Here is a 144,179-nt window from a genome sequence, read left to right on the forward strand (position 1 = left end):
AGAGGAAGAGGAAAAAAGGAAGGAAGGAAGGAAGGAAGGAAGGAAGGAAGGAAGGAAGGAAGGAAGGAAGGAAGGAAGGAAGGAAGGAAGGAAGGAATGACTAAGGGCAGAAGGCCTTTTTTTTCCTCTCAATTTGTTTTATATCTTTCTTGTTGGTTTTATTTATTTATTTATTCCCCCTGCTTCTGTGTATTGGTATAAACGAAGCTGGCAAGCCCCAATGAGAAGGTAGTAAAATCCATTTCCTGTTGCAGTCAAGTAGGTTGCCATGTCTAGACAGTGCATACAATGGTTGGCAAAAGGCCAGAAGCAGAGTTAATGGATTTACAAAATAGCAGCATTTCTCTGTATTGATTTTTCTCAGGGTATTTCCAGAACCTGTGAAACAGTAGGTAGTTATATTTCACAGTCTTTTCTGCTAATAAAAGGCCTCATAGAGTGGTACTGAACAAAGGCGCTTCTGATCTGGGGAACGTAGTCTGAAATTCTCTGTCCAGAGGGGGAAAGGCAAAAGCCAACAGGAATTACATTAGCCATAAATATTACTGGCTATTTAGAGGTTCAAGCGGCAATGTTTATTGTGCTTGAGTCTGATCCTGTTTTTTGTTTTTTTTTTAAATAAAAAGATAACATTGTTCATATCCCAGTGTTGAAACAATGAGCCTGAGTGAGTGAATTCAGCAATGAGATCAGTAGCCTGATACCAGGTAAATTCCCTTTCCCCAAGTGTGATTGACTCAGGCTATGGTTTTCAAAATATGTGTGTTTAGTGAAATGTGCCTGAACCTCTTCTAGAAGACAAACAAGAGCTTAACTTCAGTGTTCTGGTTTTGCAGGTGGATTGATACCGTTAGGTCATGGCCTGAATTACTGATTGAGCACCTGGCAAAAGGGTTGTCAGTTTTGTGTAGTTTTAAGCAAATTAAAGCCCATATACAAATAATAAAAAAGGAATGCTGAAATTTATTTTCTTTTTTCTGCTTTAAAATAAATAAATAAATAAATAAATAGGACTTGCTTGTCAAGAAACCTCTTCCATATGTTGCAGCTCTCACCATCAGCACCTTGTGACCTACCTGAAGCCAAATACCGGTGATTATAGGATGGCACAGTGTGTGTATGAAAGAGAATTATTTGGACCATAGTGGTATACTGACAACTTAAGTTATGTATATTGTTCTGTAATATGATGGTTAGAATACCAGGATCTAAAACCAGTAGTCTGTTTGGAAAAAGATGAAATTGAAGAGATAGATTGAAGAGTTGATGCAGAAGTAAACAGATGGTGGCTTGGTAAAAAAATAGTTTAGGTAATTTTTTTTTTTTTTTTTGTCTTTGTTTTGATCTTGACAGTTGTCTTCTGACCAGTGAAGAAGCTGTAATAATATTTTTCCACCTTGCAGCCATTTCAGTAGAGCATATAGTTTGAAGAGTACAAGAAATTTAAATACAAGGCAAGTGAGGGAATATTATCAAACACAAACTTATCTGATTTTTTTAAAAACACAGGTGTAAAAAGTGGTCTTTCTGGCTTTCATTGTGGAAAGATTATTAAAAGCAAGATGGTGAAATAGTTGAACATAGTCTGAAGGAATGACAGAACAAAGGGCAATGGTGAGAAGTCTTACACAGAGAGGATAAAGATAGGTAAAGTCCCAAAAAACAGAAACAGTAAGGATCCTCAAACATGAGTGTTGCAGTTAAAGGTGAAAATCTGTAAGAAGCAAAATCATAGGAGAAGAGAAAGAAACTGAGTTTGGAAAGAGAGATGTGGACAAGACAAGGATGAGTTATATAATTCTCTAGACATCTCTTGATCTCCACACTTGCCAAGAAAGCTAGGGAAAAGAAAGTTAGAATTATTTTTCCTCTTAATTACTGCAGTCTCCTGTTCTTGTGGCTGCTGCAGGGATTTTTTTTTAATTTTTTATTTTGCACTTATTATACCAATTTTACATTTTACATGGTAGTTCACTCAGTAAAAAGAAAAACAGATACCACATACAAAAACACTTTTATTATTGTTATAATTTGCTGTTTAATGCAGTGCTTTAACTAGGGATACAGCTTGGCAGAAGTACATACACATATATTGCATGTAATTTACTTGTGTAATTTAAACCCACATCGCCTCATTCCTTCATGAGTTGTTTTGGTTGAAGCACCTTCTTCCTTTATTCTGCATAACATGTTTGAATGTTGCTGAATAAGACAGGTGTTCTTTCTCCAAATGGAGCATAACATTACATCAAAATTCCCAGTTAATATGACTTTATCAAACTTTACTTTCACTGTATGAATATTGTGTATAATATGTGTATACCTATACAGAATATATAAATATATATCTATAATTTACATATAATCAAATGGGTCAGCTTTACAATGCTAACCATAAACTTGTGCTTATCTTCTTTATGAGATCAAATATACAGCATCAAGAATTTGACCAGTCCCCAACTTCTCAGTCCTACAATAGGATTTTTGATATCATATTCATGTAATGCATTCCTTCTTTTTTTCAATATTTACTTTGAAGAAAGAAATGCAATTTTTTTTTCGTATATATATATATAAATGGATAACAGATTTTCCATACCATTAAGCTAGAAAAAGTCTCAAGAAGAGATGAGGTTCTTCCTTGTACATAGAACTTGAAGATAATTGGACATTCATTGTAGATATATTTACATTATAACTTAATTTGAATAGCACTACACATACCATGTTATTTCTGTACATAGACAAGATATGCTGCTGGTAATGTTAAAACACACTATCTAAAGGTATTTACAAACTGCTACTCTCTAATTTACCACCTCTAAAAAGTGGCACCAGTATTAAGGGAAAATTATTCAAAGGTCCATTTATTGGCAACCATGGTACTCTTCCCCTTATCATTTTTATTAATAATACTGTTACAACCGCTTTGTACTTCAAAGAATGTCTATCTTTGGAGTAAAAGTGCAGGGACATAACTGATGGGGAAAGAAATTCTTCCCCTATTCCAGCAGCCTACACAAGCCAGAAGAGGAGAAAAAAGACAATTGAACATCGACCTGTCCTTACCTTTTCAAAGTTAGGGCATGCTAAGCCTGTGCCCCTGTGCTTTCTTCAGAGCTGCCAGATGAACCAAACCAAAGGTTAAATACTCAAGGAAGTCATTCATTTCAAAGACTATGATAATAAACACCTTAGACGCACTGCCTCACACACTATCCATAGCTGGTTTTCCCAGAAAGTCAGAGCACTTTGGGGCACCTATAAGTGTTTCTATGTGCTTCTTTGCAAGTACTCTGGAACACACAAAAGAAAAAAAACAAAAAACAAAAACTAAAACTAAAACAACAAAAAAAACAAGCAAAAACAACAACCCTAATATATAAGAACTCATTATAGAAAGATGGGAAAAAAAGGAGCAACCCAATGGACTTTTTCACGTTATGCAAAACCTTGGGAGGGGAAATAGCACGTGCTTTCCCCACCTCCGCTATTCCATTATTGATGTAATGAAATACCTCTAACAAATCTACCCAGTATACTAAAGGCCTGGGAGAACTAATATGCTCATGTAATCCACTAGTTCCATAATGCAGAAAAAGAGGCCATAGCAAATGAAGGAACAAAAAAAAAAAAAAAAAAAAAAAAAAAATTGCATTGGTTTTGGTGAATGAGTGATGTCCATCTCGACTCTGTTATGATTGATTTCTTAATCATGGATTTTCAATGAATACTCTGCTAGTAAGACTGGGAATAAAAGGGCAACCAAGGGAAGGGAAGACTGCCTTACCAATGCCCAGGGCATAAAGTAAATGTTGCTGCTTGATAGTACCCTGTAAGAACATCACTCTTTACCATCATCCTCTGTTGTTTCCCATATGGACATAATAAAACTGGGGAGGAAGAGAACTGATTTCATTTCATGTGAGGAATTTTCTTTGTTCCAAACTAAAACCACTAAAGAAAGGATTTATGAAATTTCTTACTCTGCATTATTTTGGACTTCAGCAGAGGTGAGAAGGCAATATAATATTTTTTGTGGACTTAAGGATTTTGCATACCAACATTCACAGTGCCTGAAAAGCAAGAGAAACTTTGTACCTGTAGCTAAAACACAAGTTACAGATACTTCTTAAAGTGAAGGAGGAAAAATGGTTTTTGTCAAGCCTGTGACAAAAGAGGAAAGGCAGGCAGAGAAACAAGAAAAGACGTCACAGCAAATTAAGGACCATCTATCAGCTTCCTTCAGGGAAAGATTTTCTATAAATTAAAAATGAAAGATTTCTTAGAAGTGTGGAGCTGTTCATGATTTTACAGGAAAAATAAATGGGATATTGTCTCCAGTGAGTGTCTCTAGATAAGTTTTATAAAGTATCTGTAGACCCAGGGGGAAAAAAGGCCTAACTCTTTTTAGCTGCTCAATTTTTATCATTTGCCTTGCTGGCATCTTTGAATACAGAGCCAACCAAGAATAGGGCTTTAAAAATATTGAAGGCTCCTGTATTCTGATCCCACTTCCTGTCAGTAAGCACCTGAACCCCAAGGCCCAGAGCTTGCTTTCCCGTTCTTGTTTTCTTTCTTAAGTTTAACTTCACACAGGAAGCTCCCTGTATTATGTATTGTATAAATGTATTTAGAAATTTTTGTAAGGGGAAGGAAGAAAAACAAATCTTAGCAACATGTTTCCTGCCTTCCACCAACTGCATCATGCTATCCTTGGAGCATAACGTGGCTGTAAGGATGCTTTAGCAGCTTGGTCTCGCAGAGCCAGTAGCAGCAGTTGTTTTGGGCAACAGAAGTGGCAAGGCAAGCCTCTGACAACTGAGGTGAAGAATTTTAATTGTACCACCTTAGCAACACCGGAGAAATCAGGTGCTCTGTCAGCAGGAATGAAGAGCAAGGAGAAAATTAATAAATTCTAGGGAAGGAACTAGTAGTTTACTAGCAAGCCCCACTGAAGAGCAGACAAAGAAAACATTCAAATCCATGAGGAGATGAAATGTACAAACGAAAAATAGGGTGCATCTCCTTCTGTCTCTGTTACAGCTGGGATGTCTGGGATGTCTGGAATGTCTGGGAACAATTGGTACACTCTGAGATCTTAAAAATGAGTGGACAGCCATAAAACAGAGGGCTGATGGATTAGATGTTCCTTTTGACTCCTTCACATTTTGTGGATGACACACAACTGATCCCTGGAGTCTGTTTGAACGCTCTCATACCCATGAACATTTGTGAGGTTGAAGAAAGGAAAGAAAGAAATAGGGAAAGAAGGAGTTAAAGAAAGAAAGAAAAGGGAGAAGGAAGGAAGGAAGGAAGGAAGGAAGGAAGGAAGGAAGGAAGGAAGGAAGGAAGGAAGGAAGCAAGGAAGGAAGGAAGGAAGGAAGGAATTTGACTCACGTATTTGTGTTGGTTGATTTCAGACTATTTTTCACCAGGCAGTGTTCAAACACTCCTGTCTCCAAATGAACTCTCATGATTTCTGATATATCAAATGAAAATTTCAAACATAAGACTGACAAGTTTTCCTCCAATTTTGTACTAACTGGAAAACAGACTTCTGAATATTGCTTCAGTTTCTTTCTTTCTCAAATTTAAAAAAAAAATAATTTATATATATTTAACCACAGATATCTTTAATATTCAGGAATGTACCAGTCAGACTGATATATCACTAAGCTGTTGTCCTCTCCTTGAAGAGTGAAGGTAGCGTGGCCTGTGAGAGAATGATTCACCCACCACGGGCTGCTAATGGGACAGTCCTGCTGCAGCAGGGCTACTTTAAATGACTGAGCCTTTTTGGTTTTAGCTACTTCTGGAAATGATTAAGAGGAAGAAGATGAGAAGATGAGAAGTGCTCTCTGCAGTATTTGTTGTTGTCTGTTGTTGTTGTTTTTGGTGTTCTTTTCATGATTCACCCACAGAGTTTTCTCAACTTTTGTGTGAAATCAAAGTGGCCAGTGCAGCACACTGTATGGAATAGTTGCTGAGATCCTCTGGCCAAACCTGGTGTGAAGACATGGCAGCACTGGCAGCAGGGCCATCAGGGGCCATAGGATGGATGGGATGCAGGAAAGCCAGAAGAGGTATCCATGGAGAGTTGCTTTTCGAGATCAACACCTGCATCTTGCAGAACTATCTTTCAGAAGGAGAGTGAAACCTGGTAAATGTGATTTGGAACACAAAGCAAAGAAATGAGAGCTTGAGAGATGTTCAGAAGAGCAAATTATTATGTGGCTCTGAAAGATTATACTGTGTTTTGTCTTACGGCCCCAGAAACCTGAGTTGTTCCCAGGGTCTCAGGAACAGGCTCTGCTATCCTCTCTACTTCCAGGCCAGGATAGACAGTGTCATCAGTAAAGACTGTCTCTGGAACTCCCACCAGCTGCCAGCAAGCACAACATAGACACAATCCCATACAACATCTTGAATGTTAGATGATTATTTTCCATGTATATAAGCCATACTGGTGTGTGTCTTTGTGTTCTTATGTGTACGTACATAGGTGTGTTTTTTCACCCATTTTAACAGCTGTGAACATAAATATATATGAAACAAGATGGAAACACACAGGATTATGTTTCTTGCAAGCCCATTAAATATGCAACAGTACACCAAAAATAATTTTCTTTTAGGATCAAAAGTGGAGATGACTTAAAGGAAAGGTTCTAGAAAACTTTAAACATGGCTGCCTTTTTTTTTTTTTTTTTTTTTTTTTTTTTGGTAGTTGTTTCATGAATACTGGCCCCAAAATAAATTATTTCCCCAAGGTACGTTGAGCATTATGAAATCAGAGGATGAAAAGTATAATTGTAATCAACAGCTTACACTTCTTAATCTATAGGAATATCCTCAGCTATTGGAGGAACTCATAATTTATGAACAAGTGACAGCTTCAAAGAACAGAATAAAGCATGAGTGCCCAACCTTTTGTCTTTCCTGACTGAATAAAGAGGAATTATCTTGGGCTGCATACAAAATATGTAATATAGTTAATGTAAGTAGGTAACAAAAATTAGTTGTGTTTTTTTTTTTTTTTGTAGTATATATTTTCTTTTTTACTGAAACAAAAAAAGAGAGAAACAAAGCATAAAACTAGTGAGATACTTGACCTTGTTTTGTGAAACTGATGCATCAGTGTCTGGTTTGATAGAAGTGTTTGCGATTCTTACTGAGTTTTGAAGGTGCTCAACAGTTATTTTTTGATGAAATGTTGCTCCTCCTCCACTTCATCCTTGAGAATAGTTACAAATGTATATACTGCCAAAAAATGGTGATATATATAAGGTGTGACTGTGGAGTGAGGGATAGTTTTCTCCGATAAGATAGGTCTTACAAAAGTCTAGTGAAAAGACATGATCAAATTTTTGAGTTGGCTATCTGATGGCAACTCTATACTCATTTATATATATATATATATATAACTCATTTATAGATTATGTATTTGTCAACTGAAAATGGAGTTGCAAATATACACAAAAATTGATTATATTCTCTTCAGTCTTGAAACCTGTTCTCAAATTCCTTTATCAAGACAGAAATCAAGGCTGCCTATTTTTTGTTGTTCAAAAGACTGTGTTCAGCCAAAGCTGTATAAAATTTTATACAAAGATGTATAAAATTATTTGCCATATCTTGAGTTAGCACTGTACTGTACCTTCCACTTGTCCTGGCTTCAGCTGAGACAGCATTAATAGCACACTGATATTTGGTTGTTGCTAATTGATGGATGTGTGCCTGGGTCTTAGCTGGACTGCTCAGAAGGGAAGAGCCACCACCATGATAGTGTGGGGCAGGGGGCAGGCTGCAGTATGAGCTCTCCTGGGGCTTATGTGGCCAGTGGGTTAGACATGCCTGGAATAAAGCATTCACATACTTGCTGGAAAATTGAAGCTAAAAGATGAAATAATCGTAGAATCATTAAGGTTGGAAGAGAGCTACAAAATCATCTAGTCCAACTATCAACCCATCCACCTCCCTGGGCAGTCTGTTCCAGTGCATCACCACACTTCTGGAGAAGAAATCACTCCTAATGTTCTCCTGGCACAACTTAAGGCTATTACCTTTCATCCTATCACTGTTACCCAGGAGAAGAGGTTGATCCCCATCTCGCTACAACCCATTTTCAGGTCACTGCAGAGAGTTATAAAGTCTCCCTGGATCCTCCTCTTCTCCAGACTAAACAATGTCAGTTCTCTCAGCCACTTTTCTTAAGACTTGTGTTCCAGACCCTTCAAGAGCTTTGTTGCCAGCTTTCAACTTCTCTGGACATGGTCCAGGGCCTTGATGTCTTTCTTGTAGTCAGAGGCCCAAAACTAAACATAGTACTTGAGGTGTAGCCTCACCAGTGCCAAGTACAGGGGGATGATCACCACATTAGTATACTATTTCTCGTATAAGCCAGGATACCATTGGACTTCTTGGCCACCTGGGCAAACGACTCGTTCATGTTCAGCTGGCTGTTGACTAATATCTCTGTATCTTTTTTTGTCTGTGCAGCTTGCCAACCAATAGCCTGTAGCACTGCATGGTACTGTTGTGATTAAAGTGAAGAACCTGGCACCTGGTCTTGTTGAAGCTCATCCTGTTGGTCTCAGCTCAGAGATCCAGCCTCTTGATCCTGTAGGAGCTTCCTATCCTTAGGCAGATCAAAACTTCCTCCCAGCATGGTGTTATCTGAAAACTCACTGAGGATATACTCAATTCCTTCATCTAAATCACCAGTAAAGTCACTAAACAGAACAGGCCCAACACTGACTCCTGAAGAATACCACTAGTGACTGGTTGCCAAATGGATTTAATTCCATTCACTACTACTCTGATCCAGGCTATCTGGATAGTTTTTTACCCAGTGAAGATTACAGCTATCCATGCCATGGTCTGCCAGCTACTGCAGGACAATACTGCAGAAATAGAGTCAAAGGATTTGCTGAAGTCTAGGCAGACTTCTTCCACAGCCTTTCCTTAATCCACCAGATGGATTAACTGGTCATAGATAGAGATGAGGTTGATCAAGCAGGACTTGCCTTTCATGAACCCATGATGACTAGGTCTGATCCCGTGGTTGTTCTACATATCACATGATTGCATTGACTCAAGATCAAGATCATCATTGACTCAAGATGATCAGCATGACCTCCCATAACACTGAGGTCAGGTTGACAGGCCTCTAGTTCCCCAGTCCCTCCTTCTGGCCCTTCTTGTAGTCAAGCATCACAATAGCAAGACACCAATCAGCTGGTATACATTCTTTACCATTTGATACGGTACTGTACTATTGTACTATTGATACTAAAATACATGCTGAAAGAAAGGAACAGGTGTGTTTCTTTTATCCATCTTTTCTAAAGAAGTAAGATTTAGAAAAAACATATTTTATTTTCTTTTTTTTTTTTTACCTGCATTTATTTTTAGCACTCTAGGAGAATGAGTTATATAGAAATGATCATGTAACTCTCAGTCCTGATCTGTCAAGATAAGACTAGTGGATATAGCTTTGAAAGACTCAGTTTTGCAAGACTTAGTAGTGAGTAATTGTTTCTTATCAGCAGGAAGATGAAACCTGTGGTAGTAAATATGATTCTACGCGAGTGGGGTTTGCCAAATTAGTTTCTTGACTACATGGAGACACTTAGATGTATCAGGATGAAATCACTAGAGCTGTAAAATCAGTGAATGCACAGTAAGACGTACTCATCCTAAATTTAATGTGGCCTTAATTTACTGCAGTTTAATCCTCCTCATTTTCCCTTTCTACTTGAAACTTGTACCTTGAAACGTGAAAATTATCATATTGCTAAAGTGCTTTGACACTCTTCTTCAATAAGCTTGTCAAATGTAAAGCTTAAGTCTGCAGGTTTAATTTTCCCACTTTCTTGAAGGCTTTTATTTCAAAGTGCATTTTGGAAGACTCTAATGCGGTAACCATGAAATAATAGAATGGTTTAGTGCCCATTTGGTAGGTGGTTTTCACTCCAGAAAACAGTCTCTCGAGAGACTAAGCAGCAAACTGCTTTTTGGTAATAAAATGCGTAGGTTTACCTCCTGTTATAGTTATGGAGAAGGAGATAACTGTAACATGCAAAATTCACAGACAATTTCATTTTTGAGTAATTTAATACTCTTTGTTCTATCCACACAGTGTTCAGTTGTGCTACAATAAATATGAAATACTGAGATAGTAAATTCTTTGCCAGGAAGAAATAATATGGGTTTGAGCTGGTGCAGAGAAGCAGATAATAACTCAACCTTGAGCCTTGCCAGCCTCCAGTCTAGACTATTTTGGTATCTGGTTTTGAGTAATCGCTGTTTTCATCTCAGCCTTTTTATTAGTATTATCTCTTGGCATGCAATGAAAATATTGCTCCTATCTAGCACAAAATGAAAGTAGTGAAAATCTTTTCCAGAATGTAAAGATCTTGTCAAAGATGCATCTAGGTAGGACCCTTGTTTCACACTAAGGGCTTAGACAGAGCATGATCTGTGTGGGAACATCGGTTTCTTCCATTCTTTTCCTCAATTAATAAATTGAGAATTTTGTCTGATTAAGAGCACTGTCATTTAATATTAATTATTTCTTCTGTGATGGCTCAGCATATTTCTTCATCTGTATATCTAACTTTAAAAGGACATAACCTCTATTTTCCTACTAATGAGCTCATTCCTAGTTTTCAGCTGAGGCTCTTCATTTGGCCACCATGGTGGCTGATTTGATGAGACCTTTGAATTTACAACTTCTTTTGATATTCAGTCCTTGTGCCTTAGAAAGCTAAGGTACAAAAGGAAAGAAAAGCTGAATGGAAGTAAAAAAAAAAATTAATGGGTGGATTTTATATGACGAAGTGCACAAAATTGTCTCAAAAGCTTTTGCTTGCATGAATGCTGAAACAAATCTGGGATGTAGCAAGCTGGAAAGGCTATCTTTTTTTCACTTTTATTTTGACTTAGTGGGGAGGGTAATGGGACAAAAGCCCCTAGAAAGGGGTAAGTGGCAAACTTAGACTGATACATGTTAGGCAATGGTTACATGTCGAGCAAAAATACACTTTCATAAATGATGCAGTTTTGGAAATGAGAGTGTTATAAAAGACATAAAATAAGTTTCATCATGTTGTACATAACATTACGTTTCTCACATGACACAAACAAAAAGCTTTAGACAACCTTGAGCTTTGGAAACCTGCTATGATTTGGATTATGTAAAGTTCTTTCAAGCCCCTATGTCTCTTCACATCATTATTTTTAGCGTTCCCTTATTTTTTTTTCCCTAGATGAAGACATTTCAAACAAACAGAGAAAAAAAATAGATATAGTGACAAAAAAAAAAAAACCACAACAAAGATTCTAAAGCCCTTCTTCAGAGTACTCTCAGAAATAAGGAACTGTGCCTCCAGTCCAAATACTTGAATAACTCCTCAGAACTTACTCATGTCCTCAAGATTTGTTGTCAGTGATTTAAAAAAAAAAAAAAAAAGATCTTTAGTGTAGTTCTCAGGGGTGGAGTTGATGCTCCATCTCAGTATTTTCCCTAATGTCTTTGATTGCACATTCCACAATAGAGCATAAAGTGCTATGGCATTGTTGTTTGTCTATTTGTTTTATAATTTATTTTGGAACTTCTTCATGTTTTCCATTATTTTGTTATTATAATAATTTATTTATTTATTTACCTTGTTGCTCCTATATTCTTGTAATGGCACATAAGAAGGTGCTTAAAGGTCTTCTTGAATGTGGCATTGCAGAGCGCATAACAAGCAGGGTTGATGGTGCTGTTGATGTAACAGAGCCAATAACCTATGGTCCATACAGTACCAGGGATGCAGGATGCACAGAAGCTGTTGATGAGCACCATAACATTGTATGGGGTCCAGGTGATGATGAAAGCTAGGAGGATGGCTAAAATGGTCCTTGTCACTTTTTTCTCTCTAGAAGGTGGTGGTTTCTTTTTGGCTGGCTGCTTTGTCATCTTGACTATTTTCCGGGCTACACTATTCTGCTTCTCATCTCCATTGGTGCCTACAATCTCCACAGTAGTATTGGTGGGAGCACAGCAGTCACCCTTTTGGGACTTGGTTACTATCCTGATGCACGTCAGCTTGGAGTTCTCCACTTTGAGATGGTCTTGGGAGGCAGAAGTCTGGCTGGCATCTTTGGCAGCTTGATCCTCTTTTATATTGGAAGGGACCACACTCACTGAGGTGGAGTCATTGGAGCTGTCCTTCTCCTCCCCTTGAACACAGTTTTCCATTACACTCTCTCCAGTGGTTTTTCCATTCTGAATTTTGTTATGTTCCAACTCATCTGAACTAGTTGGGATGTTGTTATTGTTTGGTTTTACTATTTTACCTTGGACAAGGCTGGGGGAAACTGGATCCTGGTTTTGGGCAGCTTCCTTTTTCCCTTTCTTTATCCGACTCTTGCTGGCTCGAGAGATTTGCCAGTAAAGAACAGTCATGATTATAACAGGTAAATAGAATGCTGCAATGGCAGTGCCAAAAGTGACAGCAGGATTAGAAAAAAACTGGATGTAGCAATCCTTGTCGGGAACAGTCCTTCCCCCTACAATGAACTGCCAGAAGAGAATTGCAGGGGCCCACAGGATGAAGGAGAGAACCCATGCAGCTGCAATCATTATGCCTGCCATCTTAGTCGTCCGTTTTACAGGGTATGTCAGAGGCTTGGTGACACAAAAGTATCTGTCAAAGCTGATGATAAGGAGATTCATCACAGAGGCGTTGCTGACCACATAATCAAGAGCCAGCCAGAGGTCACATACCACGGGCCCTAAGGGCCAGTAGCCTATCACAGTGTAGAGGGTATATAGGTTCATGGAAAAGATACCTATGATCAAGTCAGCGCAGGCCAAGCTGAACAGGAAATAGTTGTTGACAGTCTGCAGGTGCCTGTTGACTTTGATTGACACCATGACCAGGATGTTCCCAATTATGGTAACTAAGCTGAGAGACCCTGCCACCAAGACGATGAAGACCACTTCGATAGTTTTATAGGGGCTCTCCAGAGCTATTACATTTTCCGAGGAAGAGTTTATGTACGTTGAGTTATTCATTTCTGTGCTGCTAACAAGATACTCAATTATCACTTAAGCCTGCAGAGGAAAGAAAAAACATATACCATTATGAAATTAGTCCATTTGCTTTTAGGAAATGGAAAACTACCTGGAAAGAATTTAAAGGTAGAAGATTGAGTTCAGAAGAATCATTCAATTCATGCTAATGTAAACCCCCTTAAAATGTGCAATATCCCCTTAGGAGTAACATAGCAATAAGATTCTCTTAAATATATTATAAAGGTACTATATTTTAATGCAAATTTAGATTTTTTTTATCTTCTCTAATTCATTTCTGCCTTTGTCCAGCAACTGTATGTTGATTCCTTTCCTTCTAACACTTTCCAATAAACCAATCAGTTCCTGGGAATATGTCATTCTTATAACCCAAGGTGAGGAAGTTAATTACCATGAGCTGGATCATGACAAAGTGACTTATGTCTCCTTCTTCTCTTCATGTTCCTGATGGGTATGCTCTGTGAAGTTTATGGAACAAGTTTGTGTCATCTTTCCCCCTACTTTTCTTATACTGATGCGTCTTTTTCTTCTTTTTTTTTTTTTTTTTTTTGTGTGTGTGTGTGTGTGTGTGCATGTGAGAGAGAGAGAGAGAGCATTTGCAAAGATTTTGCCCTTAAGGCAGTAGAATTGGTAGACTCACCTCAGTTCTGTCTCTAGCTTTCTCATTAGATGTATATAAATTCATCTTTTTTTTTTTCATTTCAGTGAAATCAAAACAATTTTATACATTCATTTGACTATTTGTGCCTGGAAAATGTTGGGTTTGTTTGTTTGATTGTGTGTATGTGTTTTCTTTAAACATGGTGTGCTCTCTTGATGCTTGCTTGCTTTTACTTCCCTCAATATAATTTTTTTCAATTCACATTATTTTTAATCTATATTGCATAGAACTATGACATAAGGTATGAAATGGGTAGGAGAGAAACTATAAAATAATAAACAGATGAAAATCACTTCTGTTCAAATACAGCAACTCTTTTTTGCTATGTATACCTATCAGCAGTACTCAATAAACATTAATTAAAATACTAGCAATATATATTTGCTAGAAGACCAACAAACAGCACATGATTTTGCCTTAAGGATATGTACTATCCTTTTGTGCATCCCCTGGAAATCAATAGAATGTGCTGGAATTGTACAGACAGTCTCTGAACTCTCATTATTTATGAACTGTGCTCAAGGGATTATTGAGGCATGAAGGCCAGATGTGACAGAGAAGTTAGATTGTTTCTAATTGGAATATTTTCTTTTCTTTTCTTTTTTTCCCCTCCCATCCAAAAGGCACCACTTCTTCAAGACAGATCTTCTAGAATTGGAGATTCAGGCAAAAGAAGGTAGAAAAAATCAGTTATGTTTGAACCTTTCGTACTTCAAGGGTAACGAATCCTTCTGTGCTTCCTATAACAAAGCTGTTGATGCACAGAAATATATAACCCGTGTCACTTAAACAGAGCAATGCATTTTCATTGTCGTTTTAGCAGCATTTTCTTTCAGATACATAAGGAAGAAGGTGATGTCAAATGTCAACGCAACAGAAAAAGCCCTTCTAACCTCCCTGAAAAATAAGCAAGTTTGTCTCTGTGGAAAAGTCTAGTTGCTAAACCAAGGTGAAAGTCTCTGTCTGAGATGACTTTGTAATCTGGTAATTTATACTTAAAGAAATACATCTGGCAGAAGATGAAGCTCATCTTTTAAAAGATTTGTTTGCCATTTCAGTGGTAAGGTGCACACATGGATAAACAGAGGATTGTAAGGCTAGACAGATATTTTTTCTTACTAGCTGTTCACAGGTATATTCCTAAAATCCTTGGGATGAGTTTCAAGAAAACAAAGCTGTGAGGAGAAATGCTTTAATTAAATATGTGTTTTGTATGGTAAGAATAGGCCAAAGGGAATATAATAGGCTTTATATTCTGTATATAGGGGATTAACCCAGAAATCTTTAGCCTACTGGACTGGCATTTCAGTAGGGACCCCAGCTATGCAGCTGACTGTCCAACTAGGTATGCAAGATATCACATTTTTGGGACTTCTCCCAAGTAGAGTTATGAACATTCCTGACAGAATGAATTTCTTATGAAAAGATGAACTAACTCGCGAAGATGTATTGATTTCAAAAAAAATTCATGTGAATAGCATTTGTGATCCAGGGCTCTGCAGCTACCTCTGGTGACAAAGAGGGAGAGAGGGAGCAAAAGAGATTGGGAAAAGAAAGGAAAAGGGTGAGAGAGAATCTGAGAGGAAAATGTTATGCTTTATAATGAGAAAACAGATGTTTCTGTACAATTATACTGTGACAAAATGTTCAGACTTTTGTTTTTATTCCACTGAAGAACTAAAATTCATCTTAAAACCTTGAAACTTGTGAAACTGAATTATTGCCTCCCAGCTAACTTTATTCCTAAGTATTTTCTGATGTCTTTTTTCCATTTACAGTGGAAATACTGGGCATTCCCCTGATTTTATTATCTGAGTTGCTGGGAGCTGAATGAAACAAAAAAGATAGTTTTACCTGATAGGAATAGGATTTCACTGTTCTTTTGAATGGAAGCAAAGCAGAAGAGTCCCTTTCCCACTAATTTCCCTTTGCATGAAGCTCTCCTGCTGTGAGAAAGCTGATAATTCTGCATTGCAAATTATGTTAACTACCATGGCTTTCCCAGGTATAGAAAAACATGCGGGAGAATTCTGCTGTCACATATCCGAGCAAAATCTTTTCTTTTATCAATATGATTGCAACCTGAACCACGTTTTCCTGTGTGTGTTGATGAGAAGGTACAGAAATGCAGAAAAGTTTGACTGAAATTGATATATCTCAACACTGCAGATGGAACTACTATTTTGTACATATGAGCAGAAATAGGGGTATTTCTGCTTTGTAATCTGAAGATTCTGAACTTGCTGTACTGTCTTTTGCTGACCCCAGTAGGGTTTGAATCATGCCCATTGCGAGATCTCTCATCCTTACTGAGACCACTTACTACATTAGAAAAGGATTGCCCGTGAACTACTTTTATTTTTGTCAAGCCACAGAACCCATCTCTCTTGCTGGAGAGGCAGTTGTTATGGGAACAGATGTTACTCATCAGACAGATCTATGGACAGAGGTATTCTAAGGTAATATGAACTCCCATTATGAGAAGTACCAGATCTTGTTCTTGAGCAAACAGAGATCTCTTCTGCAAGCCCACGGGTATTTGTGTGAGCTGCACAATATGGCACTGACTCCCACGGGCTACCATAATTTATCCTTGTATATGAAGAGCATTCTTGCTGAACAGAGAATAGCCAGAAAAGGTAAGAAATTTCTCCTGCAACCTGAAAAGCACCCGAGTTCATTTTCTGAAATATATTTTAAAATATATGACTTTGTGAAATGTAAACAGTATAATCACTGTGTGGATAATGTGCAAGTCTGAGAAATATTATTATAATATAAACATAATATAAAAAAATTGTTTGATCTTTGGTAAATGGTTGAGAAACATTTTCAGTGCAGTAGTTTTTCCTCTCTTAAGAGTTTCTTCGCAGTGCTGAAAATCATTCTTTAACTTTCTGTTGACTATGGGTGTTGGGGGTAGAAGGGGGAGATTAGTTGGGTTTCATAGTATGTGAACTTTTGGCATGGTTTGATGCCAGGTCTTTTTGCAGTGGGTGGTAGCCAAGTCAGGCAGCAGCAGGGTGGGTTGACCTGAGCCACTATCACCACTCACAAGGAGAAACTCAACAAAGGCTGGAGTGAATTTTCACAGAGCATGCTGGCGGCCGTGATCTGCCTCTCAATATTTCATGTATCTTTCTAGAAGTTATTTGGAATAGAAAAAAAAAGGTCTGGTCTCTAAGTTTGTTCCTGCAAACGGTTTGATCAGAAAGTGGAACTATTTTAAGGGTAAGAAAATGAAATTACCTAATTGAGGGTATTCATCTCAGAAATAGGAGGGCAAAGGAAAGGGGTAAGGAGTGGATATCAACCTTAGGCTCACAATCTTCCAACAGAAGTTATTTATCATTTACATTCTGCTGAGTCTGTTTTCCATTTGCCCTGACGGGATCCAATCCCTTCAGAAATCCCTACAATTTTTGCAGTGAGAACAAATCATCAACATCTGTCACAAAACAGCCTGTAGAAATATTTACAATGAAAAAAAAAGAAAAAAGACTGATATGCCATGCCTGTCAAATTTTGTTAAACAAATCCTTCCTTTGTACTGTATATATTGCCAAGTTAAATTTTGTAAGGATTTAATGGTTTCTTTTAATTCTCTGAAACTGTAAAAAGGTCAAGAGATGAAAGAGGAAGCAAACAATCTACACCTGAAATCCATATCGGTGATTTAAATAGGAATATCCAGCAATCTATGTGCATAGCTACTCTGAGTCCTTTTCAGATTTCAGTGCTCAAAACTTTTCTAACTTTTATTTGTCTTTGATCCAGTTCCTCTCTCCAGTACAAACCTACACAAAATGGATTTCATTTTTGCTGTAGCAAGAATAAAATTATATTTCTTCCTAAATTGAATTTGATCCTGTATAGCACTGGTTTTGATTATGAATTCATTTCTGGCACCATTTAATACCATACTGTGAAAAAAGAGGAAAACAAAAACCCCAAGCCTCTGACAAATACACTATGCACATTGTCAGATTTTATTATAGACTTTAAGAGAGATGATAGAACTTCTCTGGGCTTTTGATAAAACAAACAAAAAATAAAAGAGAAAATATCTCGAATATGAGAAGTCTAAAATCTTCGCTGTATCTGTTATCTTCTGCCACCCATCTAAGACTAAAACCTTCTCTGCAAAATGCTACTGCTTCTACGTGGTCCATTCTTATTTTTACACACGTTTGTTTTTCTTAATCAACACGTCCTACAAAAAATGACACTCTTCAGGACTGCGTAGATCTACTTTTCTCCATCTTATCAATAAGAGTGTCTGAAGGCAAAATAAACAGTTCATGCACAAATCTTGAAACAGTGCTATAGAGCATTAACGAAAGCAAACTAGTACTGTGCCACTAACAAGTGAAATAAAGCAATAATAATAATAATAATAAAAGCAGCAGGGAATTGTATATGAGAAGATGACAGTCCTGGCATTACTGCCTCAGTGCTATTCCTAGGACCTGAGGATTTGTACTGTTTTTAAACACATCTTGCTCACTACTTTTCCCTTAGTCTAAAACTGGTGAATATACTATGAGCCCAACAAGCCTGTATTCAAAATTTCACAATGAAAAATACAGGCAGTATATACAAAAATCCAATCTGTCTTGTTTCAGATAACAAAAAGAAGAAGTTTTTCCTCAATGTTTTGGATAATTATGTATTTCTACTAAATTGGTACTGTTTTTACTATAGTGCCGGTAGACTTTACTACTACAATTACTCTTATTTTTCTGCATAGCTTTGACTGTAGACATGCCTTTGTTTTTCAGGACCTGGCTCATCAAGAGAGAATTTGTATTCTATCTTTGGGCAGCTGACATCACTCCAATTTAAACTCTACTTCTGTATACGCTGTGCAAACTTGAAAAATATACTTAATGGGCATAGTATTATCTAAATGACTTTGATGGGGGAAAAAAAAAAGTATTTTTGCTTTCTGAACTAGAAGAGGAGACGCCTACGCTCATGTGTCTCCTTATTCTTGCTAGGATTTTATATAAATAATCCTTGGTCACAAAGAAAGCAAGTAACCAAGACTTGTGGTAAAGATATGGCAAGGCTGTCATCTGTGCAGTGGTGGAACCATAACAAAGTACACACATATGATACAGTCATCCATATAGTAAGAGGAATGGAATACGATAGTAATTCCTTCTCAATCAAAACTACAATACTCTTCAGCTCAGCGTGGAAGAATATGTAGACACTAGAGGTAATATCCATAATGACAATTGAAAAAGACAGAGTCTTTGCCCTCTGCGTTTCAGAGACAGTAAATAGTTCAAGCCCTTTTAGCTTTGGCAAACTAAAAAGGGTAGAATAGCCTTTTGTTTTCTTCTGCAAGTAAGCTGCACAGTTGGGACTGGAAATGTAGATGTTACAATCAATATACTTTTATAACCCAGAAATGAGAAAATGAAATCATTGCGTATGAAATGTAAAAGGAGGTGGTTATTAAGGGGAAAGGAAGAAGCTACTGCTGTTATCCTCAAGTACTCAACATTGACTGGTTTCTGTGGCATTTCACCTGACATTTACACCAGCTGAAAGTACCGGATCCTGGAAAATGAGGCTCATACCTCAGTGCATCCAAATGGATGTCAGCTCTTCTCCTGTGTGCACGTCCAAGGTGGAGTAAGGAATGAAAATATAAACAAAGAGAAAGAATAGGAAAACTTATTGGGAATATTATTAATATTAGTTATCAAACTCCTTTAGAGGGTTAGATAGAGAAGCAGAAGCCCCTGGAGATCTACCAAATGTCGTATCAACAGAATGGTACAGACATTAAAGGAATCTCACAATAAGTAATGCTGGTCTGAGGAAAAATACAAGACATTGTTGTGTCACAATGATCAATTCCTAAAAGTTATTTTTAATCCCTCTCTGTACTGTATCCATGTATAGCTTAATCTACATCCCCAGTGCACACTGCCAATTAACTACAGTACTTAGGTTCCCAAGTTAAAGACAGTGTTCAGAGTGTTTCTGCAGCTGCAGACAGCAAGAGTTCTTTAATAGAAATTTTAAATATAAGGAGTACAGAGCTGAAACTGAATATTCTGCAGAGACTTAGATATGCAATTCCAATTATAATAAAAGGGGAAATAGACAACAGCAATGCAAGTTAGGAGATCTTAGAGATTTTAGGAGATTTTAGACATCTTAATTTATCAGATGGAATAATGTATAAATTTGAGAATATGTTACCCAACTTTTGAGATGGAATATATTTTATGATAGGCATGGCTCCTTCATACCCCATTTAGAAACATTTAACAAGACTACACCCTGCAGTGTCCTTGTAATAAGATGTCACCATTCTTCTCTTTAATCACTGACCAAGAAAGGAAAAAAAATCAAAGCATAACAAAAAAGCCTAAATTTAAGAAATATGCCAATGTACCATATGTCATATTAGCCAACCCTAACGGTGGAAATTGTTCTGCCGGTAAGTGGGATCTCCTCTGTGGTTCTCCTAGGTTCTGGGTTCTACAGAAGTTGCAGGGCTCAGCTTGAAATATGAATAAAATAGAGTAGAATATGTGCTACACACAGACATGGAAAGAAATCTCTGACATGGATGGTCTGTGCAACAAATATTAAATATCAATAAGCATCTGCAAATATTAGAAAAAAAGTTACATTTTTAATGCAACTCATCTGTTTTCCTCATGTTATTTGTAAATTAAGTTTTTTTTAAGCTAGTGCCTTAATATTCTATCTAGCGAATGAAAAGAATCATGCATCTTCTGAAGCTTCCTACTGTTCTCTGTGGAAGGCTGAACTAAATGGATAGGGTCTCCACCTAGAGGCATACAATGGCAGTTACCACTCAAAACAGACGTTCCCAGCAGTAGGATGGCCTCAAAAATGTGCTGGAGATTTGCTTGCAACTGAAGTGTCTCACGTGGAGGAACTCCACATCTTATTATAATTTACATTTTATTAAAATTTAAGTGTTATTATAATTAAGGAGCATAACTATAGCTTGATTAAATTGGGAAATCATTAGATTTTGATTTATTAGTAATAAACAGGCTGACTAGACTAGGTTATTAAACTATGATATTCACTGCATGAGTCTGAGCAAGCAGTTTTATTTAGTCATGTCTTTGGTTATGTTTCAGCACAAATTGTTGCAGAGTAAGTTGTAAAAGGGTCAGAAGAGTGACTGGTGCCATCAAAAGGCGACAAAACTAGGACATTGCTCACACCTCACACACATTTCATCAGTGGACCAATGCTTGTTTCCACTTGCAGTGGCTTGCTGGAAAAAGGAGATCAAAACAACAGACTTGAGCAAGTTGTTTCCTTTCCCTACCCTTAATGTGCTACCGTAGTTGGAAGCTGACTGAAGTTCGTCACACAAGTCTACCTGAACAAGATAAGTTTTATCTGACTCCAACTATTTTCTTCAAGCACTTTGTTAAAATATCCATCCCAGAACTCAGTCTAATATTATATATATCTGCTGCCCTGATAAATGTTCCCTCAGCAGAAGAGTTATTTAAGCTTCTGTTAAGATTGAATTGAAGATCATTAGATTCCAGGATATTTTATCTGAAAGAACAGAGCTGTGATAGGTAAGTACTCCTTCTGCAGCCCAGTTTGAATCAGAGGCATGGCACTTCATTATCCTCATATCAGCCATCATGCCTGTGCTATTAAATAGAAAAACCTTTTGAGAGCTACTCATAGTCTCCAGGTGACAGGTGATAAAGCTGGGGGAAAGAGGAGGGTGTTCAGAAGACTGAGTGAAACCAGCTCATAATTTGTTCCAAATACCTGGAGTTAGTGCATCTCTTATTTAAAATACATACTTGTAGACTTAAAATGTAAAAAAAGAAAACTTATACACTATTTATGTTTTTCCTAGTTTAAATTCTATTTTTCTGCCCAAAAAGTGTGAGAATATTGTCGATGAAATAATAGTAAAGAGCTATAAGACAGCACAGGGGATCTCACAAAGATCTACTGATTAAATCCCTCATCCTCCAGTGAGTCCAGTAAAGACACTGTGATATTTCAGAGAATCTCTGCAAATCTCTTCCAGTTGTGGATGTCCTTGCAGAACCCTGAATAAGTCCATGGAGACCCTCATTGTTCCTCAGAAGTTTTGTAATATGCAGCAGTGTTGCTGACAGAAATATTAACAAACTCTAGGCCCAAAAAGACTCTTCTTGTAGTTAAAAACAAAAGTCTCTTGCTTTGACTGGAATAGGTGCTAGCCCACTGCTTTTTATCAAATATTTCCTTATTGATTTGCTAATGATCTAGCACACTCAAATTGGAAGGTATTTTTACTCAGCAAGTACTTTTCAGACATCTTATCAGCCCATTGTTGCCACTCTTGCATGAAGTCCTCTAGAGCTTTAAAATTGAATCCCTTCCATTTCTGTCCACTAGTCTGGGGCAATTTTTACACACCTTCCATTTTACATAATCACTTGCCTAAGACAATGATTAGAAGCATGGAGAAGAAAACTGAGTCAGATATAAAAGGATTTGGCCCAAATTCTTTGCAAGAATTTAAGCATATATTATACCCAAGTTCACACTTGTTTCTAAGAGGGCAACAAAATCTTTATTTACGTCTGTATTCCTGCAGACCAATTTAAGGTAACTGTAGAGAAATAGTGGAAGAACTTAGTTCTTTAGCTTATCAGAAAAGAGTGGTACCTAAATTTCCAGAACAGAATCTACATTTCCAAGACCATTTTGCAGTCTGAAAGACTTTTTTCTTTCTTCAGAAGATAGATGTAAGATCCAAAACACAGACAAGTTTGTGTTCCCTGTTTTTCTGGAAAGATGTTAACAGTACTTACTTACACTTTTAAGATATTTTAAAATCTCAGAAAAAGTGCTTTCTATAGCTAATTATAAACATAAATAATAATTATAAACACATCCAGGCTGGATGTGGCTCTGGGCAGCGTGGTCTAGTGGTTGGCGGCCCTGGACATAGCACAGGGGTTGAAACTAGATTATCACTGTGGTCCTTTTCAACCCAGGCCATTCTATGATTCTATGATAATTAATTACAGTTATGTATGTTTATGGTGAGTACATGATCATCTTCCCTTTCATGGACAGAGAATCTTGAAGATTATATATTCCTTGACAAGGCAGGTAGTATTTAGAGATAGATATTATTTCTGTGCCATTTATGTACAGCTAATACATTATTATAGGCTCTCTAAATCTGACTGTGTCACAATCCACTAAATGTCTGCTACCTACTTTAATTGCACAAGCTGTAGTTGCAAACTAATAAAATTTTTATTCCACTGCAGGTTTAAGAAATCCATGTCTAATTCTGTCTCTGATGCATAGCTCCAGATACTGGTCTCAACACACTGCAGTTACACTTAACAAGGTAAAATATCTTAGCTTCTCCTATGAATAATTCATCATTGCATTAAGAGAAACCCCTATCCTATGTTAAACAATAATGTAACATTTAATAAGGTTAACTTAATAGCAGGAAACTGGGGGACTCGTCTCTGACCATGTACCTTCTGTTAGAATTATATTTAACATCACTAGGCCAGGAAGACTGTAATGCATAAGCAAATAGTTTCAAGTTCTCTACTTATTTTGATTTTTAGAAAGATGTTGCAGAGCTTGAACACTTCCTACTCTGACCTCTCTTGCATGTTTGTAAAAGCTAAAAAAGAAGAAAAAAAAAAGGGAATGTTTGAAATGCAAGCTTTTAAACATGCTAAATGGGATTATTTGAAATCAAAACTGTTAAAGGCCTGAGGAATAATGCTGAAACAGTATAGAAAAAAAGACAGCAATTATTTTGTAAATAGATTTGTACTGTAAGGCATGAAAAGGCTACAGAGGAAAATGTTCCTAGGTGTCTTGGTTTTGGGTGATCCTCTCTGTCATAGGAAGCAGTAATCAATGATTGCTAAGCATAACTTATACCCCAACCCCTTGTCACAGGAACTGTTTGAAAACACGTATGTAGAAAAAAATGCTGTTTTCCACGTAGGAAATTGCAGATTGCTCTTATCACTTCTACAAGGAGGACTAGGAGATACAAAGTTGCTAAAGAGACATGGTGATAAATACGTTATGTCCCTTTAAAATCTCATTCTGATTCCCAAATGAGTTAAAAAATTAAAAAAATAAAAATAAAAATCCACCAACAACAAATTCACACACAAAGACTTCAGACTCAAGTAATTTGATTTAGAGATTCAAACACTGTGTTTTTCTATTTTACTGCATATTTTACTTTCATGACAGAACCACTGTATCAACTTCACCAAGACTGTTGCCAGCACGACATGACTTGTACAAAGTCAGCTTTTATCTCATTTCTGATACTGTTTTTATTAATTTCCTGAAATTTCATAATTGTGCTATAGATTATTTGCTCCCTTCATTTGGCAAGCTTATCTGTTGGGTTGTTTTGCATGCGTGTGATCTCTGCTTCCTCACCTTAGACCACATCAAACACATCTGTGGAAGAAGACTACTAAAAACTTTTATTTTCTGAGCCTTTAGTTTACTCTCATCTTCTACAGTGTCACTTCATGTCTCAGTTCTCTCAACCTAGTTCCTTCTTTACCAAAAAACCCTTTAAATTGATATTTGATTGGAATGCAAGCTGATGGAAGGTGAAATACTATCTAGACAGAAGTGTCATCTAGTAAAGTACTTTGGGAACAATCTCCTTCATCAAACTGCAGAGTCCCTTGGTTGTCTTGCCCGAGATTAAATCCCTCCCACTGTGCTGTGCCACAGCAGAATCTCTTAGTAGCAACTGCTGCATTGCAACGTGCCTCCCTGTAGCACAAACCTATCTGATGGGCACCAGAGCATGCTTAAAGAAAAGCCTATCAGGAGTTGTCGGGAGAGAGAAAAGAGAAAATAAATGAGTTGAAAGCAAGAAGAAGCAAATTATAGACGGGGAAAAAAAAAAAAGAGCTAAGATGTGAATGAAGAAAGAAGGAACTAAATGAGGAGAAGCAAGGAAGAGTGACTGCAAGAGAAATGTAGGGTTGTGCAAGAGCATTCACCTAAGCACTTTGCAAATATACAAATGTGTTTCAACAACCTGATTTAAATGAGAATTTATGTTTTTCAGTTCTCGGGACATTTCCTATTTTTCAGTGAAGCAATTTTCATCTGTTCTGTTAGAAGTGAGTTTTTAACAATGAGGTGAATATTTCTAAAGATGTCTTTGAACACCGGTATCCATTCTAACAAATAAACATAGGATCGAAACCTCCTAAACAAAATTGCTTCAATTTTGTCTATTAAATTAGATCAATTTACAATTTATTTTGAAACAGTGGAACATTTCAGAAAAATAGCAAAAATGCATCCAAAAATTGTTTTGTAGATTAAAAAAAAGGTTTTCTTTACTTCCTGTGTCTTATCCTCTGTTTTCATAAGAAATCCCTTACTGAGTCTATTTTCAGTGCCTATGTTATTCCATGACAGCCCATGGAGACACTGGCTAGCAGTCCCTTATGTTTCTTGCATACTGAATAAAGTCTCAAAGCACTGAGTGAATTGCAGATTCAAAATCTCATCTCCAAGTGTCATTCAAACATTTAATTTCTTAAATCCTGTTGTGATTTACTGAGATATGGCCTCCACAACCTCACTGGCGAAGGAAGTTGAAATGATTTTTAAGAGTTACCATTCATTCCAGTGTATTCAGTTTTTCTATAGTGATGAATTTCTCCTCTGCAAATTTATGTTGCTGCTTCCTTTGCTGTTATTTATGGTGTGGATATGAACATATTTCCCTCTTGCCCTGTCATTTTTTTCTTGCTCAGTTCATCAGCAAAGTCATGACCAAGGATTTGGGACTCTTGGCAATCAATTCTTTGATATGCCTGCCTCTAGAAGGTATGAGATTCAGATAATCAAGAGGGATTCAGATAGCCTGTTTCATAGGAGCTGAAGCCATCACAAATTGCATTTCTCTTAGGATTTCTGTATCTTCGCCTGTGATCCCTGGTAAATTGTACAAAAATACAATGGAAAGAAGTAAACAGTGAAAGGGACGTGCATCCGAACTCCTGGGACCCCTGGAGCCTGAAGTCCAGAACACCATGTCCCTGCTGTATCAGATGAGTTGGCAGAGGCACAGTTCAACACCATGGAACAGCTGCAGCTCTCTGTGGAGTCACGTCCTAGGGATTTCAATTGTCACTGTATCTTCCCCAGCACACTTCCCTCCTTGTTGTACTACTAACTACTGCCACTGCATCTCCTCTCCTTAACAACACCCTTTCCTCAGATCTGAACTGTGGCTTATGGACTGAGATTGATGCACATCACTCTCCTCTTGCTGGCTTCCCTTTTCTTTTTTCTTTCTTCCTAGTGAAGGATCTTTAACCTCTCTTGCCTTTCTCATCTTATTCTACAGTCTCTTGCTGCTCAGATCAGACTGATTGTTGTCATGTTTTCTTAGGTTAGAGTGTGTTTTCCTCATTTTCTCATGTTTCTCTGTTTTCTTCCCATTCAGCTCCCATTTCTACGAACGCTTTCAAATTCAGAAAAGTGAAATCATTCATGTATTCTATAGTAACCTCCTAGAAGGGTCTAGAAGGAAGGGATCCTGAGATTGAACACTATGGTGCTGCCCTCTCACTCAAGATGACCACGAAGATCATCTAGTCCAACCTTCTGCCTACCACCAATATTGCTCACTAAGCCATGTCCCTCACTGCCACATCCACAAGTTTCTTGAACACCTCCAGGGATGTTGATTCCACAATCTCCTTGGTAGCCTGTTGCAGTACATCATCACTCTTTCTGAGCAGAAACGTTTCCTAATATCTACCCTGAACCTCCCATGGCACAACTGGAGGCCATTCCCTCTCATCCTATTGCTGTTACCTGGGAGGAGAAGTCATCAACCACCTCACCACAACCTCCTTTCAGGTTGTCATAGAGAGCAAAAAACTGCCAGGATGAGAAATGCCGATCTGTGAGTAGCCTGACATAGCCAGTCAGGACTGAGATTTTCAGCCAATCCATGTGTTTAACTATAAGTTGAATCAAATCCATCTGAGCAGAAATAACTTTTAGTAAGTACAAAGAATAGCATATTCTGAGGGTAGATTAAAGGGACAATAAAATAGCAGAGAAGTGACAATATCCAGTACTAGTAGTGATTGGGCTGAAAGGAACATAAGCTGGTAACCTCACCTCATTTATGTATATATAATAAGTAATTATTTTATATATGTCGAATGTGTGTGCATGTTCAACAGTTTCCTCAAAAGCAAATTATACCAACACAATTGCTGTGCTCATTAGCAGTGAAACTCCCAGATGGGAAGGCACGATCAGAATAGGAAGAATGAGAGGAACGTCTCTATCTAATTTTTCCTTGAGGAAGTTTTTGGTTCTCTGCTGCTCTCAGAGTCTGAGGCTGAACAAAGCCTCAGTAATGCCATGCTGATTTGCAGATGTCATGTACCACAGTCATATATGCCTTGTGATAATCTTTGAGAAGTCTGTGGCTCAAAGGCACATTTCACAGCTTCTTGCTCTCAGTCACTCACACTATAAGCCTGTGACTTCAAAGGGACATCTGAAAGGAAATGTTTGGAGAAAAAAGAGAAAGGTTTTCTGCTTGTATCTTCCCTCCCCTTCTTTTTTTCCTTTTTTTTCCTTTTTTTTTTTTTTTTTTTTCCTCTGCCACATAATATAACAGTTTTAGGATACTTTTGTAAAACTGTTTTTCAGGTTTTTTTTTTTTTAAACTTCTTACTTTACAAATAACACAGAAAAAAATTGACGGGAAGAAAAGAGCTGCATGATCCCACCCACAAGCTGACACTGGACTTCTCAAAGAACAGGTAGGTAAGTATCTAAGTACCTACTTCTAAGAGGTCTTTTTTGGTCAAGCTGGGATGACGTTGAAATAGTGACTCCAAGGCTTTTTCACATCAGGACTTTCAATAATGGTATATAAAAAAGTATGTCCTGCTCCCTGCTGCATATCCAATCATAAAATAATTGAGAAAAGTCTGTGATGGTAAGTCAGCCTATAGGTGGCATCACTAATATGGGTACAAATGAGGTTCAGTCCTAAATTCAGCAAATTTCAAGTTTCTAAAGGTGTTATCTGTTATACTCATGATCTCCATGTAGAGGTCCCAATGAGAGACTTTCATGAAGTGTCTGAAGTGTATCACTTGGAGTGGAGGCATTACATTATACATACAGTAGGATTAGATTTTCTAACGTTTTTAATCAAGTTTTGAGATTGTTTTTGTTCTAGTCTGTGATACGCAATACAATGACATCAAATGGTTGTTGCACAGAATGACACTGAATGGTTAAAACACATACGCTCTTGTTTGTAGGGAGACATAATGGAAAGGTTTACAGTCAGGTTAATGTTTAACCTCTTAGTCTTTCTGATGCTGCAGTTGGAAAATGTCCTTTAAACTTAATTATCTGCTTCTTTACATTTACTGTTTCACAAATGAGCATTTAAAAATGTCAGTCATCTTTCTTCACAGACATCTATAATAATTTTGTACCACTCATAATGGTGCTAGTCATTTTAAGTAAATGCCACTCAGCCCACCGTGCCACTGAGAGAATCATTTATTCCCTTATTTGTTTGAGGTTTGTGTATCTCAGACCATGTAGTCCAAGGGATAATGTATTTTTTCCTTTACTCCTCCATATGTTAGAAAACAGAAATTATTTAAATCTTAACATATTATGATTTGTCATCTATATGATGAGTTTTTTAGTAAAACAAGTCGTACAAATTCCAGTAGCTATTTAAGAACGTGCTACATTGTCCTGTGGAATTAATTATTCCAAAAAAAAAGGTCTAAGATTAAAGATTGTATCATATACTAATTAATGGTTTGACAAATACAAATCTAAGAAAGTAACTTAATGTGGATTCTACATAAGGTACAAAATATCTTATCTTAAGGCACCTGTTGCCATCCCATTTTCTATATTGTCATATCATTTTCTCAAATGTTTGGTAGAGTAGGCTTAAAATTTTTGACTTGTTTGTGGGGGATATTGTGAGAGAATGCTGTTTTTATAAACAGTTGAAAAAGAAACATGAAAACAATACTGGTTTAACTACATGATAAGGATAGACCCTGTAGGAATAGATGGCAAGAAAACATTTATCAATGTAGTATCTAACTCCCTGCCTCAGGTTTCCAGCTTACTATCCAGGCTGACTGAATAGTAAGTCATCATCAGCAGAGAATGGCAGAATAACTAGGTAAAAAAAAGAAAAGAAAAACAGATAACTTAATTATTCCCATATTCTTTCTTACAGAAATGAAATATTCCTTTGCACAGGAATGAAATGCCTCTTGGGGGCCTGAGGCAGAAAGGACCTCTTGGGGCCCTGTTGTAACGGAAAGAAAGGTGAGTATTGATATCATTGCTTTTTTTTTAATTTGAATCAGGGCTGGAAACAGACAGAAGACAAATAATGTTAGGGATGTGGAAAAAACAGCACAATTCCTTACTTAAATGTTACACAGAGTGCATTAATTCTTTCTTTAATTATGTTCGAGGCAGGTATTACAAATAAGTAGACAAAAGATATAATATTTTTATTGCATAACCTAGTTAGATAAGGTCAAACATCCAAAAAGTGTCTCTCCAAATAACATTATTATTCCTACTAATAAGATATATGTATTTTCTAGCTACTCATCCTGGGTCTTGTCATTTACTATGTTTGTAGCCTAGGCTTTTTCTACTTCTGCACAATCTGAAACCAAACATAGTAACACAGATCATGATTATTTTCAGCTACCTATTTGGCAAAGACATGAGTAGAATTAACTCTTACACTATTCCTGGGGGAATCTGTCCTCATTTCCTCGTTGTCTTCACAGGTGAAGGAGGTTTGACGCTTTGCATCAATGCACTGGCTCGATTCTCAGGATACTGAGAAACTGATGCAATCTAGCCTGAACTAAGTAGAGCCAATATTCTTTAAACTCCCGTGTAAATACACAGGGACTTCAAACACAAACAGAAAGTTGAGTTTTGAACATTCTATTGAATTTGTCATAGTCATGTTGCCCATAACTTGCAATACATTCTGTTCATTCAACATTGGAAAACAGGGTGATTTTGGAGACCAAGTAAATAGTGATCCAGTGTATTCTGATGAAAAGAGTGTACTGGTATTTGGCTAAGATTAGACAACATAATAGAAAGAGGAAAAACTCATGCTTTCCATAGTTGATCTTTTGCAGACTTCTGTGGTTAGAAAGTGGTCCAATCTACCTGCATTTGTTATAAAAGTCAAGCTCACACTGTGAACGTGGATGGGTGAGGCAGAAGTTTTTGTTTTACAGAGATGATTACAGGAATTGGCAAGAGGTACTGGAGATTTCACTCTTTCTGAAAATGAAAGTCACAAACATTTTTGAGACTTACAAACTGACAAAGGTATTAGTATTAATCATGGTGAATACCAAAATTTTAGTGCTTCATTTTTGATGAACAGTTCATAGTTACGATGCTCACGTATAACTGTCTTCAGTCTATGCATTCAAGACCTCTCATAGGAATGTGGCATTTCTTGCTTGTGGACAACCAAAGCACACTCTTTAGGGCTTCTCCTGCTTCATCCCCTTGTAGCCCAAGAAAGAACAGTGGAAAGTGCTCTGGGAGAAAAGCTAGATGAAAGATTTATTTCATCTAGAACATCAAAGAACAATTTGAATTATAGCTTGTCATGAATAACGTATGTTTGTCTCCCCCTGTCCAGGCAAGTTAAAATGAAGATTGAAGTTTAAGAAATGTTTTGAATTTTTGGAAGATTTTTTATAAATTCTTTTTTTTTTTTTTTTTTTTTTTTTTTTTTTTGCTATGAAATAATTAGCCTGCATGATTTTGCCTCACTATTCTGAGTGGTTAAGTATGTTCTTACTCTGATAGGACTATTTCCTACAGCCTGAGACACTGGTGATACAAGGCAAGTGCTTGCTGCTGACATTTTCCTGATTTGTAGAAGACCTTTCTGTTTGCCACACCAGGGCTAACAAAAGTACTAAAAAAGTCTGTTCCTGGCAGGCACCCTGAAGGGACCTCTGTACACCTGAAACCCTCTCAGTTTCTGTGAAAATCATGCTGAAGTGATCATCAGTCTACACTCATCTACAGTCCAGATACAGACTCCCCTCACCAGCTCAGCTCTTGAGGCTACACATAGGGAAGTGCTTGAGATCATAGATTGTCTTCCTGGGTACTCTGCAAAGGGAGAATTGAGGAAGGCCACATTAACCAAACCTGTTCTCCATCTACTGAACTTTAAAGGTTTTGTTTCATCCGTCTAGCATTAACATGGTTTATCACTAACTTTGGAGCTAGTAGGAATCTTCTGGACTGTGGCATCCTTTAGCACTTGCTAGCTCTTAACATGAATCAAGCATGTGTGAGTTTCAATTCATGAGTGAGTTTCAGCTGGGATCCTTCCCTCCATTTCTTTCCCTTCTCTCCCTCCCTCCTTTCTTTCCTTTTTAAAACTTGTAATGTTTTCCTATTTTGTCTTATCTTTATATTTTTATTCAAGGAGCTTTTATAACACCAGTGCTGACAATTGCTACCCCAGAATATACAAAAGGCAGTTAGAGCTAATTGCTATTCAAACAATTATTTTTTCCTGCTTCCTTATGAAAACCTAATCTGCTACAGATTGAAAATCAGAAACCCATGATGCTAGCAAAATATGATCTATCAGTGCATGTGTGGAATGCATATTTTTGTTGCAGTATTTTCTATCTTTTTTGTCCTTTACTGGATACATTTCTTTATATAGTTTATTTGTAATGCATTATATTAGTGTTTATCTGTCTTCTTGTCATTTTGTATACGAGAAGTTTTGGACAGAATGGTGAATATTTGACAAACAACAGTAAATCCAATATAATCCAAATTATACAGGCTAATTAACAATAACCAGTTTTTCCATTAGAAAATGTGCACCTGTTGAGTATGTAGCATCTTCAATGTCTGTTTCTCTGTGTTGTTTGTTTTCCAGATTCACAGAATTAATCTGAGCTTTGTCTGTACCTAGCAGACAAAAATGAACAGATACTATTTGCTTGTGTTAGATTCATTTAATCCAACCTGCAAACATGCTACTTTGCAGGTTTATGTTCTTAAGAATAAATTAAATATGAGAGTATTCATGAAACCAGCAGTCGCCAGGAGAATGTTACTTAATTTTCATGAAGTGACTTGTGAATTTCCATGCATCTGCATAGGCAGTGAAGCTTGTCTCAGAGAGCGCTGAGAGCAGGGGTCTATAGTATAGGCTACATTAGTCATCTGAACTCCAATTTCAGAGTCTAAAGTCCTGTGGTAAATTGCTCTGAAAAAAATCAATAGGTCAAAAGCCCTGTGCATACCAATGACAAAACTTCTGTTGCTCTTGGTAGGTTCAGAACTTTACGAAGAGAAAAGAGAAGAGAAGAGAAGAGAAGAGAAGAGAAGAAAGAGAAGAGAAGAGAAGAGAAGAGAAGAGAAGAGAAGGAAGGGAAGGGAAGGGAAGGGAAGGGAAGGGAAGGGAAGGGAAGGGAAGGGAAGGGAAGGGAAGGGAAGGGAAGGAAGGGAAGGGAAGGGAAGGGAAGGGAAGGGAAGGGAAGGGAAGGGAAGGGAAGGGAAGGGAAGGGAAGGGAAGGGAAGGGAAGGGAAGGGAAGGGAAGGGAAGGGAAGGGAAGGGAAGGGAAGGGAAGGGAAGGGAAGGGAAGGGAAGGGAAGGGAAGGGAAGGGAAGGGAAGGGAAGGGAAGGGAAGGGAAGGGAAGGGAAGGGAAGGGAGTACTGACATCTGGGACAAGTCCCCGTTTGTTGTTTTATTGGATACATAATTATATTCCTGTGTTCCCTGCTGTAAAATGTCCCAGGATTGTGTTTGCTATTCATCACTCCGGAGGAAAGTCTTTCTCCAGTAGCCCTTTTGTAACATTCATTGTGTCCAATCAAGCGTTTCCTTCTTCCAAAAGACTGCATTCCTTTTTCTCTCCTTTGCATAAGGTCATGCAAACCTACGTAGGGCTATGACCATTGGCAAGCAGCTGTCACATACAACTTTATGCAAAACAAATCTGCAAAGTAGAATACTGAGATTAGATTTGGGTTCTAATGTGCTCCTGTGTAACTCAAATCTGTAGATGCAGTCTGCTTTGTAGGCTTTTTCTCAATACTTCCCTGCTTTTGAGCACCTGCTGCAGATCACTCAGCAAGCAACTGCATTTTGTTCATAGTCAAATGGATCTCTGTATAATAGTCAGCTTAAGTCATAAAGTGGGATCTTCAGCTGCTAAAAGCACTTTGTGAATGACAGAGAATAGCAAAAACATCATAACAAAGGACATAGTAGAAAGATCATGAACATGCACGATAAGCAGCAGAACAACTAAGGAATAAAATATCATCTTTATCATTCATCTTTTCTATGGAGAAGATAGAGATAATAGACATTCCTTTATAAACTGGAAATTAAATCTGAGGAAATAGCTGCAAGAAGCAGAGCTATTAGGATGAAATGGAGGAGGTCTTGCTGAGACAGGGTCATCATACTGCACACAGAAGGAGAGGAAATAAATAATATGACTACTATGGGTGTTTTTCTGAAATAAAATAAAATAATAAAAAATTTAAATCTTCATCATCATCATCATCCCTATTCATCTCTGATGATACTGAGTGAATTGGACAAAGTAATAAATACAGAAAAATGCACTGAGCTGCCACACACCCTCTTTCAGGCCCCCTGATCTCTTTCCCCCCGCCTCCCTTCCCTCCTCCTCCAAAATAAAATAAATAAATATTCTCTGTAATGTGCAGGTTGCTCCAAAAGTAATGCCTTCTATTTATTTGCATGGAAACTACAATAGATGCAAAGAGTGCAATAAAACTATTTGATAGAGAAAATTCGTAGCCATAAAACACTATTTTTTGACATAGTCACCTCCATTAGCTGTGCATTTTTTGACAGTAGTGAACAAGAGCCTTCATGCTGCGCTTGTAAAAATCTGCACCAGCAGAGGTGATCCACTGTCATTGTCACCACTACTGAACTGCACCACTCATAAGAGATGTTTATGGTCTACATAATAGTTCTGCAAGTATCAATGAATGTCAGTGGGTTAAATTTCTTCCCTCTGGAGGAATTCAGTTCCTCATCTTTGCTTCATCATCTCTTCAACATCTTTATCAGTGATATAGATAGTGGGATTGAGTTTACTCTGAACAAGCTTGCAGATGGCACAAAGATGAGTGGTGCAGTTGACACTGTAGAAGGGAGGGATGCTATCCAAAGGGACCTGAAAAGGCTCAAAAAGTATGTACATGAGAAACTAATGAGGTTTAATAATGCCAAGTGCAAGGTGTTGCACTTGGGTCAGTGCAATCCCAGATATGAGTACAGACTGTGCGAAGAACTCATTGAGGGCATTCCTTTTGAGAAGCACTTGGAGATTCTGTTGGATGAAAAGCTTGACATGAGCCAGCAATGGGCATGTGCAGCCCAGAACACCAACAGTATCCTGGGCTGCCTCTAAAGAGTAGCATTCTACAGGGTGAGGGAGGTGATTGTCCCCTTCTATTCTACCCTTGTGAGGCCCTATCTGGAGTATTGCATCCAGGCCTGGGGCCTGCAGCACAAGACAAATATGAAGTGGTTGGAGTGGATCTAGAGGAGGTCCACAAATGTGATCAAAGGGCTGGAGCACCTCTCATGAAGAAAGGTTAAAGGAGCTGGACTTGTTTAGCATGGAGGAAGCTCTGGTGAAAGTCTCATTGCAGACTCCCAGCACTTGAAGTTTACAAGTGGGGACAATCAACTTTTTACATGGTCTGATAGTGACAGAACAAGGGAAAATGACTTCATACTAAAAGAGGGTAGATACAGATTGCCTAGAGATGCTGTAGATGCTCCATCCCTGGATGCATTCAAGGTCAAATTGGATGGAACCCTGGGTAGCCTGATCTAGTGTTTGGTAACCCTGCCCATGGCAAGAGAGTTGGAACAAAATGATGTTTAAAGTCCCCTCCAATCTAAGCCATTCTATGATTCATATTCACTTTCGCAACAGGAACCATTTGTCAGACTGCCCCTCTGCTGCCATCTATCACAAGGCAACAAAATGTAACAATATTTTCGGGAAGGTTCAACATCTACTGCCATACCAACATCTTCTGATGTCATAGCCCAACATAATAAAATAGAAGGCATTACTTTTGAAGCAGCCCTTGCAGAAACATTAGTACAAGATTCTGAATTTCCTTTAGCTGCTTTTTGACACTTCTGTAGAGAAAGGTAATAGAAAAGCTGCCAGGAAACTAAATATCCTCTCCCTGCTGAAAAATCTCTGGGTGGCTTAGACTCAACATTTAAAAACACTTAAAAATGTGATTAACTTCAAGTTCCACAGGTGGCCACTTGTAATAGTTTAACACAAAGGGCACTAATTGAAGTCCTCTCTGTGTAAAAGGGAAAGCAAAAGGGAGTTCTGTGTTTCACTCTCTCTCAAAAAAAAAATCAATGAAAACTACAGGAAATTTCTAAGACACCTGATGGATTGGAGATTGGTTCCTACAGTTCAGTCACTGAACACACACAGAGTGGAAGATATAATGCAATATTCTCAATGGCAACAGCGCTCTGTCCTGAAAGATGCAGAGGGAAAGAATCATTGCTGAGGGAAATGTGTGTAAATTCCTTCAACTCACATTGTTCTGTGCAACTTTTGGGGATTTACCACTGTAATGTTGGGGGCTGCGATTAGACACCTGTCCAATAGACAGTCACTTTCAATACCTCTTCATTTCCCATCAGCTATGACTCAGAAGGTAAGTCCATGGAGTGCTATATTCAGCAAACCAGAAATATCTGAAATCTAGAAGAGATTTCCCATCCGAAAATGCTTTTGTCTAGAGAGAGATGCAACTTGGAAAGCAACCTGAGAGCAAGTCATGTGTCCATTTGATATCCTCAAGTATACTACTTGTGAGGGGAGATTAAGGGTAATGGGTTTGATTGGTCTGGAGGAGAGATGGCTAATGGTGACCTGACAGCAGCCTGCCCTCCTTTAGGGAAGTTATGGAGAAGATGGAGCCAGACTTCTAATAGTGGCATATGGTGGAGCGTTGAAAGAAAACAGGGTATGGTTTTGATGAGATTTAAAGAGAAATTATTTCAACATTTGGAAAGGAAAGCTGTGTATCAGGTTGTCCAGAGGTGTTTTATAGCCTCCATCCTTGGAGTTTTTCAAGCTAAAATGAGCATAAATCTTAAGCAATCTGGTCTGAGCTTGACACTGAATTTCTTTGTGCAGGAAGTTGGAACAGAGACCTTTGGAGACTCCTTCTGTTTGAACAGTTTGGAGCTCCTGCAGTTATGTGATGCTAGTATATGCCTTGAAATTCACTGTTAAAAGGGTCAGGGAAGCAGGATCACATTTGCTCTTATTTAATAAGAAGTCAGATAATATGAACAAAACCTATACGATTGCGCATAAAGTAATTTGAGAATCTGGTGAAAGGATGCTAGTGAGAAAATTATCAGCATAATGCAGATCCTTGGCTTCTTACTCATGATGAATCTATAGAACTTAAGGCTCCCATAGTATTTGGGCTATGTGAACAAACTGCCATCAGATTTGCTCAGGGGGACTCACTGGCCTGTAGCCTCCATTACAGAATGTATGCTAGTTCCTAGGGGCTGGAACTAAGAGATTGTCCCCATAGGATCAGAAAGAATGCCCATGTGTCCTGATTTCCTTAGCTCTGATCTGCTCTTGATCACTAATCACCTATTGCCACCAGTCTGAAAGAGCGGAACCCCAAGGATAGATGGAAAGGCCCATGGAGTGTGTTTTTAAGGAGCACTCATCAGATTCACGAATCTGTCCCACTTCCAATTTTCCTGATGCAAAGCCTAATATGAGGAGGTTATCTGTGAGGGGAATGAAGCTGTGTGCAGCTGATAATCAACCATAAATGTGTCTCCCCAGGTACAACCCTCAGATCATATTAGAGTAAAAGGTCTTTAAACAGATTAATCTGGCCCCAGGTTTGCCCTTAGCCCTTTCTTCTTTCTTTGACCTACCACAGATTAACATAACTACTGTAATAAAGCAAGTGAAAAGATCCCAAACTCTAGTTAATCTTCCAAACAAACACTAGCTAACATATAAGCTAGAGAAATTGGTATTTTAGCAGTCCTAGCTGACACATAGAATACTAGTTAATGGCATCATAGGGAGGCAAACCTCTCCATCTGTACTATATGATGTGCATTTTTTCCCTTCCCTCCTATTTGCTTTTACCAGTAGCAATAACAGCTGCCTATCTCTGATCCCAATCATACAGGCCTTGAAGTATCAGCTTTTACCTCTCTAAGTATAATGGCATTTATGTGAACGTAGTCTACAGTAGTCGTTATGCTTAGTTCTATTTTCCAGTATAAAAACTCAATACAGAAAATAGACAGGCTTGTTGTACTATCACATGAGCTGTTAACATAGTGCTCCCAATTTTCATTTATAATTGAATTGTGTGATGGAATAACAATTCACTCAATATGTAGTCCAAAAAATTATATTGATATCCAGCAAATAGTTACCTCCAGAATTGATCCTATTCTGGTTACACCAAGGGTAGATCAGTATTCTCTTTTTTTTTTTTTTTAGCTATCAAAATAGTATTAAAAGTATAACTTGCAAAACACTTGCATATGAAAGAACTTGCAGGATGCATCAGGGCAGAACCACTATACCAGAAGGGATGATGTCATTACAGACAGTGACACAAAATTTTGAAGGAAAAAGAGTTTTACGGTAAAAAGCAAAGGCAGATTGAACTTGTCTGGAATCAGTTTCTGACTCTGAAAAATGTGGTGCAACACATCACACCTGACAACAAAGGCACACGTGTCACCCAAATACTAATGATTATGGCAATCTGTTTTTCTATTACATTCTTCTGTTTTTACATTTTATCTGTTTCTCCTGCTCCGAGTTTCTCTTGCAACAAGGCATGAGGGTTATCTCACTCAAAGTTGCACAAAGCCAGGTAGAATAGACACTATAGCCAAAACTACACTGCATGCAGTTTTGCATTCTGGTTTGTTTTCAGACAGAACATCCAGTGAAATGTTCATAGGCTGGTTTTATCTCTAGGTCTATGGTACACAGAGCCCAGAGCTGAGATCTGGTGAGATTTGTGAGCATGTCACTGATGGCAAATATTTCTGTGTACATAGACATTAAGGGAGGGCAAGAACAATGTTCAAAAATAAAGGAAAAAGCAGGACTTGAAAAGGCAGTAAGAGAAGATCAGAAGATTCACTGAATGCAATGGAGTTGAGATAAAACCTGGATGAAAGTCTTGAAATGATACCATGAAGTTAATGTGAGCCTGGCAGAACTGGCTCAAATAAGGCTGAAATAATAAATGCTTCTTGCATATCATTTCCACTCTCCTTCATCTTTATGAATTGAATGTAAGTTAACCCTTATTCCATATTGCTGTGTTCAGTGAAACAGTGAAGAAGGAAGCGTTGAGCTCCAGCTGTACTGACAAGAATTGGCAAGGCCCTGATAGGCTTGCAGTGTTTTTCCAAAAAAAAAAAAGCAACAAAGTCCAAGAAGACTCCAGCAGCCACCACCTTCCTCTCTTCAGTTTATATATTATTGCCTCATCTGCCATGACATTGGAGCCATTGGTACTTTGATAAATGGACTAAAAAGACACTGAAGTTCACTGTAGCCTCATTAAGTACCATTGCATCCTCAGCCAATATACAGCTTTGTATATTTCTGAAGAAATTTAATTCCCAATGTATCACAACAAAGGGAACTTAGCCTCCTGCAGGGTTGTCTCTTTCCTCTCTTGTGAGGGCAAAACTAGGCCAGTGACACGAGTGATTAATTCACTGGAATATGGAATCTCATCAAGTTCTGCTTTTAAAGATGAACGTCTGTCCCAGAGCCAGTTTCTAGTATCTCTTGGCTTTTCTATGATGCCTATCCTGCTTAGTATTTTTGCAAGCACCATAAAAAGACAACATATACCTTTAGACATACAAGTATTTTTTAATTTAATAATATCTGATCCTAAGCCTGAGAGCAAACACAGCGCTATCAACAGGACTGCTTACGAGCAGAGCCTCATCCCAGATGGTCCCTCAGGACTTGTCTAAGCTAGTATCTACAAAAGTGTAAACTGGAGGTTTTCTGGAACAGTATCTTCCATTCAATAAGTACTGGGAAATATCACAAGGAGGATGCTATGGATAAAAAACAGACTGGGAAATTATCCTCCTTTTTCTGTTCAGGTTCTAACTGAATGCTTGTACACATAACTGCATATTGTTGGTTTAATTCTCTTTTTTAGTATTTTAATTCATCTTTAAACTGTGGTCAGGCAAAAAATATTAGCATTCAACTTCTGAATGCTGAGAAAAGATTACTTCTGAGCATTTGCAGAATTAGGCTACTTAATTATTAAGTTTTCATTATGAGGAGCAGTTGGAATATTATTGTACTAACAGATACTCACAAACCCAGAGAAGATTCTGTTCACTGATGACAGCACATCTCAGACTGTTTTAAGAGGTCAGCTTCTGATTTATCCAAAGTCCTCATTACTTATGCCTTTCTGATACTATTTGCATGAGTGCTCTAAGAAGTAGTATTGATGAAAACAAGGATTTAAATAATTTTTAATTGCATATTCACCAGTAATTCTGTGTGATGTACAGGTGCTTTAAAATGCAGTTTCTTCTTAAAGTCTTTTCATTTCACTTCCAGTCCTTGTCAAAATTGCTAATATGTTTCTAGCTAAATCTCATATTTCACTAAAGAGTTTTGAAATTGCATGAGATATTCATATGAAGAAAAAAGAAAAAGAGAAAAGCATCAAGGCAGTTGATGGATATTTATACCAAGGGCATGCAGTCTTTTCAGAAAATGCCAGCATCTGGCATTTTTCACTGAAGAACTGTACAAGTGTTGCCAGTTTGAATGTTTCAGTTAAGAGAATCTAACGTTTCACTATTGCAGTCCTGAAGAAAGGTCATTGCTTCCATAAGAGCTGCATTCTTTCTAAGGTAGACAGCAACATATAAAGGTGGTTTCCATCATCAGCCTTGGTATGAGTGGATCATGCCATACACTCCCACACACCACAGGAGGCTTACAGACTTTGCACTTCAAAAAATCAATCTTGCCGTTTGCTACACTCTCTTAAATTTACCAGATCTCATTTATTTTGAGAAGGTAGTTTGTGCAGGACAGCTTCTGTGGAAAAAAAGTGTCTTTCTATAAGCTTAAATATTACCTACAACCACGGCTTGTACTGGTGATTTGCTTTCCTACAACATCTCGTGCACAGTTTACCTGTCTTGCTGCTGTATTTTTTGTCACTGAATTGTTTGTTCATAAATCATATTTGGTGGGAGTGGTCTAGTGTATACCGGAATCTATTTCTTACTCATGTGTGTTCTTTCACTGTCTTCCTGACAAAATTAAGTCTTTAGACACTATGCGTAGTGTATGTGTCAAGCAGTCATTGCTGATCAAAGACTTGCATAAAAGATGGAGGTAGAAACCTGCTGGAAGGAATGTGAAGAATGATTATGCCTCCAAGGTGCAGAGGGAGGTTTTGTATGATTGCCAGATCTGCACCTAAGAGTCTGAACTTTCTGGATGAAGGGAGCACAGATATTGTAAAGAGGAAAAGCACAATTGTCTTTGGACAAAAAGATGAAAGAAATGGTAAGGATAATGCTGGAGAACAAAACTGAAGTAGGGATATAGAAGAAGACAAAGAAATGAAAGAAGGGGAAAAAAAATGGAAGGAAAAGCACAGTAAATTAGAGCAGAAAAATAGAGGAGGACTTTGTGATACACAGAAGAGAGGAAATAGGTAGGGAAGAGGATACAGAGTGATACAAGGCTGTGACCTAGATTTTTAAACTGTTAGTTCTTCATGGCCAGTTTGTACAGCAAGAAGGATATGCTGCTGTTTCTGATTATAGAAAGGGTAGTAGATGTAGTTGGACAGATGAACAAATGTTTAATTACCTCCCTTCAAAAAAAATTTTTTTTTTAATTTAATCCCAAACTGTTAAATTGTGTTATGATTATCAAGATTGCAATGTTAATTAAGTAAGTCAAGAATTTCTGCAATCAAATCTACCTGCATACCCTGAAATCAGACTTTACCTAGACAGTGATACTGTTTTATGTAGAGTTCCAATATGGTCACACTGAAGAACAGAGTAACCTCAAGAGAACAAAATGTAAGTGTGAAGGAATTGGTACTAAGAGAATATCTGGTCTTCATGCAGCAAAGTTCCAAAACTACATCAAGTATGATGCTTGTAGTGAAGAGAGAACCAAGAACTACGTTTTCATAATTATTTATTCACAACATTTGCTTTATAAATGTCCTTTATAAAAGATACTGAAAAGCATGAAGTACCACGTAGAAAGAGAACAAAAAAATATATCAAAGAATTTTTACTCTTGATCAATTGTAATATGTTTTGACAGCAATTGTTTAGTACTTTTTAGCATGAATACCAGTTAGACTGTCATCATAAACACCTCTCTTTTGCTTTATGAAATCCTGCAAGAAATCATGTTACAGAAAAGCTCACATGAATCTCTATACTTTCTAACCCATTGATTCCTCCATTTTCACAACTGATCCTCTGATGCCATTAGAAAGAAAACTGCTGAAAATATTCCAAAAGCATTTGCTTCTCTACAGATTGTTTTATACATATGACAGTGTTTTACGTCCTTTGTATCCACCAAGCTGTGCACCGTCTCTCACTGTTCTATCATTTGCCATCCTCCTTGGATATCTCATTTAGGGTTTGAAAACTCCACAGGGCTGCTTTCAAACTAATATTCTATTTTTTTTTTTCATGGACACTTCTCTACTTATAAGAAAAATCTTTCTGGAGCAAGCTTCTAAAGCACTGTTCTGCCTGATATTTGCTTTTTCTCTGAATGTCTACTTCCAATTTCTTAGATATTTAGGAAATGAAAAGGACACTTGAGACCTGAATAACTGCACTGCTTGAAAGATGTTTAAGAATTGTCTTGTCAAATGGCTTGTGTTCTCTGGTTTCAGAGCTTATGTCATCATGCCAGTCCTATTCAAACACTCTCCACCTTTTACTGAAATAAGTAAACTGAGCACCAGATATCTGAGGAGATCAAATACTTTTAATTCTAAATCATCTGTGAGCACATAGTAGCAGCACTCAGCGGTAAAAATATTGTTCTCTGATCACTGTCCCACTCCCTTAAATCTTTGCCACACACTTTGCCAAACCACAGGGTTTCCTCTTTCCTCCTCTGTCGGCTTTTTAGGTATTGTATAAGCAGGGCTTTTACCAGCTCTTGCTCTTCTGGTATTTATTACTCACCAGTCTGCTAGACTGTGCTGGAAGTCTATTAGATGAAAGTCCTCAATAAATTCACTGTTTATCTTTTGCTTTTTTTACTAGTTGGTAAGTGAGAAGGATTTGAATCAGGTTGCCTCATCATCATGATCTTTACCTTGAACAGCCTATGGTCCCATTCATACTAAACTTATTCACAGATTTGATATATTTTTAGGGTTTCAAGATTTGCCCCAGACAAGCATCATTTTACATTATGTATTCTAAAAATATTTGACTGCTGTCAGAAAAAAAAAAAATTGTTATATTCTCTCTCTAAAACCTTCTTTTTGGTATTTGGATTATTTCATTTCTAATCAAATTCATAAATACTTGAAATACCACTTTAAAGTATCTCTTCAATTGAAAAGGTGACAACTTTAAGGAAGTTACCTACATCTAAGTACTTCTTTAGCATCCTCACATGACTACATAGAATCATAGAATCATAGAACCATAGAATCAACAAGGTTGGAAAACACCCACAGGATCACTCAGTCCAACCATCCACTGTTCACCAATAGTTCTCACAGAACCATGTCCCTCATTACAACATTCCTGGAACACCTCCAAGGTCGGTGACTCCATCACCTCCCTGGGAGGTGGTCTGTTACATGACAGAGATTGCTCTGTTTTGATTATTGGGACCCAGTATATCAGCAACTTTAGAATGAACAGAAATTGTATCAGAAAGTAAAGAAAAAGAAAAGAATGGAATCTAGATCATCAGTCACCACAGTTTCTGATCCCATGACAATACTTATGACAATCCACTATGCACAAGAATGATCAGGGTAAATTCTTTTAGCACAGTTCCGTGGGAAATATCAGAGATTTTCAGTCATTCCAGTCTAATATTTTTTTTTTCTAGTAAGATAGACTTTGATATCAACAGAAAAGAGCCCATTCTGGATTGTCCCAGAAAAACAGTGATGTACTGTGCTCATCATATGCCTTCTAGTATGATTCATATTTTTCAGCATTATGGTAATACCTATCTTCAGGAAAATCCAAGCATAATTATCTAGTGAATCTGTGTTCACAGAAAAGTGTAGTTCCCTTTTGTGATGTTTCATAAACCCACTCAGGATTCCACAATCTGGAATAATAGAATTAAGTGGTAGGAAGTAAAAAAAATAGTCAGAAGATATGGAAGTCAAAGAGAGGACAAATCAGGAAGAAGTCCTTGCTCATGGATTGCTATAGAAGCTGTGTGTGTGGAACAGTATGATAACATGGGAACACAAGCTCTAATATGCCAGCATGCTGTTAAATATTGTCTGCCAGCAATAGTTACCATTTAGTTACTGCAGAACAAAATAAAAGTGGAATAGAGAGATTTCATACTAAAACTGGCTGATGTTAAATTATGTTTACCTTAGTTAGCAACCTTATCTTCAGCTTTATAATGAATGAAGATAGAGAGGTCCTTTCACAGTGATTTGTCTCTTCAGAGTAGTCAGCCCCTAAAGCCTATATCTCCTCTGTCTTAAGTTCCTAACCCGAGGATCTCAGCTGGCTGTCTCTGGATCAAAAGTGTGAATCTCCACTGTGACAAAAAAAAATGTGTTGTCTAGTCTCTGCTATCCAGTTTAATTCTAGAGAGTACTTCAATCTCTCATCTTTGTCTTATCTCTACTTCACAACTTAATGTGCAACCTCATGTAGAGAAAATTGACAGTCAATCAGGTATGTCATAAATATTTTGGAACGAGCGAGGTAAACCACATGACAATGAACCTGGCCAGCAAGCCTCCCTTTCAAAATGCTTTTTATTACGTTCAGTTGCAAGTATCATTTCCCTAATGCAGCCCATTTTTCTTGTGCTGGGTTACAAATCAAATCCGCATACACCCATGCTCCCTTGGAACTTAAGAGGACTAGCAATGAACAACTCATGGCAAATGCACTGTTATAAAACCACAATGTGTTCTCTGCAACTTATTCTTCCAATTTTTGATTTTGTTGCTACAGAAGAGATAACAACAACTGATGTTCTACAGACACATTGCCTTGGCTTGTCAGGCAGATGTTTCAGATGCTGGAACAGTAGCAGGGGGACTTGGTGAAACATAAAAACTGTGGTAAGATCTAAACATTGTGCAGTGGTTACATAGTTGAGAATAGATAAAGGAAAATGGATTATTGCTAAAGGAAGCAGAGTACATTTGCTGGTACTTCAGTAGCATGATAACTTTCACCTGGGAGGGAGAAACGTATGTTTGTGTACTTTGTGAGGAGTGGAGGAACAAAGAAATGAGAAAAGAGCAACACTATAGAGGATAATAATGGAAGTTTCTAAGCAAGTAGTTGCTCAAATTCTCATCTGGAGTCAAATTGAGGTAAGAAGACAGTGATGGCTGCCATGATACAAGTTCAGTATCTATTTGCATCAGTAGCAAAGTGAATTTGCCCTCTACCATCTTCTGACATGAAGAAAAAAACTCTGCCTTTCAGCACTTACTAAAACTAAACCATGACAACTTCTACTAAGGTTAATATACTGTTCTTGTTAATGTATCCCAGAAACCCAAATCAAATCATCTGCCTAATCTCAAATTCTAAAGCACATATTTTTGAAATGTCAAGATATTTACATTTTCTAATCCTGTCACAATAGCAGGCAGAAAGTTCTTTCTCTTTACTACAGAATAAGCTTTTCTGCTTCTTGTTTGTCCATTGAATCATGAAAGATTCAAGTGCAGCTTACATTTCAAAACTCTTTTGAATTATGGTTTTCACTACCTCAAAATTTAGTGATTAAATAAAGAAATAACTTATTTCACTAGAAGGAAAAAAGCTTCATCAAAATATTTACCATTAAATAATCTAAGCAATTGTTTAAAAGCTACATATTGGCCATACTGAGTTAATATTTTTCCCTCTAAACATTTTGTATTGAAATTGCTTTCACCTCTTCTACATCTACAATTTTTTTTTGTTTGTTTGTTTGTTTGACCTAGTGAGGGATCAGAGACCAACACTTATTAATTTGAAGAAAAAAATGGAATGGATGTAGTGATCAAAGGAAAGACACTCACTGTTAGAGGTTAAACTGGACTCTTACACTTTACCATCTTTACAAACAGGGGGACTTAAGAGAAATTTGAAACTGCACAGAAATGAATGAGATATGAACAGAAAGATGTTCATGTACTACACACATAGCTGCAGAACTCACTGACACATGAATAGATAGGGATTAAGGGTTTAGAAGTATTTTTTAAAAAAAGAACATATATACTCATGACAGGTATACCTAAAATGTTCACCTATACATATAAAATGTATAAGAGAGCATGCTGGCCTTCTAGTTCACCTGTGTGTAGATTTCAGGTTTTAGAATCATAGAATCATAAAATCACCAAGACTGGAAAAGATCTCCAAGATCATCCAGTCCAGTTGTCCACCTATCACCAGTATTTCCCACTAAACCATGTCCCTTAGGATAATTTCTAAACAATCTGACTTATAAACATTTGTTTATTTTTTTCATTTATTTATTCATTCTGACTTGTAAACATTTATTTATTTATTCATTCAGTCAGTCAGTCATTTATTTTGACTATTTATTTATTTATTTATTTATTTATTTAAATGTAGTGACGACTAGTCACCCTGGCATTTATTTAGAAGTATCTGATTTCTCCACCAAGATTCTCTGAAATACTGTTAGGCAGGACTGAACTGATATTACAAACTCTTTGAGAAAATCCAATGTTCTCACAGGTCATCACTGTTTGACAAGCGCAAGTTGTACTGGAGTCACCCTTGAGTATGCATATTTTTTAGCCTTTGTCACACCATTAGATCTCTCAAAGATTTCATTCTCTTGAAAAAAATGTACTTCCTCTCAGAAACCTTTGGTGTTCTGTGGACCTTAACCGTGGTCTTGCTTTGTGTATGAGGTAAGAAGGCTTGGGGGAGATAATGCTCTGGCTTTTGTTGCTAGGCGTACTTACACTAACATAACTGCAATTACCCAGAGTGCTAAAAGGACTTACCCAATATATAGTTTGAGTCAATGTTTTGCAATTTCAGTAATATGAATCATGAATCATTCATTAACTGAATAATATTTTTGATCAGTTAACATTAAGGTGTCCTCTGTTATTTTATTGAGGTCACTGATATTGTTTTATGTGCGTTATAATTATATTGAGTTTTATATGGTATTCTCACTAAAACAAAACACATTATTTGCTTCAGTTCAAACTGTTTTTTACTTAGGAAAGAGAATATGGAAATGGAGAAGAGTCTTAAATGTGCAGCCTATGATATCTCCCCAGTTTTGTATGAAGTACCATTCCTTTGCTCACAGGTCTAAGAGAGAGAATGCTGAGATATCAAAGGATGAAAAGGAAGTTAGTGATGTATTTGCTTGCTTGATGTTTCATATCCTCTTTTGCTGTAAATTGGCATGCTACTTTAAAGCTAGTAGAGTTTTGGTTACCAGAAGAAAAAAGCTAACAACTTGGATTTGAGCAGGGCTCCATTCCCCAGACAGTACACTTCCAGGCTGCCTATCACTCAGTCAGACACTACAAAATTCAATTTAATTGCAGTGTTTGGTTACTCCATAAAGGTTCCAAAGATGATGTAGCCCCAGGATACATTCCCATCATTCAGTGTCAGCAGAGAATAAAAGGGTGCAGGCAAAGGGACCTAACTTTTCAGAGATCTGAGTAGGCCATTTTTTTTCTATGCTGACTTAGTTTTTATTTTTCTTCCAATGTATCCAAACAAAGAGTTGAGAAAATTCTCTCTCAATTTTGCACAGGCTCATGGCTTATATTTTCTGGATATAGTCATCCCCATGCTCTGTTAACAAAGGAATGAAGGCAAAACTTCAGCTTCCTGAGAGAGCACTACGGCACCTTTAACTGGATAATAATTGATGCTTTTATGGAGTCCCAGATCATTTATTTATATTGAACACTTCAATGGCTTAATCACTCCTCAAACAAGATGGAGAGAAATAATAGCTTGATAGACTTCACCATTCATGAAATGCAGAGCAAGCAAGCCATCATGAAGATATTTTGATTATATTTTGTCAGAAGGATATTGGAGTACAAAGAAACAGTCTTCCTTCACTACTTTCAGTTAGGGAATTTATACAAATCTAAATTTGTTTATTATTGAAAATTGCACTTGGGTCCAAAGATTAGACATCCAGAAGCTAAGAAAGGGAAGAATGATAGGGAAATATGTAAGAATGAAGACTAGCAGAACACCATGGACACTAAGGAGAGAGATTCATTACTTGTGATGAGGCTTGGAAAAGAAAAACCACTTAGAAAATGTAAGAGAAGAATGGGAGAGGAAAAAAGATTCTTGTGTTTCATTAACTCTTTGCTTTGTTCAAATTTAATGTGGCAAGATTTTGTGCAGTACCAATGGACACATATCAGAGCAGTTAACTTTCCATTGATAGATGTTCTCCAGACATACTTTCTCTAAATATTCCTCCCTATCTTCTACAAATGCATTTCTAAAGGAGAAGCATAAAGACTCAAATAAATGGCACATGGTATGGATTACGAATGCAGAAACATGGCTTTTGATGAAATTAAAATGTTTTGTCATAAATTAACTTTATTTGAGTTGAATTCAAGCTCTCTAAACTCAGATGCTTTCTCATGATTCTATGATTCTACAATCATTTTTGTTATGTGGTATGAAATAGCACATGCAGAGGGTTGTAAGTGTCACTGTATCTCCACTGCAAACAAAGTTGTGTTATTACATATGAATGCAAATGTGTTACTTTTTATCTCCTAACAGTATATCATAGTATGTCCTGTTACAATCCCTGGTAGCAAATTGATGTATGCAATTTGAACAATATTTTATTTTATTTTATTTTATTTTATTTTATTTTATTTTATTTTATTTTATTTGCAATTTATGTTGTAGACTGCAGAATTCTGATGCTGCTAAGGTGAATTCTATTGAAGGAATAAAGATAAGAAGCATTTAACTGGCCTTTGGTGCATGCTGGAAAAGGTCAATAGCTTGTTTGCCACCTTGGTTGGCATTGAATATCTCAGAATGGGAATTAAATAAGATACTTCCAAAAAGTACTTTGAACTTGATTTATTCTGTTGCCATTTAAAGTCTATTAAAAATACTCTTGGCATTTATTGTAATGCAGTCATGGTGGGACAGCAGCATGAAAATCTTGCCATCCTAAAAGCTCTCCACACACTTTGCTGACAATAGGATCATGCCCCAGGTTTCCACCTAGGTACCTTTTTCAGTAATAATATATTTTCTGCAATCAGTCAGTTTCCAAAGTAGGAATGGACACTGCATGCAATTTATACAAATAGAATCCTTTTTTAAATCTTGTCAAGCTTTTAGAATCATTAAAACTCCCTGCAGTGAGAAGCTTCAATTTAATTAAATGTTGCATAAAATTATATTTTTTTTCCCTACTGTACATTTGCTGCCTATTAATGCATCCTGTATTATTGAACTCAAGGTAAACAGACATCTCTCTCTGCTGTTCTCCAGGCAATTCATTTGTTTTTATAATACTGTCAATGACTGATTCAACTCTTTCCTTTTAGACTCATCTCTCCCAGCCTCTTCCCTTCCTTCTTATACTCATATTTTCCCACTTGACCTTAGACACTAGATAGTAATGGCTTCCATTTCTATATCTTCTTCCCTAAGAAAATTGAAAGCAGAAAAGCAAAAATGGGAGGGCTGAAACTGCTGTTGTTGAAACACTTCACAATACAATTTATTTATTTCCTCCTTCTTCCTAGTTTTGCCCCCTACTAGATAAACTAGAGATCCTTAATTGCCTTTTTTTCTTTTCTTCACACCCCTCCCCACCCCCCATAAAGATTACCCTGATTTCCAAATCTGTCAGTGTACACGTATAGTCTCAGGTGGGTCTATATTTACCATCCTGGAATATAATACAATTCATCTGGAGTACCTTTTAGTCCTACATATACCGTCTTAGGTAATCTAATCATTGTCATTTGATAATTTTGCCAACTCAACATTTCTGTTTAGCCTATTGATTTTTCAGTTGCTAATAATTGCAACTAAGAGCAACTGATCCAGGTGGCAGTCCACTTACGAGTCGAACCTTATGTATAGTTTTGACATTATGTCATTTCTGTTGGCTTCTGTCTCTTTGAGCCATATTTTCCACACTGCAGAAATAAGCTCTGATGAGACCGAAGGATGGATATTAAAAGTCCTTTGTTTATCCGGGACATATAAAAATCAAGTCTTAATATGATGCGTGGATATTTTTGTACTTCAGAGCCTGAATGCTGTAAAACCACACAGTAGTCTGAATAACTTCTCAGACAGAGAAATAAGGAAAATTAAATTGCCTTCCTGTGGGGAATATTTATAACTTGTTTTCAACCCACATTGATGAAATTTTGACATCTTAACTATTTTCACATAAAAGAAAGTGGAAAACAATCTCAATTTATAAATATTGCACTGCAAAATGCTTAGTCTTTTGATCAAAGAGAAGAATATTAATCTCAAAAGCCTGATATGTTTGATATTTGATATTTGAAAATACCTACAACATTTCTGACAAATGGAAGTACCAGTGCTTTTTTTTTTTTTTAAGTTGTAAAGAAGTCTAATTTGAAATGTTCTGAAAAAGTCCTATAATTTTTGTTATATAAATATATATATATTTTTTTTGCTTTTTCTTTGATATTCCAATATTTTGAAGGGAAAAATTTCCTTCACACACCCCCCACCCTCCCTCTATTTTTTTTTCTTCCAGAAATAAAGAGAAAGAAACCTTTTAGAGAGGACTCTCACTTGGTTTCCTGCTGGTATATAATACATTCATGCAAACTATGTTCTCCCAGTGTGCCAGGGAAGGGGTATTACGAAGAGATGTCCATTACAGAAAAGCACAATGTCTTTCTACATTAACTCATAAATTCCCTTAATTTCACTTAGTTATACATCTTAGACTAGGGATTATTGATGACAGTTTTCCTTAATTGTGCCTAGATTTCATTTTCATTAAAATATTTCAGATAAATTATGATGGTGCTGTCTTTATTTGTTGTTTTTGTTGTTAATTTAATGTTGGGGGATTAACTGAGAAGAAAATTGTGTTTAGATGTGGAAATGGAGCCTATTATCCTGGTAATTGAAACTAAATTTTGGTTTTGAGTTCAGGTAAATATCTGTAATATTTATTAAAGAAACAAACAAGCAAAGTACTAAGAAGCAATCAAACAAACAAAAAAAGGTGATGGGATTAAATTAAATGTTCTGATTACATTGGTTTACCTGAGTGGGAGAGTTCTGTGGCAAAATATATGCCACAGTCAAAATTTCAAGAGGGTTTCCTCTCATCTTGGCCACTGCAGGCATGTAGCTCATCATCCACTTACACTTCAGTTCAGACCTGGAGGCACGTAGCAAAGGCAAACTGAATCAGCTAACAGTGTATATTAATGGGCATTAAAATCATGCAAGCATTCTCTTTCAAGAGTCAAGATTCTCTATGTCATTGCAGTTTAATGTTTCTCTGAGGAGAGCTTCTCCTCATTGAAGTGTTAGCATAAGGCATAACTCCAGCATTGTTACTAGCTGAACTCCTGCACACACACAGCAGTCCCTTGCTTGAATTAAGCAGTGATTAAAATTTCTTTATTGTGTTTTGCATCTGTGCCAGAATATCAAATGTAGTGTCTGGTGTCTTGCATATCTGGATGTAGAGGCTTGCTACTTACTGACTTGTAGTCTGCTGTACTGCATCAGAGTTGAATTAGCTGGTTTATTGTGGGCCTAGACAAAAAGCTGAGCAATGCTTATTTTCGGAGAACCAAGGGGAAATCCAACCTCTTGCTGTTAATCCCTGCACAGAGGTTGTCACTAGCCAATCTCTCCCTACAGCTTCAGTGTTTGCAATGTGACCATATTTGCCCAAAGGAGGTTGGCTTCAAAGGAATCAAGCTTCCTGTAAGGGTATGGACGCATGACTGGAGTCAATTGAGTTACTGAGACTTAACAAGTAGCCTCCAATCAGTTGATGAACTATAACTCAATAAGACACAGAGATTTTATTGCTTTTAATTGCATATTTCCATCTTTGGTAACCTGAATTAACCCTGCACTAGCAATGTTCTTCCCAGAGAAAATATGATGGTATATGAGCAGAAAGACATAAAAGGGGAAGAGGGAGATTCATTGGTTCAGATTTGTGACATATGATTTATCTGGCTCACTGCTGCAGTATTCTTTAGAGATAGGGAAAGGGAAGCTTGTGGGAGGTGGCTTTGAGCATATAAATTAGGCACGCTTACTTTGAGTCTTTGATCACAAGCCATTAGGAGGAACAGCCAGCCAAATCAACCACAAATGCTTTCTTTGGACATTGTGCTCACACAAAACAGAAAGTAGGGTTTTGGAAGACATGTCATGTGTCTTCTTGAACAACAAATGATAGATTTTTCCCCATGATTTGATGTTTGATGCCAGCAGGCGGTACAAATATTCACATATTCTGGTTTAATTTTACTAACCATATGCATATAACAAAAATTAACACTTTAATTAAAAATTTTACCTCCTTGAATTTTTTTTTCCCTTCTAAATATGCTCCGTAAAAGTCTCTGAGAAGTTTCTTGCTGGCAGGCAATTTCTCACTTTGAAGCAGTAGTTTTATCCTGATACATAATATGGTAATTAAAAGCATCAGGTGATGCAAGAGGATTTCTCCACACTATTGAATCAATGGAGCCTTCTGACATAATGAAAATATATTATTTTTCAGTTTGTTGTGAAGAAATACAAAAATGTCAGATTAGGGAAAAATGATCAGATGTAACTGAAGAATTTGGCGAGCTTCCTTGCCTTGCCTTGCCTTGCCTTGCCTTGCCTTGCCTTCCCTTCCTCTCTTCCTCTCTTTCTTTTTCTCTTTCTCTCTCTTTCTCTCTCTTTCTTTCTTTCTCTCTTTCTTTCTCTCTCTCACTCTTCCTTCCTTCCTTCCTTCCTTCCTTCCCTCCTTCCTTCCTTCCTTCCTTCCTTCCCTCCTTCCCTCCTTCCCACCTTCCCTCCTTCCTTCCTTCCTTCCTTCCTTCCTTCCTTCCTTCCTTCCTTCCTTCCTTCCTTCCTTCCTTCCTTCCTTCCTTCCTTCTCCTTCCCTCCTTCCCTCCTTCCCACCTTCCTCCCTCCTTCCTTCCTTCCTTCCTTCCTTCCTTCCTTCCTTCCTTCCTTCCTTCCTTCCTTCCTTCCTTCCTTCCTTCCTTCCTTCCTTCCTTCCTTCCTTCCTTCCTTCCTTCCTTCCCTCCTTCCCTCCTTCCCTCCTTCCTTCCCTCCCTCCTTCCTTCCTTCCTTCCTTCCTTCCTTCCTTCCTTCCTTCCTTCCTTCCTTCCTTCCTTCCTTCCTTCCTTCCTTCCTTCCTTCCTTCCTTCCTTCCTTCCTTCCTTCCTTCCTTCCTTCCTTCCCTCCTTCCCTCCTTCCCTCCTTCCTTCCTTCCTTCCTTCCTTCCTTCCTTCCTTCCTTCCTTCCTTCCTTCCTTCCTTCCTTCCTTCCTTCCTTCCTTCCTTCCTTCCTTCCTCCTTCCTCTCCTTCCCTCCTTCCCTTCCTTCCTTCCTTCCTTCCTTCCTTCCTTCCTTCCTTCCTTCCTTCCTTCCTTCCTTCCTTCCTTCCTTCCTTCCTTCCTTCCTTCCCTTCCTTCCTTCCTTCCTTCCTTCCTTCCTTCCTTCCTTCCTTTCCATAACCCTTCATTGTTTTTGTAATTGGAGAGAATAAGTACAATGGTACTTTCACGGTTTGGTTTTTATTGCTCTTTCAGCTGACTAGGTAGAATATTGCTGTATATTACGGTTTAGAAAATCAATTGTATACACAGGCCTTTCACAAATATCAGTTCTAAAAGTACTTCTGTACTTGTGTGGGACAGATTTGTTTAAAATTACACATTCTGCAGCCAAGTTAAGTGTGTTGGTGAAAATTATGGCAGCCCAGGATGGGTTAGAATAATTTTTGCAGTAGCAGTGCAAGCATTTATCTGCAAACTCTACTCACACAACATACCTCTGGCTTCAAGTTTCATAGGATATTGGAAGATGGTTTACTACTCATTATGTCCCATCTTCCTTTTTGGCAAATATGGAACCTGTTTCAAACAACATATGCTTTCCAGTGAAAACAGATATTCTGGAATATTTAACTTTAACTTTCAAAACTCAGATTAAATGCAAATTGACAAGTTTACCATGGATTACCAGTAAAAAATTCAACAACTCTCAAATCCCAAGTCCCAAATCCTTTTTATTTGCTACTCCTTTGTGATGAATAACCATATCTCTGAGAGCTTTGTCACCTGAGAATTTTCAACTTTAGCAGCACAGATAAAAGCTCTGGATACAAAAGAAACCAGTAATGTACTCTACCTCTCTCAGAAATCAGAAATGCATTCATGCTTTTTTATTATGATTAAAACTCATGCTAAATTTTCCTTTATGGGAATTTGCTAGAAGAAAAACATTGCAAGTTGACCATCTGTTGGACTGTACAACTATATAATTCCCAAGCCTCTGCCTCTCCCATTTTCTGCTGTCTTACTTTCCCAGAGTTCCACATAGTGCACTACAAAGGCTAAGAAAGTTCTGAGACAACTTATACACAGAAATTCAACAGTATGCCCTGAGGGGGGCAGTTTAATTGGAGGCAGACCCTCCAGTTGTACCTCCAATGCATGCTTGTTTTTCTTCTCTTTTTCTGTACTAGGAGTAGATGCTGATTTTCATCATTTCTCTCCACATGTTATACTTGCTCCACTTTTTAAACCTCAAGTGCTCTTCAGCAGATGTGAGAGCCTCAGGCTCACTTGGCCTCTGAGCCATAGAGAAATTCTTATTATACAAAATCAGATGTTAAGAAACAACAACAGGCATTGGAGGATGGAGGTGTATTTCTAACAACAAGTGCTAAACTTGTAATGATGTCTAATTGAATTGCTAAAATCCCACAAAGGAGGGCTGGTGCAATATAGTTCCCTCCAAATATGTCTTTCTGCTCCTAGTGTTGCTCTTTTTAAAACCCATTCACATTTTCCTGGCAGCAGTTCTATCCTCTAACTCTATTACTGCAGTTTCTCTTCAGCAGTTACTCAGATTAAGTGGTTTGATTAAAATTCTTTGCTAAGCTCTTGAGTTTTCAGCCATGTAAATGGAAAGGTTATTGAGAGAATGAGAAAGTACTGCAGCCTCCAATGAAGTGTCTTGTGTCTCATCTTGATTAAGAAGTGAGCAATGCAGATTCCTTATTCTAAATAATGCGCTTCAATACCTGAACTGTCTTTAGTCAAGGGCCATACTGAAAACGAATGTAAGCTGCTCCCATTGTCTACAGACTATGCTTACAGTATCGCAGCATTAGCTACAGTGATTCCTGCCTCCTAGTACTGACCAATGCTCTGATATGTGTTATGGAGATCTGTTGGTTCCATGAGTGTCCCCATCATGCCAAATTCCTAACAAAAGCCTGAGATTGATATAAAGATATTGAGACTCCAGAAGAGAACTCTTCTACTGCTGTAGTCTGTCTTTGTTTCTGCGGCATATAACATATACACATTATCTATACTAACCTGCTTTTACAGTGATACGTCTACATGAAAATAGATTGTATTTCAGCAGCATAACACTGTAACAAAGCACTGGTGAGCCAGACTTCATACTTCTTAACTCAACTCAGTCATATCTGCCCTTCAGGTACGTTAGTGTGTGAATACATACACGTATCTTTATGTATTTGTCTTTGATTTTATGCATAAATATATGTTTTTTGAGTTAGAATACTTTATGCTGAAAAAAAATATGCTGAAGTTAAACCTGGCACAATCCCATTATAAAATATATGTAATTGTTATTACCCTGTTTCATCCATTTGTTTGAGATGAGACTGTAATCTTTTTCCCCTATATTTCTCTTTTCCTCTGTTTTAGGATGAGTGTAATTATTTTCATATTTGGCATATGTATTACAGAAAAGGTGCCAGATAAGTGGATCAAAAGTTCTTTAATTTTTGATGCTCACATCTGAACAAAAAAGATAAAATACAGTTCCTAGGTTTTTTTTATTGTTGCTTTTTTCTTTCTTTTTCTTTTTCTTTTTCTTTTTCTTTTTCTTTTTCTTTTTCTTTTTCTTTTTCTTTTTCTTTTTCTTTTTCTTTTTCTTTTTCTTTTTCTTTTTTTTTTTTCTTTTTCTTTTTTTTCTTTTTCTTTTTCTTTTTTTTTTAAGACTGTTGTGTGCTTGGGATACTCCTCATTTTAAAAAACATAATCACAGAATCACAGAATGTTAGAGGTTGGGAGGGACTTTGGGAGGTCATCTGGTCCACACACCCTGTTCAAGTAAGGTCATATAGAGCAGGTGACCCATTTGAATATTTAAATGACTTTTTTGACAGAGAGTTTTGGGTTGAATTTGCAGGTTACCCTCAGAGTGCTTAACTAAATTTAAATAAGCATCCAAGAGTTCAGAATTATTCCCGAATAGAAATTAAACTATTTGAACACTGGAAAACAAACCCTCCAGAAAATCTCATGGAAATTGCTTTTATTATTACAGTAAACCAAATTGATTTACTGAGTAGCTTTTCCTTTTGTTTAACACAATTTGAAATGGTACTGGCTTTATCCCTTAAAAATTTAACTACTTCGCATTTCTAAGACTTGTTTAAAATAACTTCTGGAAAGAATAGTCATTATTTTGCTCTGTGAATGTTTTTATGTATGGGTACTTACCCAAAGGACAAATGTACACACAAACCAATTTTTTTCATAATTGAAAATGGATTTAGTTTGAGCTTCAGGTTAATATTAAGGTCATTTCTCATTTTAGTTAAACAGCTTATTTTCACTAATCAAACACCCATCTTTGCCTGAGCCAAAGCCTAATCTGAATATGAGCTTTTTCCTCAGTAAGAGTAACTTCCCAGAGAGTCTTTCTTTTCTGCAATTATTTGTTATGGCTTGAGAAGGAATTGCAGGTCATTAGCATTCTCCTGCATTCATGATCACAACTTTATACAAATCTCAATTAGTTACAGGCAATACAGTTTAAAGCTAACCAATTGTTATAGTGAAAGTTTAAACTAAACCTTCAATGTATATAGACAGTACTCTTGTTTCAAAACTGAAAAAATGTAGGGGAAAAGCACAGGAACTGACGTGTCTAGAAACTTCATCATTGTACTGGAAGTGTTATTATCTTTTCAGAATCTGATGGAAAGCAACAAGATGAGGAAGTGTAGAGTAATTGCAGAATATTATATTAAACACATCAAGAACCAGGGGAGCGCAGTTTTCAACATATTGCTTGTCTGAGGTGATGGTGGTACTTCTAAAATCAGTTTCAGGGCAGGTTTCTCTTCTTCTCTTTGGGATAAGAGATCCAGAAGGAAAAGGATGTCTAAAGGAACAAAATAGCCAACCTTTAAGATCTGCAAGACAAAATCATCAGCTAGTATAAAGCAGCATCGTTTCTTTCTGGCTTTAATCCCATTACAGTTCCTGAGCAATAATGGTTTAGGTTGCAAGAAACTCTGGAGATCATCTTGTCCAACCCCCTACTCAAGGATCATATGGAACAGGTTGTCCAGGAACATGTCCAGACATGTTTTGAATACCTCCAATGTTGATATTCACACTTCTCCACAACTTCTTGGGCAACCTGTTCCATTTCTTCCATTGCTTTCACCTCCCAGGGAGTTTATCAACTACACAGAAGTGGAAGAAACTAAAAATGCAACTGTACATAATATATCCTACCTATTGCAAGTAAGTAAGGGATAAAGTTATATAGAGAAAGATTTTTCCTCTTCACCATGAAATCTCTGCAGGATTGTTGGTGAAAACAGAAAGGAGATGATTACAGTACACTAATTTACGTGATCACTCGCAGAAAAGTTGCATTTTAGTTCTTGCACTTGGAGTCTCCTAAAGGACTTTCTGTGGCCGGAAGGCTGGCATAAAAGACATATGTTGTCTGTACTTTCTCCTTGAAGTGGAGAAGGAAGGTGACAGATGCAAAATCCCATTACAGCTAATTTGCACTGAGGGATTCCCCTGGGACATGAAAAGCAAGGACACGTCTTTTTCACTGGTCGTGTGAAGTGAAAAAGGAGAACGTATGAAGTTGATGAAAGAGTACAGCTTTGAATATCATTTTAAACTTGAATCTAACACTCCTATCAGAATTGGACTTCCTCTTTATTGTATTTCTTATGTCTTTACTCCTGATTATGGGAGCAACATTTAATTTCCCAAAATGTTTACTTCAAAATCAAAAAACACCTCAGAACATTTTGTCAGTCATAATCAACTAGAGTAAAGGAACCAGATGTTGCAAGAAAAAATTCACAACACATTTAGTGTTTTTTTAGCTACTGTTGACATTGCATACTGATATTCTTCATCGCAGCTTTCCTTCAGTTGAGAGCACAGGGACAGAGATTTTAATTTCCACTGCATAATATTTTTATTAATCTCTTGGTTGATTTTGTCTCTTCATATTTAAAAGACTTTGCCTCTTCTGTATATTTCTTCTCTTGAATTTCTCGCCTTCTCTTTTCCCCTCTACTTTCAGTTGTTGCCTCCAGCTATCCAATAATGTCACTTCATTTATTGATAAATGCATTCTTCACAGCTATCTGAACTATCATCCCTAAAACCAAGTTGTATTTTGAGTAATTCACTTCCACACGCTGTGGCTATTTTGCCACAGTACTGTGTGCTGTAGCATACAGACTTATGGCAAAGGGAATGACTCTTTCTGAATTTTAGTTCACTATCTTTCATTTGCTGTTCACAGGGCCTGTGCCAGGCATGTTATTTCACAACTGTCAAAAGAAAATATTTTTGTCTGAGGGCAGTTTTGAAGTTCTCAGTACTGTGTCTCTTATTCTGCAATGAAACCAAACTAAGGCTCTTAAGACATTCCTATAGAAATGAAACAGTGCTAAATTATTATCAGAGCTGGATACATTTGATTCAGGAAACCTGCTCACGTTAACTATTTATTTCCATTATAATTTCAGTTGATGAAACTATGGGGGATACTGTTTGTCTCTGTGGAGTCAGACATAAACAACAAGGTACTTCTTTTCAAGTGTTGACACCTATGAGAACTGCAGCACTATTTCATCAGACGACCTGAACCACTCACTTTGGAATTTGCTAGCAAAAATGTGCAGATATTCTTCATAAAAATGGAGGTTTTGATTTGCAGCATTCCCTTTAAAACATTAGCAGAGATTGGGAAATTTCAAAATCAAAACACGTGAGGGCTTATGGTCTACATAACCTGGAGCAGTACACTGGTGCATTCTGCCAGCTATTGAGCAATCTTGCTGCTGGACTTCCTGAAGGCCAGGTTGGGTACACTAGATGAACATGGAAAGAAGCACAGGCTATGAACCTCCTTCGACACCCTTCTGATTCATATTTGCAGGGAAGGGATGAGTTTTTCCACTGTTCCTTAATGGCTTAGTTTGGAAGATGAATTCCTCCTACGAAGAACATGCCACCAGTCTGCAGTAATTGCCATGAGAGATAAGTCTGTGGCACTGCCTGATATAACTACCTGTATCACTGGAAATCTCTGTTAAACTGCCACTCCCTGGGGAGAAATAAAGAGGACAGAAAGAAGAATGGAAATTCCCAAGCTCAGCAGCACAGGTGATATAATTACAGAGGATGTTAAAAAGATCTGATTAAGTGAGGCTGGTTGAATGATTCATCTGAAATCTGCTCAGAGAAAATTTTACACTTTGAGGCATGGGACAATGCCAGAAGTTAATTGCCATTATTGCTTGTCCATAATAAACATTACTTGCATAGACGCTTACAAGTCTATCTGCTTTTTAAAATTAGGAAACTGTAGAGTACAATCAGAGAATAAGAATAAAAGCTCAGACTCTCTGAATTATATATTCAGTACAAAAAATTATATTTTACAACGCAGAATGGTACTAATGAAACTTTGAATGTAATATAGTGGAAAGACATAACCTCCTGCATAAGGCTTGCACTTTAAAGCACCCAAGGTCATTTCTTCACTCATAAGAAGCTTTATGGCACCTAACTAAAAGCTATTTTATTAGCCAAAAGTGTTTCCATGCCATTATACTGATTATTCAAGATGTAAAATACTTAGCCACTCTTCCATACTCTTGGATTTCTCAAAGACAGTTTGTTATCACCATTTATGATCAGTGCCATATTTATAGAGAACTTGTCGAAATAATTTGAATTATAAAAATCAGTTCAATGTCAAACAATGTATCTGGTCAAAAATGACAAATACATTTCTTTGATTCTTGTCAGCATTAGAGAAATTGAGAAGTTGCATGCAACTTGTATCACTGATGCATTCGTGTTAATCTCATTATTCATGGCAATCTTCAAATTCATTTCTAGTTTAAAAGAGCTTTAACATTTGAAATAATTATGTGCCTGCAGCTACTTAAGAGATATTTTGAGGTTGTCTAGTCTTCATAAAAATGAATATAATTATTGACATTTTTGCATAATTTATGTTCATTTTAGAAGGATGATTATCTTGCAATAAATGACTGTCCAAAATACTCATTGAACACTAAGAATCAAAGAATATAGGAATATAAGGAGAAAAAAAAGAAGAACCTGTATAATACTATGACACAATTATCTGAAAAATTCAGAAAATACTTTGAAGTCATTTTCAGTTAGGAATTATTAAAGAGTTTAATTTATTGTTTTAAATGTGTGTAAGAATTAACAGAATTGTATAAATACCTCATTTAAAAGCAAACAAAAAAAAACATCTCAACAAACCAACTCCTTTTATTTTGAAAAAATATTTGAAAAGAAAATAGACCATTCAAAGCAAAATATCAGAGGAAAATCTGAATTTCATAAAAATTGAAAATTCTTCTGGTTGTTTTTTTGTTGTTGTTTGTTTTTGTTTGTTTGTTTGTTTACACATTGAAAATCTTCAGTGAGACATAGAATTTAGGATTTTTCTAATGCAAGATGCTGACATCAGTTGGTTGTGTTGGGCCTGGGTATCTGAAGCCCCCCTTCCAGATAATGGATATAGAGAGTTGTAAGGATATATGATGTATCTTATGAAGGCTATTTTTCCCATACTAAAAGCCTAATCTTTAATTGTCATGTGGTAACAAAAACCACTAGGTTTGACTAGGTTGAAGTTTTATACTGAAACCAAGGAAGAAATCAGGTACAATTTGTTCTTTGAGCTTTGTGCTACAGAGGATGATAACAAATAGATTGATGTGGGAACATGTGATACTCAATGATTCTTATGTGGATTATGGTCCAACACACTTTATTTGTGTACATCCTTCTCAGTTACTAACTTGTTCCTAAATCATTAAAGTTGACCAGGTTAGAGTATTTCAAATCAAGTTTCTCCTTACAGATTCTAGCATAATCTTGACAGCTCATTCCAGCTGTAATATGCAGAGGGGCTTAATCTGAGCTGTTCAGCCTTCCTGTCTGCATGTAGGAGGCTGAAGGCTACCTCTGTACAAATCCCTGCACACTAAACCTCAGGTGACAAAACAGAATTTATGCTGCAGTACACATATCTTATATAAAGCTAAAGAAACATCATTTCAAAGATAAGGCTTCATTATAAGCAGAGAGTCCATTCCTTCCTTTTAGATGTCTTCAAAGTCATCAAAGAAATTGTGATTGCAATTAATACAAGCACTAAAGAGAGCAAAAATTTGCATTTTTAATGAGTAATAACACCTAAATAAGGCAGCTTTTAGCCATTCCCTGAGTGCATTCTACTGCGTCGTAACTGAGCCTAATGTTTGTGGTCACAGGTCCCCTTTCTCAGGAAAGCTTGGTGATAAAATGTCTAATTACATTGTTTTCCTTATACTTAGTCAGTATGCCCTGACCTGACATTAGAAGAGTAATTTGCTTAAGCAAATGAAAGATGTCTGTCCCAGCAAATTTATATTTGGCAACAGTGCTGTAGAATTTTTTCAAAGAAAACATTCTTTCCCCTTGCAAGAGGCAGGTAGATGTGATGTGAGTGATTGTAAATTGTGGGTTAAGAATGAGGTGGGTGAATCTAAGATGCTACCATGAAAGCACAAGGGACAAAATATCTTAGCAGTAACTAGTATGCTGCAAATTCTCTGTACTATCAATGTCATTGCTTCAAGGCTCTGTCAAATTCAAAGTAAGAGATTGCTAGGATGAGCTGGATATGGGATTTGCATTGTCCTTTCTTGAGAAATGGATTCTCAAAAAGAAAATAAGTTTAGGTTTACATCTGAGAGATTGTGAGTGAGATGAAATTGAATCTTATAGCTTATATTTTTCTCCTCCCCTCTTCTCTGACAATAAATACAAGAGAAGTTTTCTAAATTCCATTATGACTTCTCTCTAGATGAGGCAACCTGACTCTCTGCCAAATCTTCTTTTGGCAAAATTCCACTATGCAGCTGGAGAAATCCACTGGCTATATGAGCAGAAAACTTAGATCATAATCCCCAGTCATAAACAGATGTAATTGCAATTTCAGAGGTTTGCCTAGGGTGAGGGAGGTTATCAAAGTACAGCACTAGAAGTAATATTGCTCTTTTAGTTAGGATTTTAATATCTTTTGCCTATTATAGATAGTCGGGAGGAAAAAAGGGTGCAAAACTTTTAATTTCATGAACTAGGACAGGAAAAGGAGACCTTTCCAGAGGGAGAAGGAGGGAAACATTAGCTATTGTGCTAAGAATTGGAAAATATCCTTCTTAAAAACAGAAATACTGTGTGCATGAGAAAAAAGTCTTTCCATAATGTCCACATATGTTGAAATAAAGATTTCTGTGTTAAATTAAGCTGAAATGTCAGCAATAGTTTCAGCTGTACCACTAAGCAAATAAATCATTTAGCTGTATAATCTTTTTCAATACCAAAATGCAATAAAAAAGATGTTGAGTATCTGTAAACCTAAAAATTGAAAAATATACAGTCTAGATACCTCTTGTCCTACCCTTTCATTGCATTATGTCTCTAAAAGGAGAGAGATGGTAACTAGCAATAAATTTTAGCTGTATTTTCAGCTGTGAAACCAAGCTTTGTTGTAGGGAAATCTGGACTTGTTCTTTGCAAAGTTACTTTGAAAATTCTGGCTACAGGACTTTGATGAGGCCTTTCTTGGTGTCACTAAATGGCATGGCACCTTGCACAAGCCTCGTGCCTTCAGTAAGACAGTGTATGGAATAATGATACTCATTTAGTCTCCATCTGAAGGTCAGCTGAATCATATAAGCAGCAGAGAATAGAAAAAATTGTAATGTGCCTGACTATTTAAGGAACTTCCATGTTTAGAAAGGGCAGCAGTATGCTTACAGTTCTGGAGTTTCAAAAGGCTTTTGGGTTTACATTTTTCCATTACTGGAATGGGTCTCATGGAAATGTTACTCAAGTTTTGCACAAGAGTATAGTTAATTCCCAGCAGTTGCTATCTTTAAAGAATTGTGTTAGTCTAAAAAGGTTTATAAAAAGAGAGAGCAGCTAAGAGGAAACTCCCCAGAATGATTTAGCGGTCTCCCTCCTTACTCTTAGATCTACTCTCTGAACTCTCTCAGATCTAAATTGTAGGCTGGCTTAGTTCTTCTAGTGATTGATCATGCCTTGCCTAAGGTGGAGTGTCTTCTCTACAGTACTTGAGTTCAATAAATATTTTCTGGAGTAATTTATATCATATCATACAATAGAATCATAGAATGGATTAAGTTGGAAGAGACCTTAAATCCCATCCATTTCCAAGCCTCTGACATAGGCAGAGTTGCCACCCCCAGATCAGACTGCCAAGAGCCCCATCCAACCTGGCCTTGATTCCCATCCAGGGATGGGAAATCCTCAGCTTCTCTGGGTAGCCTGTGCCAGAGCATCGGCACCTTCTGAGTAAGAAATTTTCCCTTAACACCAACCCTAAATCTCTCATCTTTTTGTTTAAAGACATTCACCCTTGTCCTTTCACTATCAGATAATGTACAAAGTTGATCCCTCTCCATCCCTCTCCTGCTTTTAAGCTTCCTCTAAGTAGTGGAAGGCTACAATGAGGTCACCCTGGTGCCTTCTCTTCTTCAAGCTAAACAAGCCCAGTTCCTACAGCCTTTCTTTATAAGAGAGGTGCTCCAGCCCTCTGATCCTCTGCATGTCCCTCCTCTGGATCTGCTCCAACAGTTCCATGTTCTTGTGCTGGGGGCCCCAGGCCTGGACACTGTACTCCAGATGGGGTACTTTCTGAGGGCAGGGCAGAGGGGAACAATCATCTCACTCACTTTGCTGGACACTCCTCTTTTGATGCAACCCAGGATACAATTGCCCTTTCAAGTTGAAGGTGCACAGACTCTCGTTTCAGCATGTTTAGAAAAAAAAATCACTGTTACACTTTTTTCTAAACAAACCTCAAAACATATTTACCACTCATCATCTATAAATACAGACGAAGAGGTCGCATTTCCAAACTCTTTGTTTGAATTACGTAGATTACTCCAAAAATAATGCTCCTGTTTATATCTGTGGAAACTACAACAGATACAAAGAGCACAAAAGCACTATTTGATAGAACAAATTCTCAGTTATAGGATACCATTTTTCAACATAGTCATCACCATGACTATGTTGAGTTGTGCATTTTCAACAGCAATGAACAAGACTGCAGTTTTTTTCTGCAAGGTGGAATTCGGTTACACACTTTTGCTTTAGGTACTCTTCCATGCCAGATGCCATTTTGTCAGACTGCTCCTCTGCTGCCATCTGTTGCATGGCAACAAAATGTAATGGAATATTGGTGGGAAGGTTCAGCTTCCACTGCCACAGGTCAACAACCACTTCTGATGTTGTGAGCCAACATCATATAAAAGGAGGCATTACTTTTGAAGCAATCTTTGTATTTCTTCTGTATACAGTGTTCACTTATGTTTCAAAACTTTTTTGTTGACAACATCAGGCCAATATTTTTAAAGAGACTCTTTTAATCTGTCTAGCCCAAGACCCAAAAAACATACAAAGTTTATCACTTTGAATCAGTTGTATGACACTGGCACTAACTGGCCGATTTTACTCTCTCAAACTTGAAAGGATGCTTCTAGACAGCAACTCAATTAAAAACCTGTTTCCTTGATAAATGTTTATTTGATTAAGATTGCTAAGAAGGGCTATCCTTCAGTCTGTGCTCAAAGATAGGTTGTCTGCTTACTGATGGGGACATTCAACATAGATAATGAACATATTTGCATCCTTTCTGACAAAGAAATTCAAAACAGAAAGAGAGGATTATCTAAAAGGCTGTGTGGAGATTCTGACTGTATACTGACAACTGACTGCTTTTGCCATGTAGTATGCTGAATGTCTAAGCTGTTTTGAGTACCTTCTTTTGAGAGCATATACTCCATTACTGTCAAAGGACAGAAGCCTTCACATAATAGAGAGAAGGCAGTGGGAATTGTGTGATGACAGAGAACTGAAAAAAAGAGAAAGGAAAGAATGTAAAGGACAAAGGGAGGAAAAAAGAAGAGGATGAAATACATGAAAAAAGTTAAAAATTAGAAAAAAAAGGAAAATTAAATATTCTGCAGCTTTTATAGTCATAGCACTGGTTTTCCCTGGAGGATTTATACAGCAATTGTAGTTGGTAAATTATCCCATGTTTAAAAGTTTCAGTTCATTTCTGGCAATACAATTGCTGGAAGCAGTCTAAGATTAGTGAAAATCCTTGTACTTCTCATGTGCGGGAAGAAAGGCTTCTACCTTTTGATAGAAGTGTAATGATATTTTTTCCTTTTCCTTTTTTCAAAGTAACAAAAATTAAGGACAAAAATTCCTGTTGCAGACACACAATTAAACAACAGAGCTCTGTCATCTATCTCCGCTTTCATCAGATCAACATCAGCTCTACCTCAGGAAAAGTACATAGTAGATCTTGATAGAAGGTACTGATGGAAAAATGAAATACCATTAAAAACTCACTTTCTCACTGTGCTTCAGGATGTTTCTGCTCATCCTCATGCTTTTAAATACAATTGAATGTAGCATCATTTTAATAGCAGACAGTAACTCTAAGAGCAGACTGCATCCTTTCCCTAGAGCACTTAGTGGTGTTGTTTTCTGTCTGTAACTGATATGACCCAGCATATGACATGAGAGCATGGCATTATACCATGCCACTGTGAACTGTGCTACATCACCACCCCTGCACTGAGATGCAGCCTGATCGTGTTATCATGTTTAGCTTAGCTCTGAAAATAATGCTCTAAAGGTTACAGTTATAAATAGACCTGGTATGCTGTCTTATCACCTCCACAGTCTGAGCTGAGAGCTAGCATCTGATGCTCACTCTGTAATAAGACTGACTGCACATTTCCAATCTTCTAAAGCACACCACAGCAACGCCACCTGGGTGCTGTGTTTTGCCAGTTGTGTGAGACATTGGGTGTTTCTATGGGTACTGAAAGGTACATGAACAATATATAGCATTTTTTCTTATTTCCATTCTCAAATGCTCTATCTGCACATTAATTTTGTTTGTAACACTCTAGGAGACATAATATCAAGCAATTCTCCAAAGTGAAGGCATGTGATATTATTAAAGTACCCAAAGCAGAATCTTACGAAATATTGTTCTCCCCAGAAGCTCCATCTGACTTAAATATGATCACTTGCAAATGCACTAGGGAAAAACAAAGGACTGCAAATGAGGATAACATTTCTGTGATGACAATGTTTTGTCAAGTCTCCTGGTGCATGCAAAGGAATGAGAGGATGGGTGGAGCTACTTTCACGTTAGCTATGAAATCTGATGCCGTAATTTAGACTTAAATCTTGGGACTACTGTTAAACATCTATATAAACACTTTCTTTGGGGGGATACTTTCATTACCTGCATTGTCAAGAGATTTGGAACCAGAAGAGGAGAAAGCAATATCAATTTTCAAGTCTGAAGAACAATAGTTGGAATACAAAACTGCAATGAAGAGGACTAAAAGAATGTATTAGGAGAGGTTTGATCAGTAGGCAATCTTATTCAGATAGTATATTGCATTGTAGTATAGTTATCAAGGAACAGTGTGATTTAGCACTTTCCTTAGAAAGGTAGTTTACCAAGGAAAAATCAGTAGTAGTCCTCCCACACTACTATGAAAAAAAAACAACACATGAATTGGTGAATTTCTCTCAGTGGAAGGGATGGAGAAAAATTATAGAAACTGACAATATCTCTACCCCACAGTCCTAGAGTTGCTAATGACAGTAGTCAGATATTCATGACTAAAAGAAAGGAGTAAAAAGATGTCCACATCTATGCATATTTACATACATTTGTGGTGACATTCTTTTCATCTAATTACAAAGAATTAATTTTACCTGTCTCATAATCCTAGATGACTAGGAAGAATATCTGTGTGATAACGTAGAACTTGTCCTGCACATACCAAGGAATGGACTAGTATGACTAAACAAAGGAAATGGGATGAAACAAAGAAAATGGAAACTATGCATTCTTAGAGCAGCTTTGTACCAAACTGGGAAGGGTGTATGAAACAAAACCTTGCAGAGAGCTCTCCTACTGGGAATGTTTTTCAAAATTTTGTTTAGTGTTTTAGATGGTGAAAGATCATTTACAGTATTTACCAGTGTTTGCAAGTTGTGTAACAATGATAAGCACTTAGAATAAGGATCAGAATTTTAAAATATCCAATAGACTGAAAACAAATCTGAAATCAATATGGTAAGATTTAATAAAGACAGGAAAGAAGTGTTACACAGAGGAAATGAAAAAAGAAAATAGAGAATAATAGTCTTGTGGCAGAGAAGATCTGAATATTAGTAAGAACTAAAAAGCTATGTTATTATGAAAAGATGAACTTTGTTCTGGTTGTATATGTAGTGATGGTGGCATCTGTAAAAGTGAGGAGAACAGCAGTAACAAAATACTGAGTGTGTATGATCAAGTTTGATGTTCATGTGGACATATTTTGGGGAAGTTACTTGTTGCATCAATTTCATCTTCTAAAAATTAACTTTAATGACTTGATGTCATTGAAAAAGTCTATAAAGGGGTCCCTGTAGTTTCTGAGCTACTGGAAATATTATTAGATAGTATCTTGGCTGCAGCAAATCATCATTCTATTGATTGTAGTGGAACTGTGTCACGTAACAATTGCTGAGATCAACATTAGGTCTGGCTGAATATATAATGCCTTTTGACTAAACATTATTTCTCCTATCAGTCATTTATCTTTACATACAATCTAGAAGTACAGGCATTCATCTACTTATGGTTTTAAATCAAGCTCCTTTGTACTTCTACTTGGATCCCTTAATATTTTTGCCAGGATAAAATATAGACCTTGGAGAGTTAAAGGGTAAAGGAAATAATGTAAAACTTCCTGCATAGATCTTTGGAATCTAAAGCAAAATGCCAATTCCAATACTTGTAAAATGCCACAGGGCATGACAAAATGAATGACCTCAGAATAAAGCAAAATCCCTCAGTAATATATTTTATTTTATTTTTTAAGATTCAATTTTTTGCTGATAGAACGTCTAAGATCATATGTGCATGGGCTCTACATTCAAATATATATCCTTTTTTGGGTAGGCTATCAGGATCATTAGGAATTCAAAGCAATCTTTTACAGCAGGAGAAAAACTATTAAGTGCAGAAATTGTCAGTATGCATACAATAAGGCAGTTCATGAAAATTAACTACACTATAAAATCACATCTGTCTGGCTTTGTAGGACAGAAATCACCCATTGTGAAGTGTGCAGAAAAATCATTTTGTAAGTTTTAGTAATTCTTCAATATTTTTATTATAGCCTAAATCCACATGGAGAAAATATAGCCTTAAGTGTTAATACTGAGGTGAGCTTTAGCTAATTCAAGAGAAAGAACTGATTAAAATGGAACTATGCAGACCACTGGCCCAAATCAATAGCATTTAAAAAAAATCTGTAACTTTCAGAAGTCATTTTCATGGCTCAGAGATTTTGTGCCTGTCATCAGGAAAAAAAAAAAAAAAAGAATTAGAAATCTTGTTCTTGGATAGGTTTATTTTAAAATTAATACGTAATTAAAATAAAATCATTATATGACACTTAATAATTTGAAAAATAACTTCTCTGTTGGGAAAAGAAGTCTTTTTAATGTGTGTGAGTTTTATACATAGGTAAATATTACCTGATAAAAAATGGAAATGCAACACATCATACTTCATTTTACAAAATTATGAGTTAGGAAAGAAATAAAAAAAACACCAACCATCAGCATCACCAATTCTTCCATCCCTGGAAGATCAGTTTCCACATTAAACATCTCAGTAGCACAGAGATCATTAAATTAGAAAGGAGGACCAAAATCACCAACAATACTATCTCAGTGGGACATCAGTTATCTGCTTAGTTCTGAAAGTAATTTCCTTGTGGAGCTTTAATGTCCAGGGAATTAAGCTGTCTGGAGCTGAGCTGGAACTATCTGTTGATTCAGCATCCAGTACATGGGGAGTTTTTGTTGGAATCTTGAATGGAAAAATAACAAACAAACAAACAAAAATTAATACAAAGAATCTCTATATCTCACAGCTGAGATAGAGTTCTAGCAAAAGTTGTGCAGGGGATTTGATGTTTTCCAGGATCACAGCCCCAGATCATAGACACTTTCAAAAGCAGAAGTTACTGAAATGCTTTCCACTGTGCAAAAGCATAAAAGTTCTTTGCAGCTATACCTTGCCTTGCTGATAGAACTCCTGCTGAAATCAGCAAATCACCTCCAAAAAACTTCAACTGAACAATCTAAAGTCTCCACATGTAAGATGGCAAAAGAGATGAGCCAGCGTGATATCTCCTCACTAGTTACTAAGGGAAAGGTGTATATCTTTCACCAGAACAAATCTGTTTCTCTGACAATATCCTATGGAAACAATCATATCTACTTTAAGATACAGTAGAAAGTACTCATCCTCATTTGTTTCTAATAGTCATCCTTATTTTCTGAGAATCTAAGCAGAAAGGCAGGAAAAATCTTCCTCAGGAACCTATATACATCACCTACCTGGGTACTGCTTTGTGTTAATAACCATGTAAGAGAAACATCTCACACTTACTTTGGAATAAAATTCCTATGATGCATACTCCAGTTTACTTTGTCCACTCAGTCAGCATGCACTGACATCTCTAAAGTGAAAAATAAAAGGTTTTTGGAAGTAAACTAGTTTTCTTCTCCACTCCTATCAAAATTCGTAGTTTTTCTGAAGCAAAGAGGATGCTTTCAGATGTCAGCAGAGACAGTTGAAAACACCAGCCTAATCAATTTGCAGGGATGCAGGCCCTGTTATTTCCTTATGTTAGAAAGCCACAGGCAGTCATGCTATCCACAAACCAATTAGATTTCAGTTGTGAGGCTTCCCATTACAATCAAGAGACAACGTCAAGAGACGCTACAATCATAACACAACTGTGTTATGAAAGTCTTGGCACTTATTAAACAGTAAATATATTATTCATTTTCTTTGACGTTAGCAAAGGTTCTTAAAGCACACAGATTTATTTGGCTATTATCAGGCAAAATGTCAATCCTCAGGCCTGTGATTAGAAAGCTTTCAAGCAAAGGACTACAGATGCAAGACAGAATTCGTAGTGGAAATGAAATGGCAGACATCTCTGGAAACAAAACAAAGTAATAATGGGACTTTTCCTCTTCACTCCAAAGGTTGGTAATAATTACAAAATCTACATCATAAAAGTAACATGAGGGGAGTTCTATTCAATGTTTGCTGGTTTATGTGGATTTTCATATCATGTCTGTTCAGCATACAAGTAAAAGGCAATCTTAGTGTCTGCAAGCCCTGCAAACCCAGCCTCACTTATAAAATTTCCCATAATAGAAGTGCAGTGACTAAGATGTAGCTGACAATTTTGCTGATGATGCATGCATCAGAACAGAACATAGCTCATTCTTTCAGATTGCAATAGCTCTGCATTGCTAACAATAGAAAATCTTGGTTTGGTCAGTACATGAAGCAGAAATCTTCAAGGACGTTTACATAATACGGACCAAAAAATGCCTTTTTCACACTTTAGACTATTTTAACTGTGTTGACTTGTGCTATCTATTGCTAATGGTATTGCTTCATCACAATACATCAATAGCACTGAGGAATAATTATAATAAAAAACTTTGAAACAGGGAAGCAAGAGATCTCCTCCTGTACAACTTCAGGAAGGCAGCAAGCACCAATGGACAGATATCATCTCAGAGGGTGAATTTAGTGCAGGATCTCTCCTGTCACCTAACCTTCCAAAGAGTAATTTGTGCCATGGATGCTATAATATGAGGTAGAAAGGAACATACATAATGATTACAGTTGTTCTCTGGGCAGAAAACACTGAGCAAAAAAATGGTTACATCCCTCATGAAACTGTAGAAAGAAAGGCAGAGTACTAATCCACCTTTTGAATGTATTATGTTCCTATCGAAAACTGACTTTTTATCTTACTGGAGCCCTTCGAAAAACTATTAATTATCTTATCCAATAAAGTAATATTGAGCAACAAATAGAATTTCAGTCTTCTCAAGAGATCCAGCTGGTGGAAGAAGTCATTGCTGAGAAGTCATCTTTATTTATATTTTTTCTTTCCCTTCTGATAATAATAATCCAGCAGGGAAAAAAAAAATCTTTATAAATCAGATGCACGATAAAGTACTGTCAGATCTTGCAATTCTAACTTGAGTCATATATTCACTCTTCCCCCACCCCACTCTTCAAACCGTGGTTCTGTGAATAATAGCATCTAATATTTTAAAAGAAAACTTAATAGTTTAAAAGAAAGTTTCCAGTACTCATTCTGCTGTATCAAAGCATTCCAGCATCTGGAAGGAACTGAAAAAACTAAATTGGTGAGGGATCATCTTCAACAAGAATGATTCTGGATACCTGGGACTGAGGAAAAGCTGTTTTCATATTTGATGTTTGTAAAGAGGAATTAAAAAAGAACCATCTAATGCTAGGTAAATCTTTAATGCTTATGTAATAGTTTCTGTATTGTTGTTCATTCATTTATGAAGTGGCTTGTGATTCTAGTGAAATTACCAAACATTCCTGTGGTGCTGGTGGCATAACTTAAAACCTTTACCTTACATGCTAGAAGATGACACGATTTTAGTCATCCCTACTCCTTTTCCTTTCCATCTTTCTACAACAAAAAGAGGGAAGAGAAAAACGGAATTCTAACCTTTATTAAGGTTCATTATTCTGAAAAGATTTAGGAGCATTCCTCTTGCCATATTGAACTGACAATATGATGGATCATTTTTATTTTTTGGTGTACCCAGACAGTTTTCTATCAGTTTCAAACTGTTGGCGCATTGTTTATTCAGCAATACCAGAATGGAAAGGATGGATTTATAAACTTTATAAGATCAGCAGGTTGAAAAGGGCAACTTGATTAGTCATTTTTTTGTATGCCTCACACTTAGCAAAATAAACACACCAGCTGGAACTATATAGCTCATTGACAAATGCCCATATGCCACAATATCTCATAAACAATGAAAATAGTCGTCTTTTTTCCACTTTGGATCAAAATGTAATTACTTTTTAAGTATGATTGCAATTTTAAGTGATCATTGCAGTGAAATGGAGAACAACTGGAGCTAAAGCTACAGCTATAACGTGTAAATATCAGCTGTCGTGGTGTATTGTAATTCACCACCAATCTGTCTAAAAATAAATACCATGAATAAGAGGAAATAAAAGACCTTAGCCCATAAAAGTTAGAGCAGAGTTTCTTAAAGTAGTACATTTTCTTCTTTAGAAGGCAAGAGAAAAAATAATCTTTGCACACTCTCAAACAGATCCATACAGAGAGATAAAGACAGACCTGAGCCCCTCTGCCTCTGTAAGGCCATACTCTTCTCTAAAGTGGTCTGAGAACAGTAAAAGAAACATTAATGTGTGAACATTATTTTCAAAGCATTGGGGATCTACTTGATATCAATCCATTCATGCAGTCAGAATTTAACATGCTCCACACAATGTTCTTTTGAATAAATGTGAACACTTTGTTCTTGATTAAAAAAACCTTTACTTAATAACAATGATGTGGGGACTGCCAGCCACTTTGGACTCTAAGTTTCCTTTATGACACTAGGTCATTAGCAAAAACATGACGCTGTGTGCTTTTTTGCTCTCCATCTGCCACTGGCAAGTGGAACTACTGGAGATTGCTTTGGAGAGGTCTCTTACCCCTCTGTAAACTCAGCAGTATGCTAATACAACACTTGATAATGAGGAATACACTGCCTCCATCTCCCTGGTTATCAGCTCCCTCCTCTTCCCAAACATTACCAAGAGCTTTAAGGGCTCAGGTGGAAGAATAAAAGAAATAGCCACTCAGCTGCAGGTCACAGACCAATACATGGCACAAGGAATAGCCTTAGGAAAACAGAGAGCAAGGCAGCTTACAATTCAGCGTAAGTCACAACGACATCACAGTCAATATCGTATACTGTACATGCACTCTTCACCTGTGAAAGTCATTTTTTCTTTCTTTTTCTCTTTCTTTCTTGCTCTTTCTCTCTTCCCCCCTCTTTTTTTTTTTTTTTTTTTTTTGTTTCCCTAAAGATAAGAGGATAATCTCACGAAAAGCAAAAGAAATCTGTAAAAAATCAGTTGCTTTTAAATTGTTTGTCAGTGGCAGCCCAGATGTGTTTAAATTCCAGTTCTGTCCAGCATATGTAATAATACATCCTGTGTTATAGGTTTCTTTCTCATGTTTATTCTCCTCCCACCTCCTACTCAACTGCTCAGATAGATGCCATATAATGAATACAAAATGTAAACAAATCCAGTAAGCAAGGCTTAGGTTTTACCACTGACTATTCCTGAGAGAAACAGTGATTGGCTGTGGTTCATTATCAGCCTCCTTGAAGTGACTCAGTGCTCTCAGTCACAACATGTGAGTAATTCAACAGCACTAAGGTATGTGAGCAGCTATCTTCTGTTCTTAACTTAAACCCTTTTTCCAACATGACAATTTCCTTTGCTCAAGTGTGCAACCTAGGAATCAGTATTGAACGATACCAATGCAGATAAATATTTACTATCAAGAAGAAGACATGATCCTCCATAGGTATGTCTACACAGCCAGGTGAAAAGAAGTATAAAAAGTGGATGTAAGGATACTCATGATTTCAAAGCTTTCCATCCACGCTGGCTTTTATAACTCAGAGGTCCACATTATCCATGGAAAAAGGTATAATTCATTCATCTGATGATGATGTAGGAGTGTAGTATGCTCAGCCTCACCACACCCTAGTCTGTCTGTATCATGTACATATGTACATACCATGTATCAATGTCCGTATCATGAGTTTGGGTATATGCAGTGGCTGGGAGTGGGTTTGGACTCATTAACAAATTAATCTAAATCTATGATTAACCTGAAATCATAGATTATCCTCAATCAAGAGCTCCTAACATCCTTAAGATTAATCACTGTGGATGGAAGGTAGGTATGGCTTTGAGAAAAGGTTCGTATGCATTACTTTTTGATAGTGTAGGCATACCCTTTCAGAACATGCCTGACTAGTTTGCTTTAGATAACTATCCACATTAATTTTAATTTTATCACAAAGGACATCGTTTGCCCATTGAGCTTCTTCCTTTGACAGCGAATGGAAATTTACAGCACTCACGGAAAAAAAAAGAAAGAAAATTCATAGCAGAAGCAAGTTCACATTGGCACACTCACAATACGCATGCTTGCTAACATCTTGGAAATTTCTCTAGGTGTATATCAGCTGTATATATATATTGATTGCACATTAGTCTTCAACAGTGAGATGGTATGATCCTTCTTGACAGTTGTGAAAGGCTTTTATTTTTCACCATGAGTAATTTCTTCCAAAGTGAGTGCAATGCAGACAGAACTGCTCCAGAGGCAGACAGGGAAAATAACCTGGTAGCTGAGAAGATGTTATTGACTTCCGCTGCTTGTGAACAGCTCAACAGCATGGAGTCCTCCAGGTTGGTGTATCTCTATAATCTTGACCCACCTGGAGATCCATGGTGTCGAACCATGAACTTATGAAGACAGCACTGCCTCCAATGGGTGTGGGAGCTCCTCTTCATCCTCAGTGTGATAAACAGTCCAGGACTTGCTGAATTCCTTTCCATTTCTTCTGTGACAGGCAAGATCCTTTGTTTCTATTACTAACTCTCTTCAACCATGGTACAGTTTAATTTACATGGACAAGAGGTGACATGTGCCTTTCATTTTAGCATATAAAAAGTAGTAATCATTCTGCACCTTCCATACTCATTAGCTTCTCTGTCATTTGAAAAATCAAGGCAGCGACCCCCAGAAGAAATTGCAAAATCTCTGATTCTTTTCACTTCTTAACTGTCTCAGATTAAATTTGAAGGATGACTTGCAGGGATGGTAAAGAAAGTAGAAAATAATTATGTAAAGTGTTCTTGGTTGGATAAGAAGACTTTACAAAAGAGGGAGACTTCATAGTTTGTCTCAGAGATTGTCAGATTCTGGAGTGCTTGCCTTTGTGCTGCACAAGAATCTTCCTAAACATGAATCATGTATTTATTTCCTAGGAAGAGCAGATGTTATGGCAAAGTGATGGTGATTGTCCAGTATCATTTCCTGTCATTGCCAAATGTGAAGGAACAGCATCACAAATTGTTCTTTGGTTTCACTGTCTGTAGTTAGTCTTTATATCTCTAATGAGGCCTCTCTCCCAAGCTATGGCTATTATTTTCCAGCTTTCTGTCTTGCCCATTTCTTTCCTACTGATTGGTTTTGATGAATAAATAATAAATATCCAGCATGATGGCTACATGAGCTTTATAAAAAAGTATTAAGAAATCTTCTTCCTGTAAAGGTTTAGATAAATTAATTCCACTGAAAGAGCAAATTTAAGCTGACTGCTTGACATTAATTAGCTTAGCTTTAAAAAACCCCTGCAAAGAATTATATGAATTTTACAACATGCTATGCATTTTACAGATTGGTATGCTGAGGTTCACAGAGAGACTAAATGCCACATTATTCTTTTATGCAATCAACTGACCAATGTGTTGATTAAATTTTGTGGAGATATTCTTGGCAAGAATCTTTAACTTCCTCCACTGGGGAGAGATAGCAGGACATTTTGAACAGACGGTTATCTGTTTTGGAACTCATTACCCTACTGATTTGCAGCCTAAGTTTCCTAATTTTTTCAGGCACTTTGCAAAAGTAATTGGTTTAAACAGGGATTGTCCGTTTTCTTATGGATGAAGGATAATTCATTTTAAAAAAATATATCACCCCAACGTATAGTTCCTGGATACACCACGCCTCACAGATATGTTCTGAAGTTATGGGTGATGCCTGGAGAGATAAACCTTGAGAGAAAGGCTTAGAACAAATTGTGCTCAAAAAAGTCAACTACACACTGAGAAAAACAGGCACTATTGGAAAGCCCTTTTACCTAGAACAGCAGATAGATTATCCATTCATGATTTTGACCTGAATCTTTTGTTTTTCTTCCCCCCCCTCCCCCCCCTCTCTTTGGGGTGAACAAAGCACTCATCATTCACTATTGATACTTAAATACAACATGACAGCATTTTCTGGTGGGTAGAGAAGTGGAGACAAGATTCCTTACATGAATATGTCATAAGGAACACTGATGCCAGATCACTCTATACAAGATTGGAAAACTCAGGAAAGGGTGAAGAGGAAATATTTAGTATCCTGATCAACATCATAGTAAAAGTTAGTCTTTATTTTATTTTTATTTTTTTATTACCTAGATCTATAAAAAAGGTTTTGTGTTATAGTTACAGGAAAAAAAAAAACCAAACCCAAGGGCTAACATTTAGTATTGGTAATACACTAAATGCAACTAAAAATATAGAACAAAACAAATATCACTGAAAACTACACTGCATCAAGAAAGTACTACTGTAGGTAAAGAAATTGGTGCTGCATCTTGCACTTCATCTCTCTAAAGATATCTCACACGAATGTTTCAGTTTATTTGATTTGAAGAAATATTTCGTTTCTACAATGAATGTGTTTGAATTTTTTTTTTTTGCTAATATGTTGCAATGAATATTTCCAAAGACAGATGATGTGAGCAAAAATATAAGGGTTCTAGGGTAGCATCTGTTCTTGCTGCTTATTCTTATTTGAAATTACAATGCTATTTTTGACATTAACTTCAGCTGCAGAACAGAGGTAAACAACATGTATAAGAGAGAACAAATTCTTATTTCTTGTTTTCATTCACATTCCAATAGTAATCTTAAGCAAATATATACATAGTAATTCCAGTTATGGTGATGACATATACTTAGTTTATATTCCTGATAGTACTTTACTTCCTGAGTTACTGTACAGAAATACATGGGATTCCTTCTTGCTAAGACATTACTTCTCAAGTTAACCCCAAAATATATGGGAATCTGACGTGATGAAGAGTAGTTTTCAGAACAAAAGAAAATGTGGCAAAATCAGACTGCAAGGTAAAAAAAAAAAAAAGGAGAGAGAAAGAGAGAGAGAGACAGTATCTCGTATATCATCTAAATTACTACAACATTGTGTGTTTCTGAAAGTTTCCTACAAAGCGTTAGAAGTTTCTTGATCAACTGATTGTACAATGGCAGTGTAGATTTGTTTTTCTCTGTTCTATTTCCAACAAGCATAAGTTTGACCAATGTTTTTTGTAAAAAACTTGATTTGAGAAAATCTTTAAGGAATGGAAAGTGAAAGACACAAAAATTGAATTTGTGCTCCCACGTTCCACTCCTCTTTTCATTTTAACTTAGATCTTCTGTCCCTTCACTGCTCTTGTAGGACTGTAAACCTATATTTCAAAAACACTGTAGTGATGACTGACAGTAAGATACTATAACACTGAAGGAAGCTAATGGTTATTGCATTCAGTTACTCTCTCTTATAATTTTATCACTAAACTCATAAATTCCAGTGAAACACCAGAGAAAGTTTGTTAAGAATTTTCTGACTGTTAACAAGAGAGGTGAGAGAAAATATTTATATTTCATTTCTGCTTGTGTCAAACATTCTGGCTAGAATTTTGCTCCAAGATTTCTTCAGCATTTCTGATTATGTATAGTAACTTCCGCGCTGACTGATCACTGTCTGCCTCAAATATAGCAGAATTTGCTGCTATGAAGAAGGGGACAAAGCTCTTTTGTAGATCTCATAAGATAAACTAGTCTCTGGATGTCTCCCTTCTCAGGAGATGAATATGATTTTAAGACAGTTTGTTCCTTCAAAATACATGCGTTCTGATAGTGGTTTCTCTTTCAGAGTAGAGTGTTCAGGTATACTGTTACACTGCTGCAAAATATTTTTGTCTGCAGAAGACTATGTTATTGCAAAGTGTTTCAGAAATTGAAGAGATGTGAAAGACCTTCTTCAAAGTAGGTTTTCCTTTATTCCTTTCTTATTATTTTAAATGGTTCTGTTTTGAATCTTTCTCTTCTAACATTACAAAGACTGAATAAAACTGCCCCCAGAGACAGCTAGTATCACCAGCAGTTAATTACTAACAACTGTGCTTGACTCAGAAGTCTCTTCTCTCAAATGATAATTAGTTGGATTAAAGGAGATAGAGAATTGCTACCCTAATACAACTTGGGTAATTAAATTCCAATATTTAAAATTCTACCTGATATTGCAATGGGATACCATGTTCTGTTTTCTATCCTTTGATAAAACATAATTCTTCTAAATACTTTGAGCCAGCTAGCATGTTTCAATCAAAAAGCCTTCTGAATAAAAGACAACAGGGAGTTTCCAAGAAATCACAGTCCATTGAGCCAATATTTGATTGCTTGCTTAAGGTAAAACATACATCTGTAAGCCATTTCCAGAAGCACCCTACTAAACGTAACGGAGAATGTAATGGAGGTTTTGGAAGTGTTGAGCTCTAAGAGCTCCAACTGAAGGCTGTGAAATCAAGAGATTCCCTGAATCTCAGAAAATCAACCTCATATGCTTTCTAAAAATACTGCTTTGAAGACTCTCACGTAATTGCTACTAGTAATATGAGGGAATGCAACACGGACAATATAAAAGAAGTTGTTGGATAGTTTTTTAAATCACTGTAGAAGAGAAAGTTACAGAGTGGAAGTTATGTATGCAAAGTGGAAGTCCCTCCAGGTCAGAATATTCCCTGCTTATTCACAGCAACAAGTCCAAGAGACTTTTCAAAGAAATTTATCATAAATTGCTTAAATTGTTTACTGGAGTAGAATTTGAGTTAGTGAACTCTACTAAAGAATTTCCATTGATTTCTGTGGGGAACTTGATGAAAATATGCAGTTTCGTCACAAGAGGAAAAGCATCCCATATCTTGTAGCATCTCTATATTCGTTTCTCTGCTTGTTCATTTTATTTTGGAGTAAACTGTTATCTAATATCATCTGTCCACAGGGGCATTAGATGAAGGCTTGTGGCCACCAGAATTAAAATGAGATCTGCTTTGACCTGTGTGGCCATAGGATTTCACCCATGGAAGTTGTTTCTGATCTGAGATTTTTATCTTAATCATAGAAGGAAAGTTGGAAGTGACCTTAAGGATCATTTAGGTCCAACCCCACTGCCATGGGCAGGGTTGAGAGCCACTAGATCAGGTTGCCCAGGGTCCCATCCGATCTGACCTTGAATGTCTCCAGGGTCTGAGAATCTACAACACCTCTGGGCAGCTTGTGCCAGTGCCCCTTCTCCCTTTGAGTAAAAAATCCTAACACCTAGCCTAAAATCCCCCTCTTTAATTTAAAACCATTTCTCCCTATCCTGTCACTATCTGCCTGTGTAAAAAGTCAGTCTCCCTCCTGTTTGTAAGCTCCCTTTAAGTAGTGGAATGCCACAATGAGGTCTCTTGGGAACCTTTTCTCCAGGATGAACAAGTCCAACCCCCTCAGACTTTCTTCACAGGAGAAGTATCTCAGCCCTTAGATCATCTCTGTGGCTGTCATCTGGACCACTCCAACAGCTTCACATCTATCTTGTACTGGGGGCTCCAGGTCTGGACGCAGTACTCTGAGTGGGGCCTCACAAGGGCAGAGCAGAGGGGAACAATCACCTCCCTTGCCCTGCTGGCCACCCCTCTTTTGATACAGCCCTGGATACAGTTGGTCGTCAGGGCTACAAGCATGCACTACTGTTTCTTGCCAACCTTTTGGTGCACCAGAATCTCCAAGTCCTTCTCTGCAGGTCTGCTCTAAAGAGTTCTCTCATTTTATAAACAAATCTGGGATTGCCTTGACCCAGATGCAATACCTTGCATTTGACCTTGTTGAATCTCAGTAGGTTCCCATTGGTTCATTTTTAAACTTATTCACATCCCAGAAGAGTAAAGCTAGCCAGAGTTTAGCAATAGCGTACAGTGTGTACTATTGAACTAATGAATAGTTGCTGATGTTTCTAGTATTTAAAGGACATTTCTCTATGTTAAGTCATAGTTCTCGCAGTATGTAAAAAATAAAAGGATTCTTCTAAGATCCAGTATTTTCCTGAAGAATAATAGAGATCAACATGCCGCTAGAATCTTTTCAAGTGACAACACAATCCATCATTTCAGATACGATTTTGACATTTTTCAATAACAAAAACTGACCATTCAAACTACTTGGCCCAAAAACTGCCACACAATCTCTTCCATCAAACAGTTATAACCAATACTGAAAAGATGAATTGTTTGGTGCAATTGTTTTAATTGTCTTATAAAACCAAGCTTCTATATGGCAGCACTGTGATAGAAAACAAGAAAAACGAAGTGTGAAAACATTTTATCTGGGCTGAAATGTATAATAAAAACTACGTCATTGTGAAACATTTGCTCATCAGATGTATCCATAGAAAGAAAGAGAACTTGGCTCTTAAAGAATACAGATAGAGCAGTATTCTAAAGTATTAACAGCTAAATGTTATCCACAGGAAAATCAGAGCTACTAGAGAAAGGAATTTGGTTGGAAAAAGAGAATACTTATTTGTATCTAAGAGACAATCTTGCCCCAGCCCATAGGTCGTCACTTCCGTTAGGGTTTTAAATCAGACAGCCCTTTGAAAAAAAATAGAACTCCTACCAGTTTTATCATTGTATATTGAAAACAAGTAGTTTCTCAGGGATCAGTTAAAATGCCTGACTCTTTCATGAGTTTGGTTTCTGCTGTGAGAAACGTGGATCAAGATCAAGATCTTGATCAAGAAGCATCAAGGAACGTGCCTGTGTCCCTGGCATTTCCATATCTTTCACGTTAAGATTTTTTACACTTCACCAACTCAGTCCTCACTCTGCTAGTGATTTACTGAATGCAATTTGTTATCATATGGAAAAATTTCCAGAATGACATTGGCAATTTTATGTACTAAAATTCTGAACTTTAGTCTCAGTGTAGCCATGTGGTATTTTAACGAACTGCGATCCATTTGTTGTACTATCAAAAACTTCATCCTGACAGAAGCAACTCTTTTTCATAAAAGTGTTATGGGAATACTGCATTTCATTACTGTGTTTAGGTAAGATGTATGTGCATATGAGTATAGGATAGTTTTTCACAGTAATATAACAGTGGAATAAGATCAGACAGGATTTCCACAAGGATTCAAACCTGCTAAAAATTCAACTCTATCTTCTATGGAAAGATATGATCTTGCTTGTAGAGAAAGAGACCTTAATTTAATTTAATTGATGGTATTGGATTTTTTTATGCTTCTTTTGAAGTTGGATTATTGTTTATTACTATTATTGCTGTTGTTTGTTTATTTATTTATTTATTTATATAGAGGAAAAAAGATGATACCTGAAAGAAATTGATGAAAGTGATAAGAAGGCAAGAGAACACATCTCTATCTCTTTTGCCACAGCCTTGTGAAATTCCTGTTTAGCCAAGATTAGGAAATAAGTTAATTTGCAGGAGGGCATGCTGCTTCACCAATGTCTGAAATCTCCTGAAGTCTCTAAGTATGCTATATATCATTTCTGACAGATGGCAAAAAGAACACTTCAGAAATAGAGGGTACCATCTTGACTAGGAGAAAACTAATACACCAAGGGACCGTAATACAAACAATATGCTGCTTACTACAGAACTCATGGAATGAAAAATGGATGTGTAGAATATTATCTTTTTCCTCATTAGTGGTACTAGACACACAAAATAGAAAAGGAAACACTTACGTAAATGGAAATTTGCTCTTTCAAATAATCTCCAGCAAGATAGGCTCATTTAGACTGTTATTGTTTGGAGTCTTAATTGAAAATCTAACTTGGGTTTGACGTGTTTTTCTTTTAGTTTTCCTATTTTGTAATAATTTTGCCTAAAGATAAAAGAAAAGATAGACAGGCAGAGAAACTTTGTAGTTAGAGGATTAACTGATTAAAATAGAGAAAAATAAAATGCATTAACGGACCGATGTGTAGCTGGCCAAAAATCAAAAAGTAAAAGAAAAAATTAAAAACAACTCTGGAAGAAGAAGCAGTCGATTACTTTTTTCTTCCAGAAAATGATTATTCTTTCTTCCATTGGTAGAATGGCCTGGAAACATGTAAGATAGCACCAATAAACTTTGTAAACAGCTTAGCTTGGTTTTCAGTAATATAAGAGCGAGAGCAGAGGTTCACAATTTATAACACCATGATGTTAGTTCCTAGAAATGCATTGCAGAGTTAGTTAATAATTTGCATCTTGATACGAAACAGGTAAAAAATAGCAAAAAATCTCAAGGTAATTATCTGGAATAAAAACAAAACAAAACAAAACAAAACAAAACAAAACAAAACAAAACAAAACACTTCTAAGATATTTTGGTTATCCTAGTTCCTGAAAAATGAAAAAAGAAGGATGGAAAAGAAACAGAAAACAAATAAGTAAGAGAAAAAAGAATAAAACTAAAGTAGGCAACCTCTAGTATAGCCTATGTAGCACATGCAATCTGCATGTGAATCCCAGACAAAATGTGGACTAGTTTAGAGAAAGAAAAGACAGGAAGTTGGCTGAAGAGGGAATGACTGGCATCTAAACGGAGCTTAATAGGCAAATTAGAGGCTGGCCCAAAGCACTTGATCCATTCCTAATATATGAGTATAGCTTGCTAAAATCATTTGTTTTCCATACACCTAGTTTTCCTGTGTTTTGTTGGAGCAACACAGTGGCTACCTCAAACTATGTCTTCTTAACACATTCTTTAGTCTTTAAAACAGATTCTCTATGAAAGAATCATTTTGATATTTCTACTTATTTTCTCATACATTTTTGCATAAAATAAAAGAAGATGTGCTAGTTTTTCATTTTAGCTCAAAACAGAGTGGCATAGCTAATTCGCTTGGGATCAGAATTGAAAAATAGCGTAAGCTAGATTACTTTTAAGGAAGTATAAATTATATATATATATGTACGGGTGACCTACAGATCTTATAATGATTTTCCTTCAACTAGGACTGGAAAATAGATTTTGAAACCAAGCTATTTGGTGAGGAAGGAGTGTTGATAGTTTCAGGCTCTTTTCCTTCCATCTATTTCCCACCTGCTCTTCCAGAGCTGGTGAGTTAGTAAAAAAACATAGACAAGCAACTACATAGATAGTATATAATCTCCTCACATCATAGGGATTTCTTTGCTTTTGTCTATCCAAAAAAAAAAAAACAACAAACGCTCTCTCACTATTAATGTCTCCAGCTCTGTGCTCGGTCCTATCTTTTGCAAAGGCATATGCTCACACTGGCAGTAAGCCAGCAATTCCTTTTCTTTTCACCATTGCTCCCAGAGAATTAGTCAAAATACCACTTTCCAGCACAACAGCACTGTTATCTCCTCTTTGTTCTTTCATGCTCACGACCAGGTGAACATGCTCCACAGGTTACAATCTGCCCACCTGCCCATATACTCCTATCAGTTTTAATGCAAATGATGGCTTGTCAAATTTCTCTTTACAGTGAACTGATACTAAATACTAGTTGATTTTCTCATGTTTATGCATGTACACTAAGATTATGCATTTTCTACAAATTCCTGTGCAATGTCATTTGCAGCCTTCCTCCATAAAAGTGGTTGGGTTATCCCCTTGCTGTTTGGAGGTAGTCACTGTTAATAAAAAAGTTCCATTCCCAGGTATTGTGTCCAATTTTGCAGTCCTTGCTTAAACAGAGTGCTTAAGCAAACTCCTGCAGGTCTTCTGCTGACATGCATGGAACCCTTATAAGAGTTATGGTAAAAATTGTCAGCAGGAGAAAAATAGCCACTGTATTTCAGGCTAAGGATGTTGAAGCTGCTCTAAAGAATATAGCTAGTCAATAAGTATAACCAGAAGCATTTTGTACTTTTCAGAGCACAGGGAGAATGAACTTTCGCACTAATTTGTGAGCTATACTGCAAATGTTGTTACAGTTATCACCACATGCAGCTTCTAAATAACATGTACAAGTATACCACGCTAGCCGTACAAGCAGCAGCTCTAACAATTATAACTTTTACTAATAAGTAGATCAAATATTGTTTTGCACAAAAGTATTAAGACGGAATTTTTTTTTTCTTTTTTTTTTTTAAACCCCAGGTAGGCAGAATGGAGATCTGCTCTCTTACAAAATAAAGAGTAAAGAGAATCACAGAATCACAGAATTGTAGGGGTTGGAAGGGACCTCTAGAGATCATCGAGACCAACCCCCCTGCCAAAGCAGGTTCCCTACACCAGGTCGCACAGGTAGGCGTCCAGGCGAGACTTGAATATCTCCAGAGAAGGAGACTCCACAACCTCCCTGGGCAGCCTGTTCCAGTGCTCCGTCACCTCACCGTGAAGAAGTTCTTACGCACATTCGTGCGAAACTTCCTATGCTGCAGTTTATGTCCGTTTCCCCTCGTTCTGTCTCCACGTACCACTGAAAAGAGACTGGCCTCACCACTATGGCCGCCACACCTCAGATATTTATAAACCTGGATGAAGGCATCAAGGCAGCCGCCATTAAAAAAAAAAAAAAAAAAAAAAACAACTCTTTTTGCTACAGGTATTTTGTTACTGCTCTTTTGAAATCTGAAATATAACAATATGTTGTTGAGATCTTTCAGCTATGAACAAATATTAAGAATATTAGGGGAAAAAAAGCTATTTTTTTTTAACTTCTAAGTTGATTGATGAAAGATAGCTTTTAAACCTTCAGAACTGCAATGTTTGGACCATTCATATGATTTGCTATTGTGTCAAAATCTGACAGAATAAAGAAGCAGTTTACTCTGAGATCTTGCTGCATGGAAGACCACATCAGAGTTTATCCTGCTTTTTGGAGCCCTTGAGTTTGTTCTCATCCCCATATGCATCAGTAAGAGCTCCTGTGCAGCCCTGAACCTTTCACTTGCTGATTTACAGTAAAGATACCACTACTATAAAATTATATTTTATTTGAAAAATGCGAGGAACTGTAAATGTTAAATGCAAGTACAGTGAGGAGATTTATAAAGGAAGTGGATAGGTGGTATTTATTTCAGATCAAGCTCTGCATCAGTCAGGATCTAGAAAATAAAACCAGTCTGTGACAGGCAATAACCTGTTCTGATGACACAATAGCCCTCGTAATGAAGCTACAATCACTCTTCGGATGTCCTACAGTCATGTTTCTTTCTTTTCCCACTTGAGGAGCTGGCACTTCCAATCTATTCTAATTTTCCTGATTCTAGGCTTTGATTTATGCTGCTTTGGCCATTGTGCATCCTGTCAGCTAAGGATTTGAGGCAGAGAGAGAAACGGCACTGACATGAGGGTGTATAACAAGAATGATATTAGATTAAACAATTCTGATAGGTAACAGTTTAGCCTGTATGGCTCTGCAGTTCTACATAGTATTTCTCTTTCAATCCCGACTGACATGAGCTAGTACTATTTCTAATGAATTGCTGTTATTATTAGTAATAATTATGGTTATTAATTATTAAATCTTCATCGAAAATTATTGTCCAATATATAGAGTACGGTGCTGAATTTAGAGTCGGGACATCTGGGCTCTGATCCATGTGGCATAAACATGAGACCAGACAGCACACATTTTGTCTTCCTCATGTTCTCTGATAAAGAGAAATAAATTTTGATAATATCTACTTTGCAAACAAAGTGTACCAAATAAAGAATAGACAGTTTAAAAGTGATGTCTTGATTAGAATTTCCCTAACTATGATAGCTGAGAATCTCTTCAGTCAATTTACAGGTCAGTAGTGGCCCATGTGTATCCCATGCTCCTTTTGGTCATTCATTTATAAGTCTGAGACATTTTTAAAGCACATGTATCCATGAAGACAGAGATCACTGATGCTCTTATCCGTGAGTGTAGTATTTATACACGCTGACATACAATAATTATTTATATTTCATACTTCAAGGGAAAATCAAGAGCTTTGCCCACTGATCAGCTGTCTTAAGTGTAAGGATACCTCTTTGAACTCTGTCTTGGTAATTAGAGTAAAGCCAGGCACATAGGTGCCGATACCAGCAGCAATTTTAATCACAGAGTGCATAACAATTAGTATACCTGGAGGTAAAACTTATTTCCATGTGGCTGACCAATGCTTCATAAAAAAAGCATAATTTGTTTTATTCAATAACTGCCCATAACCTTCTATCTGATAACAGAAAAGTCACTGAGTAAAATATTCCCTGCACACTTTTACAAATGTACATCCTGTATTTTCAGCATATGTGAAAAAATGTTATGTTTGAGAGAAGTGTTAAAAAACGTGGATAGGCTAGATCACAAAAGATAGATCAGTCGTTGCTCAGACTGGATTCTGCTTCATTCCATCAGTGTTTTGTACCAGATTTGAGGACCTGCACTCACAGGACATGGCAATTGATTTGGCAAATGTTTCTGGACATTTCCTCAGTAATATGTACTGCTCAATGTGAATAAAAGAACAGTAGCATCTGGCCTGCAATGAGCCAAAGAGACTGCAGGTGTATGTAAAAAGTGATGCTAAAACAGCAGAAATGCCATGAGACTGTAGTTCCTTTTGCTCACATTGCAGGTCCAAAACATTCAAGAAAGAGTAATGGAGCCGACAGATGCTTACGTGAAAGAAACATGAGACAGAAACTAATGTCCTAGGGAAGCAAGGCCTGTTTGAAGATCAGACATACTGCCTTAGAATTGCACATAGGATTGGACTTCTGGAGGTTGAACCTGCAGTCAGCATGGAGCAGCTTCTATCTGATGTGATGGCAGTCCTGGTGTAAGCAATGAAAATATCTTCAAAAGTAATTTCTAGTACTGTCCACCAGTGGCTGTCAAGAGACAGCCACAACCTACACCTGTGCTTGCCTTGATTTATTCTTTAAAAAAAGATATGCATGATGTGAAATAATATTTCTTTAGCCTTGAACTTTTGTAACATACCAGCATTATGTACAGAGATAATTGAACCAAAGATCCTGTTCCAAGTCATCATAAAGAATAAGCTGAGATAGGGAGTGAACCATCAGAGGTTTGTAACAATTATCTGATTTAGGAAAAGGGAAAATAAACATAGCCCCTGCTAAAGAGCCCATTTCTCTGTTTTTTTTTTTTCCTTTCTTCAAGAACTTTAGGATCTGATATCTGTTTTCTCAAATGTGCCACACTTATGCCTTTTCTAGTTGAAAAGGGATCAGTTTCTGGCCAGCCAATCTGCCTGTCCCACCATCTAGAGGACCTTTGGCCTTTCCTTATAAATACCAAATCATTAAAATTAAAGGTGGGAAAATATGTCACATGAGTTAAGTAAACACAAAGATACTAAATTCTCAATGCTGAACACAAAATACTTAACAGAATCTCTTGACCCTGATATGCTCATTCAGTCTATTAATCAGACTGCTAAATTTAGCACACTTGCAGATGGACAATTCAAAAATATTCATTGGACTAATTATTGACAATTAACAAATTGTTCAGCATTGTTTTATACTTTTTTTTTTTTCCTGTGATCTGAAAACAAATGAGACTATGAGCTGTTTGATGGTAGCAGTGTCCAGTTATCACTTAGGACTGAGATAATGGCTGTTCTCAGAAAAGCTTGTCTGTTTTGCAGTTAAAAAAATTTCATCTTTCAGGTTAATGGGAATCTATCATTTATACCATTTGCCCACGTAGAAGCCTACCAATTATGTCCCCATAAAAAACATTTATTTTGACACTACATTCCATCATACCAAGCCTGATCAAATTAGTTGCTTTCAAACAAATTTCTTCACTACAGATCCAAAGAATCACAGAAATATTCTGGTTGGAAGGGACCTCTGGAGATCATCTGGTCCAGCATCCTGCTAAAGCGGATCACCTAGCGTAAGGCTGCGCAGGAAAGCTTGTGTTGTACTCACAACAATCCATTGTGAGCACTTGGTATAAAAAGTAAGCCTGACATAGAGGTTTCCACTGATTCACAGTGCATCAAAGCCTGAACAGTAAAAAAAGTGTCTCTCTAAGTTTCAGAAAGCATAAATAGTTCATGGAAGGTGGATTATTGTGGAAATAGCAAACGTGCAATTTTTATTTTCCCAAATATATCACTTTCACAGAGGAAAACCACTGAATGAGGGAGGCTGATGAAGGCTCAGGCTGGTGCCCAAATGTGTGAAGTGATGGACTGTGAGGCCACTGACAAAGGGGCTGTGACATCAGTGAGAGATGACTGTGATCTCATTAACCTTCGCTGTATAAATTTGGTCACCAACAGAGTTCAGAGTGGGGTTGTGCCTGGACTCTGGTTGATCATATATGCAGGGCTTGGATCACTGAACGAGGACTTAGTTGGGTTGTGCTGTGGAGCTGCTGGCAGAAGATCTCGGTGCCCATTCCACAGCATCACCAGCTTTTCCCTTGCCCTGCCTGGCTCAGTTGCCTGAGTCTGAGTGCACTTGTAGCAGCAGAGATGAGTGGTATGGGAGCACAGCCCCAAAAGTGGTTGTCAAGGAGCAAAACAGTACCTCAGAGAGTGACTGGGATTTTCAGGTGATCTCGTAAGTCACTGGCTGAAAGATTTAAACAACAGATGATGCCATTTGTCTGGGTTGTCCCTTTTCAAAGAATGATGAGAAGTTCATGCTGAAAGGAAGAGGTGCAAGGAAGAGGAAGCAGTAAAAAAAGAAAGTAAGAACCTGGATGAAGAATAATACTCTGTTTTCAGGTTCATTCTGAATGGAGAAGAAAATTTAAACAATGATTGAAATACAAGAAAGAAATCTTAAGATAGAAACTTTCAGCACAGCCCTGTTGAAAAAGACCTGGGAGTACTTATGGATGGCAAGCTGGAAATGAGACAGCAATGTGCCCTCACAACCTAGAAAGCCAACCACATCCTGGGCTGTGTCAAAAGAAGCGTCACCAGCAGGGTGAGGGAGATGATCCTGCCCCTCTGCTCTGCACTGGTGAGAACACACCTGGAGTACTGCATTCCAATGTGAAGTCACAGGAGAGGCATAGAACTATTGGAGTTTGTCCAGAGAGATGTCACAGAAATGATGGAATACCACCCCGGTGAGACAGGTTGAGAGAGAGATGGGACTGTTCAGCCTGGAGAAGGGAAGGTTGTGAGGAGCCCTGACAGTGGCCTTTCAATATCTAAAGGAGAGATACAGAAAATAAGGGGACAGACTTTTTAGCAGGGTCTGTTGTGATAGAACAGGAGGAAATGACTTCAAGCTTAAAGAGAGGAGATTTAGGTCAGACATTAAAAAAAAAGTCTTTTACAGTGAGGCTGGTGAGGCAATGAAACAGGTTGCTCAGAGATACGCTTGATGCCCTGTTCCTTTCAAGGCAAAGCTGGATAAGGCCCTGGGCAACCTGAGCTAGCTGAGTTGTTCATTGCAGAGGAATTGGACTAGAAGACCTTTAAAGGTTCCTTCCAACTCTAAGGAGTCTACGATTCTGTGATCAGATAACACTGGAGCAACTGAGTGCAGATGTGTTCCTGATGAGAAGCTATCTTGTTTTAACACCTCTCTTCTCCCTCCTTTCATGTATCTCTTCTAAACCCATTAAGACCCAGCTTGCCAAGCCCTGCTATCAGAGGAAACATGTTGCCAACTGACAAGGACTGGATTAGACTCCTGAGGCTGCACTTTAAGTGCCCAGAGGGGTTCACTCCAGAGCAACAGGAGGTCTGCACTCAGGATGCGTGTTAATCCTCTCAGATCATGGTAGGGAAGTTCGGGTTGTGCAAAAGATAACAGTCTTTAAATTGGTTTTGCCTGCATGCACAAGATGAAGCTGTGCAATCTTTTAGTATCCACAATGCAGTGAAATTAGAGTGGAATGTGCACACTCTGAATATCTGCCCTACACGTGCCTATGGCTGATCGTTGCAGCAGAGTAGAACGGGTTAAACCAGGATACAGGAGAGAGTTGGCATGACGACTGTAGAAGTCTTCTATGTGGACTGTGCAATAACTAATCATTACATAGTAAAGGGTAATAATTATTTCTTAATGCTGCACTGCAGGATCTAGCTTCATAGCAGAGAGTAGTTGGCTGAAGGGATGAGATGCTTGCAAATGCAACAAAAATGAATACATTGGTGCAATTCCTATCACAGAAGTCCCAATGGACTTTCAAAATAGTAAAAATGCTTCATCTTTATTTAATTACTATTTGTTTTCTTACTGTGTGCTCAGATACAAAAATTTCTTCCTTCCTGGCTGTTGTGCTTTTTGTTTTTTCTTGGTTTCTGAAGCAGTAAGATGTAATGCATTGAACACTGATACTGAGCTCTTCTGAAATAAACATATAATAATTTAACAAAAACAAACAAACAACAATAACAACAAAAACAAGAGTGTATTCCTGTGTTTTCCTCTTTATTTTCATTCCTGCACTAACAACACTGTTATATGGTTAGTAAGCAAACCCTATAACAGCCACATTTTCCATTGAGGGAAAGGGATAAAGAAGTTTTTGTGGTTGTTCTATCTACCATAACTGAACACACAATCAGGAATTTTTAGTACTCCTTCTTCATCAACAGCATCTAAAACATACCAGAAAATTCAGGAAATGCATTTCTCTTTTGCTGTTGTTATGTGCTTTCCTATCATTCTTAGCACAGCATCATTACATCTTCAAGTGGTCTTGTCTGCTGAACTGTAGAGAAACTTGGGCACCACAGGAAGGTAAGCTTTCCCTTTTTTCCTTCTATCTCCTTTCCTTCTGTAAAAAAATTATCTCAACATCACTTGTGCAAACTAGTTGTACTGTGAGGGAATTTATCATATATGCTGACCTGCACCCTATATTGGCTTATATTATTGATTTGAATTATAAACATACCTACAAGTATATTGAGGAAATCACCAAACTGAAATGGGTGAGGAAAGGTAAAAAAAAATCAGCTTGGGTGATAGATTAAGGACATAGTTAACTTTCAGACAGGAAAGATTGCTTAGTAGTGTTAGATTGCTAGAAAGTGTTTTCCCCAACTAGGCCTGGAAAAAAAAGGATGTGTATCCCCAGGCCTAGCTTCTTTCCCTTGTTTTTTTTTTTTCTTTTTTTTTTTTTTTCAGAATGATGTGGAGAATGCCACTGAAATATTCATCCAGAGAAAAATTCCAACTCACTGGAGCTTGCCATAGTGCTGTATATTTTCTAGCTATAAAGTTGCCCATGAGCTTCTAAAACTCGCAAAAACTTCCTCCAGAACATAATGCAATGCTCCTTTGTGTGGTGTGGGCTTGGCTCTCCTTTGCCTTCAGTGTTTCTCAGTCATTGCTATGTATATATAACAGCTTTGAAATGTAGCTGAAGCAGAGCTACAGTATTTTATAGTCTTGTGGGCAGCAAGGAAGTAAATTCAGTTTCAGAATGGAACCAAGCCCACGCTTTTCTTAAGAGATTTATTTTGTTTTGCTTGTTAAAGATTTTGGCTTACAGTTAAAAATATTGTACCTAAACTTGGATTTCTAAAGCTATAGCCAAAACACAGTAACAGCTTGATTTTTAAGCTAGTAAAGCACACAGAAATAATTTTTACAGTTGTTCAACGACAAATGTGGGGGCCTGAGCTATTATGAGCTTAGAAATCTAATTTTAACCCTGCTGTTGTGTGGTTTTCTTCATAAACACAAATCTTGGCTTCTCTGCCCATTTCAAAGCTGTTCAGCTCACCTTTAATTTCATGCCTTTAAATTGGCACTTAGTTGCAGTATGGAGCAATCCCATAGTTTTTTTCATTCCCACAGGACCATGACCATAGTTACAAAACTCTAACCTAGAGAGTTTTGCAATGAAGACCTGACCTATCGTTTTCAGATATAAAAGACGTCAGTAAAGGAGAGACCATCTTCAGGAAGAATCTCCTTTATCATAGCCTTAATTTTCTATTCTGTGATCTTTGTGATTTATTTATTTATTTATTTATTTATTTTTGTCTCACTCATTAAAAAACAATTGTTTAAATTTTGATAAGCATACAAAATGATGCAGAGTTTAGAAAAGGCTGATTTTGGATCTTTCAAGTGAAAAATAACAGGAAGAAATAATTTCTCTTTTGGTATTTGGGGGCATTACCTCTTCTCTAATGAAGTAAAAAACTATATACATGCAACAACCGAAGGAGACATTCTCCTATTATGTATAAATGCATGCAAAAGTTTCTGTGCTTATCACTTCCTTTATTATTTTTTGGTGTGTGAAGCTGTTCCAGATTATTTACTGGAAACGGAAAAGTGATTGAGCAAAGAGATTATTAGCAGAGCTGTAACACATTTTCCCTTTGCTAACCCACTGTTCCCCTATAAAGGCAACCTGTGTAAAGGAAACAGAAAGACATTAAGCTGAAAGAATTGAGTCTGCAAGAAATTGATCTCAGTCTGTTATATCAGAGTTACAGAGAGTGGGGTAGGAAAGCACATTCCGTAACTAGCTTTCAGATCTGCCTGGAAACCACATGTATATTAAAATTCTCCAACTGTTACAAGAGACAAATAAATAAGTCTTTGAATTTATTTGTAAGAGGTATTGCTAGGGATCCTGGGGTTAATTAAAATAATCTTCAATGTGTCTTGTGTTTGTTTTGATAAGTGCCTAGCCAAGAAAGGCAATAAATTTTCTAATGAACAGCACAAGTAAAACAGTTAGAGAACCTCTATCCTGAAAACTTGAAGTGATTCTTTGAATGCAAGAGCAGCTGTCACTAAGCCATCTTTCTCGCTGTTCTCTCTCAAAAGTGGCCAGCAGCAAAGAACTCATGAAAGGAAAAAACAGAGTGGAACCTTTATTGGGTTGAAACAAATTGTGATCCTGTAGGTTTATCTGCATCACAAAGCAGTTGATAATGTAGGTGTGTTTTTCAGTATTCTGTCCAGTTTTATCACTTTTTTACTCATTTATACTTCTGAAATCTGTAAAATAATATATGACGAAAAATACCACAGCTCAACCACGCTTTTTAAACTCACACCTGTTAAGTTCCACCTGAGAGTTCTGGGTCTTGTATTGTGAAAGAGCTTTAATAGTCCCTTACTCATCTTCTCCATTTCTTTCACAAATGTTTCCATCTACACATGTTCCTCATCAGTCACATTATTTCTGGGATGACGAGTCCTAGCCTGTTGAACATCTCTTTGAAAGTTAGTAATTCTCATCATGTTTATCACCTTCCTGTGTATCTTACAAAATTCCTCTGTACCCCTGTTACAGTATCATGGGCAGAATTCTTGTCTTGAGGAGTAAAAGTGATCTTTTATGTACTCACTCCAGATGTTGGTTGCAGAGAGATATTCCGCATGTAGTTACTTGTGCCAAGAACCCTCAAGTCTGAGTGGAAAGGGTCTTGCTACCCACGTAAGAGAAATATTAGATCTGTGTTATAAGTTTATGATTTTTAAAAGTGATGAGAAGAAACCAAATGTTTGAAAGAGGTGATATCTTTAAATTATTTTTACAAATCTCAGATTTGGGTAAAGTTCCTCAATGTATGCTCTTACGTATGTGCTGCCAAATTAAATAAATCTAAAGAAAGGCAGAAAAAGCATGGGAGAATGCAGTGTTATTTTATACACCTGAGTATCTGAGGCACAGGAGGTTTCTGGTTTTGTCCTTGGCATCACATCAGCAATCTGCTGTGAAGCTAAGAATTCAGCATTGCCTAAAAGATATAACAACAAAATTGCTCCTCCTCTCTTTTGTTATGTGTCATTCACACCCCTCACTTTAATTGTAGAAGAGAATATAAGGAAAATAATGTGGGCTATTTATTGTCAAATTTGCCATTCAAAAGAAGGCAGATATTTTGCATTTCCTTGTGCTCCAAAGAAAGCAATATAGATTCTCTATGCTAAAGAAAGAAAGTTAAAAGTTTTCTTCAATCAAAACAGCCAAATGGTTTTCTTCATCTTTGTTCTTTTTGCTTTCCTGCTTCTTTCTAATTGTGTATATGTATATATATGGGCTTTTTTTTTTTCACTTACTGAATTGCATTGCAAAATGAATAATAACACTGAAATACTCCTTGCAGGGAAATGTTTCTGATGTCAAAATCTTTCAGTAAAAATCTCTACATTTACTCCCAGTGGATAAGATTGTGAAAATGGCTTGCAGACATCAAACAGACATTTTAAATGAGAATTTAGCAATGAGCTCTTCATATGTTCTTTCCTGCCGATGACAGCTAAGTATACTGGCTATCATAAATGTAAAAAGCAGAAGGGTAACTAGTGTTACCTTCCTTGTTATCTGCTTTTCCTTATATTTAGGAGCCTTTTATGTTTGGTTAAAGGAAGAAACCTTAGAACTAATGTGCCCTGTTCATATCTTCACTGACAGGGGTCGAGGTCAAGTATGAGAAGTCATGGAATTGCCAGGTTAAATATAGCACTTTGTTTCGTGATGGTCTCTCTTCATGTCACTCATGTTCTGACAGCTTTCATCAGCTGAGAATTCACTGTTAGAAAAGTAAAATTAGTGTGGGTGAAAGATGCCTGCAACAAATCAGGAGATCACTATTCAGCTTAGTCTCAGCATGGAAAAGCAAATAGCAGAGAAGACATCTAACTGCTAGACCCTCCTACTAAAATGTGATGTTCCCTTGCCACTGAAATTTGGGAATAAAACTCATCAACCCAAATGGTGGGTTAGAAAGCTGACATTACTTTATTGCAGCACTGGGTGCATGGGGAATCAGTCCTTCCCAGCATGTACACCCACAATTGAAAGCATACAGATGTCATACATTTTAACATATGAATATTCGTACAATTTCTATGAAGTTCCTTCCTATCCCTAGAATTGCTATACATTTTAAAATTTCATACTACTCACGTGCTGTGTTAATTTGAGGTTCTGGTGTGGGGTCTTTGGTGGTTGTAACCAGGCAAAAGGTCATGTGTTACATAAGCCAGGTCCCATAAATGCTCAGAAACTTATTCACAAAAAATATGACTGTTGGCTAAGCTTTTAATTGGTACTTTGACTTTGTTATGTCATCTATTATCAACCCACTCAGGATACAGTTTACCTCCTGCTCAAAGCTGGTGGAGTGCTTGGTCTCTGCTTTTTAGACTCCAGCTGTCCTTATCTAGGAACAAAAACTTTCCCAAGTCTCTGCTGAGGTGTTTGAATTAATTGTCAATAACCCTGAATTTATGGACAGGTATCACCCTCATCATTCATGCTGAACAGTTCCATAGTTCAGTGAGGGTCACATTGTCTATCTCCTTACTCCAAAGTAAGACCTTCTTTGAGTTTCCTAGCACCAGCCCTCATCTTCTTTCATATTCCACACATATGTTAATTCGTAGTCATGTCATTTTATGTACAAAATGGAGTAAACTGGATTGTCCACCATGACAGAATGCTGCTAGAAACATAGAAAAGTGAGAGTTTGATGCAAACATTTTTAATACATCTTATCACCTAGACAAGAACTGAAGTGTGTAGAACTGCTCTCAACCTACCACACTGATGAAGATGAAAGTTTTCAATGACCTTAGATGGAGGAGAAAAGTGTAATCCTTCTGTCCACACACATACGTTGCTCAGCCTATTTGTCCTGTCTCAAAGTTCAACAACTCTATTTTATGTCAGAAATGCATGTTGGACTAAGGGGTATAAGAAGAACCAGCAGGTCCATATTGCTTTTGTGAAAAACTCTGTTGTAATTTGTGATCCAAATGAGATAATTATCTCATTGCCTTGTTATCTCCAGCAATTTTACCCCTACTTAGCACCAACTATGTTGAAAACACTCAAAACTAAGCAAAGTCCCTGACCCGGATCCTTCAGGCTCAGTCTCTCTCTCTCTTTTTCTCTTCCTATTCTCTTTCACTAATACCACCATGAAATTGAACTTGTTATTTTATCCTTTCCTTCTCATCAAGATCTGGAGAGATTAGGGTATTTGGGATGTTTTTATTGTAAAGGTTCTCGACATTTTATTTAGACCTCTGTTCTGACAAGAAACATTTTGGGTAATCAGCTCCTGTAAGTTCAACTTTCTAACATCTCAGCGCAAAGAATGTAGATGTTGTGTTTCTCCTCCAATTTTCATGTACTAGTACCACAGCGCAACCTCCATACCTGACTGCAGCAAATGAATCCTTACAACACTGTCATGAGACCAATAAGATCTATCTTCCCCACTGCAGGAAGGTGAGACAAAGCCTACACAAAGTAAGAGTTGATTTTAGGGTACCCGCTAAACAGAACATCAGAACAGGCTTTGTGGCATGTCACAGAAACATGTCAAAGCTCAAGCAGTTGGACTGTGATATACTTGATCTCAGTCCAGGTGCTATGCTTAAAATTTCAGTTTAAAAAGCATAAAATATCCTTTTTTAAAAAATTAAATTTTGATGCCTGCACAAGGCATTTTTCTCAAGGAAATGTCTGGGATACGTATGGAGAGAAATCAAAAAGGCAACTAAGTCCAATAAAGTAGTAATCGTGAATGACTTCACTCACTTGTAATTGGTAGGTCAACTGCTACAAATAGATTAGAAAAAAATCTATAGGTGATTTCCAGAATGACTGGAGTACATAACAGTAAATAGTTTGGTCTTAAGTAGCTGGAGAAATGATATAGTCAGGCCAGCAAATAGTAATGAACTAATTAGTATATTAAGAGCGACATTAAAGCTGATTATAATTAGTGAATGGCTTAAAAGAGCACTGAAGGCAAAAACAAAATAGAGAGAAAAAAAAAAGACAGAAGAAAAGTAAGGAAAAGTAAAATCTGTGGTTTCAAATCAACAGAGATATTAACAACCAGTTTATGATTCAAGGAAATCATGCAGAAAGCTAACTGAAAGACAAGAGAGGGGAAAAATGTTTTTGTGAAGTGTTTAGATCCACGGTGCTGTTTGAACTAAACAAATAGCTTTACTTCGGCTCTAGTGGAGTCCCCAGATAAGAAAGAGAGAGAAATTGTAATGAAAAATGAATAAAATGTCATCTACAAGTGAAGAGGTCTAAGGATGCATTGACAAAGCAGAGGGAGGAAACTGCAGGACAATTTTGAAGGATCTTAAATTCACTGTGTTTTTGAGGGAGCCAGTGGACTCTACTGGGCATTCAGGAGATAACGGGAAAAAATAATGGTCAAAAAGACATTACAGAATTTCTAAATGATCTGTTGGGATAAGCTGCCACACCAACAGTGCTGTGCAAATGTGTTCCCTGGATCTATTTTTTTTTTTTTTTTCCAAGACAAGAAAGGACATGAGCTGTCAGAATGTGAAATGTCGAAAGGGGAACAAACTGATAAACTAAACAGCAGCATGCCATAAGGATCTCGTGGTTATATATGTAAAGGTTTGGAAGGCATTTGAAAATGGAGTGGATGAGCTGATAGCAAAAATATGCAAGCTGTCCTTGAAGTAAGATATACTACAGAAGGATTAAAGTGTAACAACTAGCATACCTATCTTTAGGACAAGAGATCCTAGGTATTATGTAATGAAGTCTTATTTCAATTCCAGGTAGATTTACTGAAACTAACAAAAATTACATACAGGGGAGAAAAATATCAACTTGTTTCCAATAAAGATGCTGTACCTTCTGTATATTCTTTGAAATATCAAGTGAACAGACAAGGAAATATAACCTAATAAATACATATATATGTGAATATTTGTCTTCTTAAATTATTTGAGACATTTTTTGAAGAAATTAAGTCATTATAAAGTTAGTTGTTTATTATTACAACTTAGAAACCATCTAGGAGAGAGAAAAGAAAAACTACATACGAATTATAATTTTTCACTTCAAAAGATTTTAGAAGATGGTCTGTCCATGATTCTGTATCAAGTATATCATGTTTACTGAGATAGTTGCTGTTAGAAAATGTAAGGACTGAAGCATTTCAGAGTACACCAATTAAGCTGGATGAGCTTGAGCATTCTGATATCAAATGGAAATACATGTTGATTGATTCAGAACAAACACGGGTGGAGTAAAACACAAAGAAACTTTCTGATCACTTAAGGAAGGATCTTGACATAACTGTGAACTCACTGACAAAATCTGTTTAATCATGGCAGCAGTCAAAAAAGGCAAAAACTCAACAAATAAAAGCAGATGGATTAAAAAATGCCAATATGAAAACTGTGTGAGTGAATAGTCCTGATCTGGAAAAAAAGTGCCCATGTTGGCAAGTGAAAAAAAGGAGATGGAAGAATTGGTGTTTTTAAGACATGCATAGTGACTGGGAAGCTTGGAATTGTCTAAGTGAGAGAAGAAAAGAGCTAGAAGGTTCGTGGCTGAGAAAATTAATGGTACTTAAACAATGAACTGAGTTGTCCAGTTGGCATTTTCACATTGTATAACAGAGGGGTAATGATAGCACTGAAGGACAACTAATTTAAATAGATCAAAATTTATTTGGAGTGTGATTTTCCCAAGAAAGTATGTAATTAACCTACTGAACTCACTCTTGCATGCTATCACTGAGGTAGGAAGCTTACTGAGAGGTAAAACTATATTAGCTGTTTATCTGTCTGGCGAGAATATCTGCAGTTTGTCTAGAACTAGTGGAGATTTCCATTTGTTGGGGAATGTGGGTATCAGTTTTCATTTGGAAGTGGTTTCTGAGCAGCAAACAACTGCAAATTGGTAGGTATTAAGAAAGCATTTAACTTAAGGACAGCAAATTTATCTAGGATGGCATATTCTGCACCTTCCTCTGAAACATGTGGTAAAGGGCATTGACAGAGACATAATACTGGACAAGACAACACACCTACCTAATCCAACACTACAATGATCATATTCTAATGTTCTTTAACTGAATGACAAGTTTTTTTTAATAGAATAAAAATGAGTAATGATAACAAATAACACAACTCCATTAATTATTCATGCTAATGTTCATGAAAATTTTGAGATGTATGAATATTTTCATGAATAAATCATTGGTTACCCACTTGTACGGAATGACTCCAGAAATCATAGTGGAATGAGCCTGTGGCCATTATTCATGAAAAAATTTGTGAATCATTTTCAACATATGACCTCTCTAGTTTCTAATTGACTAAATATGAGATAGATGAGTATAAAATAGACTTCAGTCTATTTATTATTGCAATGCTAAGGGAAAATTTCTCAGGTAACTATGAAAGTGCAACTGCTGACTGCAACAGAAACTCATTTTTTATGGATAAATTGTGCTATGTTTTTTTCTTCCATGCTGGAATGAATTCTAAATATGAAGGGACTGATCTTTGTAGTTTGCAGATCACAGCAAGAGAGCTTTATATGTTCAAACTACCTAAGCCAGAGAAATTGGGAAGATAATTATTTTACATGACTACGTTTATTTTATCTTATTTTATCTCCTTGGTTTCCAATACTAATTTTTGCAATGATTTAGAAGAAAGATCTCTCTCAAAACAAAGAAAGAAAAATCCCACACCTGCCCACAGTTTGTTCAATGCTTTTTAAGAGGGTGAGGAAAACCTGGGGAGATGCTGGTTTACATCAATTCTCAACTCTCTGTGTTGTGGCTCATATTAGAGATCTATATTGCCATCATTTTCAGAGGTGTTCCACCCATTCCCAATGTCCATTATCACATTACATTTCCCTTTCAGCAGAGTCTGACAACTCACAGCCATTCCATGAACAGCTGTCAAAACATTGGCATATTCTAATTACAACATTTACTATGTTTCTATGAAAGTTAAATCCTGAGCTCCATTGCGCTAGCATAAAACAAAAGTAATTGGAGCTAAGGCAATCACCTTTGATTTGCAAGAGTATAAATGTGATCAGAATATAGCCCAAGGAGTCAAAATATAGCCCAAGGAACAAGGGAGTCAAACAAGATGCCAGAAAACCCAGGATCTGAGAAGCTTCTTGTCAGAAGGAAAATAGGCAGAAGGCACGCAGCTAACTAGCTGGCCTGAAGTGATGATACGCTTCATTCTGTCATTATCATTTTCTTAAAAATGAATACACGAGGCACATGAACTACTGAAATCCCACTGTGTATTTAAGTTTCAGTGGCAGGCATTCTTTAGGAAGTGCTTGATAGAAATGAGATAAAACTCACTTCATTCTGTCCCACCCTCTTGGGACTTAAAATTGTGTTATATGAGAAATGTCTCTTTGAAACATCTGCTGATACATATCTTTCTGCACAGGGAATAGACAGTCTTAGATACAGGTAATGATACAACTTTAAAGTTAAAATAATCAGCAACTCCACAGCCTAAAAGCATTTAAGTGGAAACAAGCTCTGGGGTCATGGGAGAAGGATGCAGCTTTTTAATACAATTTCAGGGATGCCCTCATCTTTTAATTCTGCACGTTTGTTTAGGGAGATGTAGAAAGTCAGTGAGATAAGTGAATAAGCAATCGTCATTCTGTTTAGTATGGAATGGGAATGCAGCCTACTAGGCACAAGAGATTGGCGTTCAGCTAGTGGGACAAGGACAGGCAAGTAGATAACTCCCAGTTTATCTTGGGCAGGTTGAACTCAGGAAATGCTGTGGAGATCCTGGCAAATCTGAATGCTGTCAAAATACAGGAACTGCTGAAGACAGAGGAGGAGGGTGCTAATTGTCTCATTTAGTGACAGCAATTTTTTGTAGTTCTCTGTGCTTGGTCCTCTTCGCAGCTTGGTTCCTAGAGAAGGGAATCTGAACTCAGATTTAACGGGGCTTGAAATGCTACCATCCAGTGTAAGCATTTTTAAGGCTACAAGCATTTGTGAAAAAGTTATCCCTGCCATTCATATGAGCTGGATTTAAGCCCCTTCAGCTTTTCTCAGACTGATTACTGTTACTCACTCATCCACCTATCCAAAGAGCCCATACAAGGTCAGGGCAGCACTTTCACAAGTGAGTAATCCTTTTCCATGCCTTCAAATCTCCAACCATTAGCTGCAAGTTGCTGCAAGCTGTGAAGATCAAACTCAGAATAGTCCAAAATATGTGAATTAATGGTTCTGGCCCTAATTTCTTCCTATCAGATCCTCTATAGCTTAACCCTCCCCCTGGAACCTTCAGTGTTAGGCTAGACAAGACAGAACAACGGTCAGTTGTATCCCAACCTGCCTTTTTTTTTTTCAGGCTGGGATTTAGACGATGGAATAGAAGGCATGGAATGGAAATAGACATTGGGTGAAATGTTCTTTTTTTGTATCATTTCTTTTTCTCTGTCCTCAATAATTTTTTACCAGGTTTTGCATGCTCTGTGCCTGGGGATGCTCTCCTTTGCCTGCCTCTGGCACTAGAGGGCGCAGAAATCTGGGCTTTGAACTGCAAATCCTAATCTCCTCAGATCCCTGCTTTCCTTTAAATCACACTCAACTTTCAAAGAAGTTTTGATTTCAGAGGAAGGGAATCTACCTCATTATTACTGGTTTGTGTGCATTTCCCATGTTGCATTGCTATGGAAACAGGACCAGAACAACTCTTTTGCATGTAGGTCATGATATTACTGGAGCAGAGGAAACCTGGGTGAATAGGTGAGTGGGTTACAGAAACAAAATGGGGCAGAGTAATTATCTGGGACAACTGACAACAGTGGGGGATTTCACAGTAGATCACCTCACAAAACTATTGAATTAGAGACCTGGTGGTTGAAGGATCCTAGCATGTGGAGCAACTGAGAGCCATGAAACATACACAGAGACTCCGCTCAGGGGTGGAAAAAAAATTTAAATGATAGTGGTGCATGCAGGCAAGAACAAACAAACAAACAAACAAAGCACGCTTTCATTCATAGATACAGTTATTCAGCAGTGACTGGTTTTCCTCTTTCCACAACTTGGCCTCCTTTGAAGCAGTGACATGGAACAGCATGACTACCACCCCTTCCATCTCCTTAGGATGTTTCTGACCATGGGTGATTCAGATCTCCCCAAGCTCTGGCCAAGGTCTGAGAACAAGTGGTTCTGTAATTTCCTAAGATCTTGGTTTTGGATCGGAGAAGACTGTGACCTTTTCTTTTTATTATTTCTCTCTCCCTCCAAAATAATTGAAGTGGGACTAGCCCAGATCACCTTCCCATGTACGAATCCCTTTTTCCTGGTGGACTACACCAGGAAATCACTGAGCACTTTGAGCTGGCACAGAGAGGGCAGCTCAGCAGGATGCAGGCTTGACAAGCTGGCAAAACTATGGTACAACTTCTCACTCTCCAGATGCAAAAGCAAACGGGGTTGCTTTTGCAATCCAGAGGTCCTGGAAAGGGGAAGCTCAACCAAAGTTATAATCAAAAAGCCTAAAGGAGAGAGAGCAGACTCTGCACAGCATAACACGGTTTATAGACGAGTCATTGAAAACGGTTGGTGTCATAAACTATGTAATTGAGGCTGGCATGTATTTAGACAGAGCTGAGATTGCAGGCAATGCAATACCATAAAAGCAGACAAAGTGCCTAGTCCTAATCTCCCCTATTAACCTTCCTCATTGACAATCTCAAAAAAAAAAAAAAAAAAAAAAAAAAAAAAACCTGCTAAAGCTCACTGTCAAGCCCCTCTTTTTTCTTTCCTCTCACCTTTTTCTCTAATGCAAAGGAAAGATGAGCAAACACACATGTAAGTGGGGATATGTACTTCTGCTGAATTTGCAGCAAGAAATACCCCTCTCCCCATCCTCCTGTTCCAGAAAAACAGATTGCCTAAAGGAACTTAAACACTTGAAAAATATATGGATAAAAAGAGTTTTTCTGGAGTGTGGGAAAAGTCCCCTGTCCATTCTCCACCGAAGGGGAGAATCACCCCGAGGCTCCTGGGAAGGACCTACACGCCTGGCGGCTCTGCGGGACCCCAGGTGAACGGCAGCCTCCCCGCCGAGAGTGAAGGAACACTTGTAAGAAACTCGCCAGTGGGGCAAGGCAACACTTTGGCCCTCCAGAGCCCCGGAAATGGCTGGACTTTGGAGGAATGGGGGGTAACTTAGACCACAGCACCCGGGGCAGTCCGGGAGGCATTCTTGTTCCCACCGCCTCCCTGCCGCAGGCACCCCGTAGCGGCGGCCCAGAGCAGAAGGAGCCCGGAGGAGCAGCCGGGACCGGCTCAGCCCTCCCAGGAAGATCAGTCGAGCCGTGGTAGCGGGTAGCGCTGAGCCCGACCCTGGAGCATCCTCACCGCCTCCCCCGCATCCACCAGGAACTGGACCCCAAGGACACCGACTCAGAGAAGGGAGATTGGAACCGGGGAAGCCCCCTGCCTTCCTCACCTCTGGTGACACCCCACGTTCGGCTCCCCCTGCACCCCTCCTCCTCCAGAGACCTGAGGCCACGGAGATGGGCGCAGACCCTGAACAGATGCACAGACCTTACGAGGGGTGCTGAGGGTGAGGAACCGCATTGGCACGAAAAAAGCCTCCTTTTCCTATTGCCCCGGCTCCATCTCTGCCCTCCCCACTCCTAGGGCAGGCTCCGCTCTCAGCTCCTGAGGACATTTTGCGGGAGTCACCGACAAACATGTCACAGAAAGATTTGGGAAGAGTAGCCCGGGAGATGTTCCTGCGTCGGAACGCAGCATTTACATTATTAAAACAAAAATAAACAAAAAAATAAACCAACTTGAGGAGCGCTTGGTAAATGTGAAGATTTCCCTAAATCAGGTTACCGCGTCTCTCCTTCCTGGCTGTACCATTTAGCCTCGGTTCCGGGATGAGTATCACAGCTGTAACTCAGCAGAGGAAAGCTCTGCTGGGGCTTTGCCTTCTCTCCCCTCGCTCCCAACCCCCGATGACAGCACCGCGATGGACCCTTTCAGCAAAAGTTTCCCTTTGTTTTGCTCTGCTCCTTCTATTAGAAAGCAAAACGTAAGCTCGTTTCTTGGACATTATTTTCTTGGCGGGAGCTTTTCTATGACAGCAGCAGATGAAACTGTAGGTGCGGCGAGGAAGGGGAGGAGGTTAGAAGGCGAGAAAGAGAAGGTGGGGGGAAAGAAGACTAAAATAAAGACCGAAAGAACAAGAAAAAAGGAAGAGGAAGGAAAAAAAGAGAGAGAGAGAGAGAGAGAGAGCAAACGTCAATGAAATAGCGAAGCTTTCCTACCTGTGATCCAATCACCAGAAGTTGCATCCCATCCCGCGGCAAGCGGCTCTTTGCGAGAGGCGGCTGCAGAGTGGCCCCGGCTCCGGCGGCAGAGGCATGCGAGCTGCGCGCATCAGCGCCCGCAGGCAGCCGCTTTATCTTTCTCTTCCATATCTTCCAAGAGGGGAGGAGGGAGGGGAGGGGGGAGTTAGAGGGGGGGAAAGACAGATTACTTGGTGCCGTGATAATGAGGGGAAAGAATAACAGTTGGGAAGCATTAAACGAGAGGTGGCATTGTCCGGGTTGATGGAGTTTTTGTCTCTCCCTCGCTCGCTCTCTCCCTCCCACATGCGCAGGCACACACACACACACACACCGCACTCTCTCCGCGGCACTGGCCCTTGGGAGTCTGCTCCAGCTCAGCCAAGTTCAGCTTTTAAATACATATATATACATATGTATGTATGCACATACACACACACACACACATACATACGTAGAGCTATCAAACCTAGCTTAAAGGTTTAGACAAAACTGAAGAATTTAAAAATAGCGGATACTGGGACTCATAAGCGAGCCGATGGTAATTCCTATTTCCCCCAACGCTCCTAAGGAAATGAGGACAAGCTGCCACCTTCATGAGGGTTGGCAGCAAGGAGGGGATGGAGGGGCCCGGGTGAGCATCTCACAGTGCTGGTAGCTGTGTGGCTGTGGGTCCGGGTGCTGCGTGCTGTGTGTGGGTGTGCGAACGCCAAGTGGGCTCGATTAGCTGCAATGGGCAGGCAATTTCTGCAGAGAACATTTACAATTTTCTTTCAATATGACAGGATTAGTTGCTGTTGAAGGCTCTCCTCCAATAAGATCAGCACTGCTTTCTGATTTGGTGGCTTTGCTGAATAGAAATTACTGATTCTTGTTATCTCTCAATGCACTCTCCCCTCTTCCTCATCAGACACTCCCCTCTTCTTCATCAGAAGTCTTTATCTACAATTTGCACATCTGAGCTGATTTTTTTTTGTTACCTCTTCCCCATTTTTCAGCTCAAAACTTCCCACTTTATTTCTGTTTTTTTTTTTTTTTTTTTTTTTTTTTTTTTTTTTTGCCATACCATGATAGCTCTAAGTCTCAATTGATATATGGGAGGAGAAAGAGAGAAAGAGATCTGGGTTTTAGATTATTGCAGCCATTGGAGTCTGTGTGCGCTATGGGGAAAATGTACTAAATCCAGTTTAGTTTTTTAAACTGATTATTGTGTTGAAATATTCATGGGATGTTGCTTCCCCAGCACAATGACAAACCAATTAGGGGAAAGAGATACATTTTGTGAACAACAATTAATTCTCCTTGGGTGTAAAGCACTCCCTTTTAATTAATAGTCATTAGGCTGAGAAGTATTTACTTTGCTTTAGGGAACTTGCAGGTTCTGTGGAAATAATCTAGATCTAAATATCTTCAAGTCTGTTTTGTCTTTGATCTGGACCAGAATGGATTTGTGGGCTGGGGTGGTGGTTTTTCTTCCCTAAGAGTCAGGGCTGCTGGGGTGGCAAACAGAAGAAGGGAGTTCATCTGATCTATAGAACAAAGATTGAGAGGGCAGAGGTGGAGAACAAAGAGGAGAGGGGAACACTGTGAAGATGATCCCAGTTTCTGCCTGAGTACTGTATGCACTGCCTTCCACACCCCAGCTCCCTTCTTGAAGGACCACTGGATGTACTGCCCACTAAACTCCTCTCCTCTCCTCTCCTCTCCTCTCCTCTCCTCTCCTCTCCTCTCCTCTCCTCTCCTCTCCTCTCCTCTCCTCTCCTCTCCTCTCCTCTCCTCTCCTCTCCTCTCCTCTCCTCTCCTCTCCTCTCCTCTCCTCTCCTCTCCTCTCCTCTCCTCTCCAGCCTCCTCCCTTCACTTTGAAGAAGTTATTTCTTGTTATGGGTTAGTTCTGAGCAGAGAAGCTGCCTAGAGTACTTGCAGAAATTTAGCTGTTCCTGGATAGACCTCATCATTGGTTTTACCCTCCAAAAGGTACCAGGATTCTGGAATTTTCTGCTGGGCCCTGGGGTGAGTGCATCTCCTGCTCTGGCCTGGCTCACCCACAGGCAAGGAGCTCTGAGATTTGAAGGCACTCATGTTTCAGTGTTACACAAGTGTGTTTCTCTACTTGAGAGCACTTTCACAAGGTGTAATTGTTGAATTCTTGGATCACCTGTAACTCTGTAACTCTTCAGGAGCATCAGGTCAGTTGAGTTCTGGCCTGAGAGCCTTTTTTTTTTTTTTTTTCCTGAACATGTAGGACATTTTGCCCGGATTTCACAGTAGAGTTAATAGATAGCTGTCCAGCCACCTCAGACGAGTTGCCAGAAAAGGATATCTGATTTGACACTGGAAGGTCTGAAGTAAGCTGTGGGCATGTTGTGGCCCTGTAGGACTGCTCCTCTGGGACAGTGAACAGCTACCCCAAAGCTGACCCTCCCATGAAGACTAAGACCTTGGCACTTGAGTGAATAATTCAGCATTCATTAATCAAGATCATCATCAGCTTTAAAAGGGACAATGCCTGCCCCCTCTTCCCCTTATTATTATTGTTATTATTATTTTTCCCTCCCAGGAACGTTGTGAGTGTTTGATTGAGCACATTGATTTTCAGATATTTAATTAGAGCTCAGTAACAGCCTACACGGGTCAGCCCTTTCCAAAGTGAGGAGGAGGGAAAGGGCAAGACCACTCCTCGGCAACAGCACAAGCCCCCTGGCAGCGCCCTTTGGGGATATCCCTCCCTTGGCAGGAAAGGGGCCCAAGCCTCGGCCCTGCCCACCTCCAGCAGCTCTCTGCTTTCCACGGCGCAGCCAGCCAGGAGGTGGCTGTGGCTCGGCGCGGCTCCATCCGGCTGCAGGGGGCTCCCCAATGCCGCGCTGCCCGGCGCCGTGAGGGCTCTCGGCTGCAGAACTGCAGGGCATTCCCTCCACGCAAGTCTCCCACGCCTGGGAGCATCTCCCTTCCCCATACGTATCCCCGCACTGTGATTTACCAAGAAAAGGTCGATAACGGAAAGCCTACAATAGCCCCCTCCCTTGCCTTTTCTGCAGCCCGACCGGGGAGAAGAGAGATTTCAGCTCTCCTGGAAAAGCGCTGTGTGTGCAGACCTGCCTTCCTGTGTCCGCGGAGCCGTGCTCGTAATCATCTCAGTCACTACATCGTGATGGCACCCGGCAACTCCGTGGTAAGCAGCGCCTTTGGAGTTTGACAGAGACTCTGTTATTAGTAGCTCTTCTCTTTAGAGTGCTACGTGTTAAACACACCTCCTAAGTGGGAAAAAAAAAACAAAAAAACAAAAAAAAAAAAGTTGCTCCTAAGCTTAGGACATTTAAAATGCACACCCCTCCCCATTTATGTGCATCTACATTGTAGTAAGCATCTGTATAGATAAATCCACTGGAAAATCACAGAACAAACTGCTTAGCCCCTTCACTCATAGAACAACAACAAGAAAAAAGTGCAAGAGAATGAGAATATTTACCAGTGATGATTTTCAGCTCTTGCAGAGGAACTGAGAGATGCTCCTGGGGAGAGGAAGCTGAGACAACAACTTTCATTGAGGAGATTTACAAAAGAAATTATTTCCATATCCAGTGCTGCCAATTGATCTCTAATGAGAATTAGCCAGACTGTTTCCTGCCTTTATCTTCACATCTCCCAGATATCTGCTTGTCTCTGGCAGATAGCTACCCTGTTGGGGTGAGCTCTGAGAATACAAGCCCTGAGTGTTTTATAGCTTGGGTGGTCAAAGGGCAGACAGGGAGGAGGGATGTCCCTGTGGACCACTTCCATGGCGATCTTTTCTATTATGCTCAGGGTTGTGGTGCCTCTTCTTTTCAACCCCCACATGCACCCAGGGTCAATAGAAACATCTGCAGGGATAAAGGTCCTCTCAAGGGCCAGTAAAATTACAAATGGGCTTGGGATAAAATGCCGAGACAAATCCTCCTAGCGCTCTCACGACATGGAAGCCCTTCCTCAGCAACCTTAGTGCCTATTTCACTCCCTTGCTGGAGGGTTGGATAAGGGGTTATGAGGGAAGGGCAGGCCCCAGAAGAAAGTTTTTGCTTCCTTTCCTTCCTTTCCAATCTCCATGTTGTACAGAGACAAAGGAAAGCACCCCTCCTGCTATCTTCCTTTTCATCCCAGCATCACGATAGGTATCTTCAGGATACCTCTCTCCTTGAAGATTTTGAACTTATTTTTGGCCCTTGGGACTGGGAAGACAAATTAGAAGCCTTAATCTCTCTGTTGGAGATTCCTGAAAATAAGAATTTGTCCTAAGGTTATTAAAGGTGAAAACCAAGACCTGGGGACCCAGGGCTCACCTAGCACGAGTGGGCAGATCACTCCTGGCAGGGATGGGTGCCTGAGAATGCTGCCCCAAACCCTGCTCTTGGTCCCCTACTGTGCTGAGAGGATCTGTCACACTCTTCCACTGCTATTTAGTCCACTCTGGGGCTTCCAAACTCATTTACCTCCAGCATTATACCAGACAGATGACTTTAATGATTTTGCACATGAGGGAGGCAGGCATTTGACAGATGACAGGTATATAAAATACATATAAAATACTGGAGAGAATGAGACAATGAACCAGAAAATAATACTAACAGTATGAAACGCAGAGAGTGAGAAAAAAATAACTAACAAATACAGAACAAGATAACAGTGAAAAAGGCTCCATGCAAATAAATCATTAATAGGCATTTACCAGCGGATATTAAATGAGTTAAACAAACGGATGGCCAAACCATTAACAGAAAAGAACATGTAATCACTTAACTGTGCCCAGAGTAGTGTGTTCATAAGAGCGTTATAAAACAGAATCTGATGAGGGATGTCACTGAAGTACTGACATATCTCAGCTTCCAGTTTGACAGTGCTAAGGATAAAGGAACTTCTTGATTTCTCCTTCCCTGGTGAAAGCCCTGAGCCCTCCAACACAGACAGCAAAGAGATGCATTGTTTTTACTGGCCAGCAACATTAAGCACTGCCATGCTAGCAAAAACTACCTAACTTTTATTTCCCTTTTCTCTACATGAATATGGGGTTTTCTGGGTCCCTTTGAGTCTAAAAGCTGGACATATGAAGAATTATTTAAAACAGACCACTCAGATGAAATTGAAACTCCCAGCAGGCTGAGACGAGGATCAGTCTAATGTTTAAAGCCAAACTGGTATCCTCTTGTGCAGAGCAGATATGTGGTGAACTGGAAAATCAAACCTACTGTTATATTAGGGATAAACAGGTATCTGGAAGAACATCCCGCTAGGCATTGTAAAGCTGAGGAGGCATTTTTAATGCAAACATGCACATAGTTTGTCTATAATAAAGCCCCAGAAAATGCAGATCTGCATTTTTGTGTGTAGGACTAATTGTTATTTGCAAATGTTGCAGGGTTCCAGTTGAGTGAGTAACTACAGAGTGGGACAGATCTCTGAAAGTTGTTTCAGAGAAATCTACAAAATATATTTGCTGATAACCTTTGTAGTCTTTGTCCAGTCTTGGAAAGACAGCTACTAAAAATGAAGCTCCCAGTAGAGCATATGTTCACCGCTGACAGAAATACATCTGAGTGCCGACAGAAGTGTGACTTTCAGGAGAAAGCAAAGAAGAAAGTACTCGAAGATATATGGCCTTGATTTATGTGATCTGAGTGTTAAACAATGTGAAAAAGGAACCAAGCACTTGTATGTTTATGTTTATAAAAGGATATGTATTATAGCTGTAACATAAGGCTCTAAAAAAGCCAAGAGTTGAATTAAATGATCTCCAAAGTGCTTGTGTGTGTGTGTGCTTGTAGGGGGGGTTCTATCGCAGAAAAGTTTTTTTTAACGTTGCACATAGAAGAAAAGAACATCTTTGACCCAAACGTCTGGGCATTTTAGCTTGAAGTGCCTCTGATTGGAAACAAAAACAAAAAAACAAAAACAAAAAACAACAAAAAAAAACAACAAAAAACACAAAAACCAAAAACAAAACAAAAACAAAAAACAAAAGCAAAAACAAAAACAAAATAAAGGGAGCCTCCGGAGGAGCGCGGGGCAGCCGAATGCAGCACCCTGGAGAGCAGCCGGCCGGCCGCGGGATGCGTCCGTTGGCGTGTCTGTGTGCCTGCTAGTGTGCCTGAGTGTTTGTTGGTGTGTCTGTGAGTCACACGCACGTCTGTGAGCATAAGCTGTTGCTCATGTGCCTGTTTGCAGCTGTTTAGGTAAACGCAAACCAATAATCAACTGCACATCTGGTATGTTGTTCTTTCAGGCCACATCTGTTGTTTTTAATGCATCCCTTGGAAGACGACTGTTTGCGGTGAGCCAGAGAGGGCTGGTTCTGTGCATTGCATATACCCATTTCCTGGAGTCAGTGGCTTGAAATGAGGAAGATTTCATCATGTCCTTTGCATGTGTAAGGGAAGCTCGAACACACCCTGAAAAACAGAGTAATATGAAACTCAGGATTATGAATAAGTCATTTTCATCCAGACTTCAAGCAAATAGCTATGTTATTGCAAAAATGTCTGTGGAACTTTTCTGCATGGATTCACAGCCACTAGAAACCTACTCACTTCACTCCCATTATATACACGGCTAAGGTCTGGTCATAGGAAGGCAGGTGTTAGGCAAGTCATGTGTTTCTTTTTATTTTAATTACCTAGGAAAAGGCAGGGGGCATTTCAAATGTCAGCTTTTCTCAGAGCTCCTGGGACTCCAGAGGAGCACCAAGGACTGTTAGATTAGTGGAGAGATATAAAGAGGACCACTGTTCTATGGGAAATATTTTCACACAAATATTACTTTATGAAGAGAGTCATGAATGCGTGTCTTCACCAGGCACGGAGTCAAGGGCTCTGGCTGCTCTTTAGGCACTTCAAGCACATGAACGAAGATCTCCTTCAGGGTATCTCTCTAGGGCTTCCCCTAGGTACTGGCAATTCTGCCATAAAGCTTGTTCAAAGTCACTTTAGAACTGGTACTACTCACCTAAACACATACATAATGAATGACTGTATTCCAAAGCTTAGGAATCTTGATGCAGAATTTCTAAATTGTGCTTCCCTATATATATATATATATGTATATATATATATATATAACACTCTACTCCAGTAGGCAGCTTGAATCAATTCTGATAGAAAACTAAAACAGCAAGATGAATACAATCCTTCTGGAGGTACAGGAGTTGCAGTCCACACTCTATGTTCCCAGTGATAATTTTGCCTTGGGATACTCATTTTCTCTGACTTTTTACTCCTAAGACTGTTCTACTCTCTGTCTAGTTAAACTTACTGGAGCAATGACTGTTACAGGAGAACTTAAAACTTCATTGCCTGTTCAAGTGGTTTAAGGTTGTGACACGTACACAGCTGAGGTGAGAATTCAAATATTAACAATAATAAAGTTCTTTTAAAGCAGATATAACAAGAACATTCCATTAACAATCATGGATATCACCTTCTCCTTCTTAGTGCCTAATGAACTGCTGATGAGAATCAGAATGAAAGAAATCCCATTTGTTATGTATGCTGGGGCAAACAACACTCATCGTGGTAGGGAACAATAGCTCTCTGTCCTATGCTTCTCCTTTCATCCACTGGTAATAACACAAGAGACACACTCACCAGGGCTTTGCACTGCACAGAATCTTGCACTTTCAGAGACAGAAGTGCTTCTATAATTAGCATGATATTGTCTAATTAGCTCCCATATGGAGCAAGTCTGGCTTAGATAAAACTCCATGCTGTTGAAAATCTCTGCTTTCAGTACCTGAGCTGGTATCTCCCCGGTCACTGCAGATCACTTTGTGATGTGTCATATCTCCAAGGGTCAGCCTGGACATTTCTGCATCACATTTCATTGTCCTCTGTAGAAGCGGCTTTAGAAATACACCTTGATTTCTTTTTCCTTTGCACTTCGAACAGAGTTTCATATTTGTTGTCTCTACAATGTTTACTTCTTCTGCTTTACAGTTGGAATTTCTTTTGAAGTCTTTGGTGTTATTCATACTCATAGAACTAGAGAAGTAAAGAATTCCCAATCTGTAGACTGTCAAGAATAGCCAGAAGTATTTCTGTAGGAATAACAAAGTACTTGCTCCCCAAAGTATGAAGTAATCTGCTTCTTCTATTAAGTCTCTTTCTAAACAAAGAACTACAGGTGCATGTTCACCTACATGTTTTTCCTCATCTCTTGTACTGTTTGTCTTAGCATTAATTACCATAATTTAGAATAATGCTGGATGCCTAGAAATGTCCTATTCTTCCTTGTACCTTATGAAATTTTTCAGTCTCAAGGTCATCCTTGACCTGAGAATTACAGTGCAATTATGTCTTCTACAGTTCAATTAACTTTGTGAAAACTGTATTTTCTTCTATCAGTTTTGAATTTGATACCTTTTAATTCACCTCTGATGGCCTCCATCATGCTTTTGTGTCTCAAGAGGCAAGAACAATTTTCCATCTACATATTGGGTTTATTCATTGGATCTTTATTCATATTATTTCTCTCTAAAGCTAAGAACTCTCTCTTTTTTTTTTCCTTCACTGTTTTGTTGAAGATCTCTGATTCTCTGTGAATTTTTTATTTTTTTATTTTTGAACGTATCATGGCAGTTATTTTCCACTCCCTGATCCTCCTCTACTTCTTCAGCATCTTACTCAAGACAAAGTCATTTTATAGCATGCATAATTCCAGATAAAATCACACCACACAAATAGATGGCCTGTATAATGTTCTAATATGATTGTCTTCTATTATTTCGTAAATCAGTGTAAACTTCATTGTTTAGGCTCCTTCTGCCTTTGCTCTACTGAACACTAAGTACATCCTCACAAACCTGTCTGGAATTATATCCTTGCCACTGGTGTGTTTAACTGAAAAATTTGAGCAAATTATATCAGCTTTTTTTTTTTTTTTTTTTCCTCTTATTCAGCATATACTGCCATGTATTTATCATCACCGAACCTCATTTACTATTCAACCACTGAACTTATTAAATGCATTCACCTTTCCTTACCTTTTCTATTGCTTCCAGACCAACATAAACCTCCTTCTCTATTCACTAAACTTTTGAGTCCCCTTTGTCAGGACTAATTTATAAACACTTTCATTCCTAATGGTTAAGTGCTGTATTCTAACTCTCATTTCCTTTATTCTAGCATATTATTGTTCCTTTTTTTATCTGCTTATTTGTTGAAAATAAATAAATAAATAAATAAATAAATAAACATAAATAAATAACTATAACCCTCCACCAAATGCAGTTACTCAGACTGCTCCTAGCATCTGCAATGAAGTTGTATTGATATTTATCATCTGTGTATCAACAGCTTCTCAATCTTTGAGAATCAAAATAAGATTGGTAAGTTACTCTCACATATTTTGCAACTCATGACTTTACTCTTTTTACTCTTACTCTTTTTACTCTCTCTCTCTCTTTTTTTTTCCTATTCTTTTCTTTCTTCATCTTCATCATGATCATAGAAAGTATATTACTAAGCATCTTGGAGAATTTAACTTTTTTACTGAGAACTGAACACTATTCCTATTCGTAGGCTTAAAAATGCCTAAGAAACACAACAGTTAGAAGCCATTATTTGTTTCCTTATATCATTTTACTTTTTATTTACCATCAGTAGGATTCCATAGTGATAATGATAATTATATGATATATAATGATAATAATGACAATGTTAGGAAAAACAATGAAAATTTCAGATGCAGTTTGTCTTGGCAGATGAAGAATATAGAATGGCTGCTCCTAAAGTAATGCCTCCTATTTAATTATCTTGGCCAACAATATTGGAGGTGGGTGTGGATTGCATGGCAGTAGAGGTTGAACCTTCTTACTAATATTCCATTAAATGTTGTTGCCATGTGACAGATAATAGCAGAGAGGGAGTCTGACAAAATGTCATCTGATATAGAAATGAAGTATGAAGAAAATGTGTTGTAACTGAATTCCTCTGTGCAGAAAAAAAAGGAACCCAGTGACATTCACTGACATTTCTTGAACATTTGTGGAGACCAAACAGTGGATCTGAGCACAGTGAGGTGGTGGGTGATGTGTTTCAGCAGTGATGACAATGATGTGAAAGACAAGCCATGTTCTGTTTTTTTAGTAGCTGAGAAATTACTTTATCAAATAATGATCTTGTGCTCTTTGTGCCTGTTGTAATTTCCATGGAAAAAAATGGGAGGTATTACTTTCAGAGCAACATATGTATTGACCTTCTGGCACTATTTGTATACCATACTTCTTGAAATTACTTATTTTAACATTTCTGTGCAGTGACCTATTGGCTGAATTACTTTGCATGGAAAGGAACAAAATCTTTTGAGAAGATACGACAATGGCTTTGTGGTTCACATTGGTATTAGATCAAGCATAAGCAGCCTCTCTAATATGCCTTTTAAATTAGAAGGAGCAAGGTCTCAGCTGAAGTACTACATTGCTGCAATGATTATTAACAGCAATGAATCTTATGTGGCCAAGAAAACCAAATAAGCTCTGGAGAACTCTAGAAATGTGTGTTTCAGGCACACTTTTAATACTATTTGGTGTCCTAGCAAGACTGTAGATCAAAACGTGTTAATCTTATTCAGAATTTGAGACCTGGATCTATTAGTGCCTTTTTCTTGTATTGTTTTAGAGTGAGGAATAGCTAAAATCTACTTCTTTAAATATGTTCTTTCACCATCTAAGTTGTCACTGTGGGATTCTGCTAGGTAAAAACAGTGTATTTTCATAAAATAATCTTTTCTACCAGCAGTATCAAATTATCATAATTTATACACTTCCCTGATCTTTGCTAAGCAATTCCTTATTGCACCATTTGTACAGCCTACAGAAAATGTAGTGGAACATTATACAAGCCCTCAAAGGAGTAGAAGGTACAGGGTGTTTTTTGTTTATATGTTTGTTGTCTCTATGGAGAAAGAGAGATTCTTTGGGGACTCTTTGACCCCTTTCAAGAATTTACCAAAGGCTGTGAGAGTATGGTGAGGTTTCTGCTGACTAGAAGTTAGCCAATCCTATAGCCATCTACAAAAAGGACATTAGAGAAGACCCAGGAAATTACAGATCTCTTAGTCTAATCTCAGTTCCTGAAAAAATTAGAAAAAAGACTTTCCTGGGAATTACTGAAAGTCAGTTAAAGAATAAGGTATTATCAGATGTAGTCAGAATGAGTTCATCAAGGTAAAGTCCTATCTTACTAATCTGATCTCTTTCTTTAATGGAAAGTAGTAGATACAATCTTTTGGATTTTAGTAAGGTCTTTGTTATCATCATCTATATGGTATCATTCTGGACAAATTGTCCATTTGTGAGACAAACAGGTTCACGTTATGCTGCGTGATGAACTGGTCCAAAAGCAGAACTCAAAATGTTCTAGTTATAAAGACTAAATCTTGCTAGAAGATGGTCACTATTAGATTTTCCCAAGGCTCAAGTTTGCGGCCACTTTTCAGCAATGATTTGGATACAGGAATGTAATGCATAATCATCTAGTTTGCTGATGGCAATAAACTAGAAGATGCTGTTGATTCTTTGGATGGACAGGAGGCCTTGGAGGGGATCCAGATATGTTAGAGTTTTGAGCAATCATCAGTGCCATGAGGTTCAACAAAGGAAAATATTTTGTACTGCAACTGGGACAGATTAATGACAGACGCAGATACAAACTGTGATAAGTAGCTTAAGAACAGCTCTGCAGAAAGAAATCAGGGTGTGCTGGTAACAGCAGGCTCAACATGAGTCAGCAGTGTGTCCTGGCTTACAGAAGAGCGTAAACAGTATTTTGGGATGCATTAAACACAACATAGCCAGCTGGTCAGAAGAGCTGGTTATCCTGCTGTATTTAACATTACTGCAATCTTACCTTGAATACAGTTCTGATCTTCACAATGTGCAAAGGAAGTTAAGATCCTTGAAAATGTACAGGGGAGGGTGTCAAAATTGATAAAAGGGCTGGAAGGCATATTTTATGATGAGAGGTTAAGGACATTTGGGTTGTCTATTCTGGAAAAGAGAAGGCTGAGAGGCAACCTTACTACAACATTCCTCTTCCTGAGGAAGGGAATTGGAGAAGAAAATGTCAGACTCTTCTTGGTAATCAAAGACAAGAAGGGAAGCTGCACCACTGGAAGTTCAGACTGGACATTAGGAAAACAATCTTTACAGTCAGGGTGGTTAAATTCTGGAAGAGGTTTTCTATAGAGGTGGTTGGTGTCTCAAACCTGTCAGTGTTTAATAGGTGTTTGGGCAACAACCTCAATAATATGTTTTAACTTTTGGTTACTTTGATGTAGTCAGGCAATTGGACTAGAAAATCTCTAAAGTGTCCTTGCAATGGAACTATTCTATTTTAAGTGTTCTTTATAAAAACTCCAGGATTTTATACAGCCTTTTATCTGCACTATAGTTAAACAAAATATGTTGGAGAACTAAGACCAGAATGTCTTTACTTTCAGACAATAATAACAATTAAAAAGAAAACTATGTATGTTCATATGCATATACATACACATTTATAGAAGAGACAGAACAGACATTTACTTTTCATCATTCTAAGCCATCTTCTGGACTTATGAAGGATAAGCTGGAAAGTCTAATCCTAAAAAAAAATCCATTTTATTCCATGTTATGTTGTAGACTTCATGACCTGGGTCTTTCTGTAGAAAGTTCACAGAAGATAGCTCACTCTTTGGGAAGCTGTAAATTTAATAATAATAATAATAAAAACAATACAGAGGAATAATGACACACTGTGCTTAATCTTTCTAGTTATTTTTATATCTCTAGATTAGTCTTCAGCCTCTGTGTGTGTCTTCTGATTATGTCTACATGATTAGTAGCTACTCTAGCTGTAGTGAACACAATACGAAGAGGAGCAGCTGAACTCTAGCTATTTGGTGATATACTTTATACCCTGGTTTCAGATTATCCACACTTTGCACAGGAGAGCTGAGCTTTTTAAGTAGAAATGACTCTTAGTAGGAAAGTGGCTGAATTTACTTATTCCTCTGTGTTATTGTATATATGTATGCATGTTTGTATTTATATATTTATCAGAATCTAGCAAAAATGGAGTTGTTATTAAACAGTGTTGTGCATCCAATGTTGCTACCATTGGATAAAATAAATACGGGTTATCTTTCTTTTGGACAAAATATTTGAATGTAAGCCTCACTGATGACAATTGAGGACAAACTAAAAATTTGTGACAGTTCATGACATAAGAACTACATAGAGAGTCACAGTTAGATGTGTTCAGAATGACCTAGGTAACACTCATGTGTTTCGTGTGTGAAACAACTGTGGGAATTAGAGCAGGCTAGAGAATGCCAATTTCACTTGGTGACCACTGTCAGTGTTTCATCATCTATTTTTGTTCTGCACTGGAAAGATTATGACATTGGAAAAAGTTTTCTTATTTTGAGAGATCTATGTCAAAACATCAACTTGTGATTCTAAGAAATCAGCCATTCAGGAGGAGGAGGAGGAAGGCTTTTCACTCTGATCAATAGTGATGAGGGAGATTAAGTTCCCAAAACCATCTACTTTGAAAACACAAACAAATAAACATGCTCTTCAATATGTATCCTGTACACAATACTTCCACTGGGACTAAATAGTAGACATGGATACGGACAGTAAATATAAGGGGTGAAGAAATGATCAATTGTAGTAATTGTTATCATTATCTATCTTCAGATGTATAAATCTGATGAATAGATATAAATGATGTATATATATATATAAATTATATATATAAATTTTGATGTGTATAAGTATATAAATGTAGATATTTTAGTATTCCTGACTTTAAAAAGTTAGAAACTGAGGCTCAGAATTGACACTCTGATTCCACACCAGGCAAAAATGGTAGATCAAGAATTGGACGTGAAATGGGATTTGTGTAAAAAGCATATGATCCGCTTAACCACAACACCTCTATAGAAGATAAATATTTGCCTTCACTAAACCACACAAATATTATCCGTTGCTTGGTCCCCTGCATGGTGTAATCTGAGTAATTACCACAAAATGAAAATGCATTATCTTTGTTCTCGACTCCAAAGATATGGGTAATTAATACCCCAGAAAAGAAAGATCAAGAACAGTTGCTATTTTGATATAATTTGTTTCCAGGAGAAAGAAAATACTCATTAGCTTAAACTGAAAGTGAAGTGTTTGCTCTCCTTAATTTTATGGTGATCAGCTAAATGACATCTTTTCAGCTTCTTTGGTCCTGAGGTCACAGAGAATGTTAAATAATCTCATCTGTAGGTCCAGTTCCTCTAACATAGCATGATGAACCTAAGTGTGTTTCTTTTTTTTGTAATTAATTTTTTGTTGCCTGAAAAATTTGCACTTTTTTCATCTGTTACAAGATTTATTCCATCTCTCCTGTCAATGCAATGAGTTCGAGTGACCTCTTTGCTGAGTAGAACTTTTGTCTGGGTAGCCTTTATTTAAGCACGCCATCCATGATATGAGGACCTCTCTAACCAAGTGCATCAGCCAAGATAACTTTGTCAAGGGCATTTTTAGATTCTCAAGCTCCTCATGCTTCTTTGAATCTACGAAGGACCCAGATCCTCTGAGAAAGATTCTCAAAAATAGGTTCAAGCATGGTTTTAAAAAACTATGCTAGAATGAACTAATTTATCCGGTTTGACTTAAATAATGGATAGCTGTTATTTGCATCTCCACTATACTGGACATGGAAACCACGTAACTAATATTTGTTCCTAACTTTAATCCAATAGGCCATAAAATTTCTCAAAATAGCAAGCACATTTGCTCTGGGAACCATGGTCAACAGGCAGATGACTGGTTCTGTAGCTAATGACTGTACTATGTCCTTGACCTTATTAGTGCTGTGCGTACTGCCTTTTACCACTTCTAAACAGGCAATGCTTAGGCAAGAGCTACAAGGCAGTTCAGAATCAAGACCTCAAACTACAGATGCACTGAGCAAGGATATTGTTCCCACAAACATTACTGAAAGAAAGTGGTAATTCTGGGAGTAGCAGCACAACACATGGCAGTAATCGCAGTGATAAAGCACTCTGTGCTTCTATGTGAGTATTTGGGGGGCAGAGGCAGAGCTCACCACTGCTTTCCAACAGAGAAAGCCTATTTGTGAATATGTTCAGACCTATTCAGTCTGCTTTTCTTGTTGTGTAATTACTGTTTACCTCCCTGAGTTACATCCTCTTTAATAGGCAGTATCATTACAATGGCTTTCTCTCATATACAGTGAAAGACAGCAAGAAACAATCACCCATTGTTTTTATTAGGATTAGTTCAGCTCTGAGAGAGCAGCAGCAGAGCTATTGTTATGTTCTCTGCCAGATCTATTTATACATTGTCAAATGGAACACTTTCCCTTGTTACTTGTCTTTCTTCCATGCATTGCTGAATGCATGTCTAGACAATAAGATCCTAAAAGTCTTTAAACTTTTGCATTTTATATATTCTAAATAAATAACCAAACAAAAAATCCCAATGGAGCTGCAAATATAAGACTAGTGAGAACAGATTAGCTCTTCATAGCCATAATTTCTGTATTCCTTAGAGAGAGCCGAAGTATCTCCAGGGCTGTGGACCAGCAGCTGGAAAAAAGAAGAAAAAAGATGAGTTTTCTGTACCTTAATCATAGAGTCAAGAAAATTTTGGATATTATCCAAGCAGGAGATTTTTGAATCTGAAAAGATGGTTCTGAGCACATGTGCATAAGATTACAGTTGCAAAACCTGTCTTGTAGAAGAGAGCAGATGCAGTCTGACATGCAGCTAAAAGAGAGAGAAGCACTATTTTTGTAATAAGAGCTTTTTTAAGATGTCAGGAGCAGATCTCAATGTCTCTCGGCAGAAAATGGAAAGTAGCACAATATATAAAATTCTTTTTCTTATTAAAGGGTCAGGGGAGCCCTTCAGGACTCAGAATTTTAAGAAAAAGTCCGGTCTACATTATGGCACTTCCTTAAGGAAAATATAGTGCAAAATTCACCTAGGTGTACATGTAACATTTTAAATGTTTGCAAGACTACACTTGATTAACGTAGCAGATAGTAATCCATACATTTTTTCCTCCAGATTTACAGATCTCAAGAGGATAATAGTAACCAAGGAAGAATTCAGTGATTGCTTCACTTTCCGAAGATCTATTCCACCTGTCATGGTGGAATAGATCTGTGAAAAAGACAATTTTTATTGTTCCCATTTTAGCAAATATTTTATATCTAAAAGCATCACTTGCATTTGTTTTTCAGAAAGAGTTGACACTGCAAGATTAAATATGACTGCACCTCAATGGAAATTAAAAAGAGATTGAGATGTTGTTTATATTTGAAATCACATTTAGATAAATATTTCTAGTGTCATCTAATAGCAGCTTCCAAGGAGCAAATGGATAAACTGAGGAGTCTTTGGGTAAAATCACTGGACGATCTGTCTGTGCATGCATGTATAACTTCAGGTGTCTGCATGAGGAAGGAGAGATTGATCTATCATCCATTTCTCTCCCTCTATTTTCATCTAATAGCAAGTACATTTTATGTTTTAAGGTCTTCTACACACTTCTTATTTCTGAATTGCTATTGACTTTTCAAGAGACATTTCTAAAGTTGCACCTTTTCTGAAGTTCCCTTGTGAATTTCAAAGGAATGGTAAAATATTAACTTCCTTCTTAAGGTGAAAGGAAGAAGTAGCTAGGACACACAGTGATTGCAATGCTGTCACAGCCATAGGATATTTTCTCTGGCTCTTATGAACATGTTATTGCTGTTCAAAAATACAGCTTGGCATACTAGATATTTCTAGGTTAAGTTTTCTTTGTGCCATATCCAATTCAGATACTATAGCAACTTGAATGAGTGAAGAGGAAAGACAAAAATGTATTGCTGATAGCAATGCCTCTTCAACTGCCAGCAAGATCTTCCCTTCTCATCTTCTAAGAAGACTCAGAAACCACGAAGGAAGTCCATATTTACCTAGTATGATGCTCTTACTCGCTGGAACAAGTATGGATTTGGGCTGATTTAGGTTACCTACTGCTTATCTCTCATGGATTGCACACAAGTACAAGGAAAATAATGAATTAAAAAATAATCTACAGAACATTTTTCTAGAGTTTCCAAACTACTATAGTGCTTAATTACATTTAATAAACATTAAATACTTTCTTGCATCTTTCTAAAATACAAAAGATATAGCCTCTTACAGTGAGGGGAAAAAAAATGAAAGATGAGTAACTGAAGAAGAAAGTGGTTTCCATATTTGATGTATCATCTTTACTTTCATTTGTGATAGAGCTGAAAGTATACTATTTAACAGAGCTTCATGACCTACTGCCTTCTTCCTTTGTGTTAGCAAGTGTTTTGAAAATGCCGAAGTGTAAACAGTGATTTATTAGGTCCAGGAGTCAACCCTTAGAAAAGAAAATATATCACTCAGTCAAGTTCTGCTGGAGGAATGCTGTTCCCATGAGGATATTCCTGATGGATTAACTGCTGCTGGCAATGGTGAATGGGTACAGTGACCTCCAGGGAAGTATGATATTACTCAAACTCTCAGAGCATCTCCAGGCCATGAAACAGATTTAACAGTTTCTGTTTGGAAACAGTTAGTATACACCTAAAATCTCTGCTTGAGAAAACTGTATCAACAGCTACCATTTCAGTGATAGTACATGTCATATCAGTTCAGCAAACTTTGCTTTTACTTTTGCAGACCACAGGCACCTGCAAGGTTTCTTGAACACAGCAACCACAGTCATGACCGGATCAGGAAAACCTTTTGTAGTCTTTTCCCTAGGAACAATGTGCTTTAATTTCAGAGAACCAGAGGGGTCTTAAATGGTATTTACTACTGGCATACCTTAATTAGGTATGCCAGTAGAAACCTCCATGACACCTCATGAGGAAGCAATAGGAGGGAATTTGAAAATGGTTTGTTGTTTAAAAGAAGTAAAGATGCTGCCTGTACCTACTGTGCCTTCTTAATTAATCTTGACATGAGCGCACCACAGCTATGATTAGATTGCACTAGAACTAACTGTTCCATAAAGTTACAGCAATTTCCTGAGAAAACCAGAAAATACATCAACATATTGCCCAAAATGCAACAGGTTGAAGAGCTGCTCCCTTGTGAGTAAACTTACTCAGAGAAAGAAAGTAGTGGAGAATTATTATTATTATTTTTTAATTATTTCTAATATGTTAGATTCTTATCTCCCAAAGGATTAATTTGTTTGAGACAGCTTCTGAATATTCCCAAAGTCTTGTTGAGTACAAGGGTAAAGCTTCTGAAGTTTGTACCAAAGGGGACATCAGTTTAAGAAGCACATATCTGTATGTCTGAGGAAATGTGTTGGGTCATTTTCTTCTAGAATTAAAATAAAATAAAGCAATTTTCTTATCAAGAAATGAAGACAAATCTATGCAGCTTGATTTCTCTGTTAATTACACTGGTTTTGCACCAGGAAACTCCATTCATTTCAAAGAAATTATTTTCAGTTATAACTAATACAAATGAAGGAAGAATCACTTGTCTTCGTTCTGACAAGATTGTAGTAAGTGCTGAATACTTGCTATACAAAATATTTTATCTCTGTTCAAACAAATTCCTAGGACACATTTTGTTCCATTTTAGATTCTCCTTAATTGCATCCACTGTTACTTTCATTTGCAAAAACATTTTTGTCAAACCGAAACATTTTATATAGATTCACAAAAATAATATCTAACATCCAGTATTGTATAATGAAACTTTATATTTACCCTTCTGAAAATTCTTTCAAGTTGCATCTTCATAAGGAGAGAACTCATGTTCAAAACATAGCTAGAAATGAAACTAAAGCAAAAAGGCATTCTGTTCTGAGACCAAGGAAAAAAAAAAGAGAGCTAATCTGCTAAAAAATTAATATGATTTTTCCTTTCCTTTCCTTTCCTTTCCTTTCCTTTCCTTTCCTTCCTTCCTTTCCTTTCCTTTCCTTTCCTTTCCTTTCCTTTCCTTTCCTTTCCTTTCCTTTCCTTTCCTTTCCTTTCCTTTCCTTTCCTTTCCTTTCCTTTCCTTTCCTTTCCTTTCCTTTCCTTTCCTTTCCTTTCCTTTCCTTTCCTTTCCTTTCCTTTCCTTTCCTTTCCTTTCCTTCCTCCCTCCCTCCCCTCCCCTCCCCTCCCCTCCCCTCCCCTCCTCCCTCTCCTCTCCTCTCCTCTCCTCTCCTCTCCTCTCCTCTCCTCTCCTCTCCTCTCCTCTCCTCTCCTCTCCTCTCCTCTCCTCTCCTCTCCTCTCCTCTCCTCTCCTCTCCTCTCCTCTCCTCTCCTCTCCTCTCCTCTCCTCTCCTCTCCTCTCCTCTCCTCTCCTCTCCTCTCCTCTCCTCTCCTCTCCTCTCCTCTCCTCTCCTCTCCTCTCCTCTCCTCTCCTCTCCTCTCCTCTTCTCTTCTTCTTTTCTCTTCTCTTCTCTTCTCTTCTCTTCTCTTCTCTTCTCTTCTCTTCTCTTCTCTTCTTTTCACACATAGTTGTATTTTTTTATAGAATCATAGAATCATCAGGTTTGGAAAGACCTCCAGTCCAACCATCCACCTATCACCAGTATTTCCTAAACAATGTTCATCGGTACAACAACTAAGTGTTTCTAGAATACCTCCAGGGATGTTGAATCTATCAGTCTTCCATCCACTCTGCTCCAAGACTGTAGCATTGCCTGAGGTTGTTGTGGCCAAACCTCAAGACCTGGTACTTGGTCTTGTTAAACATCACGCTCTGGCCTCAGCCCAGCTATCCAGCCTTTCCAGATCCCAAGTAGATCAATAATTTATCACAACTTTTTGTCATCTGCAAACTTACTGAGCGTGCACTCAATCCCCTCATCCAGATAATCAGTAAATATATTCAACAAGTTAGGCTCCAATGCTGAAGTCTGGGAAACACCACTTGTGACCAGTTGCTGGCTGGATTTGACTCCATTCACCACTACTCTCTGGGCCCAGTCATTCGGCCAGCTCTTTACCCAGGAAAGGGTGTACCTGTCTAATCCATGGGATGCCAGGAGAATACTGTGGGAGACATTGTCAAAGGCTTTGCTGAAGTGTAGGTAGACTGCATCAATAGTCACTTGTTTCAGTACATCAATATATCACTTACTTTTTATCAGGTGCTTGCAAAATGTTAATCTACATCTTTCTCACAAATGCCAATGATTTTCCTGAGGAAAAATGGCTGCCACCATCAATATAAAAAAAATAGAAACATATTATTACCTCAAGGATGTGCCATGTAAAAAGTAAGCTCTTGAGAATGACTGTTGTGAGGCCAGAACAATGCTGTCTAAAAGCATAAAGTTGACTAATGCCCATAATTCTGAAGGAATGGACGTCCATGTGGGTGTCAGGTTGGAGCAGTCACATGCTAAAAGGAGCATCTCTGTGTTACTAGAATAGTACTCTATAGTGTTGCTGATGAAGAGTGCTGAGACCATGGGATTACCATCTTACAGTCATTTTAAATCTCAGTTAAGAGATAAAAAGGAATGAAATATCAAGTAGGAATCTATGTCAGAACACCATATCCACAGTCTGTGCAATATTTCGTTCTAGAGCCAAATGTTGTCTAGGCTCGGTGCCAGTGATCTAGTAGTGTTTCATTATTAGTATGCCCAGGGTAAACAAAAGCTTACTACAGCTGTGCACATACTGATTGAAAGCCCAAGTACTGCTGATGGAATGACTTGCCCCCAAGAGTTTAAATCTATCTAAAACTGGATTCCTGGGGATATTACTAATACTCTGTTATACATCTTAAGCCCATGCAGACATGTAATCATCTGTCCATTTGATGAAGCACAGAAGTTTTCAACAGAAATATCTAATCTGATACTAGCCCTGCCAATTTATATGTAGCTTAAGTTCCAATAACTAATTACAGTGCAATGTGCTATAATCTAAGCTATGTTCTTGCAGATATCTTGTACTCATCAGTGATACTGTAAAGCCTTCTGGTTATGTTTTTCATTCCTTTATTTAAAAGGCCATACTAAAACCTATTTCTTTAATAAAAAAATATTGAAGCAAGTATCTAGACCAACAGGAAGTAGGAAGTATTTTCAGAAAGTATATCAACTTTCCTTTTTTTTTTTTTTTTGACATGCAAAAGACACATCCATAACACCATCATCTTCTAGCAGGCAAATAACTAAGTAGAAAAACTATTTAAGAGAAAGTTGTTAATAATTAATTGCATGCTTTAAAATGCTCAGCTTCCAAATGTGGACATAATGGTATTTAAGGTTAAATTTAGATAAGAGAGTAATAACATCTGAAAATTACTATTTGTTAAATTTATAAAAAAAAGCTTCCAACATCAGCAAAAGATGGGAACAAAACATTAGTTGCCTTTACTTCGCAGTCTATATATATTTACTGGAAGCGCTGCTCATAAATAAAAACATATTATTTTGAGAGACTTATCTATTGCTGGAGTAGTGATTGGTCGTTTGTTAAAAGCTGCAGAACAGAGGAATAATTTATAAATGTGCAACATAATTATGAAATATCTAAAAATTACAAAAATACAAGACGAGAAGATGGGAGAAAGAGTGGAGATGGGCACAAGTCCATAAGTTCTGATTTATTTTCCTATTTACTTCATATACCTTCATTTGGAAAGGTTAAATTACTATAAACGGATATCTCTGAGGCTATGTTTCCAGAGAAAGCAGGTTATGAAGGAATGGAGAGAACATTCTCATCAAATGCCATTCTCGAACCATTTAATGACTACAGTTTTGCATTCGGATTTTTTCCTCAAAAAATTTACTTTGCACATTTGCTTTCAGTAAATACTGATTATATTACCTATAGCTTGTCACTAGACATTGAATTTGTCCATTCTGTCAGTAAGTTTCTTGGAAAATACATTATGCAACATGTGGAAAGATTGTTTCTGATGTTTTCTTGGTTCTGATACATGTCCCATTTTGGAAAAGGAAATCTCTCAAATATGAAAGCAAAAAAAACCTCAACAACACCAGTACAAAGATAAGTTTCAAAGCTATAGAAACATCTCATGAAAATGGTGGGATTAAGATAAAATTTCTTCAATTTGAAAAACGTATGTTGTTACCAAAAAAAAGGCATCAAGCTGAAAAAAACTACACCAAAAATGTATGTCACTAGAATTAACATATTTTTTAAAGTGTTATTCATTTCCAAATGATGACTGTTCATTTGATGAACAATTGAATAGTGGAGAAATTGAAATAGAATCCTTGTTAGTATAGGATTTTTCTTCTGATGTGATATAAATCAAACTCCATTACATCTATCAATGTAGTCAACATGAAAGTTAATGTAAATTATTAACTAAAAGTAATTCTGTATGGAATATCAACAAAGTTTTAAACCAAGAGTCATATTAGGGTTCAGGTTCCTATATTTTAATAAAAATATGTAAGTTGTTTTCTAAAACATTTTAAGGGCTCATGATAGATACTGACACAGCAATAACAGTTTTTAATGAAAAAACTTGGAAACACTACTGAATTTTGAGGGCTTTCTTAGCAATGATTATACGTAAGTCATGGACTTCTATGATTTCACAGCAATTCATTAAATTTTAAGAAACTATTAGAGATAATTTATTAACAAAACTATGAAAAATAGGATCTTAATGGAAAAATGTAACCAGTGAATTATTCAAACTAGCAAAATAAGGCAATTCCTCAGACAGTAAGAATTAGTCAGAGTCCATTTAAGTCAGGAGAAGTGGACCAGTTAATGTCAACTGATTATGTAGTTCTACAAGCTTAAGTCTGCTGTCCTCTCATTAAGTATAGAACAGCTAGAGATCTTAATGCACTGAACTGTAGAAAGCCTCTACATAATGAAAAACACATTATTCTTCTGGTATCACAAAAGGAATTTGGAGGTGTGGATAGGTTAAGTGATTCGCAAAGGCCACGGAATGGATAAGCAGCAGAGCTGGGAATAGATCTGGTATGTCATGACTCCCGTGCAGTAACCACAGAACCATCTGGCTTGTGAGAATAAATACACATTTAATTATGTGATATTCTAAGGGCAAACAAAATTGTCAGCATAGGTTAAATGTCATCTAATAATTTATTCTCACCGCAGTTCATCTATAACGAGCAATTGTGTGGCTTATTTTTTATTTGTTGCATCACCACTTCTGTTACATGACTGTTAAGAAAAGAACCATCATCTGTGTACTTAAGTACACACTGACAGACAGTGTAATGCTGGTTAGACTGTGCTTTGTTTGGAAGTACAGACAAGAGCCTCTCAGTCTGCTTCACTGCTGCCCAAGTAACGTTGAATGCAAATCTCATATCACTTGCTTTTACTACTCTGTCATTTGTTAAATGTATTTTCTAACTGGAAAACAAAACCCACCTGATTTTATTGAAGACTTTCCCAACTTGAAATTCTATTGGGCCTCTCTCCAGTATTGACTGTCTGTCAGAAATGGCATCACTTATACAGATCTGTATCCAGTACTGACCACTTCATGGATATATCTCTCTGAAATTGGCTGAGTTTGGATTTGAGATGCAAATCGCAAGCTCCATAATATCAGACTCTCTCTTGTATGTCTCCCTTCCTGCCCCTCCTCTCATGTTACTCTCTTAGTACATTCAGTACAACTATTACTCATTAAACAGTCTTTAGCTGAGGAGCCAGCTTTAATAGTTGGGTAATTCTTAACTCATTTTACATTAAAATAATAAATTTCAGGGCATGTTTTCCCAACATATTCTTTTTGGCAGTAACTTGGCCTTTTTAACTTTCACTCTTACATTCTCCTCTTTATAAAAGTTACCTTGATGACAGATGTATTTTTCTAAATTCCCTGTGCACCTAAGAACATCTAATTTACCTTCAGAATATCAAAGTGTCCATAAAATGTTCTGCAGTATTAACATTACAGGAAAGACTGTACAAAAAGAATGAAGGGAGTAGAGCTTCAGGTGTTGTAACTCAGAGTTATCCAAAGTTATAATGACTTGTATCAACTGATTACCTGACTTACAGCCACCAGTAGCAGCTGGGCTATAGGTCTAAAGTGGCCTTTCTTCTGTTTTTTTTTTTGTTGTTGTTGTTGTTGTTTTTTTTTTGTGTGTGTGTGTGTGTGAAGTTCAGACAAATGCTGTACAGAATTTCTCAAGAAAGGGAGAGAACTTCAGACTCTTGTTAAGACAAGATATTGTTATATATGCCAACCACATTCTACCCCAGTAATAATTACCAAAGAGTGTGAGAATGTACCTGTAGTCATAAAGTAAATTAAACATATAAATAAGTTACATGCAAGCAGTTGCAAACAAAATGAGAAGGAAAAAAAAAGAGCACAAGAGAGAAACAGGAAGGTGAAATAAAAACAGAGACTCAAAATTAGAATTTGATGAAAGACTTTGAAGATCCTCTATCCTAATTGATGACTTATGCAACTTATTAAAAAAAAAAAAAAAAAAAAAAAAAAAAGAACTGGAAGAGAAAAGAAAAGAGTGATTTTAAAATATATATTTATTCTGCCTGCCTGCCTTTGCTGTTGCTTTGTAATTATCCAGTTGGGTTGTTCAATTGTCCAGAAGGACAAAATTCATTCTCAAGTTTCATTCTCACCTGGCCTCTTCTCCCTTTCTGCAAGGCCCTTTGACAACTTAATAAAGGCTAGGCACTGTGTCCTGCTGTAGACAACAACATAACTGTACAATTTTGGCCAGCAGTCTAGACATAAAATCTTCCAGGTGAAAACTTTGTCATAGAGATACTGGAACTGGACACTGGAGACACCTACATTCCCTAAATATGACCTTCGAGAAAAGTGAATGGACTTTTCCTCCTCGTCCTTTTTGATGCCTGTTTGCAATCCAACTTTCTATCTCATTCAAATTTAGTCTGTGGTACAGCTATATTCGCAAGTTAACAAATCTTACTGTCAGAGCCTCCAAGTGCTTTCTTCTTTCCCTGTGCCCAAAAGTGTGACTATGCACTTTGATTTCTGGAGGCCATAAAACCCTCAGCATTACTTAGAATTACTTAGAATCTGCAAGACAGACATTGAGGCCCTGGAGCAGGTTCAAAGAAGGGTGACAAAGCTGGTGAGGGGTGTGGAACACAGGCCTTATGAGGAGCAGCTGACGGAGCTGGGATTGTTCAGTCTGGAGAAGAGGAGGCTCAGGGGAGACCTTGTTGCTCTCTGTAATTACCTGAAGGGAGGTTGTAGTGAGCTGGGGGTCAGCCTCTTCTCTCATGTAACTAGTGATAGGACTAGAGGGAATGGCTTCAAGCTGCACCAGGGGAGATTTAGGCTGGACGTTAGGAAATATTACTTTTCTGAGAGAGTGGTCAGGCAGTGGAATGGGCTTCGCAGGGAGGTGTTGGAGTTAACAACCCTGGAGGTGTTCAAAGAATGTTTGGATTTTGTGCTGAGGGATGTGGCTTAGTGAGTACCATTTGTGGTATATGAATGGTTGGACTGGATAATCTTGAAGGTCTTTTCCAACCTTGGTGATTCTGTGATTCTGTGAATTCTTTTTCCCATTTTCTTTTGGTAACTTCTGCTTCAAGGCTTCAGCTTTTCTTTGAGGTAGCTAGGACAGGATTGCTTTCAGACAACCAAACCACAGACATATTTGTGTCAAGTCACAACTAGTAGAAAGCGCATGCTGCAAACTCTGATAAAATACATTTCTGAGACATTTGATAGGCTTTAGTAGTCTAAACAATAAGAGAGCGACTGAAGAATATGAATCAACTGAATTTTCTTGATTAGAAATGGAGTTGTCAACATCTGCATTCTCTGCAAGTGAGTTAAAATCTGAAAGTGTATGCATATGTGCATCTATATATATTTTGGTATATTTTGAGAGGTGATTTATCCGAGGTGGCTACTAAAAGAAATGAAAAAAAATGGAGGAAAAAAGAAAAAAAGAAAAAGAACAGGAGAAGGCTATAGCACACACTCAGTTAAAGGGCCTTTCAATAATGCAATAACATAATGCAATTTCATTTTTCGTGTCTTCCTTCTCTGTACTGTATACCAAAATGCTTTACAAGTTTAAATAATACAAGACTATGGATATTACTTTGTATAAATTACAGACAAGCACTGGCACAACGATGCTGCATGAAGAATATATTAAGGAGAAGAAAGGCCAATAATGAAGAGAATAGAAGAGGGGAAAAGAAATTAAGAGATGCAGGCAGGGTAATTAAGACATATTTGCAGATGAGACCCAAAAAGAGATGGAGAATTGATGAGACGGATACTGGAACTCTACTCCAGATGGCAAGAGATTATGTACAGGGACAGAGAGGAAGCTGATGTTAAATAAGCAGAGGGAGGAGAGGGGGAGAGGAGTGGAAGGCCTGGAATGCTCTAAGGCAGACATTTCACAGCTGGTGCCTGAGATGAATGGGAGGCTTGGGGATTCCTCTGGAAACAGAAGGAATATGAACTGGTTGCTTTGGTACAACAAGTACAAGACAGTGGACAACATTTTTCTTGCTGCCAGGGAACACAAAAGCCTGAGACAGTATCTATGTTTAAATCCAAGGAATATGGAATTGGTCAATAAAGAAAAAGCAATAGCCTACCTTCAGACATTATTTACTAAGTCCAGGTGCAGATCCCAAGGAAGTGATTTTAAAGGGTGCTGATCTGGTGTGGCTCTTTAACTCCTTTGCTGTTCCTGCTCTGCCTCTTCTGTTGTCTATGTTGTAACTATGTTCTGTTGACAGTATGTTATCTAACAGACAGTAAATATATTCTGTATACTTCGTGTTATCAGCATTTTTGACAACAACTATTGTACATACAAATCTTGCTGTGCACAAGGTACTTGCACTCACAGATTTGTCAGATATCTTTAGGCCCATTTGTTCAATGCTGGTTCTGCTGGAGTAGAGCCAAAAGATGTTAAAAATTGGGCAGGTTTGTTTCCTAACTCATTAACCCTGACTTCACTAAGTATTACCCTCCCGAAGCTTTTGTCCTATAATACTAGCAGTTGCACATATACTTAATATTGCTTCTGCAATAGCAAAGTGCTGATGAGGTTATGTCTGAATACTACAGAACGGCTTATTGCTGTGATCAAAAGATAATGGCATGATGCATCATAGAGTCTGAGGTCTCATGAAATCTTTTTGGGAGCTACAAGAAAGAAGGGGGCAGTCTTTTTAACAGGATCTGTGGCGGTAGAACAAGGGGAAGAGGCTTCAAGCTTAAAGATGTTGGACATAAGGAAAAAGTCTTTTACAGTAAGGATTGTGAGGCACTGGAATGGGTTGTCCAGAGATGTAGGTGATGCCTCATCCCTAGAGAATTTTAAGGCGAGGCTGGATCAGACCCTGGGCAACCTGATCTAGCTGTGCACATCCCTGTTCTAGGATTGGACTAGATGATCTTTAAAGGTCTCTTCCAACTCTGAAGATTCTATGATTCTATGCTCCTATGATTCTTGTGCCACTTATTCCGATCCAGCCTTAGTCCCAAACTCAGCAAGTCATATTTGTCCAACTCAGTCATTTCTGTGCAAGATAAAATCTTCAGAAGAGGAAGAGTTAAAAGTGAATTCATTTACATAGGCATATATTTACAGAATCAGAATGGCTGCTTCAACAAGTGGTCAGGGTGTAAATATAGTGCTCACTACGTCTATAAAATACACTATTATGAAGCCAAAAATCTATAAATTAAGTCTTTGTTTTTGGAGCAAAAGATAAAAATTCTAATACTATTTAAGAAATTGTTATTAAAATATCCCCTTGAGCTCCTCAAGTCTTCAGACAGCAAGTCAAAACTGGACTAACTAATCAATGTATTTGTTTTTCTCCAGTAGGCTCAGAGATCACTCATTTGTACTCAGACTGATGTGAATGTAAATTGTATGTCAAGGAATCATGCCAAGATGTGCTCTAGGCAGATGAAAGCGAAGAAGAGGAGCCAAAATTCGACAGAGCTGATGAACTCACCCATGATATTAGGTACAGATATTTTGCACCAAAATACTTCTTTGTTTTGTCAGAGAGGTAAAACACTAGCTGTGGGGCCACATACTTGTCAAGAGATTTTGCTGTAAAGTATAGTCATACTCTGGTAAAAATAACTTCCAAAGAGACAGACAGATTGCAGTTATGTCTTGAAAGTCTCTCCCTATCTTTCTTCTTTTACTCCTAATGTTGCAATTGTCCATTTTATGAACACTAAGTTTCTCTTCCAAACAGTGTCTAACAGTTACATGCAAAGTGTTACTGACTGACTCATAATTCAGAGAGTAGGAATAATAGAATCATAGGATGGCCTGGGTTGAAAAGGACCACAATGATCATCTAGTTTAAACCCCCCTGTTATGTGCAGGGTTGCCAACCACCAGACCAGGCTGCCCAGAGCCACATCCAGCCTAGCCTTGAATGCCTCCAGGGATGGGACATCCACAACCTCCTTGGGCAACATATTCCAGTTCATCACCACCCTCTGTGTGAAAATCTTCCTCCTAATATCTAACCTAAACCTCCCCTGTCTCAGTTTAAAACCTTTCCCCCTTGTCCTATCACTATCTACCCCCATAAACAGACGTTTCCCTTCCTGTTTATACGCTCCTTTCAAGTACCAGGAGGCCACAGTGAGATCTCTCTGGAGCATTCTCTTCTCCAAGCTAAATAATCCCAGTTCCCTCAACCATTCCATATAGGAGAAGTGCTCCAGCCCTCTGATCATCTTAGTGCCCTCCTCTGGACCTGCTCTAAGAGCTCCATCTCCTTCCTGTACTGGGAGCCCCAGACCTGGATGCAGTACTACAGATGGGGCCTCACAAGAGCCGAGTACAGGGGGACAATCACCTCCCTCTCCCTGCTGGCCATCTCTTTTTTAATGCAGCCCAGAACACAGTTGACTTCTGAGCTGCAAGCACATACTGCTGGCTCATGTCCAGCTTCTCGTCCACCAGGACCCCCAAGTCCTTCTCTGCAGGGCTGCTCTCAAGGAGATCTTCCCCCTGTTTGTATAAATACTTGGGATTGCCCCTACCCAAATGAAGCACCCTGCACTTGGCCTTATTGAATCTCATTAGGTTTTCATGGGCCCACTTCTCCAGCCTGTCCAGGTCCCTCTACAAGGCTTCCCTTCCTTCCAGTGTACTGACTGCACTGCTCAGCTTGGTGTCATCCAAGCAAACTTGCTGAGGATGAAGTTGATGCCATCATCTGTGTCATTGATGAAGAAGATCACCGGTCCCAAGACTGACCCCTGAGGGACACTACTTGTGACTGGCCTCCACCCTGACACAGAACCATTGATCACAACCATTTTGCTGCTACCAGCCACCCAATTCCTAATCCACTGGACAGTCCATCCTTGAAATCTACACCTCTCCAATTTAGAGAGAAGGATGTGGTGAGGGACCATGTCAAAGGCCTTGCAGAATTCCACATAGATGACATCCACCACCCTTCCCCTGTCCACCAAAGTCATCACTCCATCACGGAAGGCCACCAGATTGGTCAGGCAAGATGTTCCCTTGGAGAAGCCATGCTGGCTGTCTCAAGTCACCTCTTTATCTCGTATGTACCTTAACATAGCTTCTAGGAGGATCTGCTCCATGATCTTCCCTGTCATAGAGGTGAGGCTCACTGGGCTCACCTGGGTAGTTCCCCAGGTCTTTCTTTTCCCTTTCTTAAAAATGGGAGTAATGTTTCCCTTTTTCCAGACACCGGGGACTTCAATGTACAGCCATGATTTTTCAAATATGATGGAGAGTGGCTCAGCAACCACATCAGCCATCTCAGTCAGAACCCGAGGACTTGGACTTGTTCCACTGTTACAGTGGGACAGAAACCACTCCCCACATACTCACCTGGAGGCTCATGGTCCTGGAAAACATGGGAAGCCTGACTACCCATGAATACTGAGGCAAAGCACTCACTGAGTACCTTAGCTTTTTCTATGCCTGAGGAAGCCAGCTCCGCATTACCTTTCATCAGAGGGGGAACTCTCTCCTTGGCCTGTCTCCTCCTGCCTACGTACCTGTAGAACCCCTTCTTGTTATCTTTCATATCCCTCGTCAAGTTCAGCTCCATCTGTGCCTTGGCTTTCCTAATCCTATCTCTACACACATGGACAACAGCCCTGTATTCCTCCCAGGATACACAACCGTGCTTCCACTTTCTGTACATTTCCCTCTTTTCTCTCAGTTTAAGATGCAGGTCCTTGCACAGCCAAGATGGTCTCTTGCCTCCCCTGCTCGACTTCTTCTGCTGGGGAATGGAGAGCCATTGCGCTCTCAACATAATACAACAGTTGATTTTTATCTAATAAAGAGAAGAAACAACAAATGTATATTAGCGTATGTCATTTTTCCCATATATTTTAAGTCAAATTTGTAAAGATATAGTCGGTATCTGATGCAGGATTTATGCATGTACAGGAAAATACTTTGAGTAATACACAGGAACAAATATATCCAACAGGGACATGTCATGGAATTTTCACATTGCAAAATTATATCTGTATTTGCATTGCTTTTCTTATAAATGACCTGAATGTGTATCTAAGGATATACTTTTCTCATTGGTCATATGAAATAACTATAAATATACTATAAATAACTATAATAACTATAAAATAACAACTAGCTGGACTTCCCATACCTACAATCAGCACTCTGGCAGGAGTTATGAGCCTTGCAGCATTTCTTAAATGCTGTTTGACTTCGGATTCTAGCAGGCAATGAGAGAAACAAATGAAAGAAATTAAAATGACCCCTAGAAGTTATTTGACCACAGCCTCTGAGGTTTTAGACCAATGGCATCTCTGATAAAGATGTGGAGGTCTTCCAATAACCAGTTCCAACATGAGAGGGAGCAACACCTTAAATTACATTTTTCATCGGTACAAAGAAAATAGTTTTTAGAAAAAAAGCAAGAATGGTTCTGATGTAAAATAAAAACACAAACTAGCTAAACTATGTGCCTGGTATAACTCAAGATCTTCAAGTGTTGTCCCATGTGTTGAGAACACAATACTCTGAGCAGTTGGACAGCTAGTTTACATTAACTAGTGGAATTAAGGCTAACAAGATGCGAATCAAATCAGTACTTAGAGAATATAAGGGATTATTTTGTCCTAATCTTCCTACTAAATTCACAACAACTATAAGAAGAATAGAAATCCTTGTGAATTTTACCCTTCAGATAACACTGTAAATTCCAGTGCATGGCTTAAAGTTCACATAGAATCTTAAATGGGGATATAAAAATACTTAAATAATGCCTACACTATTTCTGAGGGACTACAAATATTTTAGAAGTGTGAATTAATTATTCCGAGGTCATTATTTTCAGAACTATTTCTACATAGAGAGAGAGAGAGACCATTACAGTGATGAAAATACAAGGAAACTACTGCTGAGCAGAACTGGTTGGCACACTGGAGAAGAATTCAGAGGATCTATGGAATTTTGAAGAAATCACACTATTGCTCCCAGCATTCCTTCCCATCTGAATGCCTATATTCCACTGAGATAATTAAACTGGTATGATATCTAAAGGCCTTTGGAAAGCACTGTCCAAAATCTCTGTAGCAAAAAGTGAATGTTAGCACAAGCAGTAAAAGATGAAAGAAAAAAAACATTTTTAATATAAAAATATGAATTCAACACTATTTGCAGAATTTTCCAAGCACTTCAATGATATTTATGAAAAGAATTGTTTTATTTGCAAGGAAGTTGTCAGAGTGCCACAAATAAGAAGACAATGTACAATATCTCTGGGAGAAAGTAAACATTTGTTGCTGCCTCTCTCCATAATTGCTTTCATTGTGGCAACTCAGAGGTTGTTGGATTCCTCGTTGAGCTGCTTCAACTCATTAGGCAAAATATATATTTTTAAATAAATAAAATAAAATAAATAAAAATATTGCAAATAAACAAGCAAATCTCTTGAGGTTGGGGGGTTTTCTGCAGGACTATTGAGTTGATTCGATAAGAAAAATCCAACAAAAGGGAAAAGTGGAGTTGTAAGCATGTATTCAAGGATACAAGGAGAGGGAAGTAAAAATAATTATTTTCCTTTTTAGGGAGGTAAAATTACATTTCAGTTTTGTATCATGCAATTTCACTCTTACATGTTTCACTGAAAAAAATATCCTTGGAAATGGTGTAGCTGCAATGTTGAAAGTTATTCACAGATATAAGCAGGGTCCTATCACTGTCACACAAAAAAACAAAGAGCCTGCCCTCTTGTTCCCCTTGTGAGGAGCTGTAGGTTGCCATGAAGTCTGCTTTCAGCCTCCTCTACTCTGATTTGAACCAACCAAGAGACCTCAGCTGCTCCTCATGTATCTTCCCCTCCAGATTCTTCTTCATCTTTATAGCCCTGCTTTGGACAATCTTTAATAATTTTATGTTCTGCTTATGTTGTGGTGCACAAACCTGAACCTAGTGTCCAAGGTAATGCTACACCAGCATAGGGCCTGTGTCAGGAGAGAGTCGGGTTGGATAATAGGAAAATGTTATTCACTGAGAGATTGGTCAGGCGCTGGAACAGGCTCCCCAGGAAAGTGGTCACAGCTGCAAGCCTGCTGGAATTCAAAAAGGATTTGGAAATTGCTCTCAGTGATACGGATAAATTTTTAGGTAGTCCTATGTGAAGCCAGTAGTTGGACTGGATGATCCCTGTGGGTCCCTTACAACAGAGAGTATTCTATGATTCTATGGCAGTGCCTAGCAGACCAACAATATTGTTGAATTCAATCTACAATGAAGCTCCTAAGAATGTCCATTAATTCTGTGACTAATTTTTGCCTGATAAGTCTATCCATTTGAGTCATTAAAATAGACCTTGCAGACATGAAAATAAACAGCAGGGAAAAAAGATTAACTTGCAAGAACATGGAAGAAACACTTCAGTGTCTCCACGGAATGAGCTGACTCAGAAGTGACACATATATGATTCAGGAATAGAACATTTACATTACTTGTGTCAAGGATATTGCAAACATCAAACTAAAGTTAATCCAAGTTCGTCTTATGCGAGCAGGGTCCAGCTGTGAAGAGCCTGACTTACTGTACAATCTTCAGCAATAGGAACTCACCATGCTTTAGAATCTATAGAGAGAGTGGCTTGAGGAGACAGAAAGAATTCCAGCTCCAATCTTGAATTATTTTCTATTAAGAGAAAATATTCAGCCTGAAACACACAAGCAAAGATCAAAAAAGAGACCAAACAAAAGCAGTATCATCAATAGCTTCTCGTAACACTTTATAGCTCTGGAGTGATTACATCCTATTTACTTTGACTTCTTGCAGATCTGTTATTGTATTCTGCCACGGGGGGGAAAAAGAAGCTCTTTAATTATTCTTCCACACTTTTTGCCAGCCAGACCCTGTTTTCTGGATTGAAATCAATGTTAATGGTTTTTGAGACTCCAGTATAGATATATTTTTTAATTGATGTCTCCTCTTCCTCCTCCTGATCCAGTTCTCATTTTCATTATATTCAAAAACACATTGATGATCCACTCAGATCTGATCAATTATTTTAGCTCCTTTCTGTAATAAATAAATTTAATATTGCTTTGCTGGCACAATTTAATTACTGGCACAAACATCTGAAATTTGTGAACAACAGTTGAGCTGCAGTGACAGAAAGCAGGTGGTCTGGTAGCTGTTAAGATCCAAGTGGCAAGCAAACTAAAACAATGCAGGTTACTGGTGGACTTATTACTACAGTTTTGTTGTTTGAATCTTTTCCTTATCCGTCAGCTATAATTTTTATTCTGTCTGACAGGGCAGTGGCCATTACAGCCTTCTTCTGTGTGACTATTTATAGCTATGGAGAAGGCACATACATAAGAAACTGCCAGGCGACGAAGGAAGAAATGGAGCAAAACTAGTCAATGTATCCAGAATGACAGTGAAATAATTTCAGATGCTGGAGGTAAAGCTTAAAGAGAACAAATATACAAGCATTTCCATATATACAGATGAGGAAGAAAACACTCTGAGGGTTTTTACGTATAAATAAGTCTTAATTTCTATTACATTCTGCTTTGTAACTCTATTTCCTGATGGTCATTGAGAGTGCAGACTATGTTTCCATTCATTAAGGTGTCATTTTTGTACTTCCTGTCTTCTACAAAGATTTGATAAGAACTGGATGGCTCTGTTGCCTATTTCTCCAGCAGACTTGGCTGGAATTAATTAGTACTTTAAACAGTAAGTAGATGGGGACTGGAAACGTTGTGATTGCTGGAAACCTGCAGAAAGTATGACAGAAACTATGAGGCTTATTTCCTTAGGTCTAAAATCAACAAAAAGTTTCAAGAATAAAGGAAAGAGATTTTAGAAGGTAGCTACTGAGTAATGTAGGAATGCATTTTTTTATGTGTACATTTATTTTCTTACAAAAGATGAGAAATTGGGAGATATTTTCAAAGGGACTGTCCATTTAATGGAGAAATATAATTGATGTAATCGTGTATGACTATATAGAGACACATAACATATACATATATGTACATATAAATATATATCCACATAATAGATAAATACTGTTATCAAACAACAGCTATTTAACCTTTGATTTTTACTCTACTTGGAGAAGAGCAACTCAAAAGAAAATAATAAGAAGTTAAATCATGTCCTGTCTACAGTAGTTTTGCTTCTTACATGGTCCTGAACATAACCAGAAGTGGATTTACCATAACCAGAGATTTACCCTCTATGTTAACACTGGCTCTTGTCCTAAATAATTTTCACGCAAAGTGGTGGGAAATGTGCTTTTTCCATATTCTCCTATAAGCTCTTCTATCTGCTTATAGCCATGCTCACAGCTAGTTCAGGGTATAGCTGTCATTGTGGCATTTTTGGTATGATGAACAGGAAGACAAGTTCCTTGAGGCAAGGAGACTGAGATGTCTGTTTGCTCTGGTAGTTCCAGAGGAGGTTCATAGATCTACAGATGATTTTCCCTGCATAGCAGTGAAATGAATCACATTCCCCAAGAACAGAAATATCCAAATGCAAATCCTGTAGGAGTCTTATGAAACATCTTACTTGCCATCAGCACTAGATAGAGAAGAAGAGCCCTTAGTTTCTCACAGTCTTTCAAAGAAAGTTTGCTGTCTTCTGCAATAGGAAAATACACTCTCCTAGAGGAGAAAAGTTAAATAAAAGACTTATTTTTATTCCACAATATGCTTTAAAGAAACTATCATTGTTATTGTTAGTTATGGATATAGAAAATGTAGCTATGTCTCAGGATGCATTTTTCACCAGGTATTGTCTAAATATTTTATTTATTTCTAGAAGTTTTGCAGTCTTCTACATGAGCCAATAAGTGAATTTGGACAGACAAGGAAGCATAAGGAAGGCCTGATACAGAACTGCATCAGGCTCATTAAAAAGTCACCTCAATATACCAGAGCAAGCCTGCTTTTTTTCTGTTGCTCACTTGGAATCTAATAGAGGATTGTAGGGTAGCTTTGCAGATGTTTCTGGATAGCCATTTCAAAGCATAAGAGATTGAATAGAAGTTGACATTTATCTAAAACATTAATAGATTATCTGGCTTCTAAGTAAGTTTCTGCTCCCTTTATTATTTCTTTCTTTTTTTTCTTTATGACTTCCACACTGGATCACGGTTATTCTAGACTGACCGAAGAAAAATTCTGCTTTTCAAAAACCCATCAACATTTTTTCACTTGTTGCAGTTGGAGAGAGCAAAAATCTTGATAATTTTTAAAATCCTTCTAGAACATAGACACCACTAACTCTAGATATAAATCCTAAGTAAAGGATACAACACAGGCATATAATGATGGGTACTAAATGGAATAGAGTAGTCATCAGAAAAACAACAATCAGTATTCTTAAAATTCAAATACCTGAGTGGCAATCTCACCACAAAATTTGAGTATGTAAAAAAAACTGATGTGATATAGACAGTTGTTTGTGTACTGTTCAGCATTGCCTTTTAAAGGATATCTTATACACTAAATTCATCAAATGTCCTCGCTTATGGAGATCTCATACATCAAATTTGTCTTTCAAACTAATGAAGATGAAGAGGTAATCAAGGATGCTAATAATCACAGTAAGCTGTGATAAATCCTGACAAAAATAGTGGTTGTGGACAATAAATTCAGCCAGATCTACTCGGTATGGCTTACTGCCACCTGAGACAGGCTGACTGCCAGTAGTATTGAAGATAAGCATCCTCCAAGTTAATGACACTCATAATAAATATAGTCTTTTATCAGAGCACAAATTGTATGACCAATGCAAAATTAGGCTGCTTGAGTTCATGAACATGTGTGTTCAGATGGAGATCAAGAGAGATGCAAATAGAATTATGAATGCACCTGCAGGCTATTATTTTCCCTCTTTTTGGCTTCTTCCAATCCTTGTTCAGCAGCTATATTCTCAGAAGGCTGCTTAGTCCTGAAACTATGTGGCAAATTGAGATCGTACTTTAAGGGCGATTTGGAAGTCAGTAATAGAAAATCAGCACATTCGTCTGGACTGAAGGCAACAGTGCTCACAGCCATCACTGTTGGCTTTCAATTCTCAGGTGAAAATGTGCAATCACTGAAGTTTTCATTATTCAGGATAACTTCTTCCCTATTACTAATGAATACTGGCTACTATATAATCTATGAAAGAAAGTTCAGCCAATATTCGTGTGCACCAGGGGACCAAGAACTCCTAAGGATTCTTCAGTAATTTCCCAAGAAAGTTTGGAGATTGGCATGCCATAACCAGCTAAACAACCAAAGAGGGTTTATGCAGGGTGATCTTAGCAGAGATATTGTCCTTGTTTCCTGAAGTTCTTGCTGGTCCTGGTCAAGATGGGAGAAGAAGGACTCATTAGGGGAAAAACAACCTTGAAGCACAGTTATAAAACCCCCTTGTAGGATAGCAAGGTGTTGGAACTAGAGATCTAAATGAGCCACAGGTTAATTCCAGCTCTGCTGATAGTATAACATTTACTACTGCTATGCCTATGATGAGAAGAGATGGTATCCACATGGATGTATGAGATGCTTCACTTTCCTTGTCTCTGAGAAGAGTTTGCATCGAACATGGCGTTCATGGTGTCTCATGAGCACAATCCCCTTGGTGATCTCTTCCAGTGTTCCTTATCTAGGGAAGAAGTGCCTTCCTTCCCCCAAAACAAGAGTGTTAATCATGCTGAAGGCCTTTGTCTATTTTTGTTTGGTTCTAATTTTAACACATGCTTGTGTTAATGTAATGAAAACTGGACATCAGTTTCCCAATTCAGATGCTTCTTTTGGAAAGACTTTATGCCCTTTTGTTTTTCTTTTTCTTTTTTTTTTTTCTTTTTTTTTTTTTTTTTTTCATTCATATGATGCCATGGATTAGTTCTCTTCCCAGACTGAGTCTACCATGTTACCACATTCTAGAGAGTAGGTTAAGTTCCATGTTACTATAAAAGAGAAACCTCCATTTCCTAGATATGCTAAGGAAAGCAGGACATTATATAGGATGATAAAAATAAACCAAAACCAACAGATCAAACAAAAAAATAACTGTCCTCAAGGCAAACAGGATTCTTGAATTCTTATTAAAACACTTCTGACAAAAAGAATTTCTTTTTGACTGAGTTTTCTAAGCTGCTGGAAATGTTGTTGCCGTAGTGATAGATCTGTTAATTCACAGACTAATTTATAGGTAAATAATGATTATTTACCTATCTCTTGCATCTTCTTCACTTGGATACAGTACTGTAAATCATCAGGTAAATGGGTTTATAATAACGTAAATGAAATAGAAAGTGCTCTTGGCTTTTCGGAGTAGGAATGTTGGACAGCTAATTTAGTATTAAAGGATTATTATCTTCTAATTCTACCTTTTTTTTTTTTTCTTTCTGAGAATGAGTAAAAACACTCTACATATTTTAAAAGGGTCTTGTTGGCATTCTGACAGCATAGCTAAAAGGCGAATCATAGTAAGTGGTTCACTGATACACAGATTTTCGAGAATCTTACAAGTGGAATCAGTGGAGATGAGTAAAAGTATTCAATGATAGCTTTTTCAGTTATTCCCAGCTACAATATTTACAAGAGGAAGTGAGAAAAGATACACATTAGCAGATCAATGAACATGTTTTGGGGATTTAATCACTTCAGTATCAATGCCACACAGCCTTCTTTAAGTGTCTTTTGTTAACCTTAATACCTCCCCATGACAGATGGCAGTGGAAACTTTTCCATCCTTTCCTTTTTGCTTTGGGTCTTTTGCATACTGGCAGCAAGAATGAAGAGTTGGCTGATAGAGTTCACTGTGTTTTTCTGTCCCATCCAATGCTGAGCATGTATTGAGAGAGGCAGAATAACATCAAGACTGAACAGCCTTTGAGGGGACAGGATCAAGCAACCCCTCTTAGAACTACTGTTAAGGATCTCTGCAGGTAGAACATATGTTGTTATAATGTTTATACGAGGGTGAAGGTCAATTTTTTCTTCAAATAAAGCTACACTTGTGTTTGTGGAATAGTATGAGTTCTGGGGCTCTAAGTGCAGTCCTATAGCATCTAGATCTCATATTATTTCACAGGAAAATGAAGTATATCTTGCCACAAGCAAGAAATTTCTGACTTTTGTTGTTGTTGTTCTTGGCATACTTGGGATAAGTAGCTTGTTTGTTTACTTCCACCATTCACATCCACCAATTCTTCCATTAGAAGCAATATTTAGGAAGCTGAACTTACATCAGGTGGTGTAAGACCCCGGGAAACAGTTTTTAACAACTCATAGCAGAAAGTTGTTAAATAAGACTTTTGCTTGATTTTTCTTTCTATATTTTTTCTTTTTCTTATTTCTATTTTTATTTTTAAAGAAAAGACTTCATATTTTTAATATTCTCTATTGGATTTAGGAGTGCTGCTTCAAGAACCTCATTAGCATTCACTTTAGTAGCATACAATAAGATGTTACAGCTGTCCCCTCTCTATAGTATTTATCAAGGCAGATGTAGGAGTTATTACAAGAATGCTAATAAAGCAGATTTGCCATATCCAGTAGTCTGAGAGGGAACTTTGAAAGTCTATGATGCCTCTTTCAAGTCTCAGTGTTTCCAAATTATCATCACTGGTCCCTACTATGATTGCACTTTTGCATTTTACTTTGTTTGATGTGACATTTACACGCCTGCATTCAACTCAAATAGTTGCTCTGCATCTGGCACTACTTAGGACTTCTCGTTTTCAATTTGGTTAGACAGATAATCTTTTGCTTAGAAGATGGAAGTAAATTATTTTATTATATTTTATTATGAGAAAAGACTAAGAAATATAGTAGGTAGTGTCTTTTTTTTTTTTTTTTTTTCTGCCTGAAGTGACTGAAGTAATCAGAGACACAACAAAGGTGAAAAAAAGTAAAATTAGTTACATAGGGCAAATACTAGGCACATTTAGATGTAAACACTACATATGGCATATTTCATCCTTTTTTGCTGAACAGTTCCAAAATTATAGTTGTCACTGAGAAAAAAATAAAATTACATTTGACCTGTATTATGCTATGCATGAACCATGCATTCCAAACTGTGCTTCAAATTGTTTATGTGTTTGTTTACTTATTTGTTTGTTTTAACCATAATACAAGTGAGACTCTCCTAACATCACAGCTGGTATTCACTTCAGAAAAAGACACTGAAAAAGAAAAATCATATTATGTGATTTTTAGGTTCATTTTTTCATAAACAAATTTTCTTTGGAAAGATCTTCTTGGAAGTTAGATACTACATATTATTTAGAAAAATACAATCTGTCTCAAAGAAGTCTCCATAAGAAACAGGGCCTTTTTAAGATTCCACTGTTCTGAATACAAAAAATTGGACTATGACTTCTCCAAAGAGTTAGGGAAACCTACAGCATCAACCCAATTTTTACAGACTTTATAAACAAAATGACACTGGGAAGACAAAAAAGTGAATTGCATTACAAAGTTCAAACCACAAAGGATAAATATTTCACTGAAGTTAGAAACAAATCATACACATATCTATATCTATCTATCTATCTATCTATCTATCTATCTATCTATTTATCTATCTATCTACATAAACACAAAATCAGAGAAGATTGCTCAGAGTTGCTCAGAAAATAAACATAAATGAATTTTCTATCAGATTTGGAGTGGACTCTAATGCAAAACACATTTTGGAGACCAAACTCCTCCATACTTTCCATATGGGTATATTAGATCCATCCTATAACAGGTATCTGAAAGATCTGACTGTTTAATCCTTTGTCTGCTCTTGTACAGCTTATCAAGCCAATTAGATATTATTAAATTGAATTAAACTGAGAACTGAATCATTGGTTGCAAGCCAGCTCCTAGAGAGCAAGTGTCCACTTCAAATAAAACATT

General features: G+C 37.7%; 1 protein-coding gene and 1 long non-coding RNA gene across 6 annotated transcripts; one reads left to right on the forward strand and one right to left on the reverse strand.

The window, feature by feature from the left end:
* Nucleotides 1-10,097: 10,097 nt before the first annotated feature.
* Nucleotides 10,098-104,042, reverse strand: CHRM2 (cholinergic receptor muscarinic 2). Of its 5 annotated transcripts, none has more exons than XM_085229096.1 (4): nt 103,746-104,042; nt 53,264-53,345; nt 50,510-50,627; nt 10,098-13,105 (listed from the first exon to the last, which is right to left on the reverse strand). In XM_085229096.1, exon 4 carries the CDS (start codon nt 13,064-13,066, stop codon nt 11,666-11,668), a length of 1,401 nt encoding a protein of 466 aa, XP_085085222.1. In that variant the 5' UTR covers nt 13,067-13,105; nt 50,510-50,627; nt 53,264-53,345; nt 103,746-104,042; the 3' UTR covers nt 10,098-11,665. The 5 variants fall into 5 exon arrangements, with proteins under 5 accessions (XP_085085222.1, XP_085085230.1, XP_085085236.1 ...); XM_085229104.1 differs by having other exon boundaries at nt 53,264-56,646; XM_085229110.1 differs by lacking the exon at nt 53,264-53,345.
* On the forward strand, nt 28,857-32,279 carry LOC146545342 (uncharacterized). The gene is made up of 3 exons (XR_014884614.1): nt 28,857-28,967; nt 29,062-29,153; nt 32,189-32,279. It is a non-coding gene; the product is annotated as an uncharacterized LOC146545342 (long non-coding RNA).
* Nucleotides 104,043-144,179: the final 40,137 nt, after the last annotated feature.

Source organism: Meleagris gallopavo, chromosome 1, assembly GCF_905368555.1.
Source record: "Meleagris gallopavo chromosome 1, MGAL_WU_HG_1.1, whole genome shotgun sequence".
Lineage (NCBI taxonomy): Eukaryota > Metazoa > Chordata > Aves > Galliformes > Phasianidae > Meleagris > Meleagris gallopavo.

Coding starts and splice junctions, on each gene's coding strand:
- CHRM2 (XM_003202425.5), bottom strand. CDS start 13,066: ATGAATAACTCAACGTACATAAACTCTTCCTCGGAAAATGTAATAGCT.